General features: G+C 46.5%; 1 protein-coding gene and 1 long non-coding RNA gene across 4 annotated transcripts; both read left to right on the forward strand.

The window, feature by feature from the left end:
* Positions 1-17450: 17450 nt before the first annotated feature.
* Positions 17451-108352, forward strand: LOC144770392 (transmembrane protein 11, mitochondrial-like). 3 transcript variants are annotated; one of them, XM_078654873.1, is made up of 2 exons: positions 17451-17536; positions 106356-108352. In XM_078654873.1, exons 1-2 carry the CDS (start codon positions 17505-17507, stop codon positions 106870-106872), a joined length of 549 nt encoding a protein of 182 aa, XP_078510999.1. In that variant the 5' UTR covers positions 17451-17504; the 3' UTR covers positions 106873-108352. The 3 variants fall into 3 exon arrangements, with proteins under 3 accessions (XP_078510999.1, XP_078511000.1, XP_078511001.1); XM_078654874.1 differs by having other exon boundaries at positions 17452-17530; XM_078654875.1 differs by lacking the exon at positions 17451-17536 and adding an exon at positions 63129-63200.
* Positions 108353-140153: 31801 nt separating this feature from the next.
* Positions 140154-144116, forward strand: LOC144770394 (uncharacterized). Its single transcript, XR_013598881.1, has 2 exons — positions 140154-140512; positions 140940-144116. It is a non-coding gene; the product is annotated as an uncharacterized LOC144770394 (long non-coding RNA).
* Positions 144117-144179: the final 63 nt, after the last annotated feature.

Raw genomic sequence — 144179 nt, forward strand, 5'->3', positions numbered from 1 at the left:
CTAACAGCAATGATTGTGAAGACTCAAGTAAGACCAGCAGAATTTAAAGTGAATGTTAATTGAACACTATTGTGCTATTTCAAGAGCAAAATGAAGGCAAGTCTAATTTATTGTGACCACTAATTGAAGATTAGTAGTATCTTTGTGAACAATATCTGAAGACTAATGGCAATGACTGGCAAGAGTTAAGTAAGACTAGCAGAATTAAAATTGAATGTTAATTGAACACTAGTCGCATTAATTCTGATTAATTTATAGCAATTGTATTCATTTGGTTGCTTGCACAAGGCTTCTTTTAATGATGGCTTTTGGACTAAATTTTATGTGTTACATATCATGGGAGTCAATGATTCTAATACACCTGTTTCAAACTCATTAGTCGTGCATTTAGTATGCATTTTATAATTGTGGTATGTGAGAAGACTGGAGCAAGAGAGCATAGGAAAAGCACAAAGCAAAGGAGCCGACCCAGACAGACACAGGATTGTACCAGGAGACCCCCTCCTCCTGCAAGTAGAGCCAGCTGAATTGTCGAGAACCTAACTGAATTCCCACTTGGTCCATGATGAGGCAGGATCACCACCGTTTATTTTCAGGTTACCCAAAATGAGCAATTGTGTAAAATTCAATTAGTTGTCAGATAAAAAAGAAATTGTTCTAATTCCTCCTGTGTTGATTGTCCACCAGACTCCATTAATGTTAGAACTTATAAAAAACAATTCACTAAACACGTTTGTACAAGGCGTTTATGGCATTGACTAGTACATTTTTTTTTAAAGGAAATGCAGTTGGACACAAAAGTGTGAGATATGACATTTCAATGATATTTGCCTATGGAAGAGCTATTGGCTTTGCCAATGTGTTTTAGCCATGTTGTGCACTAGCTAGTGGTGTGGAGTGTTGCTGTGTAGAATTGCGAAGAGTGGAATAGAGTGTTGTAGAATGGAGTGGCAGATAGTGACCTGTATTGGAGTGACAGAGTGGAGTCGCGTAGAGTGGCGTACAGTGGAGTGGCATAGAGCAGTTACTAATCTGTTGCTGCATAGTGGAAGTCCTTTTGTGAAGGTAGATGGGTCACCTTTCTGTAGCCTATTGCTGTATTTGAGTTTTAAAGTAGTACTAATGGAGTAAAACCTTCAATAAGCCAGTGTCAACAACAATAAAAATGCCTAAATAATAAATGCAAAAATATGTCACAAAATGTGCTGCATTAGTCTACAAAATTTGCCTTTTCGTACCACATGATTTAGTCAACTATACCCCATGATTTGGTCCTCTTCAGCTGCATAATTCCAGTGGCCCCTACATAGATTGACAATTTCTTGAGATAAATGATTCTCAAATATTTACCAGCAGCAGCGAATAAGAAGAAAAACGTTTAGTGGTGAGTAATGTTACTAGGATGTATTGTGAGTGGGCGATGGTATAGTGAGCAAGAAGCACAGTGGCTTTGAGTAGGGTCTGGCAAAACAGAGGGATATTGAGTGGTTTGTTAATGACTGCAGATTAGTGTAAATGTTAGCGAAGCATGTAATGTATGCAAAGGAGCTAGCTCTCTGTGCGGGGAAGATTTACAAGGTATAATGATTGAGAGGCATGTGATGCTGGAGGAATGAGTGCCATGCAGTTTGCATCAGGTTTATGAGATGAAACCATATTACAGGAACATCTCACGTGGAGTCCTAGGCTTCAATTAACACATCAAAGTTTTTTTTAGAGTTACAGTCTTGGATTCATTTTAGCGAACAAATTGTACTAACAAAGTGCACAATTTGTAAAAGCCAAGCCAAGAAACAAATGTGTGTCAAGGTGACATGATGTTTTATAATGGCCTTGCGCAAGTGCTTGGGCTGAGTATGGTTGGCAATATTGGTGCGGCCACAAACTAGTTGGGTTTTCTAGATGAGGAATACAGAATATCTGGGCATGCTTGGTGTAAGGTTGCTGGGGTGGCGTTGGATGATATGCTTCTAGTACTATGGATGAGTATTACTGTAGGGCTATAGTGTAGTGGAGCCAGAGGTTAAACAGTGCAGGTGCAATGGTTTTCTAGGTGACAGTGATAAGGCTGGATGTAAATAAAGGGAACAGTGACCGTGAGATGAACAGTATCCCGGGGTGGGTATTGGCATGGCTGGTACAATGATCTGGCTGAGTGACATGGATTATGAGTGATGAGGAGCAAGAACAACTGGACAGGCTGAGTTTGGGGTGTCACCACTGAATCTCCTGGTGGCATGCAGACTGTATAGGAAGAGTCTAGGTATAACAGGTTTTAAAATGATATTGACCCTTGAGCTGTGCAGGGTGCTGGGGACAAGAGTGCAATTGGTGAGGCTTGGAGCAACTGTTAGGTTGCTCCAAGCCAACTCCTAAAACTGGATGACAAGAAAACACCTCAAATTCAACTCGCTCAAAACGGAATTGCTCTTAATAGCCCCAACAAAGGGACTCCTCGACATCAAAGATTGGATGAAACATCTAACTGCCTTCAATTGCCTTCCACAAGTTATAAATAGAATGAGATCACTGGGAATTGCACTCAACAAGAATCTCAACATGCAAGAGCACATCAGCACAGCCATCAAAGGAGCCAACCTTCAAATTAGCATTCTAAGAAGAATAAAACCTTTCCACCTCTTCGACCTCAAAACAGCTGTACAAGCTCTAGTAATCATCAGGTTAGAATATGGAAGTACTACCTTATTTGGTCTGCCTAGATCCAAACTGGCTTCACTAAATGCGACCCTTAATTCTACTGCAAGACTCATCACTGGATCCCCAAAAAATAACCACATCACTCCCGATCTGAAGACACTACTCTGGCTCGCTTATTATGCAAGGATACAGATAAAAGTTGCTTAATTGACACATAAAGCACTGCACTTTAACACACCGAAGTACATAGCTGACAAACTGGAACTGTCCAGTGGCTGCAGATCCTCTAGGAGTGCCAGTACCTTACTGTTAAATACACAGAAATTTGGGGGGAAATAAAACCTATAACCGAAACTGCTCTGGAATGGCCCCCAGAATCTGTAACTCCCTTTCCCCTGATATCAGACTGAACCCATCAATCACCTCATTCAAAAAAGAAGTTAAACTGTTTCTGATGAACAAATATCTACACTACGCTCTGACTCAGCATATAAAATTTAACTGACAATGTCCCAACCTGGGCTCGCACCTGCCGTTCGTCGGCTGGGTGAATAGCTCATGGAACTCCTCCCGATTTGCAACGGCTATTGACAGCATTTAGTGCTTGGTTGTCATATTGCCTAACCAATTGTAAAGCACTCCAATACCCTATTAGGGTCAAGTCTGCGCTATATAAAACTTTATAAATAAAAAAATTAATTAAAAAATTGGTGCTGGACTGATAATAGGGATGCTGAAGATTTCTGGGTTTTGCAATGCTTGGACATTCTGTGGCTGTGGATGCAGACCTCTCGCAACAAAAAGTTGGGGGTAGTGTGAAGAAGGCTGTGCAAGGACTAACTTTACTGGGAAACTCAAAAAGAACAGAGTAGTTTGCATTCCACTTCTTTAGTACATGGTTTATTCTTCCCCTGAAGACCACTGTGTATTTGTGCTTACTTACCTATTTTTCTTTTTAAATTTTGCATGGTGTATTGTGTTGATATCTCCGGGTAAGAGATATACCAATGTGTTAGTGAGTGTGTATAATAAATATAACTATTTTATAACTACACTGTATTGCTCTTTTTTGTTTAACCTACACTATGTGATTATTTCTGGTAAAACGAGCTGCTTAACACTCCTTCTGGGTTGCTCTCCACAGCTACCACTTAGAGAGCTTTCTATGGTTGTCTAAGACAACTAAAATCACCATAAGGTTTGTGTGGATTAGTGCAAGGTGCTATTTGTAATGCCAGTGCAAGGGAAAACACAGGGGTGCGCTGTGTTCTTGTAAATACGGCACATCCCTGCATTTTTTAAATGGCATGCTGCTGCCTTCATTGTCTTGTCCCATGAAAAACCACACACATCATGAGCCATGGACTGGAACTGGCTTCCTTTCCCGTAAAGTGCATATTCGGCTCTACCCTGAAGTGCTCGGAGGTGCTGTGCTATGAAATGTCAATGAGGCACTTCTATGATGTACCCTTTATGTCCTTCCTATTGCAAACATATGATGTTATGAGCTTGTAAATATATCGGGCCGTGTTACATGAATTGCACATGGGCAGTGTCTCAAAATGCCCTCAAATTCTTTGTTATGAAATACCCACTATGTTCAATGCAACACACTGCTCTCAAGTTCTTTGTAATGAAATACTCATTGCCACAAAAGGCCTAGTAGGTTTTGGGCCTTTAAATACTCACAAGGTCATGTGCTGTGAAATGCACATGAGGTCAAGTGCAGTAAAATACCCACAAAGCCCCACAATGCCTGTGATATCGCGCCATCATGCTATGGGACAACACAAGTGTCAGTGCCTTTGCTATGCAAAGCATGTGGTGTCCCATAGCATGAAGTGCCCACAAGGTCACGTGACCTTGAATGGACCTGAAGTTGCATTTTATGATTTGACCACGAGGTGTCATTAAGTGCGTTTCAAACATTGTACCTCGAAATGTCAGCAAATGACTGTGTCAAAAAGAAGCCCACAAGATCCTTCAGGAGCCCAGGCAGTGTTTAATTAGGAAATACCCAGCAAACTCTGTTGCAGGTGTCATTAAGTGCGTTTCAAACATTGTACCTCGAAATGTCAGCAAATGACTGTGTCAAAAAGAAGCCCACAAGATCCTTCAGGAGCCCAGGCAGTGTTTAATTAGGAAATACCCAGCAAACTCTGTGGCATGCAACACCCAATGTCCTATGTCAGAAAAATGCCCACTCGGTATTTTACAATGAGCTACCATGGGGTCATGTGCCATAAAGTACCCAGGAGAAGCTGTGTTGTGAACTACTCTCAGCTCCTGTGCCATAAGATGCCAAACAGGTTAAATGCCAGGAACGGGAATGCTGTGTCTCTCCTGCCCAAATACTTCCCTGACTGACTACGGCTCTTTAAAGGAAAAGCGGGACAAGGGCAGTCTGGGAAGCCTGTTTGGTGGGAGATAAGAGGGAATGCCATTGGGTGTCAGAGGGGTGCACTCTAAAGAAATCATAGGCCAGGCCCAGTCCTGAATAGACTGCAGCAGGCTCTCCATTCGTCGGTATTGGCACGGAGGCGATGCCGGTGCCAGCTGCTGCCCCCTCACCCTGAAAGGGCCACGAGGGATAGGGCAGTGCGGGGAGGTAAGGAGCATGGGGAAGGCTGGAGTTGTATGGAAGGTGAGGATCCCTAGACGGGTGTGAAAAAGAATATATCAGAGGGCTAGGAGGTAATGACTTGTGCCCAGGGAGTGTGGTGAGAAGGTGCGTACCCATGCTGCTGGGAGGGACAAGAGTAAATCCTGCTAAGGGCATGACCAGTGCAGATTGGAGCTCTTGGCCAAGGTGCCCATCATGGGGAGGAAAGAGAAGGATGAAACTGCAGCCAGAGGCAGAATTCTGTGGTGAGCCCCAGGGAGGGACTGTCCCACAGGGAACACCTTGTAGTGTCCTGAGGGGACAGCGCTGTCCCGTGCCTCGTGCTACAATGACGAAGGTTGAACAAATAATTAAGTTGTGGGATTAAGTTGTAACCAAACATTCTCTATGAGCTAGAAGCCCTTCAGTCACACCAAAAGTAACTCTGCTTCAATCGCCAGCTCCCCGAGGATCTTTTTATATATATGGTTCAGCTCTGTTTGATTCCTCTATCAACATTCCAAACTGCTCTATTCGCATGACAAATGTAATGGTGCCAATTTCTATTTCTTCAATAAAATCAATAGCATTCATTAAGAAATGTCTTCCATCTGTTTCTGTGCATCCAACTCTTTCACCTAACAGCCCAGTGAAAATCTTTGGCAAACACCTGCCCTTCTGATGAAGGCTACATTCAATTAAATCCTTCGTTGGTGATAGCAGCTGGTGGGTTTATGTTTTACTAAAATCTCGATTCATTATTCACCAGCGGTTTCGTCATTAAATTGATAACCCCGAGGTGTAGAAGATGAAAGAATACGTATGAACACCAGCATCCAGTGTAGCAGCCCCAAGTTTTTGTGTATGTAATTATTTTGATGTAGCAAGATTCCTATGTTATTGCAGAGTATCTTGAGTTCACAACGTTAATGTTCCTCCTAAAAGAGCCATAGGCTTGTTAACAGATCGAAAATAATCAGGTGTGGGCTCGAATTTTTTGTTTCCAGAAGAAGGGGGTTTGACACCTTCATCGCTTATGTCGAGATATTAGTTGATTTTTGCACTAATTCCAGTCCATCCCCTCATACATTCACCCAACTACTCGTCCACTTTCTTGCATGTTACCTACCCATCTGTCCGCTAACTCATCCATACTCAGTCATTTAACTGATGAGTACAGTCTCATCCAGCTACCTACTCACCCATCCGTCCAGCCACACTCACTCACTCAAACACTGTCATGAACACGTCAGTCATCCGCCCACTTTTCTGAGTTCTTACTCACCAGCTTTGTCATGCACACATTTATCGGTCCACTCACACCTCCACCTACTTATCATCACACTCTACTTTCCACCTGCCCAATCCTTCATCCCTCGGCGCATCCTTGTCACTTCACCCACTCGCCCTCTGCCCATTCAGCCACCCACTTATTCATCTATCCATTCATCCTTTCCTCTGCAACCCTTTTCTCTGTCCATCCAGTTGTCTTTCCAAGCATTCATATTCCTTGCGTTGTTTCTTCTCTCATCCATTCGTTTACATCCACCCCGCTCATCAGTTACCCATTTACTGAACTACATGTCCACCTCACACATCTAGAAACCGAAATCTTTTCTCCCGAATCTTCAGGTGTGCTGCCTTCCAAACAGGATCTGATGGGGAAGGGGGGGGAGGAGGTCGGGAGCAAGTGACAATAACTGTGCAGACGTGGTCTCTAGAACGCTAGAATGTACCCCATATGTGGGCACTAGAATTGGAAAAGGCTCCGAATTAAATCTTCCTTCACTGGACACAACATGTCGTAAGAGCCTGAAGCGCTTAAGGCAGCACTCAAAATAGGGTCTGTTAAAGTTGTAGCAGTACTCCAGTCAAGGCTCTACAGCTGGGTGCAGAAGTCATGTTTAAATATTTTCAGGTCATCTGATAAGAGGCACACCTCACAAGCTCGAGCCGTCAGAGTTACACGTGTGTCGCGCTAGAGATTATCTTCACGCACTCACAACAATGCTCAGATCTAGTCGGTGCGTGCTTCAGACAGCAGGGATAGCTCTACATACAACACAGGCACATACCGTAAACAGCTGAGCTATCCCTCAAAGTGCACAGATGCACCAGCGTCATAACAACCGCGCATGCAAGTAAAGGTTTATCTCAGTTCCTCAGAAGGAAGGTTCGCTCACAGTGAGCAGATGTAAAACAACTTGCCCATCACCAAGGAAGGTTCCACCATGCTGCCAGCGCGTGGCACCGAGCAGCACGACCGGGCCAGGCCGCCGTAGCGGGTCAGAACTACCGGTTAACTCTGAGAATTCTCAACGGCGGCTCCTGACAACACCAGCAGTCAACCCTTAGCCCAAGCACTAAACGAAACAGGAGCTCCTCCATTCACACCCACAGATCAGCGTCTACACTTACCCGCGGCAGCCATTTCAACAAGCATTTACGATGCAATAGGTCTCGCATTAGGAAAGTTTGAGCTATTGGTATTGTAAATGACACATTTTTTATTTATGTGTTGGTTTAGAAAATAACGAAATTGTTAGCTTTGTCATTTACAATGCCAATAGTTATCACTTTCGCAAATGTGACACCTATAGCATTTGTAATGCAATATGTGTTGTATTTACGTGACTTAGATGTATTGATATTACAAATAACAATGGCGTTTAATTTTTTTAAATAATTAATACTTAAATAAAAGTCATTGTAATTTATAATGGCAACAGCTTAAACTTTTGTAAATAACTTTTGTGAAGATTATGTTCAGTGTATTTTATTGTGACGAAAATACAAGAACAGAAGTGGAATATTAACATCTTTTTGTGACATTTGTAATAAAGGTTGAAACATTGAGAGAACATATTTGAACCAGTTGTTGTTGAATGGTTGCACAAATTGATGCTGTGGTGGCGCTGAGTGATGTTGTGGTGGCGACGAGTGATGCTGTGGCGTTCAGTGATGCTGTGGTAGCGCATAGTGATGTTGTGGTGCCCCTGAGTGATGTTGTGGTGCTCCTGAGTGATGCGATAGATAGATAGAGTGAGGGCGATAGATAGATAGATAGATAGATAGATAGATAGATAGATAGATAGATAGATAGAGTGAGGGCGATAGATAGATAGAGTGAAATGAATTTGTACTTGTAAAGCGCACTGCTGCCCCAGCAACGGGGCGTCCTGGTGCTGTACTCATACCGCTGTGGAACCCTTCCTGGCTTTTTTCTGTGAAATGTCCACTCCTGGGCACCCCCAAGGTGAAGCCAGGCATCCCAGCGCTGTTGGGGCCGTTGTGGAGATTAAGCAAGCTATTGCCCAGAGTTGCAGAGTGGGACCCATGATTAGAATAGGCACCGAGGCGAGAATTATCAGGTCCGGGGAAATTGATCCCAAGACCCGCCGAGGCGGGAATTGAACCCTGGTCCCAGGCCGGACCTCTGCATCAGGGTCTGCCGCTCTAACCATTGAGCCACACTTCTCCACTTGAGGGCGATAGATAGATAGATAGAGTGAGGGCGATAGATAGATAGATAGAGTGAGGGCGATAGATAGATAGAGTGAGGGCGATAGATAGATAGATAGAGTGAGGGCGATAGATAGATAGATAGATAGAGTGAGGGCGATAGATGGATAGAAAGATAGATAGAAAGATAGATAGATAGATAGATAGATAGATAGATAGATAGATAGATAGATAGATAGATAGAGTGAGGGCGATAGATAGAGTGAGGGCGATAGATAGAGTAAGGGCGATAGATAGAGTGAAGGCGATAGACAGATAGAGTGAGGTTGATAGATAGATAGAGTGAGGGCGATAGGTAGATAGATAGATAGATAGATAGATAGATAGATAGATAGAGTGAGGGCGATAGATAGAGTGAGGGCGATAGATAGAGTAAGGGCGATAGATAGAGTGAAGGCGATAGACAGATAGAGTGAGGTTGATAGATAGATAGAGTGAGGGCGATAGGTAGATAGATAGATAGATAGATAGATAGATCGATAGAGTGAGGGCAATAAGTAGAGTGAGGGCGATAGATAGATTGATATAGTGAGGGGCGACATATAGATCAAGTGAGGGCGATAGATAGATAGAGTGAGGGCGATAGATACAGTGAGGGCGATAGATAGATAGATTGATAGAGTGAGGGGCGATAGATAGATAGATAGATAGATAGAGTGAGGGTGATAGATAGATAGAGTGAGGGCGATAGATAGATAGAGTGAGGGAGATAAATAGATAGAGAGATAGATAGATAGATAGATAGATAGATAGATAGATAGATAGATAGATAGATAGATAGATAGATAGATAGATAGAATGTAATTATGTGGCACTGAGTAGTATTTGGAGTGTATGTTGCATTGAGCGCAATGTAATTATGTGGCGTGTAATTATGTGGCACTGAGTGGTATTTGGAGTTTATGTTGCATTGAGTGCAGTGTAATTATGTTGCGTGTATTTATGTGGCACTGAGTGGTATTTGGAGTGTATGTTACGTTGAGCGCAATGTAATTATGTAGCATATAATTATGTGGTGTGTAATTATGTGGCACTGAGTGGTATTGTGTGGAGTGTGTGTTGCATTCAGTAGAATGTAATTATGTGGCATGTAATTATGTGGCACTGAATGGTATTTGGAGTGTATGTTGCATTGAGTGCAGTATAATTATATGGCATGTAATTATGTGGCACTGAGTGGTATTTGGAGTGTATGATGTAAATGTTGTATACTTGTAAAGCGCACAGCTGCCCCAGCAAAGGGGCGTCCCGGCGCTGTATACCGCTGGGGAACCCGTCCTGGCTTTCCCTGTGGGATGGTCCTTACTGGGTATCCCCAAGGTGGAGCCAGGCATCCCCGGCGTTGATGGGGCCGTTGTGGAGATTAGGCAAGCTAATGCCCAGAGTTGCCGAGTGTGATCCCTGGTTAGAGTAGGCACCAAGGTGAGAATTGTCGAGTCTGCTGACCCTGGTCCACGACCCTGCCGCGTCGGGATTTGAACCCTGGTCCCAGGCCAACTTCTGCTCCCGGGTCTGCCGCCTCTAACCAGTGAGCCACACCACACCACCTAACCAGTGAGCCACACCACTCCACTGCATGATGCATTGAGTGCTGTGTAATTATGTGGCGTGTAACTATGTGGCACTGAGTGGTAGTTGGAGTGTATGTTGCATTGAGTAGAATATAATTATGTTGCGAGTAATTATGTGGCATTGAGTGGTATTATGAGGAGTGTATGTTGTATTCAGCAGAGTGTAATTGTGTGGTGTGTAATTATGTGGCACTGAGTGGTATTGTTTGGAGTGTATGTTGCATTGAGTGCAGTGTAATTATGTAGCATATATTTGTGAGGAACTCAGTGGTATTGTGTGGAGTGTGTGGAGTGTGTGTTGCATTGAGTGGAGTGTAATTATGTGGCGTGTAATTATGTGGCACTGAGTGGTATTTGGAGAGTATGTTGCATTGAGTGCAGTGTAATTATGTGGCGTGTAATTATGTGGCACTGAGTGGTATTTGGAGTGTATGTTGCATTGAGTACAGTGTAATTATGTGGCGTGTAATTATGTGGCACTGAGTGGTATTTGGAGTGTATGTTGCGTAGAGTGCAGTGTAAATATGTAGCATATAATTATGTGGCACTGAGTGGTATTTGGAGTGTATGTTGCATTGAGTGCAGTGTAATTATGTTGCGTGTATTTATGTGGCACTGAGTGGTATTTGGAGTGTATGTTGCGCTGAGCGCAATGTAATCATGTAGCATATAATTATGTGGCACTGAGTAGTATTATGAGGATAGATAGATAGATAGATAGATAGATAGATAGATAGATAGAATGTAATTTTGTGGCAATGAGTGGTATTTGGAGTGTATGTTGCATTGAGCGCAGTGTAATTATGTGGCGTGTAATTATGTGGCATTGAGTGGTATTTGGAGTGTATGTTGCATTGAGCGCAGTGTAATTATGTGGTGTGTAATTTTGTGGCACTGAGTGGTATTTGGAGTGTAAGTTGCATTGAGTGCAGTGTATTTATGTGGCGTGTAATTATGTGGCACTGAGTAGTATTATGAGGAGTGTATGTTGTATTCAGTAAAGTGTAATTGTGTGGCGTGTAATTATGTGACACTGAGTGGTATTGTTGGAGTGTATGTTGCATTGTAATCATGTAGCACATAATTATGTGGCACTGAGTGGTATTGTGTGGAGTGTGTGTTGCATTCAGTAGAGTGTAATTATGTGGTGTGTAATTATGTGGCACTGAGTGGTATTTGGAGTGTATGTTGCGTTGAGGGCAGTGTAATTATGTAGCATATAATTATGTGGCATTGAGTGGTATTATGAGGAGTGTATGTTGTATTCAGCAGAGTGTAATTGTGTGGCGTGTAATTATGTGGCACTGAGTGGTATTGTTTGGAGTGTATGTTTCATTGAGTGCAGTGTAATTATGTAGCATATATTTATGTGGCACTCAGTGGTATTGTGTGGAGTGTGTGTTGCATTGAGTGCAGTGTAATTCTGTGGGGTGTAATTATGTGGCACTGAGTGGTATTTGGAGGGTATGTTGTATTGAGTGCAGTGTAATTATGTGGTGTGTATTTATGTGGCACTGAGTGGTATTTGGAGTGTATGTTGCATGGAGGGCAGTGTAATTATGTGGCGTGTAACTATGTGGCACTGAGTGGTATTTGGAGTGTATGTTGCATTGAGTGCAGTGTAATTATGTGGAGTGTAATTATGTGGCACTGAGTGGTATTTGAAGTGAATGTTGCATTGAGTGCAGTGTAATTATGTGGCGTGTAACTATGTGGCACTGAGTGGTATTTGGAGTGTATGTTGCATGGAGTGCAGTGTAATTATGTGGCGTGTAATTATGTGGCACTGAGTGGTATTTGGAGTGTATGTTGCATTGAGCGCAGTGTAATTATGTGGCGTTTAATTATGATGTACTGCGTGGTATTGTGTGGAGTGTATGTTGTATTCAGTAGATTGTAATTGTGTGTGAGGGTGCAGATTGTGTGAGGGTGCAAAGTGTGTGAGGGTGCAGAGTGTGTGAGGGTGCAGTGTGTGAGGGTGCAGAGTGTGTGAGGGTGCAGTGTGTGAGGGTGCAGAGTGTGAGGGTGCAGTGTGTGTGAGGGTGCAGTGTGTGTGAGGGTGCAGAGTGTGTGAGGGTGCAGTGTGTGAGGGTGCAGTGTGTGAGGGCGCAGTGTGTGTGGCCTAAAGTAGTGTGAGGGTGCAGTGTGTGTGGTCTAAAGTAGTGTGAGGGCGCAGTGTGTGCGGCCTAAAGTAGTGTGGGGGCGCAGTGTGTGTGGTCTAAAGTAGTGTGAGGGCGCAGTGTGTGTGTCCTAAAGTAGTGTGAGGGCGCAGTGTGTGTGGACTAAAGTAGTGTGAGGGTGCAGTGTGTGTGGCCTAAAGTAGTGTGTGGGCTCAGTGTGTCTGGCCTAAAGCAGTGTGAGTGCTCAGTGTGTGAGTGCGCAGTGTGTGAGTGCGCGTGGCCTAAAGAAGTGTGAGGGCACAGTGTGTGAGTGAGCAGTGTGTGTGGCCTAAAGTATTGTGAGGGCGCAGTGTGTGTGGCATAAAGTAGTGTGAGGGCGCAGTGTGTGGCCTAAAGTAGTGTGAGTGCGCAGTGTGTGTGGCCTCAAGTAGTGTGAGGGCACAGTGCGTGAGTGCACAGTGTGTGTGGCCTAAAGTAGTGTGAGGGCACAGTGTGTGAGTGCGCAGTGTGTGAGTGCGCAGTGTGTCTAAGTGTCAGTATAATGTACATGGTACTCACGTAAATCACTCCAGTGCCTTCAGATACACAAGTGAGGGCGCAGGACATGGCTGAAAAAGGGGGCTGAGTAAAACAGAGCACGGAAAAGGACGTGGTGGGTTAAAAAAAAACATGGCGGCAAGCAGTTCAGGGGCTAGTGGGTTAACACAACGAATGCATGCCTACGGTAGAGCTGCTGACCCTGGAACTGGGTTCAACTCTCAGCGTTGCCTCGGGCCAAAAGCAGCTGGGGTGTTATCTGTAAACAAAAAGCTCGGGCATTGCGCGGAGGGGAGCGGGGGAGTGGATTCCTTTGAAGCGTAAACCAGCATGAGTGCGGAGAGAGGCTCACAGCCTGACAAATGGTGTGCGATGTGCACACGCCCGCACACATGCACTGTAGGCAATCCGCCTGGAAAAAGCCTTTGGGAGCATTTTTTAAAGGCCCTACTTTATATCTCGCCAGGAATTGCTAACGCAATGGCTTAGGCGAGACCTAAAAATCAGGAGGGATGAAGGAGTGGATTGGTCAGCCTGCCATGAAAGCATGCAAGAAAATGAAAGCGGACTTCTGATTGGGCGCTTTTCAAACAATTACACTTACTTCCCTTCATGATTGGAGGGCGAGCCAGGCCACCTGCATCCTTAACCTGCCACCCTGATACCGCTGATTGGAGGAATTCCTTTTGAATCTAACTCTGTCTGTTCAATGGGTTGACAGAGTGTCCCGGGGCTCTTCGATGCTGGATTTATGTGTGTGTGTGCGGCGTAAGAACAAGTCTGCCACCGGCTACCTACCCGTATATTTATATTGAAACTGACAAAATTAAATTGAGAATCGTAAATAACTAAACGTATTGTGCTCGGTCATATTGCTTGTTTAATTTAAAAGATCACATCACATGACCATACATAAATGTCCAATTGTATTACCCAACTGCCTTGCGCTAGCATACAACTATAATATATAAAATGTGGTTTATTCATAACAACAATGCTAACAAGTGCAAACTCAGTGTGTGTGCCTGGTAGAAGCGTGCACTGACGGCTGTGTGTGTGTGTGCCTGGTGGAAGCGTGCACTGACGGCTAGTGGTGTGTGTGCCTGTTGGAAGCGTGTACTGATGGCTGGTGGTGTGTGTGCCTGGTGGAAGCGTGCACTGATGGCTGGTGGTGTGTGTGCCTGGTGGAAGCGTGCACTGACGGCTGGTGGTTGTGTGCCTGGTGGAAGCGTGCACTGAAGGCTGGTGGTGTGTGTGCCTGGTGGACGCGTGCACTGGCGGCTGTGTGTGTGTGCCTGGTGGAAGCGTGCAGTGACGGCTGGTGGTGTGTGTGACTGGTGGAAGCATGCACTGACGGCTGGTGGTGTGTGTGCCTGGTGGAAGCGTGCACTGAAAAGAACAGTATTGAATACTAAAATTGGCATAAAATAATCTTCGAATGCTATAAAAAGACAGGTTAACCACTAAATGTAGTATTCAACTTCGGTAAGGGGGATCAGACAATAAATCTTATTGGCTGTTTCGTTGAGCCCAGTGTGTCTGCTTTGTTTGCTGTCAGTTGAGCAGTATCTTCAAGCGACATCTTAAATGGGTGCGTGGAGGATGGACGAGACTCTGAAATATGCTTAACAATGTTCCAAAACGCACTCCCCAAATTTGTATGTGTATGCGTTAATAGTTTAGTGCTATGTGTGCATCTGTGCTAAGGCACGGACGTGTGGCGGCTGCTCAATGTTTAGCTGGCGGCGCCGGAATTATGGCACTCGGCTGCCCAGCAAGCTGATCGCACCTGCTGCACGGCCAGGCCGACTGCGCTGCAGGGCAGATTAATACTTCACGATGGATTAAAACCTATGGGTGTAATTCCCGTACTTTCATGGTAGCTGAGACTGCATGAGATCCGATCGGTGGGTGCAACTGAACATAATTGTCGCTCTACTCGCCTCACAAAGTAAGCACGCTATGGCGCAAGTGGGGAGCGGAGGCTGCAGTTTAGATAAACTAGTGGCTACAGGAGTGGCTGGAAATGCCAACGGCGCGCTGCTGACACCATGACCGTCCAAGTTATTTCAGTCGAAACACACGGGTCCCGACCGGTGGATCAGCAGCCTCTGGAGTTATTCCCCAGCAGTACACCAGCCCCTCCTGTGCGGCTGCTGCTGAGTTACACAATTTAATCATGCCCGGGCCAGTGCTTGCTGAGGTGGGAGTTGTTGCATCGAGGTGCGGCCTGCACAATTGACGTTACTCAAGTCCACTCAAAGTAAGTTGTGCCTCAGCGAGGTCATAGCTGCCAAGGTTTGAGATTGCCAAGTGTGACATTTTAATAATTTCAGTTGAATTATGAATGACATTCCAACGAATATGAGTGACACTTTTTTGCAAGCAAAATCAAGCAATGAAGACTAGGAAAACATATAAATATCTGCAATTACACCCATTTAAGAAACAAGTCACTTGAAGAAGATGTAAAAACTGCTGGAAAGCGCCAGAAACTAAAGCATCAAGTGGCCCTTTTAAGCTGATCTTACTGTAACCACAACAAAGACGCAGATCTGCACCACTCATTGACAGTGCGCGCCGCACCACTACATACATACAAAAGGACGTTTCTGTAAATTACAGCAAAGTCAGCTATTGTAATGTTGAAAATAAAATGTAAACGTTTATACAAAAACGCCGTCATGGAGATTAGATGCAGTCAGAGCATGTGCATAATGAGAGGGGTTTGACTCAACTAAAATGTGCTATTGTCACTGCTAAGCAATTTCAAACCAGACCGCCCTCTGCAACGCGACTAACTTTCATAATGTAATGTGAATGCTGAGCCCGCACACTGCCCAGATGAACAGAGGGGCTCCTTCACATATTTGTTTTCAATTATGGGCTGTCACAGAGCAACTACACTGACACACAATGGCAGGCACTGACCAAGTATAGTAATTGGAGCGGCAGCACTGTTGGCGCACTAGCTGCCGCTCCAATTACTTTACTTGGACCACGAACAACTACGGCCCAGCCCGCACCGAGATTCGGATCACGCACTCGATCCGTTTTTCGGCATTACTACCTGTTAAATTACGGGGCTATTTCTCTCCTTATATTCCTCAGATTTGGGCAGGACACGAACGACCCTCGGCTGACCATGGGGCACAGTTAGGTCCCTTATTAATGTATGTGATATGTCTGTTTTGTTGATATGCGTTTATCCCTTGTGTTATTTTATTGATCTGTGTGTTGATCACTTACGTTTTTTTACCTCACGCCACTTGGCTTTTTTACTAAAAGCATGGACTATGGCTCTACCAAGCATGAATCGCTATTCAGATGAACTTAATGAACGCTATTATATGATGGGGCAGAGATCCCCCCCTGTGTTTTTTATTGATATCTGTTTTTCTTTACAGGTACAACGCGACCATTAGGACGTATGTACTAATGCATGCTTTATTCCTGCAGCATTAATTTCATTATTTTCACTTTTTTCCTTAATTATAGCACGGTTTAGGAGTGGTGTACACAGGGCTGGTCCCTGTGTAGCCCTGAGGAAGAGATACGGGTATCTCGAAACATGTTGGCATAAGTGAATAGGCATACCTTACCCATTGACAGTAGGATCCCTAGTTCGCTACCCCACTTTTAATATACCACCCAGGAGCCAGAATAAATTATTTACACCTCACTAGGCAGGTATTTTTAAACCACATTGACACTTACCACTCCCCTTTCACAACACCACATGCACCACACATAGTCCATCACTATAAAGTGCTCCTACGTAGTTCGCAAGTCGCAGCACGCCTCAGCCCGTAGAGGACTGGGATGGCCCCAATGATGAAGCATGTCACCGTGGGGAAACCCTGGTGAGTGAGGGGACTCAAGAAAGAAATATCATTTTTCTTTCTATTGTACATATCACAGTTATTCCTACTCCAACCCCAACGAGCGTTGCGAGTATTAACAACCAGGTTCTTGACTTTTGTTTTACACAATAGCTTTTTGTCTACTGTTAATATTAGGAGGGTGAACCTGGTCCTTCCCTCTAACTCCCTACTTGATATAACAAAAGTAGAGCATACATCATAAAAACAGTATAAACTTCAGTTTACTACAATGACATAACTGCAAACATTGTCTTCAAGCCAGACTGCCTGAGAACGTAGGATACAACTTTATAGCCTATTATTCTGTTAATTTCCACATAATGAAAAATACCAATTACTTCAATGATTGCTCCAATTCTGAGAATATTTACCTTATTTATTTTGCAACAGAGTATATTATCTAACTACTTTGAATTATCCGAGAAGAAAGGTTGACATCTCCAAGAATGGCCGCCTTACTTGTGTTGGCGTAAAGCGCTTCACGGACCTTTAGTCCGTTGTTTATGTTCAATCCTTTGATGGCAATTCGGCGTTTGGCTGATCGTTTCCATGGGGACGCATGGCGTAGCCTGTACGTAGCGAAAGGAAGAGCAGGTCAGAGAGCAGCAAGATGGCGACGCTGGAAGGAGCTGAGAGGTCAGGGTGTGTGTCCCCACAGTTGATTTCTGCTTTTGTTTGATAATGTTATCTAGGACGCTGGCAGTGGCATATATATATATAAATAGGTTAAATCTTTTAACTATTGAAACACTTAATGTTGAATACCTGCGTTCTCACATTAACAAGTTATCGTTGTAAACCTTTATTGTGTGCACGATGGTGTTCTAAAATGATTAATCAAAATCTACTTAGTATAAATGTAATTAATAAAAGTATTAGTGTTGTCTTTGAAGATGTGCTGCTGTTACTTCGCGTTGCCCTTTATGCACTATTTTCTTCCCCATGCGAGGAACGAAACTAACATTGCTTTATGATTTGATATTCTTATTTTGATCAGTGTTTCTGAATCTTTAATTTTCAGTAAACACAGCTTCGTTGTAGCATACAAGGCGAGCAAGCAGCCTGGCGCCAAGAAGTAAAATGGTCCCAGAGTGCTGCCAGATTATTTCCAGTCTGTGCTCGTTGTCTCTTTCAGCTACCAGTGAATCTGTTCTCCCGTTTGTGGGTTGCAGAATGCTGATACTAGGAGTAGGACACTCGCGTTCTTTGGGGACGCCTGTATCCGGAGCGGCGACTCTACGTTTCCCTTTTACTTGTTATATAAATTGCATGTAATCTGTAGTTTATCTCTGTAACGAGTCTTTTAGAAAGTGTGATATTTTGAAGGTGACCGGAGATGTCAACAAACACAGGTTCTCAACCGTAGGCCACCATAAGGCTCAAGGTTAAATGATGCGCCATGGTTGTGTGAACCTTTTTTTTGCCAATTGTGTGTCCTTGACAGTGGTGTGATGATGTAGAGTGTTGTCTGCCCACCTATTCTTCTGACTTTTAGTTATCTGTGTATACGTTTAATAATCCATGCTTGGGAAATACTTGTTTTAGTTGCCTTGTTAATAACGTAACCTGTATTTTATTGCATTGGCGACTTCCTCTCCCTTATTTTCTTCTGGAAGGTATCCTAATCATGTCAAATGAGCTAACTACAGGCAGTCCTGGCTTGTTATGCTTGCAGCACTTCATCTGCTGGGAATTTGGAGCCCATATTTATAACGAATAAGGTAGAGCTACAAATCTGAGAACCTAGAGTTGGCTAAAAGGCCTGGACTGACTGAAGTTTTCTTTGTCATTCACCACTTGACAACGCTCAATCACCCTGAAAGATGGGCAGCATTGGAAGCGGAGTCTTTCAAGTTAGCCTAATATTGGCAGGGTGGCACGACTGAAAGAATAGTCAGTCTTATGCCAGGATAACCCCTAAAAATCCAGTAGGCCTGTGTAAGGGTTATTCACATGACCGATTTGCCATAAGAGTGACAAGATTCAGTAACATGTCAGGCCTGTGACTCAAAGATTAGTAATCCCGGATAGGACTCTACAAAGTCAGACTAGGGTAGAATCAGTCTAAGTCAGCCTTACTTCTGAAAGGGTCATAGAATTTGGACAGTCAGTTACACTGAAGCTCCCTCACACATCTGCACCCACCGCTACTTCTCCATCACATAATGTACACCAAGTATTCATTAATTCTGACGATGGGAGAAGCTGGCAACTAAAATATATATTTTACAAAATATAAGGCTGAGTAGAAACTATATGGGTCTTGGTGCCTTTTTTTCTTGACCGTTGGATCTACTGGCCCTTTACTTACTTTTTAGGTTGAGCCTACAGCGACAGCGCGCATCCGCTGCTCGCTTTGCGAGGCATTCAGTATGGCGTGGAAGCTCCGCCCATCTTCTTCATTGGCTTAGGTCTTAAATGCTGCCTTCCGATTGGTTTTAGGCTGGTTGGTCCCTCCTCATGATGGCCATGTTGACATTTGTATCCTTCCAGAGCTACTATCCCCGATTGGTTTTAGGCTGGTTGGTCCCTCCTCATGATGGCCATGTCGACATTTGTATCCTTCCAGGGCTACTGTCCCCTTTACTTCGAAAACTATTTTCTTCCCGTGCCCCCCTCCCGCAGTCCGTGACTTCTCGACCCCCGTGCCTCCCCCGCACTCCCGTTCGTGCCTTTTCGACCGCCTGCACTCCTGATTCCAATCTAATGTCTCTCAAATAAATGCGAGTCCTATTGTATTGCAAATGCTTGTTTTCTTTTGCCTCGGCTTTCCTGTTCTGAGCACTGTTTCTATAATGGAGGCCATCTGTGTTGACTTTGTTGCCGCCCCCCTCCTGCCATAGATTGTGTTGCTTTTAGTCCCACATCCGTTGTCAGTGTTAACTTTCTTCGTTGTCCGTGTTAACTTTCTTCCTGCCCCCCTCCCATTGTCTGTGTTAACTTTCTTCCTGCCCCCCTCCCATTGTCTGTGTTAACTTTCTTCCTGCCCCCCTCCCATTGTCCGTGTTAACTTTGTTCCCACACCCCTCCTGTTCTCCATATTAAGTCCCGGGCCGTTCGCTTCAATGGGGCTGGCAAATTCCTTAGTCAAAAGAAGGTTGACAGTGGGCTTTTGGGGAGATCCAAACGTACATGCCCTAATATACTGTGAAAAATAGAGTACAGAGTTCCTTAGTGGGTCATGGAACACAAAAGAAGGGGATGTATGATGAAAGGTTGGTCGGAAGTCCTCTGATTGAGGGGAATTCCTCCTTTCGGAACTAGAGCCCTCATACACCCAGCAAGCTAAGTGTCATGCTTCATTATATGGGCGTGCTCCTCGTCTGCGTCGTCTGCGCTGCTGTCGGGATTGCAAGCGGCGCAAATACAGTCGTGCGCCACTAACCTGAGGAAGCTGGCCAGCAGGAACGATGAGATGCACAGTCCCCTCAACTTGTCTAAACACCACACCCAGCGGTGACGGGGGAATCACCGTCTGAGTGAGTATTCGAGGAGCCGGGAGGAATAATGGTGTAGGAGAGCTAGGTTATAGAATGCTGTCGTCGGGGTCTGGGCGATCCGCAAGAACTCGGTGGAGGGACGTACTGCAGTGTGGAGAGACAAACGACAGGTATGAGTACCTTGCCTGTTTATAGTCGCTTCCCTCCCCTGGCCCCAAGTAATGGCACTTACCAGAGATAAAACTCTCTCTCTTTCTAACGAAAAACAATCTGTTCCTCAGTCCGAGATGTCTTGATAGGCAAAGAGAAAGTTCTTTTCACTTCCTCTAATGCCGTCTTTCCCAATACAGCTCTACTACTCGTAAATACAGAAAAGTATGTTTGCTTTGTAGACACTTGTTCTCAATAACTCTTGGGAACAATCATGTTGTCCTGGGGTACCCCAAACAAGGAATCCGAGTAAGAACTCTATCTTACTGCACTCGGGAACTTCTGGAAATTAAATGTTATCAGAACGCGGAATACGCGGGAAGCTTGAAAGAAAAGTAAATACTGGAAAAGAAGAACGATCCCGTTCTTCGTTCAGAGTACTTGCGATTTGTCGGAAGAATTACTTCACTCCTCTGACCACGCAGGCTCTTCTTCGGAGTTGGCTTGAGTCTCTGACCACGCAGGCTCTTCTTCGGTGTCGGCTTGAGTCTCTGACCACGCAGGCTCTTCTTCGGCGTCGGCTGGAGTCTATGACCACGCAGGCTCTTCTTCGGTGATGCTGGGTTTCTTGGGTATGAATCCGGCGGGGAAAACACCATCCGCCCATACCGAAATCACATAACAAATTGTCAAGCGCTGACCAGTTGCAGAGGAGGAGCTATATAGGCTCAGCCTTCTTTCCTGCTCTCCAGAGTCGCTTAGCCTTCTGGGACATGTAGTCCGTTTGGAGTGATCGCGTTATTTTGTCTTTTCTTCTTCTTCTCGCCGTAGCGGCGAGAGCGATCGTGACAGCTACAATACCGGACGGGCACCCATAAAGGGGCTCTTTAGCGGAGATCTTTTGTTCCTTGTCTTATAGGTGTCATGGGTGTAAGGGGCCTCGTATGTGTAGATGTTAAAGTGGAATATGTAGAGTAAAACAGGGGTGGGATTCCTCTAAATAACTTTATTCAGGTAGGACCCTAGCTTGGTTAAAAAGTGTGTCGGAAATGCGCTGTACTCCTAGGTGGTCGATATGTTTCTCGCCTGGTAGTCACGAATGATCTGTGGCGATTCCTCAGGACCATATGTACAAAACTATCTACAACTAATGGTAATGTGTGCAACTACATACCATACAGTGGTTCTACGGGAACTGTACCCGCAGGTTAGAAGCCAACCTCAACTCTGTAAGATCGTGCTTCGTCAGTTGCAGCAGGAAAAAAGACACACGTAATGTTGTGTCTGCTCCAAGAAGAAGCCCAGTGGTTGACCTACCCCGCACCACTGCAACCTGGATATTTTGTACATACGGTCCTGAGGAATCGCCACAGATCATTTGTGACTACCAGGCAAGAAACATGTCGAACCACGCACCTGAAGCACTGTCAGGAATTAGGGAAGAGAAAATACTTATTTTATTGCAGAACCAATAACTATAACCATAGAGTGGGGGGAATCACCTACCAGCTGAAATATATGTAACCGTTACTTAGTTCTATTAGGTAAGGTTCCCCTCTACGTTGTCACAGTCTCCTACTCTTACATCTCCGCTAGAATGGACTACACATCCCCACCCTCCAAAACAATAAATAGAAAAAAATAGTATTTTAAACATACATTAATCTGCTTAGTAACCAGACATATCCTCACAGGCAAATTATTAGTTTTTTTTAAATACATTTATTTAGTTTTTGCCTTACCTCACCATGACAAGACAGAGCAAATGGTAACCATAGATGCAATCTTTTTCCACTAAACTTGCTCCTGTTCCGCACCTTCCCTCAGTTTTACCACTCTTTTTCCTAGCCTCGCTACTGGTAAATGTTTGGGGGGAAATTGAATAATGGGTCACAGTTTACATTTATGCCCGGTGCTTCGTGACAGTTTCAGGAAACACTAATGATATAGGGCTAGGAAAAGGCTATGGAAGCTAAGTTTTGTCTCACCACAACGTGACAACTAGGAGTCCGACCATGGATTGCAGAGAACATTCCAGACATGTGCATCACTTTCAGAGTGTTGAGTGGGTACTTGTGGCTCATCAAAGTAGCAGAAATACAAGTGGTGGTTATAAGAGAGAATCTGTGATTGGGAGTGTCTCTAGTTGTTGTGGCTTGCCCTCATTGCACACCTGGTTCTTCTATTCCTGCATCGTTGTTCTCCACTCCAGCTCGCTATGCAGTTTTCCAAAGTTCTTAGTACTGATTTGGGGCTTACATTGACAGGCTGGATAAAACAATCAGCAGTTCCTCACATCCAAAACATAATTAAAACTGAAATAAAACTCCTACAATTTCATTGTTCATCTAGCTATCCTGGGGAGTAGCCTTCTAGTCTCCAGTGGCTGTCCGCAAATCAACCAGAGACCTGTGATCAGTTCTAACTCAAAATTTAAGACACTCCACACATATTGTCTGCGATATGACACAATTCACCCACAGGCCAGTGCATCATTTTCAGTGGTAGAATAATTTGGCTCTTTTCCACTTTGAGGTCTTAGACACATATGCCAGTCACATCATTACTTTTTTCCATGAATCAGTGCAGCGTAAATACCATTGTTGCTAGTGTAAGTAACTACGACAGTCCTGATCGCCTGTCAAAAACTTTAATTCTGGCATGGAAGGTAGTTTCATTTTTATACACACAAATTCCACCTCACACCCTTCAACCCCCCAAAAAAATCCTGTAATTTCTTCCGTCTTCTCACTCGTAGTGCATAGCTGAACTTTGAGTAATGATCAGCTAGACTAAAAAGAGATCCATGGTAATGCAGATTACAGAGGCGAGTTATCTTCTTAGTTATACATAGATTATATGCGACAGATTGCCATTTCTCTTCATAAACAGGTCTGTAGTTTGGACTCTGACATAGTGTCATTTAGTAGTACCAATAGGCACACGCATCATTTGACATTTGATGTCTTTTTGGACAATACTGCTAAGGGGCAGCTTAGGTAGAGATCTTAGGGCTTTATTTAGAGTGTGGTGGACAGGATACTCTGGTAAAACATTTCAGATGTTCCCAACATCTATATTTCACATGCAATATGCTAGAATGTACTTGCAATATGGTGGATGGAACATCTGCCATGTTTTTGACGGAGTTTCCTGTCTGCCAAATGCTTAATAAGGCCCTTGGTCTTGACGCAGTACATTACCATTCTATTGAGTGGGAAACAGTGTTTGTAGAAACCAGTGTTATTGAAAGTGCAACAATTGTGAAACTATTGAGTTGTGTGTATATATGGTGGCGATAGTCCCTAGGATAACAAAAAGGGATGATGCTTGTGCCTTGTGGACTCCTTCTCAGGAATGTTTAGTGTTTTGGTGGCAAATAACATGCAAATGTAGTGTCATTTAAAGACCAAGATGTAGTCCATGAAGGATTACTGTAATCCTTAATCTGGGTTATTTCCCGCTTGATATAAGCAAGAATAGTTAACATTATCAGTACATCAACATTATCAGTACATCAACATACACAAGCAGTTTTGTTTTGTTGGAGTCATGTACCTGTGCCTTTGTCTCTGCATAGTTCCCTCTCATGTGACATCACTTCTCTGCACGCTTCTGAGAAGCCTGCCTCAAAAGTGTAAACCTCTGAGCTTCCTTGTTTTACCCACTTAGCTCTCACCCAGCTCAAATTTCCACACCTGGCAGATTTTGCTCTGTTAACTTTCATTGCTTGCACGGTCTCCCCTCTTACCTCCATTTTCAATATGAACCTGTTCTATGTCCTCGCTTTCTCCTTCCTCCTCTTCTGCACCGTGCCATTCTCCGCCTTATACATTTCTGTTTTGTGCTTGATCGGGTCCTTGGTGGCTGGTTCCTTCTCTTCCATTGTATTCACTTCGCTGGTCCCCATCTCTCCTTGCCCTCCTCACTACTTTCTACCACCTCAGCTGTGTGATCCTGCTCCTTTTGGCGGTGTGTTGTTCTATCGTAATTGGTCAGTTTTCCTTCATTTTCATCACTGTATTTTCTTGCCTGGAGACCCTTGGCCGCTCTTCGTGTATTGACTGTACGGCAGGGGTGGTTGTTTTTTTTCTTCAAAAGACAGAGTGAAGTGTTGGGTTTATTCAAGGGAGAAAGTCATCCTCTGTTCCTTGGTCACTACTTTGTGCCTGAACTGCCCCGCTCCCACCCAAATTCCAGTCTCATGATGTAAGGTTTCAAAGGTTAGGATTGAGAATGTACATGCATTGTTGGGAAGATGCATGGAGCTGCCACTAATGTTACTGGACCTCTTGGTTCCCTTAAACAATTAAGACCATTCCGTTATCATTCAAAGAATTATGATAGTGGCAAGGTTGTCAGCAACAGATTAAATAGTGGTTTCATACATTTCTGAGAGACTGCAAGTTTAAAAAAAAAAATTTAAATTCTTTATTTGTGAATGCACCTACATAGTATAACACATCTATAAACATCGCAAGTCCAACATTCACGGTTTTCTATTTCCCCCCCAACAGTAGATCATACAGCAGTAATCCCCTTCAATAGGTACAAATCCACGTAACTTCTACACACCTATCCTCAGGAAGGTTGACGGAGAACTCCTATATCCTTACATGTGTCTGAAGAAGAAAACCCCTCCCCTCCGCTCCCCACCCAACCATCCCTCCCCTAACCCCCGGGCTCCTGGGCGCAAAAGAGAGACTGCGAGTTGATTCAAATATGATGGCCAAGAAACCATGTTATGTAACTGATCACCATTTAAAGTCAGAATTTGTATTTAAATGCCATGTTTACAAAATGCATCAAATGCAGAAACCTAATTTTATACCCCAGAATCCTACTTCCATCTCTTCACTGCATTTCTGACCTGATTCTCCTTGACTTCTCTCAACAGGCCAGATCCAAGAAACCCATACCCACCAACTGCCGACCCATCATTCATCAACACTGCAGTGCAAGTTGATTGAAAGTGCAATCTTTGCAGTACTCTTAAGATCACATCAAGGCCAATCATCTACTACATGACCACTAATCAGACTTCTGATCATTGCAGTATGTAGATGACATAATGACCACAGATAAATATGACCACTGTCTACCATCCCACCCCAGTCCACACCCAAGAGTCTTGAACATGATTTACTGATGTCTCTAGCTAGTTGTCTTCCTACCTAACCAACCAACACCAATTTATTCAAATGAGCACCTCCTTATCTCAGAAGATCCCTATAACTTGTGTAGTCCATCAGGATGCTGTCTTGCACCATGTCATCTTAACCTCTTCATGGGAGACCCATGGGATTCTGCTAATTGATTCCAGCCGCACATCTCTGTTGACAGTCTACTCTACTACAAACATAACACCGCCTAAGGCTTACCCAGACCTGAATGTCTGATACCAACCTAAATCTTAGCCAGAGCAAAACAGAATTATTTATGTTCAGATAATACACTGACATCATGCTCTGAGAAACACATTGCCAAGGAAACCTAAATAGCCCAGGAACAACTCTCTAGAAAGTAAAACAGTTTCTTCCAGAGAGTCTTCAGAGCTGCCTTTGAAGCCCTTTTACGCTTGCATCTGGATGGGTGTAATACACTGCTCCATGGCACCCCAGAGTTAAGGGCTTACTACATACTTCAGCATGCTTCTCCAAAGTCCTGAAGAAATAAGACTGCATATCCCTATGCCTCTCCTCTGACAGAACTCCACTGGCTCTCCTTCCTGTGCACATATTTAAAAGCACCTGCATTGTGTACAAAGTCATTGCAACCCTCATCTCTGCCTGTCTGGCTCAGAAGCTCACCCTTTCTGGTCTTTTTTTATTGAAATCTGTGTGCGTCTGGGATCTGAAACAACTTCATGCATCTAATAGGACCACCCACCTTCCTTCAGTTTTGTTTAGAGTTGAAGAGACAATGCTTTAAAGAACACATTATCATTACACAGTAATAGTCCACATCTGCTCTCAGAATCCAGCTACTCTTTTTTTCACTGGTTGACTATGTTCTTGCCTTAAACCCTGTAAAGCACATCACTGTTTTTGTCTAAATTTGCACTACCACATAAATAGGAATATGCCTCCTTATTATGCATGTTTTCACTCGGCATGCAATTACAACGCGGTCATTACAACGACCATGTTGTAACAACGCATAACATTACCATGCAAGTCGTAACAACGACTTGTGGAGGGGGGCGCTGGATGTTGGAATAGCATTATTTACTATTCCAACTCCAGTCTGTGCAACAATAGGGAAGGTTGAGACTTGCGGGGTGATTGATCTTTCAATCAAAGTGGTCTGTTGTATGGCTCCTGGAGGAATTTTACAACTCATCAGATGCTAAGTACAGGCTGGGCAGCTGCTAGAGAGCAAATGCAAATTAGCCTTCAGGAGCTTTAGGTAGAGTCATGGTAACTTTCTAAAAGTTAACTTTCTGTAATATTTTTCTAAAACCTGACTTCAATTGGATTTGAGTTTTACTTGCTGTTAAAAATAGTGGTTTCATTATTTTTCTAGTTGGACCCAAACTAGAGAGATGCATTTTACTTTTTAAACTGCACTCTCTGTGTTTCTGTTGATGACAGCTAGGCCTGCCACAGTGAAAATAGCTTCTGGGCCCATGTCACTGTATGGACTTGGTAACATTAATTTTCTTCATGTGCCACTTTTAAATACAATGCAACCTACCTTGAGGGCTACAGAGTCTACATCGGGGTCACTTATAAATATTTAAAAAGAATGTCTTAGTCAAAAAGCGTTATCTGGACATGTCGCACTGCAGGTTTTACTCTGCAGCAGTCAGGCTACAATCGGCCCAAATCCATATTTTATAGGCCCAATCTGTGGATGGCACAATAGGAACTTCAGTCTATTCATTTAAATTCCAGGCCCTGCATGCATATTCTACACAACATACTAGGGACCTATAGGCAAGACAATTGTGTCAATTAGGAATAAGAACATTTAACCATGTTTAAAAGGGTGGATGCGCGGCTCACAGGCCCTTACTTTTCTGTAGCAGCGTGGAGTGCAAAGAGTTATAAAGCCAGCAAGAATAAGGTCCTGAAAAAAAGATGAATCATCTGGGGTGACTATTCAGAAAAGGCAGGTTTCCTACAGAGCCTATTATGGTAATCTACACTTAGCAAAGGACCTCCCAGAGTTGAAGATCAAAATCTACATTAAAAGCTCACCTGTGCAGCCCATAACAAAATTCCAGTCAGAAAGCATAGATCAGCTTATTAGACTGAAAAAGATAATTACCTGTAGAATATGGTCTACATAATGGGAAAGCTCATGGCCCTGATTGGTTTACCCCCTCTGTTCTAGAAGCACTGCTGCTTATTGATTGCATTATTGACAAGATTATTCTTTGCCATTAGCCAGCACAGTATAGTTACCAACTCCATGCCAGAAGCTAAAATTATCATGATCCGAGACGGGCAACAATGCGATAAAATGTAGCTCTTTCAATGTTATTTCGCTGCTAAACACAGATGCCAAAATATTCACATGGGTTCTGGCAGCTAAACTAGCCCTCTGCTTCTGGGTTTAATCAGACCAGATAAGTGTGGTTTTATATCAGGTTGCAAATGTGGCAACAGCATGTAAATGAACTTCCGCGGTGACAGTTGCACAGCACACTAAAGGATGGCTCCCTCCTCTCATGAGATGTAGAGAAGGTGTTCAATAATGTAAATTGGAAATATCTAGCCTTTGTCTTAAACTGGTTTGGATTTGGCCCCTTATTCTCTTCGTTGGGCTTTGTGGCTACAAGACCCCAATACACGAAAGAAAGTCTGTGACGCAGTTCATGTTAGTAGAGGTACTTGCTTTTCCTGGCTTGCTGACCGACAAATTTGGAGCATTTGCACATCATGGCCTTGAGAAAGGTTTTTAAGCTGCCATATTTGACAAGACGCACACTGATTCGATTAGAGTTCAATATAACAACAATGGACACAGAATGTAAAAAAGATATAGTAACATTTCATCATCATCTAATTAAGGCAAGTCCTGGTACCATCAGGGAAGCACTACAAATAGTCTTCACCGGCAACACTAGTCGTTGGGCAAGGTACATCGTGACAGCCAATAAGACTCTGGGCCTGCCAGCTGATTTTCTAACATGCATTCAATTCAATTGATTCTTTATTTGGTTATTAAAAACACAATAACCATAAAAGTTCAGATAAAATCACAGTTATTAAACATAGCATTAATCCAATGCACCAGAGGTAATTCATCATAATTCAGGATACAATTGATTTCCGCGATTTAAATTTTTTTTTTAAAACGAAAAAATTGATACAACATTTAAAATATTGTCAAGTTTCTGTAAGGCTAAAAAGGCGGGGCGGCAGCGATTTATTTCCATGGTCTTTAGTAAAGGAACAACCCACCTTCGCCTGGGAATTGTTTAAAATTTACAAAAGAAAAGAATATGTATATCTGATTGTTCTGACAAATCATCACAAGGACACTTAATCAAAGTTTTTGACCAATCATTTCTTGCGGGGAAGCTAAGTGACCTGAACAACAGATTAAATCTAAAACGAATTAACAAAAACCTATCGTAGTCACTCATTTGTAATTTAGCATATGGCTGCATTTTTCTGGGAATCACAATTTGCTCATGGGCAACCACCGTAATTTTCATCATTTCTGTGGTGGTTCTGCGCTCATGCAGGTAGGTCATATATATTTCCTTCAAAACCTTCCTGGAAATATTACACAAGGTGGATGGTTCAGCATAATAATTTACCAGGCCCAAATCCGTGAAGAATTTCTTCACGTAACACAGCCATCCAATTTTCCCACTCTTTTCTAGGCCAACCACGTTATTCATGATGGAACGGTTTAACCCGCATTCATCGGTCGTCCAGATTCTATGCCATAGCAGTACCGGGGCTGTTTTTATAATATCTTCTAGATATGGTTCCCCAAGTTCTGCGTGGCAGACATATGTGGAAACACTTTTTGGGACGGCTAAAAGGTATTTCATAAAAAGGTTTTGTACCACCTGCAGTGATTTTACATTTGCATGACCCCACAATCCTGCGCCATATGTCGCAATTGCTACACAAGTAGCTTTATACACTATTAACATTTCCCCAATAGGTTTCCTGCCGATTTTTTTGACTAACATTTTTAATGCCCTTATTGATTTGCAGTACAATAACTTTCTAGTCTTAATCGTGGTGCTCCATAGACCTGTGTGATTGAACAAGACTCCCAGATAAGAAAAAGTTGAAGTAAAATCAACTGGGGAAGAACCAATAAAAAGTACCTTTCTCTTTTTATGTGCACCCACTCCACAGGTCATGGAAAAGGTCTTTGAGCAGTTTATCCTTAAATCCAAACTTGACATAAAATATGCAAAGGAGGTAACTAAGCTTTGCATGGCCCGCGGAGTTCTGGCCATCAGGACTGCGTCATCGCCATAGAGCAATGCTGGGACAGGTCTTTCGCCCACCATCGGCATATCCCTACACTCCCTCAGTAATGTAAACTCCACATCATTTATATAGAGTGTGAAGAGGAAGGGAGCCAAGACGCAGCCTTGTCGTACTCCCCTAGCGATGCCAAAGGATTCTGTACATTCGCCATTTTTTCCATGTCTGACTCTAGCGGATGCACCTAAATAAAGTTCCTGAAGGAAATTAATAATAGATATGTCTACCCCCAATTTTTCCATAACCTGTCAAAGTTTACTATGTTATATTACATATTGTAAATGGCTGATTATCATATTTGTATCAGCCCAAGTTTGAAGCCTATTTAAAATTACCCGCCCAAAACTTTAATGGTGGAATCCAGAAGCGATATTGGGCGATGGCATTGACAGCTAGCTCTATCCCCCTTTTTAAATATGGGAACTATCAGCGATTCACACCAGGAAGATAGGAGGCCATTTCGGAGCGTGGCATTAAAAAGCCGGGTAAGGATCGGGGACCAGAGATCTACATTATTTTTATATAGATCCACCGGAACTCCGTCTGGGCCGGGTGCCTTGCCCCCCAAGCTTGCATTAATGCTAGCATTCACCTCTGCTACAGAGATATCAGGAACCAAATTATTTTTTGTGTGGCCGTGATCTCCAAATATGTTTTCCTGTATTAGGTGACCTTCCTCTTGTCTCTCCGCAGAGTATAGTTCCGAAAAATGCTTCACCCACTCTTTTTCAGTTATGGCTACTTCTATACTAGCTGAAGCGTTATAATTCAAAAAAGGGGCATTAACAGCTGTCCAAAAAGCTGCAGTGTCTCGACTTAACGATGCTTCGCACAAAGTACCCCATTCTTCTTTTTTTTAAATATCTTTTCTCTTTTTTTGGGTCTGCTTATAGGCATTTCTACAGGCCTTAATTAAGACACTGTTTTTAATTGGGGCATTTAAAGCATATTTAAGCCTTCGTACAAGCCGTGTCAAACCAGCTCTTTTGAATCTTTTTAACACATTTTGTTTCCACCCATAATAACTTCTTAATTTGTGATAAAATTAATAGGAAGTTTTCTATAATGCCAGTATCTGGAGTATCAGCATCCGTACAGGTGTAAAACTGGGGCTCAGTACTCCTTACTAATTTTTGAAGACAATCTTCCGGGACAATTTTTGGCCACTTTAAGGAGTAACCATTTTTCCTGGCCATAGAGATGTTATCTACTCGTGTGTTAGGGATGTCCCTACCGCATAGTGCCCTAGGTCTGCCTTGGAGAACTAAACTAAGGGGAAAGTGGTCGCTCAACGAATTTTCGAGGGTATTAAAAACCTGAATCATCCTATCAATGGATAGAACTGTTATGGTTTTATGTTACTCTTTGAGACAAATGTGTAATACTGATGCACAAATGCTAATAAAAAGTTTTAAAAAAAACAAAAAACTGAATCATACCCCCGCGTCTGGCAGTCAAAATAATATAATCAATTGTGGAATTTGCCCCTTTGCCAGTAAAGGTGGTAAGAAATGGCATCTCAGGACTAGCTAGTCTATTTGCAAAGCCCATGTCACACTCGAAGATGTTTTCATTTAAATGATCCCCACACTTGGTGTGCTCAAAATGGCTCAGACTGGTATCTTTATCCAGCATTACACCACAAGATCCTCTCTCCCCTCTTGCACATAAAGAACAATTAAAGTCTCCTGCCCATATATCACAGACATCTCTAGATCTTCCTTTCACCATAGATTTTATATTACCCCCCAAAGACTTAAAAATGTTGTCCATGTCCTCACCCGGGACATTGTTATAAAAATGTACCAAAATCATAAAAAACTTGTTATCAAGAACAATCCTGATAATATGATAATATATACTGTTAAAAACAATTTCTACTTCAGTGCGTGGTAACATATTGGACACATAAGTACATAAACCCCCTTTAGCCCTACCATGGGCAGAGCTAATAGCTGGAGAAAAATATGTTTTAAAACCATTAACGTGATCAGGGGTCGTTGTCCAGGTTTCTTGGAGACAAACAACATCATAATCGTTCACAAGATTTATCGAGTTTTCATTTTCCAGTTTTGACCTTAGACCTGCGATGTTCCAACTCACAAATGACCATGTTTCCTTATTTGTTTGGCTAACCAGCTTCTCCATGTACACTTAGGCTCTAAATTAACCTCTAAGGGTGGGTTTTTATCTGAGGAACTAACATTCAGAACAAGCATTGGCATAGCCAATAGGTCTCGCCTTTGGGACCTTATAAGTATTTAGTAATGCAGCACAATATCCTTGGTGCAACAACATTAACTGTTGCATGGCTAAACACTTATAAGGTCCTAAAGGCGAGACCTATTGGATATGCCAATGCTTGTTGATGCAAGCATTCACAACAAAACTGCTTAAAACTAGGAGAAAACATTTATCCTAAGCGATGCTTTTCTCACAACCATTAGTCAGTCAAACTCACAATAAAATGTGATTTTAGTTAATTTAAAATATATATTCAGATACCCAGGTATGCAACATATTACCCGCTAGGGAAAGGCCATAACTTAGAATCGAAGCTGCACATATGTTCCATGCCCTGTTGTGTTTTTTACGAGTAGTAGTTGAAATAAAGGCATGCACAAGGGCACACAAGGCTAAATCCAGCAATGAGATGAAACCACATCGAACAAGCCTTGCAGTAGCAGAGCCGTTTTCATCTGTGATGCAGTAAGCAGTGTTCTCTCACACTAGTTATTGTGTTGTAAAATGGTAATGACATGGATTTTTGGCGTGTTTCTATGATAATAAATGAGTGAATGTCCTTTTATTAATTGCTTTGCCTTAAGTACCTTGTTTTATTGGGCCCGTTTATTAATAACACTGGCAGCCATAAATATATATATGCTTCCTATTGAAGCAGTAACGCAACACAAGCCGAGCTCAGGAGGCACCATACCCACCGGAGGGCATGGTGTAAGACATGGCCACCCTGCACTCTAACTAGCCCTTAAAACGCGGGCCCTGTAATTAAGCCGACGCGGCCCGAAAGCGCTAATTACGACCTGTTGATGACTGCCGTAAAATGCGGCATCCCCAGACAAAGTCAAGATTGTAGAGCAATGGCACACTTCTAAGACGCACGCCAGCAGTCCACGGCGCCTGCATTCGCAACCAGCAAAGGAACACGCACGGCCTTTAATATGGCTAATAAAAGGCCACCTCGGTGTTAAGGCGAAGAAAGGACAAATGAGCCTGTGACGTGGGCAGTGGCCTCAGAGTGGTAAATAAACGCTTTCACCTGTCCATTACAATGTATGTAAACAATGGATTTTGTGGTGCATAAAAGAATAGTCAAACATTCATGAAATAATGCCTCAAAAATCAGGAATGACACTGTATAAAGCATTAATAAGAACATTACACCGTGTCCCAGAAAATTCGCATCTGTGCTCCGGTCTTTCTGCCTTTGTGTCTCCTGGAGTATAATGGTTTAAACGTGGGTGGTCAGTTTACTTGATGCTGGTGACATAAAAAACAAGCATAAACACTGCCGGAGCCTGGATGTATGTTTGCGGTGTTACTGTGGAGAGGCAGACAGTGGAAGAGGGTGTTGTATAACTCCTATATATCCCTATATCGTGTTAAGTTAGCATAGGTACGTTTGAGATTTAAACGCCATTTTTCCTTTCTTGCAACTTCTGCACACGACCCTCATTTGTTGACTTAGCTTTCAACCTAGTAGTTTGCCGTGGTGAATGTGAGAATAATATGTTATTGCTCTGATATCTGCTTTGTTTAATAAAACATGTCTGCACGGAGAGTGCTGAAGTTTCAGGAGCAACACGATATGGAATTGTTATGAGGTCTGATCTCCACGCCTTCATAGTCATAACACAAGTGCAGCCTTTGCCAACTTGGGCTTGAGGCGGGATTGATATTGCTTTGCACGAGAATTGTTAAGACACTTGATGCGGTGCACATGCAGAGAGAGCTGGTGTATGCTGATGTGATTCCTTCATGCTAGGACACTAAGGTATGGGCCCGCCCTAAAACAACCCAAAGAGACCTTCTTAGATAATAATATAATATATGTGTTAGGGAGGGTGAGATATAAGTGTTGTTAACTCTTATTCATTACAGCATGTTAACATGCTGTCACCATTCGCTTTTTATGTCTTAGTAACTATGCTGATAATTTTGCTACTGATAATAAGTATACTTGTATTATCAAAGATACTGCGCCTGAGAAGACGGCATTAGTAAATAAACATTTCAAATGCACATGTGTCTTCTTTACTCCATGTTCTGGTTTGTAATGATAATATAACGAAAGAGTGTTCATGAGTCCCACGTACCCTGAGGTACTGTAAGTTCATGTTCTGGTTTGTCTAAACATTGGGTGTTTGATATGTCCAATGAGACACTGTAGCTAGCTCGGTAAGGGGTGAGTTGGTTGCTAAGGTAAGTTTTGGGACATCCTAATTTGCCGAGGTTCCACTCCTCTGTGCACAGTTCTGTGTGAGTACAGAAACCCTGCAACATGGCGCCCAACGGTTTCGGTGGTCTTATATCATGACACTCGAGTAGTTTATCGTTCATGCCTTAACCCCTTCACGTCCGTTTCCGGAAAACGGGGTGTCGGTGAAACCTACCTATTTTTTGAAGTAGGTCTTTATTCAAGCTTGATTCTTTCTTAAACGGTTTCTTTGAATTACTACCCAGTTGTGCTACAAAGTATTCTTTGTGTTTTCTTATTTCCAATACTGTAATGGCGGCAGCGGTGGCTATTGCGCAGCATAGTCGCGTAGCGGTACGCAACCATCTTCAGACGTACCAAGTCCCAGTAGATGGGATGGCTGTGATTTTCGTGGTATGTGCAGATCCGGCGTTTCCTTACGAGTTGTTTTACTCTTGGGTTACGTTTCCGGCTGTGGACGCTAATTCTGGTTTGTTCCACTCCTACACCGCCTCGGATGTCCCGGCTGAATATACGCCATACAGGGCATTGGAAATACCTATTGATCATTGGCAGCATCGAGTTTGGTTTGATGGCGCCCTCCCCCACTCTATGTCCCCTGCGAGGTTAGGTCCACTCTCAATTCCAGGTACTAATTGGCCTGCGTTGGGTGGCTTTACCCCGCACCCGAATCACGGGGCTTGCACCCTGGCTGAAATTCGCAGGCTGCATGTAGTTTCCATTTCCGTGATTCGTGCTTTAGTGCAATACATCGGTCGACATCTTCCTGGTGGTCCCCAGGGGGGTGCGGCCGCTCCCATGGAACGAGGCGGTATGCGTCTCAATCCAGTGATGGTAAATTCGGTTTTTGGTGCGCGTCCTGTTGACAACGATGACTTCCCATTCTGGCTAGCAGAGAAGTTTGATCAACTGGAGGCGGTTTTTCCGAATTCTACTCCTGCTGATAAACATAGAATGTTAACGATTACTCTACCGAAGGATATTACTCCTGAACTTGCTGACTGTGACAGCTGGGGAAAAACATTTGCGGCAGTTTATACAAGGTGTTTCGGCACCCCGTCTATGACTGCCCTGCCTGAAATCGTTAGACGTGTTCAGAATGATCACGGTCCAGAGGCAGCGGTTGAATTGGGTATGCGCCTGTGTGGTTCTTTTGAGATTGTAAGTGATCTCATTCTCTCCAATGTTAAAGGAGATGCAGTTAACTTTCAGGTGTCGAATGCTTTGGCTGCTCTGCCCGATGCCGACAAACCCCGCCAGTTAGCAAAGATTGTGGTGGCCGCTTATAAAACAATTGGCCGCACAAGTAGAGGTCTAAAATATTTTCCGGTAAAGGAGAAAAAACAACCACAGGGACAATCTGCAGTGACAGATGCCCAGCCCAAGTCCAAGAAACAAAATTGGCCTAAAAAACAGACGCAGGGGAAGCAGACAACGCAGACTCAGGGTAATTTTCCTGCAATACAAGCTCCTGCGCCACCCGAAAAAGTTTATGATTTGCGCGACCGCGCGATGATTAAATCGCCTGATCGTTTTCAGGGTTCTGATCAACGCTCTCCTCGTTCCTTTCAGGACACATCGGCTCCCAAGACCGGTGGAGGAGGAGGGGGTGGACGTGGACGTGGTGGCCAACAAGGACGTGGTCAGTCCCGCCAGACGGACGGCGCAGTGAAGCAGGAGGATTCTACGCCTAGGCGTCCGCAGTTTGCGAAAAAGAAAGTCGCAGCCTTAACAGCGCATCGATATGCCACAGATAGTGAGAACGCGGCTTCGGAATCTGACGTGGGCTCTGACCTTGCTGGACAGCGCGGCGGAGATAACCATAGTCAGAGAGGCACTGCGTCCACTACTGAGGGTGACAGCGACTGATGTCTACGTTGTGATAGAAACAGCGGATACGAGACTTGCTCCCCCTGAAAGACTATATGAAATTGTCCTGTTAATTGAAGGTGACATACAGCGTACCGTTAAAGGTGTATTTTGGGAGAATCTGTCTTCTACATATGATATTTTACTTTCGGAGGCTGACTGGCCCCCACCTTTTGTGCTCGCGGCGCCGCGAGGGGAGGAGGTAATCCTACCCAGTTTCGCGAACACTGTCTCGAAAGAGCATGCGCAGCATTTTGCAGAAGAGTGGGCTCGGGCTCTCGCGCCGGCTCTGTACCGTAACCAATGTGGTTGGGATAAATTGTCGCCTTGCCACGAAATTCCGTTGCGGTCTCAGCCGCAGCCTCAACCTCAATATCCCATTCGGCGTGAAGCAAAATCTTCCGTCGCGGAAATCCTTGAACAGTTGGAATATCAGGGAGTTATTGAAACGTGTGTGTCACCGATGAATAATCCCCTTTTTACTGTGAATAAACCTGACGGATCATATCGTTTGGTTTTGGATTACCGGCATTTGAACTCGCATTGCCGTAACTGTGCAGTACAGAATACCCACGGCTCTGCCCTAGTGGATAGTCTCGTGCGTAAGCGTTTCAAGACAACGCTTGACATATCCAATGGTTTTTATGCCCACAGATTGGACAGCTTTAGCTCCCAATGGACCAGTTTTACAAGCGCTGGAGTCCAAAAGCAATTCCGGCGTCTTCCAATGGGCTACAAGAATAGTCCTGGTGTATTTACCGCTCGAATTGTCTCTATTCTGGAGGCACTCGACCCTGATGCTTTTTCGTATGTGGATGACATATATCTCACAGACGACGATATTTGGGAGCATCTGTGTCGAGTAAATTCTCTTGTTTGCAACTTCGCAGACATGGGTTACAAATTCAACTTTGCAAAATCGCACATTGCTGAACACACAGTGTTGTTTTTGGGCTATGAGCTCAACAATGAAGGTAGAGGTTTGGCTCCTCACTTCTTGGAGAAGTGCGCACAATTGCGCGCACCAACAACTCTGAAAAAATTACAATCCTTACTGGGCTTTTTGAATTTCGGCAGAACTTACATTCCGGAATATGCCCAGCGTGTCAAGCCTCTGTATGCTTTGATACAACCAACTTTCTCAAAATCATGCTGGCTGCCTGAGCATTCAGCCATTTTGCAATCCTTGCAGGCTGATCTGCTCGCTTCTAAATATTTACTGACTCGTGATAACCACACCAACCTGGTCATTAGAATAATTCCTGGGACGGTGGGTTTCACTTACCTCACTTTTAATGAAGGTGACACAGTACCTATTGCTTACAAGTCACACTTGTACACCTCGGCTGAGATGCGGTTTCCCACCATAGAAAAGGTTTTAACTGCTGTACAGATGGCAATTCTAAAAGAACGTGCTCTGTCACAGGGGAAACGCATGCTAGTGGTAACACCCTGTCCTCATTTAGAGGCAGTCACGAAAGCCAGTGTACCAAATTCAAAAGCTTTGCACCCTCGGTGGATTCAGTGGGCTGCGTCGTTGTCATCCTCGGATGTCATGTTTATTTTTGACGCTTCCTTACGGTCGCAGGAGTACTTGCAGTATGAATTCGTTCATCCTGCTCCTCTGGCGATGCGACCTTTGGAGGACTTCCATTGCATCATTTACACTGATGGGTCGGCGCAGGTTGCGCATGGCTCTAAACATGCCTACGTTTCCGCATGCGCCATTGTGGTCGGTGCTATGTTGAATGATGAGTTCATTTCCAGGGAGGTACACACGTTGCCCCTGGGCGATTGCACCGCACAATTGGCAGAGCTTCGTGCTCTCTTACTTGCTTTGGAGTACGCAGATCCAAGTGTTACTACTCTAATTGTAAGTGATTCTTACTACTGTGTCCAGTCTTACAATGAAAACTTGTTCTTTTGGATTCAAAATGATTTTCATGATTCCAAGGGTAGCACAATAAAACATAAAATGATCTGGGTTCGAGTGGCAGAGCTTAAGGCTATGTTGCCACTCGTTTATGTGATTCATACTCTCGGTCATCAGCGCGTGGGAGTTCACGCTGTTGGCAACTCGCTTGCTGATGAGGCAGCGAAATCAGCAGTATCTACATACTTAGTTGCAGCAGTTACTAGGTCGAAAACCAAGATTGATAGCGACATCTTGGCAGCGATTGCTGCCTCTGAGAAGGGAAGTAAACATCCTTCGGGATTCCCTTCGAAGTATAAATACCACTTAAGTCCCGAAAAGGTTCCTTTTGTGACAATTCCTGATGTTGGGGAACGGCTGATTCCCAACTCTGATCGCAGAACAGACTTGATTACAGCGGCTCATGAAGGTGTGGCGTCTGCGCATGCGGGCGTCTCAGCCACTGTAACGCAACTACAACAACGTTTCTGGTGGCGGGGACTGTACAAACAGACGCGTGATTATGTCCTTCTTTGTGACATATGCCAGCAGATTAAACCTTCAACTGCTACGCGTCCGCCTCAGACTCAGTTGTACATTTCTAATAAACCACTAGGCTGTGTTTATTTAGATCACTGCGGTCCGTTTTCATCTGATACTGCGTATAAATACATCTTAGTAGCAGTTGACTCATGCACACGCTTTGTGTGGTTATGGCCACATCGCAGCGCTGATTCCCGGACTGTCATCAGAGATTTGCGTATCTTTATAGGGATTTTTGCCTGTGGTACCTTCCATTCGGATCAGGGTCCGGCTTTCGCCTCTAAGGCGTATAAGGATGCCATGACTTCGATGGGGGTCCAAGTCAAGTTTTCGTCACCCTACAGACCCGAGGGTAATAGTGTAGTTGAACGAATGAACCGTGATTTAAAGCAATCTTTGACAGCCCGAGTTATAGGCACTGGCAGAAACTGGCTGGCCCACCTCTATGGCGTGCAGCGTGCTCTTAATAATCTCCCTAGAAGGTCTCTGGGTGGGCGGACCCCATACGAAATGCTCTTTGGCATCAAGATGTTCGTCCCTGACCTTGACGGTCTAGACTCGGTGGTTCGCGCCACTTCCTTTGACGCAGATGAACATTGCACTGTTTTACAGAATCTACAAAAGACGAGAGACACTCTTGCAAAGGAACATTTGCCCTCCACATCGGATGATGCGTTGCAGATCCCGGTAGTTGGCTGGCTACCCCAAGTTGGAGAACTGGTTCGAGAGAAGATCGACAACAAGAAAGAGTTTGGTCCCTCCTATCGAGCTCCAGTCCCAGTGCTTGGAGTGAAGGGCACAAGAACAGTCATTCTACCACCACTTCCAGGTCGTAAGGAAAACAGGTTTATTTCTATTGACAATGTCAAGATACACAGAGTGGCCGATTCTTCTTAGCATGACACCGGCTGTTTCCTGTCCTTCCATTGTGAGAAATTCAATTATGCCCACTGCTTCTAATAATGAACCTGAGGTGGCCATCGAATTACCTGCTGTTTCCAGTCCATTATTGAATAATTTACCAGGAACTAACCTTGATGAGACAGACTATACATACCCCACTGATTTGTCCATGCCTGACCTACAAGCTCGTTTAGCCACGGAATCCAGATTTTCATTTGACTCTGCTTCACTTGCCTCGAAAAAACCCTCTAAAATTGCAGTATATGCCAGCCTGTTTAAAAAACATTTTTTGATACCTCCTTGGATATACATTTGGCTGGTCCTTTTTTCAGTTTACCTTTTTATGTCAATTGGTTTTGTGTTTTATTTTTTTCGGATTATGAATGGACACTATGTCGAGGAGAGAACTTGCATTACTCATTTGAATGGAACTTTGGCCCCACTTTCCTCTTCACATTCTACACACAGATTAAAAAGAGACTTGACTTTGGTTAACATCACAGCGTGGCCTGTTCTGGATGGAATCGCGTGGGATGCAGTTCGTTTTCAGATTCATGGTCCAACGGAAGTCGTTAATGTCCCTAATGTACTAAGAGTTAATATGGGGGATGTGGTGAAACAAAACATTCGTTCTGATGATTGGGATGTTAATGCTGTGGAAAGTTTGTTTTCTGATTTGAAATATTATGCTGCTTTTGATGCTGAGGATTTATATTTAGAATCTGCTAATTATGGTGAATTGTTCTGTTACCAACATTATGGCAATCACTTCTTACACAAGACATCTTCCAGAAGGGATGCGGTTAATTTTACTCAGTGGGAACATTGCCCAGCACCAACACAAGGGAGTTCAGAAACGTTTCTTAAAAAGTATACTTATTTCACTGACTTTAATCAGTCCAATCCGGAGTCCTTTTATTTTAAATTTCACAAACAGCCACTGTCCAAGGTTCGACTTACAAATACAAAATTGTTATATTCAAAGGCCTTCCTGGATCAATTAGTTACTGGAGGGTATGAGTTATGGAAGGATACCATAGACCTTAAATCAGTTTGGGGCTCAAAGGCCTGGCAGGTACAAGGCACTGAGGCTTTGCACCGTGCATGTCTCATCCCAAATCATATGTGGTTTTTAAATGAAACCATTTCCCAGACCACGTGCTTTGGATTGGCTACATCTAAAAGGTTAAACACCCCGTCTTTCCCGGAGTTGGAGGAATATGAGAATTGGAGTAATTTTACTAAATTGTCCATTAGAGATGTACAGGCTCTGCTTCTGAATTCCTCCTTTGACATTTCCAGTATGACTCCCAAGGGTTGGCTGCTTTGGCACCGTAGTGCTGATTCTTGCCAAAAAAGATTTTTAAATATAACTGACGGGTTTAAGACTGTTAGATCTGATCCCCGTTTTGATTTGAGTCATGCTGTCACCTCTTACTCTGTTGGCAAGTTGTGTCAAGCTTGGCTGAAACATTCAACTTTACCTGCGGTTAAGTATCACCTTTCCAAACTGAATGCAGACGTGGATTTGAATGATTTCATTAAGGGCCCAGCTAGTGGCAGGTCGAAAAGGTGGTTATATGGTGTTTACAATGAAATTTGGAAACTCTCACAGATTGAGGCTGCTTCACGCCTTAGGGCTATTGATCAGGCAAATCTTGAGAAAGTGCTTGCAGTTGTTGACAATAGCATTAACGTGCTTTCCTCTAGAATTTACACATTAGATAATATTGTGTCGTCTGTTGTTGATATTGTACATGATGAAGTATCTGTATTATACCATGGTCAAAATCAATTACGCTCAATCATGCAGTTTGCATGGACACTTCAGACTCTGAAAATGGGTAAAGTTCCCTGGGGATACATGAACGTTTCTTCTTTATTTGCACCGTTTAATTTGACAAACAAACAACGCTTGCTTTCAATGCGTGATGCTTCCTTTTCTATGCTACATATTGAAAGGTTGGAATCTTTACCTTTTTCTGTGGCAGAATCCACCGCTGCTACGTGGCTTATCCACGGTTTAATAACACTGCCTTTTGCTTTATATAAGTTTTCAAATTGTATGAAATATGTGCCAATAGGTCGTTTTGAACCCTTAGGTAGCGGTTTTCTTCATGAGGTCTGGTCACTCCCATACACATACAGATGTTTCAAGGATGACCAAGAGGTTTATCTAACAGGGGATGAGTGTACTGAGACGCCAGATCATTCTTTAATGTGCAGACACATACAGTTACACGGTTCATGTAACAAGGACCGCCCGAATATGGCTTGCGTTTTACAGGGCACGCCAGTTCCTGCTATCATCCCCACGTTTAAATTGTTAGAGAATGGTAGTTATTTAATGCTCAATAATGAAAACTGTTGTGGTTTAATTAGAGGTATAGCTTTCATAGTAACAGTTAGTGAGCGAGTTATTTGCTGCAGAAATGTTCTTTATCCTCCCACACGTGAACATAGGGAGTCTTCCATTTGGCCACAGATACCGACCTTGGGAGCAGAATTCAGCGGCATGGCTAGAATAAGAGCTCTATTGTCCCAGAAAGAGGTGGCCTTGAGCTCGGCCCGTGAAACTTTCGTGCTTCACATTGCTAACACCCGCACGGAGGTTCAGGCTCTTTTAAACACTGATTTGCCCTTGCATTTCGGAGCCATGGTCCGTTCTATCTTTAACGCATCCTCCACAACGGGCCTAGCACATTTTTTTAAAGTTGTTAGCGGTGGTCTCGTGACTTCCTTTGAGAAGATTTTTGGAGTCATCCCTGCTTTCTTCCATTCTATTTTTTCAACCTTATTTGGAGGGTTCCCGTTTTTGCTTGCTTTAGCGGCTGGCGCTTTGGTGGTTTTCTGCCTTTTTAAATATGGATGCCCTTCCTGTGCAAGTCCACGCACAGCTACTACTGACGCGGTTTCGCAACCGCATGCTTGATTATTATGGCACACTGCCGTTGGCGACTCTAAGCACGGCTTTTGGATTATCTTTTCGGTTCTCCTATTTCACCTGTGTCCAGCCTGTATTTCGCTGCCTGACCTGTGATTTCCTTTGGGCCATTGATTTGTGTCTCTGCGGACCAATATCTGCTGACGTCGATTTTGATCAACTGATGAGTCCTATCATTGCTCACGAGTTGGTTTGTTCTGACGAAGGGATTATGGCCTTGGCGGTGGCACATGGACTAATGGGTCCCTGGGATGTGTTGTCGGCAGCGCAAAGTTTCTTGGAACGAAGTTTTCTTGAAAACCCACCGAGCTGTCCTCTGATGGTTATAGAGGATCCGGTGCTGGAAGATCACGTATGTTCCTTTCATCTTTTAAATTGGATGGCTGAACTGTTTTCGGATGAGGACAGTGACTTCCTCCTGGAGGCTGTTGCAGCTTACTTTTCATATACAGTCTTATCATAGACACTGCCTCATATTGGCATGCTGATTGATAGCATTTCCTTGATTTTATTGACTTTTGGTCAAGACATTTTATTTTTGCTTGCCTATTGGCTTGAGCCACATTATATTTCTGGCTATTTTTTAGCATTAGTTTTTATTATTGAATTTTTTATTCATGCTCGTTTATAAATGGATTCTGCTCTCATGTGATGGCACTTCTGTTATCTTATTTAGTCCGGTCTCGGATCATGGGGGGGTGTTGTATAACTCCTATATATCCCTATATCGTGTTAAGTTAGCATAGGTACGTTTGAGATTTAAACGCCATTTTTCCTTTCTTGCAACTTCTGCACACGACCCTCATTTGTTGACTTAGCTTTCAACCTAGTAGTTTGCCGTGGTGAATGTGAGAATAATATGTTATTGCTCTGATATCTGCTTTGTTTAATAAAACATGTCTGCACGGAGAGTGCTGAAGTTTCAGGAGCAACACGATATGGAATTGTTATGAGGTCTGATCTCCACGCCTTCATAGTCATAACACAAGTGCAGCCTTTGCCAACTTGGGCTTGAGGCGGGATTGATATTGCTTTGCACGAGAATTGTTAAGACACTTGATGCGGTGCACATGCAGAGAGAGCTGGTGTATGCTGATGTGATTCCTTCATGCTAGGACACTAAGGTATGGGCCCGCCCTAAAACAACCCAAAGAGACCTTCTTAGATAATAATATAATATATGTGTTAGGGAGGGTGAGATATAAGTGTTGTTAACTCTTATTCATTACAGCATGTTAACATGCTGTCACCATTCGCTTTTTATGTCTTAGTAACTATGCTGATAATTTTGCTACTGATAATAAGTATACTTGTATTATCAAAGATACTGCGCCTGAGAAGACGGCATTAGTAAATAAACATTTCAAATGCACATGTGTCTTCTTTACTCCATGTTCTGGTTTGTAATGATAATATAACGAAAGAGTGTTCATGAGTCCCACGTACCCTGAGGTACTGTAAGTTCATGTTCTGGTTTGTCTAAACATTGGGTGTTTGATATGTCCAATGAGACACTGTAGCTAGCTCGGTAAGGGGTGAGTTGGTTGCTAAGGTAAGTTTTGGGACATCCTAATTTGCCGAGGTTCCACTCCTCTGTGCACAGTTCTGTGTGAGTACAGAAACCCTGCAACAAGGGGCTTGGTGAAGCAACCCCAGGCTGCACTATGGCTGCAAGGCACAATTCTGTGAATCGGACATACACTGCGTGGATCGTAGCCCAAAATATGGCTGTTAGCCCAACTTGAATTTCCCTTGCACAATTAAGTTAGGAAAAATATTGCTGAATTGTGGGAGATGTAGCCCAATGTATCAACTTTGCTGCAAAATGGGCACAAGGCGCGGAGGGGGGAGGAGAGATGGGGGGTCTTGAGGCCTCAGAGCATGAGTGTGTGGGCTGGGGGAGTGGGAGCACAGGGAGAGGGGAAGAAATATGCTATGGGAGCCTAAGCTTTCCCGTGGTCAGTTGTTTAAAAAGCACAGAAAGCAATGTCTATTATTGCTAGCTGGACAGCAGTTGGCGTGCTGCAGAGCGGTTCTTTCCTGCTGTTACGCGTTTCTGTACTGGCACTGCTCAGCGGCGACAGTGTATTGTTGGAGAAGAATAGAGAGGTGGGGCATGCATGTTTCTGAGGACCAGAGCTGCAGAGGACCGCGTGCTCCGTTGCCCGCAGTTCTGCTGAAGGGTGTTTTCCTGCAGGCTTTCCGCTCCGTCCGACACTTGAATGACGCAGAGACTTTGGAGCGGAATGACGATTAAAGAGCACTATTTTGGGGGATTAAAGCAAAGTGCCGATGAGGTGAGCTGCTACAAATCACATTAGTGGAGCAAGAGCACTTTTCACACAGAGAGTTACAGCCCGGCTGCAATTAGTGGCAGCATGGCCCTACAAAATAAGTTGTTATAATAATAAACAAGGCGTGAGACGGCAGAGTGTGTAAATGGGCTGCCGGCGTTTAGCGATTTTAATTTATAAAAAATTATGTTCATAAAGTGGTTTAGTCTTGGTGCGAGAGCTACTGACTGCTCATTGATTCGTTGGTTCAAAATTCCGAGAGTTGACGTGCATGTCTTGTAGAGGGGGAGGAGGGAGGAGAAATGCTTGAAAAAAAAAATGCGTGCGCCGGGAAAGGAAGGCAGAGAAGGGGAGGGGGGAGGAGAAATGCGAGACGGCGGGCAGGGAAGCGGCGAAAATGACTAATTAGGGGAGGAGAAGCCGCAGAGCGCACGCTGGGCGAAGCCCTTTGATGTGCTCTGCGGCAAATGGAGGGAGGCTGATGCGCGTTCATGTTTGAACACGTGGTTCACATGAACTGCATGAAAACGCCATGAAAACGCCAGCAAAAAGCTGGTGGTTTCATGATGTTTTCGCCGCTTGAATTCTCGCTCCGCTCGATGCGCATGCGCGCATCGATAGGTCGCGAGACCTAAAAACCTGCTCATTTCTCATAATGTCCCCAGAGCCTACCCCATCCTTTACCTTCATCAGATTCACATTCAAATTATCATAAACAGTCTTTGGGACACAAGGTCTCGTGGGTATTACCGGGGAGATAGGAGAAGTGTCTGTAACAAGTCAATCAATGTCCTCCAGTCCCTGCAATGTGTCGTAACGATTTGATTTTGGTATATTGTAAATCGCCCCATTTCTAGCCCTAAAATCCCCTTGGTGCCATGAATTTGATGTAGTCATGTTAGAACGCATTGATGAGTAGAAATTAGTCAAATCCAGACTCTGGAACCCACCATTCATTCTATGCTTATTTCACCCGCAAATATATCTTACAGCACGTCCGTCTCTAAAATTGACTATTATACAGTCCCCAGAAAGGTCTTTTTGCTTATGTCCAACCCAGCCCACTCTGCGAACATGTAAGATTTCTGCTTGTACGTACCCTGGGAGGGGTCTGTTAGTGTTCAGCCAAAACACTACCTTATTCTTAAGTTCTAAATAAGATTCTCCTCTGTAATTTTTCAATTCCGGCACCCCCGTCAACACCACAGTGTACGGTATAGACTGTGGTGGTAAATCAATGCGTGGATATCTAACCTTCTCTGTATCACTGCTGTCATTTCCTTGTTCTTTGTCAGTGATGTTCCTAGTCCGCTCCCCCCTACTATATCCTTTGCAGTCTCCCTATCAGTCACCATTCTTTCAGTATTTTTTGAGGCCTGTGCTCTGTTCTCTAAAGGCAAAGCGCACTGACCAGGGCAATTTTTGCCCTCCGGAGTATTATAGTTGGCTTATGAGATGGCTTAAAAGCGTTGCTGACTGTAGTTAAAGCTACACCAGGACTAGATGTATCCATAGTTTTGGCGTTAGCCTCAAGATGTTTCAGTAGACCCAAATTTGTTAGTGCCGTCTTTTCCAAATTCCCTATCTTATCTGTTAGAACTTTTATTCTTTCCATCAGAGGTAGGATTAAAGACTTCATCAACTGCTCAAGATTAAGTCATAAAACCCACGGGATTTGGGGGTAGTGTTTCTTGGTGAACCTTAGACCTCTCCTCTCTGTGATGTACATCAACAGTAGTTGCCTGAACCTCAGGCTTATCCCCTTTTTGTCCTGGTTCAATGGGTGCCGTTTCCCGATTTATACGGCTATTTTTACCTTTCCCCCTATATTTATTTTTGGGCTGTTCTTTCCTGCTATAAGTTAGTTTACTTTTAGCTTTTTGCCCTCTAGTTCTTAGGGGGGGGCTCTCAGTATTTACCTTACCTATTAGATCAGAATCAGTAATAGATGGTACATCCGATCCCTCCAGATCTACTGAATCATTAATTAAGAGGGGCGGCTCCTCGATTATGTGTGGGGGCTGGATAGTTGGTGTTGAGGAGAGTCTACTGACCGAAGGTTCAAAAGGTGGGTCTTGTTGTGGCGAGATTATACGATTACTCTCTGCCCCTGGAAACTCTGCATATGAATCCATAAGCATAGAATCAAAGGAATTTGCCAATGTTATTGATGTGTTTGCAGGTTGTAAGGATATACACATACCTGGGGGCAGCGAGAGGCGTCTCTGTGTTCTCGATAGCTGTAACGACTACCCCTATAGTCTTCTGTAACATCCTGTCTATCGCAGTCAAGCGAGGAAGGAGGGTAGTAGTGGCTGCTTTCTGTCTAGTACTTAAGCGGGTATGCACAGGAGTATTTTTACACATATTGCAAATGGCGGTTAGAATCACAATATACAGAATTAAGAGTGCTTACTGTTCAATGTCCTTGTTGAAACAATGCACTAATGCTCGACCAAGAGATATGGCCTGGCCAGGCCTCCTGCGGCCACAGACAGCCCGCCCTTTGCCCGGCGGCGCCCGCGTCCCGCGACGCGGAGGGATTGCCGGTGTTTTCTGCGCCAGTGGGCGGGGAAAAAACTCGCACAGGATTCTGGGGGCTGTAGTCCCCCCGCTCAGCGGCCGCGTGATGATCCTGTAAGCGGCAGCAGGGGGGGACCAGCAACAAGAGGAGTCAGCGCACTCGCGGCACGAAGAAGGAGCTGGGCGAGGGAATCGAGTCAGTATGCCTGTCCCAACAAATTTCTTCCGCTCCACCGAGGGAGCGCCGGTGTTTTCAGCGCCTCCGGGCGCGGAAGTGGGCGGGGAAAAAACTCGCACAGGATTCTGGGGGCTGTAGTCCCCCCGCTCAGCGGCCGCGTGATGGTCCTGTAAGCGGCAGTGGGGGGGACCAGCAACCAGAGGAGTCAGCGCACTCGCGGCGCGAAGAAGGAGCTGGGCGAGGGAATCGAGTCAGTATGCCTGTCCCAACAAATGCACTCAATTAACAATGGTCGCTTTAAAAAACCTGCTAAAGAAGCAGGGAAAGATCACATCAAAACAACAGGATCTTGAACGGATCAGATCCATTCGTGGCGCAGAGGGCCTTGTCTACTCACACAAAGCTATCCTATGACAACCATACGTGAAAGCAGGATTGGACAGGCAAACCCTATAGAATGCATTGAGGACCAGGCTCCTAACATTACCAATACAGGATTACAGGGCACTCTGGAAAAATGCACCACCAGGAAGCAGTGGATGTGGCTTGAGCCAATATCTCACAGAATCTGCAGAGCATGTCACCTGCTTCTGTCCAGTCTTGTTAAGCCTGAGGCACCTATATCTAAGAACTATGTTCATCCAGAACAGAGTAAGATCATGCAAGGAGGCTCTAATGTTTATCTACACCACCACAGTGCTGATTAAGCTTGCACGAATTGGGAAGTTCTATGCGGTAGCTGGAAAGACTCTATGCTCAACTTAAGAACAGAAGATAACTGCAAAATAATACACGACCCACATACCAACTGTGGCTGCAGCCTACACTTTTGCACTATCACTCAACTATTATTACAGTATAGTTCGCCCATCTATCACTCTGTATCATGCTTTACCTTTTAGATGCACTCATAAAAATGCACTTATTCATGATGTAAATGTCATCATATTGCACGTCTGCCTTTTAGTCTCGCTCCTTTTTTTATTTATGCTGTATCTCGCCTTCTCTTTCAGATGCTCCTACAATTTTTTAGACTTTTTAACCAACCAAATGCTTTTATCTATGATGTAACATGTATTGTATTTGTAAATGATTTTAGGTAATCCTACTAATCGAATTTGATTAGTAGAGGTATGAGGAAGGGGTGCGCTATTTTGTCCCCATCTTCTCCCTCACATTATAATTCTTCGCATGTAAAATGCCCTGTGATGAGGATATACAGACAATAAATGTATACAAACTCTCAATGTATATAAACAAACCCGGATGGATCCATACCCACACTCACGAAGCACCTACATGATTGTGGTCAGATCTCCGTTATCAAAATCATCTTCAGTAAGTCGCAGGTACTGAATTTATAACACTCACAAGAGAAAATAGACCACCTCACAACACAATGTTCCCTTCACGTGGGTGAAACAACTCGATGAGTACCAGGGGATTAAAATAACCAGATCCTTAAACAACTTAGCAGAGACTAATTATTTCCCTCTCACTAGGGCTATCTGGACGGACCTCCAAACCTGACCCACACAAGGCTTATTGAAGATGGGCAGCATAGCAGCAATAAAAATTACAATCCTGTCTCAAGCTTTTCTTCTTATATAGACCTTTTCTCTCCTGGTGCCTCGCTCTGCGCTCACAAAACTGCAAAGATCTATAAGAGACTTCACATGGGAAGGAAAGAGGCAGTTTAAATCTGCAAAACGGGGAGTCTTGGGGTCCAAACATCTGTAAATACTATAGAGTATCCCAGCTGCAAGGGTGGTGGATGGCTAGCAAGCAGTATGGCTGCACGCTCGTGAGGCTTGTGCCGTCTGAGGCACCTATCCGGAAGATTATCCTCCACCCAGTGCATCCATGCAACTAATAATGTTACAACCCTGACATTATTTATTTATATATTTATATAGCGCACTACTACCCAGGGGCGTCTAGGCGCTTGCAGGTCCACACATAGGCAACAGAGAGCAGTTAGCGAAGTTTTTATGAGAGGTTATAGGGTATACAGCCAGGTTTTAAGTCCCTTCCTGAAGGAGAGTAGATCAGGGGAGGTTTTTTTACTTTATAGGCATCTCATTCCACCATCTGGATGTGATACATATGAAGCTTTTACCGCCCCATCTGAGAAGGCGGAACTTTCGCGAGCTTCAAAGAAGCAGACCGAAGCGTGCGTGCTGGAATATGCCATTGGAACCTATCTGTCAAATATATATGACCAAGGTTATGCAAGGCCTTAAAAGTGATACAGAGTAGAATTTTCCTCCGGATTTTCAAGGTCAACGAAATTGATGAAGAGAGCAGCTTTGTATGATGTAAAAAAAATAAGGTGGTGTCAATGATGACTCCCAGATTTTTTGCCTTGGGGACCATGGAGGATGGAGTTTCCAACTCCAAGGGCCTCCATTCTGAGCACTAAAACCATGTATCTCTGCCGAAGAGAAGAACCTCCGTTTTATTTGATTTCAGCTTGAGACAGTTTTCTGCCATCCAAACTCCTACACTTCTCATGCATTCCTTAAACTTGTGGGCTGTGTCGTGAATTTTACTAGAGATGTATACGATAATCTGGGTATCATCTGCATATGATACCAGGTCGAATCCATGGGCTTTAATCAAGAGTGCCAGTGGTGAAACGTAGATATTAAACAAGGTGGCGCTCAAGGATGAGCCCTGTGGCATCCCACACGGAACCCTGAAACACTGCGATTTAAAGCTTTCTATTTCAACAAACTGTTCTCGATCTGATAAAAAAGAACTGAGTAGTGCAAGGGCTGGACCTACTATCTCAGTCTCTTGAAGCCGCTTCAGAGGGGTGCCATGGTCTACCATATCAAAAGCGGCTGAAAGGTCTAGTAATATCAATGCTGCCGAACCTCCATTGTCAACTGCCTGTCTAATTTCCTCTTTGCCGAAATTAAGGCCAGTTCAGTACTGTGCTCCATTATGAAGCCATATTGGGTGGAATCTAGAACATGATCAATCTCAATAAAGTTTGCTAATTCTTGGTTCATAAGATTTTTGCTGGCAAAGGCAGACGGGAAATGGGGCAGTAATTCCCTGGGTCTGATTTATCCAGGCTGGCCTTTTTTAGCAGAGGTAAAATAGATGTTTTTTCCATCTTTTGACAACCTAGCAGCTGCTAGTATGTGCATGCCGTAGCCTTGCATAGCAGGAGACAGGAAGAGGAGCTGTGGTACCTGTGACACAGAGTAACCTCAAACTACTGTCCTGCTAATCCATTAGCTAGCACTGGAATTTTTGTTTTGGGGTTTTAAGGTGGTGAGTGTCTGGGTTGCTTTGAAGTGAACAGACTACATCATTGTGCCAGGGCTACTATAGTAGAGAGGCCTGTTGCCTGTGTTGTAGGGAGAGCCCCACAGGGCCCTGTATAATATACACACAGGTGCACTTTTGGACGCGGCTGTGGGGCAGAGCAGTGCATTTCCTGGGGTGACGGGGCTGTGGCCCAGCGTGGATTCGAACATCTGTTTACCTAGAATGGAGTGAAATTAGCTTTTACTCCCCTCCCCCCTGCCCCTCTAATTCAGATAAACAGCAGGGGGAAGGCAGGACTATTCTGTGGGGCTTCCGCTCCTCTTCCCTCGCATACCGTCCTGACACAAAGGTGATCTCAGCTCGTCCGGCCTTACTGCATAAGAGCCCTGCAATTTGCTACAAATGAGGAGACTTGTGGTTACAACACCACCACCTCACAGCGAATTTAAGCAGAGCTCTTATTTAATGTGGGACTGGCCTCCTGGGCTGCACTCTGCCTGTTGTAACCATTGTTTTTTACTGTGCGTGCTGGCTCGCTGGTAGCGGTTTGAGGGTACTAGTAACTACCTTATTGGTCAGTCAGTCGACTTTTGGATCTAGTCTTATCTCACTATGCCCCCTTATTATAGGTGGAATTATTATGCCTCTTCGCAGCAGGTAGTCATGGAGTTGTGTCTTGTTGCTGCTCTGCACCTTACCCTCTAGACCTTAGACTCCCTGGCAGTACAGCCTGGGTGCAGAACATGCTCCAGGCGCCCATTCCCTGTCTGAGCGCCGATCCACGGTGCTCAGACAAATCACATCGCTGCAATGCAGTGCTGTGGTTGGCTGGAATAATCGGGAGCCTGGATGCCTTCTGTTCCTGCTTACAGGAGCAGGAGGCAATGGTGGCGGTGGGGGCGAACGGCGAGGTGGCGGGAGGCCGGCCTGAAGGGAAGTGGTTTTTTTTCTTGTTTTTCCCCCCCCATTTACAAGCACCCCCGGTAAATAGCAGCTGCAGCTTCCACTGCTCCCTGGTCGTAAACTTTTGCCTGAAATCCATTATCAGCTCCATTAGCATAGGAAAATCAGATGCCAGCAAAACTACAGTTTGTGCCCCTAAGCGGCACTAGAATGAAAGGAACTGAGACCTGTACTGAAGAGGGACATGATCATGAGACAGAACAGGGAATAGTTTCTAAAAGCTATGCAGGAGAGCCTCGCACTGATAGACGCAACATTTAACACGCTCCATTTTAGAATGGTGTCATCTCAAACAAATTTTGATGAACACAGTGGCATTCCCTGACCAAAATGATTTATCCAGAACAGCTTCACTGCCTTTAACGTCAGCATCCTTTTGCGCTAATGTTTGGGCTTCAACCATGACTAGAAGCTTCAGCCATTTTTAGGTCTTTCCTACGCAGCACACGTGCGCTGCATAGGAGACCGTTAGCTGTCGTGCAGCTCTTTTTCAAAGCACATACTCGTGCTTGTGGCGGCATACAGCTTGCGGGAGTGCGCAGCGGCGCGCCACAAGCATGAGTATGTGCTTTGAAAAAGGGTAGACTGCTCTCCCCAGCGAGCGCGCACCACTCGCGGGTGCACCCCTCCGCCTCTCTCTCCCACTGCAGCCTGCACGCCTTTTTAAAAATCTTTCAGCGCAAGGCACTCGTCTCTCTGAGCTTCTGTTTCAGCCCGCTCACTCACGTCCTCTTTCACTTTCCCTCTCTATTTCTTTCATCTCTGCGTATGTCTTCTTCCTGTCTCTTTCTCTCTGTCTTTCTTCTTATCTGTCGTTCTCACCGCCCCTGTCTCTCTCACTTCCTTTTGTCTGCCTACTTTCCAATCTCTCTTTTTCTTTCTCTCTCTCTCTCTCTAGCTCTCTTTGCTCGCACTTCCTTTTTTGCTCTACTGCAATCAGTCACATCAGGTGCTCCTGGTACTGCTTGGTCACATAGTGGTTTGTAGGTGGCCTCTGTCATTTCTAAAGAATACAGCTTATGGGCTTAGACGCTCCTGTTTTTTTCTCGACTGCTGCTGCAGATGGAAGAGGTCTCTGCTGTGGCCTCGGCGGATGGTGGCGGCTCGCAGATGTGTTTGGTATTATTTTTAGTCAATGTGCTTAAGTGAGAGCCTATTCCAACCCCTTCACCCTTGTGAAGACCACATGCAAATCTATCATAAAATGGTTCCTTAAGGCAAAGCACGGCCTTGAATGTTAATGTAACCATTGTTGTGAGAAATTTAGCAAGTCATGCTACTTCTTCATGCTTCCAATTCTACAAGAAGCAGAGGACGCTGAAGGGAATAGTAGAACAGCGGCTAAGTTCATAACTTCTGGATGAATGGAAATGAGGACCCCCTGTTAGTATCCTTGGCTTGCTTCCATTCTGCAATCCTGACCTTTGCCACTTGTCATTAGTGTCACTGCACCCCAGGTGCTGAGTGGGCACACCCCACTCTCTCATCTGTTCTTTATGCCCATACTGCTAATAAAGAGTAAGCTCATTGCATAAACCCAAAGCTTGCACTTACATATCTCCTCCATCATAAGACAGATGCTTGATTTACTAAAAAGAATCCTATGGGATTCAAAATAATTGTATTTGTACTTGATCTAGTCAATGGAGAATATTTTGAGTTTAGAAACGAATTCGAATATCTTCACATAACTCACTCCATTTACACTCTTATCCAAGTTATTGATATCATCTCATGACCTAGAATCATTTTCTTAACTGAAACTATTCTTCAACCAAAAGGATCTAAGATGCCCATGGAAAGAAAAAAATAGCCTGTTCAAATCATGTAATCAAGATTATTACTCCTATCACCCTATGCCTCCAATGCCCAACACCCAGCCCTAAATGAAAAATACGTCATCCTTCTTGCCCCAGTCCTTATGCCACGAGGCCTCCCTCCCCACTTAGTTGTTTCATTATAGAAAGTAAATAGTAAATTTCAACTCACTGAAGGAGAGCGCATCAGCACAAGAGAGAGTCGTGGTTTGAAAATACAGCTCTGTCTTTTACTGTCAGCATGTCTTGTGCTTACTTCGTAGCCTTGTGGCTGTGCCTTTGATACTGCATGGAAACAAAGGCAACATCTCCCTGTCATTTGCATGGGGCCAGTCTCCCATGCAAAAGAAACAAGCATTGGCATAGCCAATAGGTCTAGTCTTTGGGATCTTTTAAGTATTTAGTTATGCAGCGCAATAGCCTTACTGCAACAACATTAACTGTTGCATGGCTAAACACATATAAGGTCCCAAAGGCGTGACCTATTGGCTATGCCAATGGTTGTTCTGGATGCCACTTAATTGTTTGATTCCATCGAATGAGATTCTATATCAGTACTGGAGCCAATGATTATGCATAGCTTTGTTAACTCCAGCAGCCTTATGTATTCAAGTAATCTGTATACTACATTTCCCAGCAAATACTGAGAAAGGTCAGTTTGTGTTTTAGCCTATCCTGTGCGATGTATCCCATGAAGAGAAAAAGTGGCTTCCTGTTCCACCTCCTTTAAAACAAAATGTATATGCTGTTCCAGGCAGCAAGGTATCCTCTGGCACTCTTAATTACTTCGTTGTTTTGATGTGTAGCAATTCTTGGTTCTAATGCGGGTCTGTTTCTAGTAGTACACTCAATGCACAGGTCAGAATGTTTCTAACGGACCTCTTCCTTTACATCAATTCATGAGCTGTGGGATTGGCCCTGCTGAATTCCTGAGCCAGTCCTATTAATAGCGGGTCTCGCTATTGCGACACTGTCCACTGACCTCCAGGTGGCACCTTCACTGCACTGGCTCTACTCCTGTTTCTGCGCACTCGGTCCTCCAAAACAGTGTGCTCTAATGAACTCTGAGACGCCACATGAGGAACGGAACACATATATTTATGTAGGAATACCAAGGAAAACGCCAGAATCACACCCCAATTGACAGTAACCCTGGAGCAGGGATAGATCTGCTGGCCTGGGGCACGGCTTCTCAATGGGTTCCTTACTAATCAATTTAGGAGCCTGCAAGGGGGCTTGCCCAGGCCTAGCCCAGTAGATCCAAGTGCGTACCAAGCCTCCTATTACAGGCCTCGAAACAAATCTACTCGCCCACTCGATTTTATCAGGTCTAGCTATATTTACAACCTACTCATCTTTTTTAGCCTACTGACAAAGAACAGGTGTTCTGTTCAGTCATAAAGTGAGTGAGCAGTAAAGGTGCCTTTAAATCTTGTGTTTATCTGGTCACACTTGCTCTTTGTTCAGGGACATTACAGCAGGTTCGAGAGTTCAATCCTGAAACTCTGTAGTCCGAGAAGGAAAAGTAATTGTAAACTGACTTCTGACCTCTAAGTGTAAAATGAAAGCTGTAGGGTCTATATTGCTTTTCCTAACATACATTTAAATAATACGTCAGCTGTACAAACATTTCAAAGTATATTTCAGTAGTTGTGAAAGGCCATTTTTTGTATTTCTGTGTGACGAAAAAATATTTTAATAGGATGAAAAACTAATCTGAACACTTTACTTGGTGATGTGCAAATGATGTTTTCTGAAACTCGATTTTCACAGATGTTAATACATTATAATATTTTTTCAGTAAAGCTGGAAGGTAGTTGTAAGGTTTTTGGTCATTTCTTGGAAATCTTCTGTCTGTAAATGACAGTGCGCTACCACACCCTGCTTTAGTAATGTATTTGTTAAAACGGAGTGTTTAAACATGAACTGAGAAGCACCTTTGCTCCAGACTGATGGCAATGCTATTAGTAAACTGAGATGCAAGTCAGGGATTACGTGTACCCTATATGTGGCCTAGATTCGTATTGCACATGGAGCAAATGTTTAGTCTATTTAATCAAACACAAGTTTTTTTTTTACAGCAGTAGGGCTGAACTCGCATAAGAATGATGGAAAAAGGAGACTCTATAAAATAAAATATTTGCCAATGATCACACAATTTGAGACCATTAGAGAACATTACAGTTAGGTGGAGTAGTTTATCAAGAACATTACAGTTAGGTCGAGTAGATTATTCAAGCTACTCGCCCTGCAGGTCTAGTAAACGTTTCATGATTTTTCGAGGCCTGTTTTAGCCCCTGGTTCACTGGTCCTCCAAAACATTAACTCATGCTGCCTAATACATCCCTCCAGGTACCCCATACACGGCCTAAATCTTCACACTCCAGTTGCCTTACACTATCATTTATTTTGTCCTTCTTGACCATTCGAAACATGCAAAGGGGAGACTCCTTGTATGTTGAGGTGGAATTCATTCCATGGAATGACTACCTATCCGAGGCTGTTACTGCTCCATACAGAAATCAGTTATCCAAGCATTAGCACCTCTGGTGAAGATCATCTAACTGGCGCCTAGCCGTACTGAACCCTTCCTATGAATCTTCTTTCTGTAGGACCTCTGAGGCTGTTGCTAACCATTCAAAAAGCAAAATCAAAGCTCCCCAAAAAGTCCATCCTGCTGAGGCCGATTTTGATTGCCTCAAGAAGGCTTTTCTGACCAGAGACTTCCCACTCTTAGAGGCGGAGAACCCAGACAGCTTCCTCATGAGGCCCAACCCCCATTCCCTTAACTATGCCATGGGGAATGACCCCTTCGCTCCTCCATCCAATTTAGATGGCTAATTAGACCTGGCCGGCGCCTGACACACCCAAGCCTCCCTCTGATGGGACCTGAAGAATCCTGCTGCCCCTAGCTTCGACATGCTGGACCCTGAGGATGTGTCATACAAGCCCCCCAGTAGACAAAGTAACCGCCTATGTGGCCTCTCAATAAGGTCTGCAACAGACTGAGGGCAGAATTCCTCCGTTCCTTTCTTTGAAAGGAAGATTTTGCTTGCCTCTGACATCTACACCAAACTCAAAAAGGCAATTGATCGTTCCTGGTGCTCATTCTAGGACAAATTACTCAACATTACAGACCTCCTAACACAAATCCCTGATCTGGCAGAAGAATCCAAACAATCTCAATCCCTTATCTCGCCGATATTCTTTCTGATTCTACGCAGTGTGCCATCCTATTCTTTGGCAACTTCAGTTGTGCGCTTTCCATGTAACTCCACTGGTCCCTTTTAGTAAAATGGATCCCATATTTGGGATTCTGCTTCATTCAAAGCAGGATTAGTAGCTCTGGGAGGGTTCTCTTCAGGGACCCCTTTTAAAGGAATTGGGCAAATAAATGTCGAGATTAATCTTCCGCAAGGCCCAGGTCTTGTTTAAAAAAATTCTTTGCTTCTAAGATTTTCCCTGGGGCTAGTCGGGGAAGAGGGAACTTGTCTGGCCCATCTATACTCCCCAAAGAGAACACCTTTCCAGCCTGGGCCAACAGGGTTCTGGGAGATTGCAGGAAAACAGGCATATCACAAGGCACAGCCACCACAGGTTGTTTTTCTGGTAAGTACATATACTTACCTACCACAAAAGTGGAAGGTTGGGGGGGGCAGATAGGCAGAGTTCTATAACAACTCTTTTTTTCAGCGGAAGCTACCCTCTTTATAGGCCAAGAAGTAGTGGAATTGGAATGCAAGAATAGCGCTACTAGGTCCTCAATTCATCCACAGGTTTGGTCAGTAATCTCAGGTAGTGGAGAAAAAGGACAAGGGTCCCGGTACAATAATAAATATGCGGGAATTTAGAGAATAACTGGTTTTCCACCACTTGAGGATGTCGGGGTTTCACCTCCTCTGAGACATCCTTCGTCTGGCAGACTGGTTAGTTTTCGTGGACTTAAAGGACGCAGACCTTTCAATATGAATTGCCAAACCCGTCGCAGCTTCCTCCAGTTGGTATGGATGGCTACAAATTCACTACCCTTTCGATTCAACCTATTGCATCATCATGGTGTTTCACAACATAGACCGGGTGTTGCAGGGGGTGGCTTACAGGTCGGTAAACACCTTTCTCTCTATTATTTTTGCAGGACACCTCCCCATTTATAGAGGCCAGGTAGGTGAGCACCCCCTTAATAGGAAGCTCCTTAGATATATCGGGCATTCTCATCCCTCAGATCCAAGATATTCAAAATTGTGGGACATAAATACAGCTTTAATTTCTTTTCTTTCTTGACCTGCTAATAGTTTCTATGTAGGAAACAATTAATATGTAAGCTTGGTATGTTGCTCTGTTTAGTCTCCTGTAGATTATATTTTTGTTAAGATATTTACACCAGCAAGGTTTACCTTTTTGGTGTGCAGGAGCACAAAAACCCCAGCTAGAACAATATTTTACCCAGCATTCAAAGATACTTCAATTTTGTTTGTAGTTGAACGCTTGAAAGCTGCCTTTACATCATCATTGGGTTGCCACTGTGCTGAACTTGCCTGCCACTACTGGGAGACATTTGATCTTACCTTCTTCACGGATCCAGCTCCACAAAGGGTGGGTGAGCCGCTGGGAAGTCTTCTTGTGGCACTTTCTGTGGAATCTACACTTTGGTGGAATGACAATCGGGCTTGTGCGAAAGGCAACCTGAGCGCTGGAGCCGTGTGGTTACATTGCAAAGAGAGTCCATGTTTGATGCATTTTCAGCCTGTTCTGGTCTACTAAGGTCAGCAACTCCTGCAACAAAGAGGAGCCTCATAACAGCTGTTAGCCGAAGGCAAGGGCAGTGGGGGTCCTTTTAGAACCAAGAGCGGCAAGCTGTTGATGTAGCCACTTTTACATCTACATTTTGGGCTATATTTTATGCTTTTTTGCTGTTCAAGGGCTCGCGGAGTTCCAGTTGCTTGTGCTGCCCTAGAGGATGGGGAAGGACCCTCTGGTTCCCGCCAACTAGCTCTTCAAAGCGACTCCTGACATCCCGGATGCGCTGCGTTTATCTGTTGCTGGGCCACCGTACATGGGGACGCTAGGTCCCAGATTCATGAATAAAGGTACATTCTTCTTTGAAATGAAATGAAAAAGATGCTTGCTAAAGCGCACTGTGGCCAAGCGGCTTCCTGGCGCTGGGGGGGGAGTCAGATTCTACAGTGCAACCAGGGGGCTAAACTGGGAAGGCCTGGGAAAAAAGAAAAGTTTTTAAGGCTTTACGAAAAGAGGAATAGATGGAAATGGACCGAATGGACAACGGAAGGCTGTTCCAGAACTGGGGGGCCAAAACCGAAAAGCGGGTGCCACCAGTTCGAGATTTGCGGAAACGGGGTACTTGAAGAAGAGATGAGGAACGAAGGGTACGAGTCGGAGTGTAGGGAGTGACTAAAGAAACAATAAAGAGAGGAGCAGAGTGGGTGTAGGCCAGAAAGGCTAAGCAGGCTAGTTTGAAAAAGGAGTGGAAATACACCGGGAGCCAGTGGAGGGACTTGAGGACAGGCGTGATGTGAGAAAATTTGGGGAGATGGAAGATGAGACGGGCTGCTTGATTTTGAATTTCCTGTAGTCATCGTGATTCGAAGGCCGGGATGCCAACATAGAGGCAATTCCCGTAATCAAGACGGGAGGTGATGATAGCCATAATGATTGATTTAAGGGCAGTGGTGGAAAAGAAGCGGGAGATTTTTCGGATGAGACGAAGGGACAAGAAGCAGGATGAAACAACGGAGCTGACTTGGGCGTGCATGGAGAGGTCATTACTAACCTTGATGCCCAAGGTGCGAACAGAGGGAACAGGTGTGGGGGAGGGGCCAAAGGAGGGGGGCCAGTGAGAGGGGGACCAAGGATTGGTGGGACCACCAGTGAGGACAAGCTCCGTCTTGTCCGGATTCAACTTGAGATGATTCATGATCATCCAATCCGAAATGAAAATTAGGGTGGAACTAAGAAAAGAGGGAGAGTCAGGAGTGGACAGGTCAAAGATGAGCTGAAGGTCATCCGCGTAATTGTACACGGAGACCCCCAGCTCCTGAAGAGAAAGAATAAGAGGGTAGATATAAAGATTAAAGAGAAGAGGGGAAAGAGAGGAACCTTGAGGAACTCCACACACGAGAGGGCGGGGAGGAGCGGAGAATCCTGCGAGATGGACTGCCTGGGTTCTGCCCTGGAGGAAGGATGCTATCCAAGAGAGTGCGACACCTCTAATGCCGGCTGCGCTGACACGGTCGAGAAGAATGGCGTGGTCGACCGTGTCGAACGCAGCCGACAGGTCGAGGAGCACCAACGCCTGGGGAAGGCCAAGGTCCGCCTTGCCCTTGAGCTCATCCAGAACGGCGGTGACAACAGTCTCTGTGGAATGGCCAGGGCGGAAACCCGCCTGATGGGAAGCTAAGAGGCAGTGTTCCTCGATGTGGGAGGACAGACAAGAAGTGACATGTCTTTCCAAGATCTTTCCCAGGTAAGGGAGGAGGGAGATGGGCCTAAAATTAGGGGGTGAAGAGGGATCCAAGCCCGGTTTTTTTATGATAGGGAGGACTATGGCAGTTTTAAAGGAGGAAGGGACGGAACCAAGAGCCAGGGAAGAGTTAAGCAAGGTGAGAGGAGGTCCGGGACAGGAGGTGAAGAGAGTTTGAAGAATCTTTGTGTTTGTGGAACTTTATTAGCCAACCCCACCATCTCCACTCTATTAACAGTCAGTTGCTTTGCTTTTCCAGTTCTTTTGGGCTTGGTAACTTAATGCTTTTAGTCTGATTGGAACTAATTGAATCTCCCCAGAAGGTGGCTTGGTACCGTACCGGCAGTCTAGACTACGGGGAATTGTCATTTTAAACCCTAATCCGTTCCTGGAAGTCTTATCACACTGCCTTCACTAATTTTCTTTCTCTCTTGTGAAAAAAAAACATTTTCAGTCTCTTGTATAGGTAGACTGTTTCTCTTCCATTTGAAATGTGTGCATTTTTCCCTGGGGGGTGTCGTGAACTCAGGGAGCTGAGTTGGGTGGGGGAAACAAAGACGCTCAGGTAGCGCTGGTGCCCTGAGCAGGAGGGGAATGTATTCATAGCTGGTGTGATACATGGAGTATTGGGCTTTGACAGGGGTCAGGAGGAGCCACTGGGGAAGGTGTGCAGGTTTTATGACTAGTCTCTTAACTGGTGGAGCTACCCTTAACTTGCACTCTGTTACTGGCTTCAATAAAATAGGCAAACAAAAAGCCAAAGAAAGATCTCCTGTTGTCATGCCTCCACCTAAGAGCATCTCTATAGATAGGATGCTCTGCTCATTGAATGGTGATTGTACCCAATATCTGGGGGATCTCCAAGTTTGGGTGCAGTACTAGCTACATCACACCTGACTTCATTAGATTTCATGCCAATCTAGCAGAGCCCCAATCTAAGTGAATCAGCTACTGATTCTGTGCTTTCTTGTGGTTCTGTTAATAACGGAGCCAATAAATCCTTCGGGAGAGCTAAGGGGAAAAGACCACCTGCTGGACACTCAAGCAAGGTTACTACGTCTAGTACTCATAGTCCCATGCAGCTTGGTAAGGGAGCATCTAGCATACATGCCAAGGATTCCTTGGAGGTTGTTCTGTTGTCCAAACCTGAAAGGGTATAGCAAGTTATTGAGGACTGCATGCACATGGTTAGTGAGCTGCTTCAAGGCAAATTCCACTCCCTTTGAGCTCTGTTGGAAGCTATGGAGAACAAGCTTATTAAGACAGGAACAGGCCCATACTACACCATAAATTAAATCATACAGATTCAAAGAACTACAGGGTCACTCAGGTTGGGACAGTAGAGGAGAGCCCCTCTACTAGTTCCCAAGTTCTCCCTAAAATTACATTGCCACCAAACAAAAGATTTGTACCAGATTCCCAGAAACATGGATGGCCTAGTACAGAGCAGCCATTACCACTTTTAACTGTGCATCTGGGAAAATGACCATGCAACAAGCAATGAAACGATCACAGGGGGTTGTCCCCTATGGGCAATCCTGGTCACTGTGGATCATTGGGAAGTTTAGAGCATCCTAGAGTGAATCTTCCACCTGCATCTTGCCCATATGTTGAGTGCTAACTGAAGTCCTGCAGCTTCGTGAAGGGCAGAGCGAGTAATATGAAGAGTTATTTAACAAAACTTTGGGCTGGCGTGCACACCACAAAGACTTTCCCATGTCCCAGGCTAGCAATATACTATTCATCAGAAGGTAGCCTAGATTGAGCCAGGTAGGGTGGACCCAGGTATTATAATCCGCTTTAGGTTTCCTTCATTGGCCTAAAAAAGTGCTATTTGGATGTGCAAGTAAATACCCACCAACTAGGAGTTCCATTGAGGCGCTGCCATTTTTGGTCATTAGGTCTCGCCTGAGCCAGCGCATGCACTGCTCTGCGAGACATTTAGTAAGTGGACTTTTAAAAGTGCTACCACACACTTTTGCTGGCCTCAAGCTTGCAGTTACGTGCACTTGCGCAGCTGGCTTTCTGTTATGGCTCATTAAGCGTTAGAGCGCGCAAATCACTTTTACTTCCCCCACCCTCCCTCACATCGCACACCACTCACCAGCCTCGATCTAGTATGCGGGTAGGACCGGCATTAGATGGTGAGCCTTCTTCCCCTCGAAGCATCCACTGTCTTCCTTCACCATTTCAAGTTGGCGCTGCCAATAGTGGGGAAACTACGTAGGATATTTCTTGCACGGCGCTATTTAGGGCCGCATGTGCAGTCCGACGTCTGCTGTGACCAGGGGGAGCCCTCACGCTCCCCAGCTGGATAACTTCTGGGAATCCGCTCGGGAACCGCTGGACTTGTTAGAATCATCTGCTCTGCTGGTAAGGAGTCTGGCTGTGTTGTTTTTGAGCTATTTTTTCCCTTATTCACCTCCCAGGAAGACACCCTGGGTTTATCTTTGGTATGAGACGTGTCCACTTTCTACCCGTAAGGCCCCTGGGTTGTTTCAGTACGGTTCGGTTACCAGTCTCTCTTTATATTTAATAACAGGCCGGTACAGCAGCGCCCATCTGGCCCTGCCTGTGATGTCACCTCTTGCCATTTAGGACCGTAAATATTTCTTTTACGTGGGCCCTCATGTTTTTCCATCTTCAGTTGACCCACGGGCAGGCGGGATGCAGCCATTGGCCCACCACATCCAGACACACATTCTGGCCTTACAATTTTTGGAGTAGGAACTCCACAGTCACTCGGGGGCACTAATATCCCAAGGAATTTTCTCTAATCCCTGCCTGGTTTCCATTTCGCCCAGCTCCCCTTCCTCCCCCCTTATTCCTTCACGCTTTGGGACCGGGTGAATCAGGACCCTCTACCCCGTAACTGATATAGTTCTATGTGATGGCTTATTTGAACATTAATGAGTTCCCTCTGTTTATTCCTCAGGGGAATTTCTCTCTCCCCCGCCCTAATTACGGGTATCTTTGATCTGGATTGGGACTTATCGCTCCGGTACCGGGCTGAGACCGTAGGTTCCTTTTTCGGCATACTGTCTTTCATTTGAACTCCTGTCTGACTTCCGTCTTCATCATGTCTCGGTAAGTTTGAGATCGTTAGAGAAAGGGTTCCCGTGCTTCTCCATCTTTTAGCAAGAATACGGACTATTGTGTGAATCAGTGAGTAAAAGATATATTTTTTGTTGTGATATGTTTTTCTTTAAGGGATACCTTTTTAATTCATTTGATTTTCGGATGTTCCTGGACTTTAGACTTGTTTGACTGATTTTATGTAAACTTAGGTATTGTTTTCTGCCTTAATGGTGTTTACTCATTTCACAGTGCATATGTGATGAGTAAGGTTTTTTTCAGGTATCTCATTTTCACTCTCTTTGGTGTCGCATGTAAGTTGTTGCTTCAGACAACTACAGGATATAAGATTTCCCTTCTTTTTATAGTCTCGTTCTATGCACGCCTTCGACTCCTTCTTTTTATAGGCACAATACATCCATGAGCCCACCCCCCTCTATTTTTATATATATTTTTTTCAACAGTGTTGCTCTATTTAGCATATCCTGTTTCTTGCCCTTTTAGCCTGATTATTTGTTTTTTTCATGCTTCCTATGCGCTCCTCCCCCTTTATAGGTTTTGCCTACGCAGGAGGACTTTTAGCCGTCGCTCTGCTCTTTTTTGGAAGCATTTTTGTGCTGGATAACTAAACACTTATAAGGTCCCAAAAGCGAGACCTATTGGCTATGCCCATGCTCGTTTTTATAGGCCACTTGTTACCCAAAACTTCCTTTTTCAACAGCAACTTCAAGGGTCAGGTGCTTTCTCAGCCTTTGCTTGCCCAATGCAAGTGAGTTCTGATGATACCTTCTCAATTCCAACCAACAACTGATATGACACCCTAGCAGATGTAGATTGATTCACCAACCGCAAAGGGCATCCAGGGGACAACAGCACGGGATTGCGACCAGGTAGTGTTTCAAGCAGTCTAGCCAAGGTGCTGTTTAGCCTAGAGACGGCCAAAGTAAAGCAAAGCATTGATGCTAAACAAATACTGTCACCTCAATTACCAGAACTAGTTGGGTCCCACTGCAATGTTCCTGCTACCAAATTCAAGGGAGGGGAAGGCAGGACCATCCACCTGGGAAACATCCCCACAGGTAAGATTCCTGTAAGCAATGTTATGCATGCTGCTTCCACCGCAGGGCCTGACAACCTGTGCACTGGATTAGATGGAGCTGCGTTAGGCCAAATTAGATCAAGCTTTTGTGACACCAACTCAGTATTTTTCAAAATACCAGATTCAGCTGGGTCACCTCGCCTTATTCTTATGTCATCACCAACTAATGAATTGGACAGAACTGTCTGCCAATGGGAATCCCCAAGCCAGGTTAATTTCTTGGAACGTTGCTGGTTTGACTTCCAAACTAGATATCCCAGAATGGTGTGAATTCATAGATCAACATGATTTTTGTGTTTTTCAAGAGACCTTGTCTTTGCAGCCCCTTCATCGTGTAGGTTATGTAGGTTTTCATAAGGCAGCCAAATGCTCTGGATATAGTAGGCCTTCTGGGGGCTAACAATTTGGGTAAAATCCATTATCTTTGGCCTCTGGAGAGCGATCAATGTGGATTCTCCAGATGTTCTGTGTTTTAGTTGACTACTTCTACGGATGTAACGTACTACCTTTATTGTGTGTATTGTAGATCTATGGGGAATAAATTGGAGTCTATTGTTCCGGACCAGCTGAATGGGCATCTTGCTCCACTTCCAGCCAGTGCAAGGAAAAAGGTGGGGGTGATTTTAACTGCCAGTATGATCCTCTGAGCGTGTATAGCCAGGCCCTTATGGCTGGCTAGGACATTATCTGGTCAATACCGGAGCTAGAAATCCCCTCCATCAGGAAATGGTCTCCCAGAGCTATTCAGATCAATGGCCTCACATCAAATCATGGGCTCCACACTTGTAATGGCAGAACAGCCTCTGATAAATTAGGTAATCGCACATTTAGTAGAATAAACCCATACTAGCCTAGTAGATTATATAAGGCTGGATGCTAAATTATGACCATACTTGATCGATATGACAAGTTCTAACCCCGCTCAGATAGTAATCATAATGCCCTGATTCTTTAGATGTGTTTATTTACATGCACTATAATACCCACTATTAGCCCTTCACCAGAAGACTGAGTCTTTAGTAATAGACGCAGGATCAAATTGAGTACTTTAATACACCCTCAGGAGTCAATTGGTGAGAACTATAAATTGGTCGCTGGTGGTATGGTGGGCTTGATACCATTGGTCCCTACTGGGGATGCTCCAGGAACATTGAGGGCAGTATCCGAAGTCCATACTTGGCTGCTTAAAAATCAGAAGAACCATTTTTGGATAGAAACTGGGCGAACAGTGAAGAGGAAGCATCTGCAATCTTGGCTCAGCAAGTCATGCAGAGACGCCATGGTTGAATTGGTCCCTGCATTTAAGGAGAAAGATAGATCTCTGATTCATGTAGCAAGACGATCCTAAAGGGAAGTGTTACTAGTAACCAAAAAATACTGGGAGCGGGGAGTATCGGAGGTCCTCCTAGATGGAGCTAGATTGAACTTGGTGTCCACTGGAAGTAGAGACGGGTTTTGTGCTATAGAAAATTACATTGAAACCAGTGATTGGGTGTCACACTTTGCCAGTCTATATACGGAGGTGGGAGAACAGCAAGGCAGCACATCTAATACGCCAGGCTTGGGGGAATTATAGCAGTGACATAGAAATAAAGGGGAGGAAGGCGTGAGCTGCAGGGCCACCTCTCCAGAGTGCACCACATGCACACTAGACTGATGTTTAGGAAATCGCAGTGCAGGAACTGTGTATGGCAATAGGGGGAATTGTCCCTAACGAGGCCCCTAGGCTAGGTAAGCGCTGCGAGGCCTCCGGGTAGTTATGCGCTATATAAGTGCAATTTTTCATTTCATTTCAGGTAAAATTCCTGAGTGAGATGGGTATTTAGAGCGCCTACTTAGTATTATTTACAGCTATTATCAAAGGGGCACCAATTCAGTCTACGTGGGCAGGAGCTAAAATCATTCCTATTTTTAAAAAGGGCTCTTGTGATTCGCTCACAAATTTGACAATAAGTCTCATAGACAGCATACAAAACCTATTCCTTAAGGTGATCCTGGGCAGACTCCAGGATTGGCTATTCGCAAATGAGATTTTAACACCCCTCCAGGCTTATTTTAGAGATTCGACAAGAACAATTGACCAAGTATTTAGTCTACTGATATTGTATAGGAAGACCGTTACTTTAGGCGGGGTACAACTGTCGTTTTCATTTGTGTTCCCCCTTTGACTTAGAACTAACACATATGCTCTGGTGATTCCTTTCTGAGATGGGGGTGGCAAGCTATCTGCTGGACAGCAGAGTAAAATTGCATCTTAATAACTGTGCAGGTCAGGTGTGGTAGTGCAGGAGAGCTGACTGACCCCATTACCATGACCAGTGGAGTTTGACAGGGTTGCGTACTGGCCCCTATGCTCTCCACTCTTTATATTAATAGTCTTTTTTACATATGTTCGATAACGACGCAACCAGGCTGGCGAGCATGGAATTTCCTGCCCTCATGTTCGCCGATGATACTTTACTTCTTTCCAAATACCCTATGGAATTTCCAAAATCACTAGGGCAATTTGAGTGCTTTTGTAAAATGAGAGGTCTGGAGATAAGCAGAAATAAAACTAAGTATAGGATCCTGAGCCCCAGGCACTCGACTAGGGCCAACCCAACATTAGTAGAGGCCCTGCTAGAACATGTGCATACATTTGTGTACGTGAGTATACCATTGAGCACATGAGTGGCAACCACACATGCATCATAGATTAAAAATGGAACAAATAGTGGGAGCGATTCTTAAGATGTCTCTCAGATCACAGTTTTGTCCCGCTCAAGCCAGCCATACAGATATACAACCACCAGGTCTGGGGGTTAGCCTCTTATGGTGCAGACTGTGGGGACATGTGGGTGTGACTACACTAGCTATGGTGGAAAATCGTTCCATGCGACAACTGGTAGGTCTGCCTGCAAGCACTTCTCTGCTTCCGCTTAGGCCGGATCTCGAGCTAAGAGTATTAGCTAATAGGTTAGGCCTGCGGCCCCTGCTGTCCTGGAGGAGGGTCAGGGGTACCCCGGAGCTCCTCCCTTATCAGCAGGGGTTGGAGGGATCTTCCTGCAGGCTCCAGGAAGATCCTTTGGATTAAGTATATGAAAGCCTCACTAATAGAGATTGGGATACTATGAAATACCCCTGAAGCGGCTGGTGTTTAGTGCAAAGTCTTTCATTAAAACCACCTACTGGCAACAGAGAGACACACTTCTATATACCCAGACGAGTCATGGTGTCTTACTCGCAGTCAGTCAAGGAGTACTTTCTTGATGAGCTAGAGCCCCCATTAGCTAATCGAATTTACCTTCATATTTCGATACAGGACCTTGCCACTCCATTCCTTTACTGCCAATTGAGCCCAACACGAGGGCTGTTGGACGGCAATGCCTGCCCTGTGGCTCTTTCAATGAAACTGTTGAACATGTTACATTCTTTTGCCTGGCTTATACGAGCAATGAGAGGTGCTGTATCATTCCTCTAATTTGGAACCTGGGCACAAGGGAACACCAAAATGCCCTTAGGATATTGAGATATGATACTAGCAAATGTGGGACACCCCCGCGCCGCACGGCCACCAGCTGCTGCGTGTGCCCCCTGCCGCCCTCTGCCTCGCTGCTGCCTCGTTGCCGGCTCCCGCCGCTGCGAGTGGTTTTTCTATTGTTTTGACGGTTATTTGTGCTTGTCTGGGATAAACTTGTTTTTCCCTGCTTTTGCGTTCATTTGTGCCTGTTTTGTACTGCATTGTATTTTCCTCCGTGTTGCCATCCTTCCTTGTTGTCCGCCTACCGCCTACCGCCTACCTCGACGCCCCCCGCCCTCCCTTCCCGCCACCGCCGCTTGGCCCCGCCCCTTTTTGCCTTCTGTAACCCTCCCCGCTCCCGCCTCCCAGCTGCTCCGCCCACCCGCGCACTTGGCCTTAAATGGCGACCGTGCGACGCAGGTGAGTGTGACCCACTTGTGGGACACCCCCGCGCCGCACGGCCACCAGCTGCTGCGTGTGCCCCCTGCCGCCCTCTGCCTCGCTGCTGCCTCGTTGCCGGCTCCCGCCGCTGCGAGTGGTTTTTCTATTGTTTTGACGGTTATTTGTGCTTGTCTGGGATAAACTTGTTTTTCCCTGCTTTTGCGTTCATTTGTGCCTGTTTTGTACTGCATTGTATTTTCCTCCGTGTTGCCATCCTTCCTTGTTGTCCGCCTACCGCCTACCTCGACGCCCCCCGCCCTCCCTTCCCGCCACCGCCGCTTGGCCCCGCCCCTTTTTGCCTTCTGTAACCCTCCCCGCTCCCGCCTCCCAGCTGCTCCGCCCACCCGCGCACTTCGCCTTAAATGGCGACCGTGCGAACGCGCAGCGGTCACGCGCAGCGGGCGCGCCGATTGTGCGCCGAAGGCGCGCCAAAGGTAAGCCCGTCTGCGCCCGTCCGCGACCGGATCGCGACCAGCGCCAGGACCCCTGGCCCCCGAAGACCCCGACCGCGACCGACCCGCCTGACATACTCCGCCGCTACCCTCATCGCACTCAACACCGGCCGACTTCCAGACTGCCACCAGGCCACTCCACGACGTACCCACGGACCTTTCAGCTGCCACGCCTGCAAGTTCACCTGCATCCGGACCTGCCTCGCACCGGCACCCGCCAAGTCAAACACCAGCAGCACCCACCTCAAGTGCATCCTGCTCAACACCCGCTCCGTCCACAGACACGCCATCGAACTCTGGAACCTCCTAGACGCCACTGCCCCTGACGTTGCCTTCCTCACGGAGACCTGGATGAACGCCTCGTCAGCTCCTGACATCGCCATCGCTATCCCAGAGGGCTACAAGATCGTCCGGAGGGACCGAAACGCCAACCAGATGGGAGGAGGCATCGCCATCATCCACAGGAGCACCATCCGTCTCACGACCAGCACCGACAACACTCCGACCAGCGCCGAACACCTGCATTTCCAGATCCACACCAACCCGAACACCACCCTCAGAGGCACCCTGATCTACCGACCCCCTGGACCACGCACGCAATTCAGCGAGGACATCGCCGACTTCGTCAGCCCGCATGCCCTCCCATCCGCCGACTACATCCTCCTGGGAGACCTCAACTTCCATCTGGAGAACAACAACGACCGCAACACCAGCACCCTGCTCGACAACCTCGCCAACCTGGGACTCAAGCAACTGGTGTCCACCCCCACCCACCTCGCCGGACACACACTCGACGCCGTCTTCTCATCCAGCAAAGACGTCACCTTCAGCCACACCACAGAGCTTCAATGGACGGACCACAGCTGCGTCCACTTCACCTTCAAGAGAACAACGACCCACCAACACCAGCAACAGGCCGCCCGCAGAAGCTGGAACAAGATCACGGCAGACCAGCTCGCCACCTCCCTGGGCCAGCACCCTCCTGCCAGCTCAGCGAACCCCAGCCAGGCCGCCGACAACCTCACGAAGTGGATCAGCAACTGCGCGGACGAACTCGCCCCACTGAGGACCCCGCCTAGCAGACCCGGCAGCAAGAAGGCCCCATGGTTCACCGACGAACTCAAGAGCTCCAAGAAGAACTGCCGAGCCCTCGAGAAAGTCTGGAGAAGGGAACCGACACCAGACAACAGGACCTCCTTCAAACTTGCCACCCGGAAACACCACCAGCTGATCCGCGCCGCCAAGAAAACAGCATTCAAGGACCGGTTGGACAACAACGCACACAACTGCAAGGAACTCTTCAACATCGTGAAAGAGCTTTCCAACCCCAGCGCAGGTAACAACGACATCACCCCATCGCAAGACCTCTGCAACTCCCTCGCTTCATACTTCCACAACAAGATCGCGGACATACACAACAGCTTCAACAACCAACCAACGCACACCAGGACCGAACAACCACCCCCCACCACCACCCTCCACGCCTGGACCCCGATCAGCACCGAAGACACCATCCGCACGATGAACTCCATCCACTCCGGATCACCGACCGACCCCTGCCCTCACCACGTCTTCAACAAGGCCGACGCTGTCATCGCACCCCACCTGCGAGACATCATCAACACATCCTTCGACACCACCATCTTCCCGGAGAGCTGGAAACACGCCAAACTCAGCGCTCTACTCAAGAAACCAACAGCGGACCCCACCGACCTCAAGAATTACCGACCCATCTCGCTCCTCCCGTTTCCAGCCAAGGTCATCGAGAAGACCGTCAACAAGCAGATGGCCGCCTTCCTCGAGACGAACGGATCCCTCGACCCCTCACAGTCCGGCTTCCGTGCCAATCACAGCACCGAGACCGCCCTCATCGCCGCCACCGATGACATCCGAGCCCTGATGGACAAGGGAGAAACAGCGGCCCTCATCCTCCTAGACCTCTCCGCGGCTTTCGACACGGTCTGCCACCGCACCCTAGTACAGCGTCTCAACAACGCCGGAATCCAGGGGAAGGCACTGGAATGGATCATCTCCTTCCTCGACGGAAGAACACAGAGAGTCCGCCTACCACCGTACAAGTCAGAGGCCTCCGAAGTCATCTGCGGCGTCCCCCAAGGATCATCTCTGAGCCCCACCCTCTTCAACGTCTACATGAGCCCCCTCGCGGCCATCGTACGCAAACACAACCTCAGCATAATCTCCTACGCCGACGATACCCAGCTGATCCTCTCCCTGACCAACGACCCCGCCGCCGCCAGAGCCAACCTGCACGAAGGGATGAAAGAGGTAGCCGAGTGGATGACGACCAGCCGCCTGAAACTGAACTCGGACAAGACGGAGGTCCTCATCCTGGGCCCCTCGCCCTCCGCCTGGGACAACTCCTGGTGGCCCCCCGCCCTAGGCACCGCACCCAAACCGACAGACCACGCGCGCAACCTGGGCTTCATCCTGGACGCCTCCCTCTCCATGACCAGGCAAGTCAACAACGTCTCCTCGGCGTGCTTCAACATCCTACGCATGCTACGGAAGATCTTCTGGTGGATCCCCACCGAGACCAGGAAGACCGTCACCCAGGCCCTCGTCACCAGCCGACTGGACTACGGCAACGCCCTCTACGCCGGTACCACCGCCAAGCTCCAGAAGAGACTCCAGCGGATCCAGAACGCCTCAGCCAGACTCATCCTCGACATCCCACGAACCAGCCACATCTCCGGACACCTGAGAGACCTTGACTGGCTCCCCGTCAACAAAAGAATCACCTTCCGCCTCCTCACCCACGCACACAAAGCCCTACACGACCAAGGCCCGAGCTACCTCAACAGCCGAGTCAATTTCTACGCTCCCAAACGCCACCTCCGATCAGCCAACCACGCCCTCGCCGCCGTCCCCCGCATCCGAAGAGCGACTACAGGAGGAAGGTCCTTCTCCTACCTGGCCGCCAAGACCTGGAATTCCCTCCCGACCGACCTGCGCCTGACCCAAGACCACCTCTCCTTCAGGAAGAAGCTGAAGACCTGGCTGTTCGAGCAGTAGCGGCACCCCCCCCCCCCCCCCCCCCCCAGCGCCTTGAGACCCTACGGGTAGGTAGCGCGCTTTATAAGTGTCAATGATTGATTGATTGATAGCAAATCATTTGTCTTTTCTCTCTCTTGATATTTACTGGGAGTGTCGAGAGCAAGGCAAAAAGCGTGTATCACCATGAAAACCCAGATAGTTGGGGACCATTAGTTGTGTATTGTAACCAGTGTGAGTTAACAGGATTGGCAATATTTTGCATAATTATCTAGCAATCGTAACCAGAGTGACTATGGCTTTTAAACGTTAGCTAATGCTTAACTACCCATTCATGTATGCTTTTACCTATTTACTGCTTGAAGACTTGTGTAGTGAACTAATGGATGTGCAACATCATGAGACAGCTTAATATGCCTAGCCTGAATGGCAAATAACGTGGCATCGATGTTGGAGTTTATATATTATTTTATGATGTAAATCTCTATTGACTGAAGCCCATTGGGGAATATATTGCATGGAAAGCAATATATGCTGACCATCAGTGTTTTGCTTAATCTGTGCCATCTGTTTTTACTTCTGTTTTATTAGTTTTAAGTGCTTTTTATGGTATTGTGCCGAAGTAAAGATCTGTGAAATGAAAGCTTATGAGTGTATGACTGAAGAGTTCATACTGACGGGAGAAATCCAACTCCTTCTAAATTTGCTCAGGAAACCTTTCAAGGTGGTTTCTTCATGCTGGACTATGCAGGAGACCGTCCTAGACAAAATTAGTTTTGGAGCACAATCAGAAGGGTCACAATGCCGTTTGTGCTTTTCCCTGAGAGCGAGGCTAGAGGACATCCTGAACAAAGCAGATTGGTCCCCCGATTACATAATCAAAAGGTTTTACTTTAAGCCTGTTGTGGATGTAGGGTTTATTAGTGGTAAGTAAGTTTTGAACTTGCATAATCCTTGCCTCTGGTCCAGACATATATTGAAACATATCCTAGCTATCGTAAAGAAAAGTGTATTTTCTTTTTTAAGGACTAGGATTTGAGGATTTTGCCCCTCAAGGATCACTTTGTGTTCCACTTTCCGCCCCCACTGAAATTACAGTTCAGAGGATAGCAAGCATGATGTTCAAGAACAGATGCCCAAAAGTGTTGTACATGTACATTGCAGTAAGTAAACAAACTCTTTACTCATGAGGTTATTAAAAAGTTTGAAGTATTTATTTCAAATCTCATATCGTTACTTTTGGAGGAGATGTTTTACTGTTCATACTGTGGCAGGACTTTTTACCTTTATTGTCCACTTATGACTTTTTACCTTTATTGTCCACTTATTGTCCAGACGTCTGATTAAAAGCGGCATGATACTATTATGGCGTTTGTTGTGTAAAGTATGATGGGAAAATAGCAAGCCCTCGTTTCTCTTCATGGAAGGTATTACACAGGATTGACTAAAACACAAGTTGACTTTTCCCTTTGTTTCTTGATAAATATAGTTTACTGATTACTTGAATATATAAGGTTTCTGGAGTTAAAGAAGAAGGTTGTGCTTAATCCTCGCCTCTGTGTCCCTAATAGAATTGAAATGTTCTCTTAGGATAGCTATACATTTTTTAAAAATTAATTATTCACTATTCTGTGCAGACCGGGCTTGCCCACTGGCTTCGTAGAGTGGATTGAGCCCCTTTACTCCTCCCTAGTGGCTCGGGTACACATCAACATCCTGACATCTTCAGCTGTCACTATATCCCCGGGGACACAACAGTAACAATGTATCTGTAAGACATATATTAGTTATAGATTCCTTACCTTAGAATTACCCCCAGGTGTCAGACTGGATTGAGGGAATTTTTCTTTAGCAATACCCCTATGCGTCGGTAGATGGCGTCGGTCGAGTCCGTGTTGTGATCACTGTGATGACGTTTCGGTGCCTACTTAGACACCTCCCCTGCGTGCTGACATCGGTTCTGACATGACTTTCCATGCCAGAAGCGCAGAGCCATGAAAGACACTGACCACTGGTGTGCCACACAAGGGCCCTAAAAGGGTGTCCCTAACCCTAGAAGTCAGTTCGCAGAGCGGGGAGGATGGGTGGGTCGGAAAGGAATCTATAACTAATAGGTCTCTTACAGGTACACCGTTACTGAACGTAAGTAACTTGTTCATCTGAAATAGACTATTAATTATAGATTCCCCACCTTAGAATAGATACCCCAGCAATACCAACCCCGGAGGAGGGTCTGCGAACCAAGTTCACACCAGAAAGTCCTGGAGGACAGAACAACCAAAATAGCAGTCCCTCTGGACTTGACTGTCCAGGCAGTAATGTTGGGTGAACGTGTGCACAGAAGCCCATGTGGCTGCCTGGCAGATATCAATGAGTGGAACTCCACGCGACAGAGCAGTGGTTGTTGCTGTAGCTCTAGTGGAATAAGTACGCAGCCCCGCTGGAGGTTCCTTTTTAGCCAAAGTGTAACAAATCTTGATACAAAGGACTACCCATCAAGAGATGATACCCTTTTGCACAGCCCAACCTTTTTTGACACCCACATAGCCAACAAAGAGTTGATCGTCCACCCGGAACTCCTTTGTGCGGTCAAGGTAGAAAGACCATGCACAATTTGGGTTCAGACAGTGGAGTCTCTCCTCCTACTTGGAAGGGTGCGAATGCGGGAAAACGTTGGGCAGAGTAATAGTCTGCCTGATGTGTAAGGGAGGGACTACTTTAGGCAAGAACAATGGTCTGGTTCGAAGCACCACCTTGTCCGGATGGACTGAAAGGAAAGGAGGCTTAGAAGAAAGAGCCTGAAGCTCACTATCTCTGCGAGCAGGTGCGATGGCAACAAGAAAGGCAGTCTTCAGAGTGAGAAGCCTGAGAGGACAGTTGTGAAGAGGTTCGAAGGGAGCACACATGAGGTAAGACCAGATTCAAGTCCCACTGTGGCATTATGAAAGGAGATGGAGGAAAGAGATCAATAATGCCCTTAAAGAAACGACTTACAATAGAGTGCTTGAACAAAGAGGGCTGATCTGGCAGCTGAAGAAAAGCAGAAATGGCAGTCAGATGGCTTTTTAGAGTGCCCAGAGCAGAGCCCTGCTGATCCAAAGAAAGAAGGAATAAAAGAACCTCAGAAAAAGGGGCAGAAAGGGGACCCACAGCCTTTGCTGTGCACCATGCCGGAAACGTATTCCATCGACAGGCGTATACCGTCTTAGTGGAGGGACACGTGGATGCCAAGATAACGTTACAGACTTCTGGAGGATGGTCAAAAGCGGTCTACTGTCGCCGCTCAATCTCCACGCAAGGAGGTGGAGGCTGGACAGGTTCGGGTTCGGGTGGGGGTCCGTCCTCTGCTGCTGCTGCGACAGAGGACCCTCCAGAAGGGGAAGTCTGATTGTGGCTCAGTGGCAATGCTCAAGAGCCCGGGCTACCAAACTCTTCGTGCCCAGTCCGGTGCCACAAGAGCTTGAGCTTTGTTGCGCTTGATCTTCATGAGCACTCTGGGCAGAAGTGGTACAGGCAGAAGGGCATACAGGAGGCCACTTCTCCACTCGCGACGAAAAGCATCGCCAAGCGAGTGTCGCCTCGGAAACTCCAAAGCGCAGAACTGCATGACATTGCGCGTTCTCTTAGGTGGCAAACCGATCTCACCAAGGCTCTCCCCTCTGCTGAAAGAGAGCTTGCACCACCTCCGAGTGAAGACTCCATTCGTGATCCACCAGGCACCGGCGGTGGAGTTCATCCGCCATAGTGTTGGAGAACCTGACAGGTGTTGAACCACCAGGGTAATGCCCTGATGTTCCAGCCATGCCCATAGGCGAAGAGCCTCTTGACAAAGGGTCCATGAACTTGTTTGTTGCAGTACCACATGGCGTTGTCCATGAACACCTGCACTGCCTTCCCCTTGAGGGAGGGACGGAATGCCTTCAGTGCCAAGTGAATTGCCTGGAGCTCCAACAGTTTGATATGGAGACCAGACCCTTCCGGAGACCAGACTCTTCTGATCCCCACCTCCCTCAGGTGGCTGTTCCATCCCTGAAGTGACGCATCTGTCACCACCGTGAGGTCTAGTCGGGGAAGGGAGAGGGATCTGCCTCTGACCCAATCCGGGTTCGTTAACCACCACTGCAGTTGCTGTGCAGTCTCCCCTGAGATCTGGACGTAGGCGGAAAGATTCTCCTGATGCTGCAGCCACTGGAACTTCAGGTCCCACTGCAGAGCCTGCATATGCCATCTGGCTTGATCTACTAGCAGGATGTAGGAGGCCATGGGCCCACCAGCCTCAGAGTCCTTGTCACCGATTTCCGGGATAGAGGCTGAAATATCGGTATCATCGCCCGAAAATGCACTGTGTCCAGAACCGCTCCGATGAAAGGGAACGTCTGAGAGGAAGTCGGGTGTGACTTCAGAACATTGATAGTGAACCCCAGCAAATGCAGGAGGTCTGCCGTAGTCTGAAGGTGGGAGACAACTGCCTGGGGCGAGCCCGCCTTCAACAGCCAATCTGCAAGATAGGGGAAGACTGGAACCCCCGATCTGTGCAGATGAGCTGCAACCACCGCCATCACTTTTGTGAACACACGAGGGGCACTAGTAAGGCCGAATAGGAGCATGGTAAACTGAAATGCTCTTTGCCTACGTGAACCGTAGGTAACGTCTGTGGGACGGCATGACAGGAATGTGAAAATAAGCATACTGCATGTCCAACGCTACCATCCAGTTACCAGGGTCGAGGGAAGACAGGACTTGAGGCAAAGTTAGCATTTTGAACTTCTCCTTCCAGAGGAAGCGATTGAGGGCCCTGAGGTATAAGATAGGACGCAGGCCCTTGTCCTTCTTGGGCACCATAAAGTAGTGGGTATAGCAACCACAACCTACTTCTGGCGCAGGTACCCTTTCGATAGCTCCCTTGGCCAAGAGAGCCGAAACTTTCTGGCAGAGAAGCGCCAAATTATCCTCCGACATGCGATCGAGAGACGGTGGCATGGAGGGAGGGTTTGTCTCTAAGGGGAGCGAGTAGCCCCTTCGGACTATCTGCAAAACTCACATGTCTGAAGTGATGGATTGCCAGTGGAGGAGGTGATGGTATATCCTGTCTACCACTGGCCGCTTATGGCTCTGAAAGTTCAAACTAGGAGGGTTTGGAGGCTGCTGCAGAGGGAGAAAAGGGTGGACTGGCCCGCCTGCTGGTTCCCAGACCTGTGTTCCCTGGTCCCACATCCGCGGCCATGCAGAGGCTGGGCAGCTTGCGTGGGCCTGTGGCTGGACTGGGTCGGATGTGGTTGGGTGCCCCTTCCATAGGCACAAAAGGGACGAAAGGTAGACTGGGGGACTGGAGGAGGTAGCGAGGCCCAAAGATCTGGCTGTAGCCCGAGAATCCTTGAAATGCTCAATTGCCTAGTCCGCCTCGTCACCAAAAAGGCGACGGCCATCAATGGGTATGTCCAGCAAAGTTGCCTGGACTTCCCCCGGAAAAACCAGACGTCCTCAGTCAGGCATAGCCTCGAAGGGCTACCAACGTGACAATCGTTCTTCCCAGAGAGTCGGCAGTGTCCATTCCACAGCGAATTGTGGATTTTACTGCATCTCCCATCTGCCACTGCCTGGGAGAGAATGTCCCGGGCCTCCTCTGGCACTGAGGCTGCACCTGCGCAACCGTATCCCAGACTATATGGGTATAGCGGCCCAAGAGGCATGCGGTATTCACGGGCCGCAGCGCCATGTTGGAGGAAGAGTACATACGCTTCCCAAGATGACCCAGCTTCTTGGATTCCTATCCTGGGGTGCAGAAGGGAATGTGCCCTTGGAAGAGGAGGCTCGGACCACCAAGCTCTCGGGGGAAGGGTGTTTGGAGAGGAAAATTGGATCGCCTGAAGCTGAGCCGTGGCGGCGGGCAGTCATCCATTACACAGGCCTTAGAGTGACACAATCCGATTCCCGCGTTGCGACAGTGCTTCTTTGCCTTCTTCTTGTGCTTTTACTTATCCGAGGAGTGCGAAGACTTAGACTAGGTGTGGTGACTCCAAAAGCTTTCAGGACCACTCCCGCAAAGACTTCGTATTCATGGCCTGACAGTCTGAATCTGACTTCGCGTCGTGCTCTGGGCACCAGAGACACACGAGGTGTGGATCCATCACAGACATCAGTTTGTGACCGGAGTCACAAGGCTTGTATCTGGTCCGACGATAGGACATCCCTCCTGCACCAGGAGTCGAAGACTCGATAAAAGATGTCGACAAAAGTTGAAAAGAGTTTAGTAAGACAAAATAAGACTAATGGGCCAGCTCTCTCGGGATCTGCGCTAGGCTGGTGCTGAAAAAGAAAGAACTGACGTCCGCGCGCAGGGGTTGCATCTAAGTAGGCCCACAACATCATCCCAGCGATCACAACGCAGACGCAGCACAGGGGAATTGCGGAAGAAAAATTCTCCGGATCCAGTCTGTCACCTGGGAGTAATTCTAAGGTAAGGAATCTATAACTAATAGCCTCTTTCAGATAAAAGGGTTGGCCACCTTTCCATCTTCCTTCACCCCCAATAAATATAACTCGTGTTCAAGGTATTTCAGTATTCAGAGCATATAGGGAAGCCAGTTGCAAGAGTACAGGAGACCTAGTCAATGAGGCTTGCATTAAGGACTTTGATATCTTTAAAAGGGAATATGGCATCCTGAAAACCAAACGATAGTTAATGGAAACTTAGGCACTGAATGATGCACCCAACATTTAAAAAGGCTGCAACCTGCAATTTGATTGCTTTTGAAAATCTTTATGGAAAATGGGGACAATATCCTTATATCAGAACAATTCAAAATGTTATTAGAGTTCAACAATATTGATAGGTCTTATGGGGAACTATGGTGGGAGAAAGAATTGGAACGGGAAATACCAGATGAATATTGTACTAAAATACACAAAAGGTCACCCAGTTTACATTGCCTATTATTTTACATCCATTAAAGAAATTACTATTTGAATCTCACACCCTCTAAATTGGCTACCTTGGACTCTTAATTGGACCACCATTTTATGGAGGTGTTGTGGCCTTGAGGCACACTACTCCACCTGCTGTGGGCATTCTCAAGAGTTCAGGCATATTGGAAAGCAGTTCTTACCATATGCCACGTAGAGCTCCACAGACTCCCACCATCTATTATGCTAGGCTTGCCAGACAGGCTCAACTTCCCACTATACTCCATAAAAGGTAAACAAATCACCCTAGCGTTTCTGGTGGCCAGGCAGGCACTCCTAGCTAGGTGAAGGGAAAAAGGAGTGAGATACACCTCTTTGCTTGCTTTATAGAAAATAGCAGGTGATGGGGATAGAGGAGACTGCCATTTTGTGACGAAAGACCAAAACAAAATACAGCATCCTCTAGGGAGACCTTTTTGGTTTTCCATGCATGTGAATCAGAGAGCTCTCCTGCCCCAATGTTCTGAGGATATTGAACATAATGCCAAAGCATGTCTTCACATACAACCAAAGACCATATAATGACTTCAGACTGCTGCTTAGATTCATTAGTTGAGACCTTGCAACCTCACACAAATTAACAAATTAATTTGGCATAACACTACATCTCCCAAACACAGACTTTGGGGCGGGGCAGGTAGGGTGGTGGGTGTGATACCAAACCTTTGGGTGTCTGGAGTGGAATTTAGGGTCTAGTTAGGGTCCTTTCTCATTGTTTTTTTTCTGTTACGACATTACACTTCCAAACCAGTCTGAGTTGTGATGTTGGTAGTAACATTTAATAAAAAGATTTAAACTGCAACAAAATATCCTAATAGCTCTATAGTTTATTACTAAATGCTTTCAAACATCTATATCTGGAGACTTCAAGGATACACCTCCAAATATTGGCAGCTAAACCTCTCCTGTTAATGTAGAACTGGTACCTGACTCTACTAATACCTGCACATGTTCCCCTTCAGAACAGCGATGATAATGTATCCAGCAAACTGAACTTACATTGCATTTCTGCAACATATTTTCCACTTAATATGTCTGATTACTTTCTCGGTTGTTAAACCCTCCAGAGTCATTCATGGGTGTCCTCTGTATAGTCTCATAAAATGACCCCCATATGTTTGCATCATGTCAAGGCATATTTTATACTTGACCAAGTGGTCTGTTATTCCATAACAATAACACACTATGGCTTTTGTCCCTCAATTCAGTTCTTCGTTCTTCATTTCTCATTAAATTTTGGTCTTCACCGAACTACTGCATTTTTCTCTTTATACTTTAATTCTTGTACACTTATGCATTTTCCATTTCCCATCCTATAATTCCTTTTTTTAAATGTAATTTTATTTTATGTGTTCGTTATAACAGTAGCACAATAGATAATCTTACAGGAGTTATCTTCTATGACAGTTAGTTCTAGTACATTGAATACAACTAAAAACATGGGTCGCACATGAACACGGTAAGCACAATCAGGTAGGCTATATCTTGCATAGTCAACCTGACCCATCATGTATAGAGGTATCTTGCATACTTAGATTATTAATTACAATGCACTTGGCCCAAAAAATGAGACGCAACCTTAAGTGTAGACAATCAGTCCGGCACCTTTTAACCCTCCTGTTCCCCTGTTTCCTTACCCACTAGTTAATGCTGGTATTGTCCCCAGAAACCTTTCGGAAGACTATGAGGGGGTAAGAGCTCAATAAAGAAGTCTGATTGTGTGTTGCAGTATAGCATATCGGTGTCCCATTCATTTATTGTTGGTACTGGTCCTTTCGCCCATCTTTTTAGCCTATAGCAGCCCAATCGCTACCAATTTCCTGATACTTTTATCCACCACTGTATCTAACCATAGCAGGGCCAGTAAAGGGTTGGGCTTAGGGCTATGACCAGTAATCTCACTCAGTTTTTGAAAGATTCCCTCCCAATATCTCAGGATTCTCTGGCAGTACCGTGCAGCGTGTGCAAATCCAGCTGTCTATTTTGAGCAGCGGAGTCCTGCAGGCCATATTTGCAAAGCTTTTCTGGCATGTAATACACTCTATTTATATATTTAAAGTGAATCAGTCTGTGTCTGCTATTTAGAGATATACGTTTGTTGACTGTTCAACAGTATTGCCAGCTCTTGTCATTAATCATTAAGTCTTATTGCCAGTCCTGTCGTGTTTTTATTAATTGCATTTTTTTAATGTCCTGAGCTAAACTGTACATTCTAGTTATTATCTTTTGGGGGAGGGAGGGGTACTTGCTTGTATAATGCCAGTGAGTATCTATATCTCTATCTCTGCAGGCTCCTGCAACTCTTCGCCCATTAGTTCATGCCACACATGTCTAGTCCTGAGGTATTGAAATTGGTCTGTCGGCGATGTAACTATCCCCTCTTTTGGTATATCTTCCCATTTGCGAATCACTCCATTGCAAAAAATATATATATATATATATATATCCTAGCTTCAATATGCCCATTTTCTCAGTGCACTAGCTACTTCTTTTGCCTTACCCGTTGGGAACCACGTACACCACTCCAGTGGGATAGTTGATGAATATAGCAGCGCATGAGCCTGCTTTTCTATGCATGGGTTGTGGCATTTAAGGAGTCTAAAATTCCAAGCCGCCGTTTGGGAGAGATAAAAAGCACTTATGGGAGGATGTTGGGGTCAGCCGCCTCTTCCTATATGCCTGTGTGGTACTTCCTGTGGTCCGTGCACCCAGATCTATACAAGTGAGGCTTCTGCTACCCTATAGTATAGTTCTAAGTCTGGTGCGTTTTGGCCCCACATTGAGTAAGGTAAGGGGTCCCTTCGTACTTGCTGACACTGCTGGGAGCTGAGTTTGCCTACCTGTCTGCCGACCTTCTCGCCACATCACGCCTCGCGGCCCCCGCTTCGCGGGAGCCGCTCGTAGGCGCTGGACTTTGGTGGAGTTTTGCAGTCCGAGTGCAGGCAACGCCCAAAGGAGTACAAACGCGGTCTGACCACCCGCTGAATCACCGTTCCAGGCAAGAGGCGGGACTGCGAGGACCAGCCTGCTGAGCGGCGCTCATCGGCCGCAGCTGGTCCTCTTCCCGCCCCCCTTCACTGGATAAAAGCAGAGTGGAGCATTATTTCCCTGGGTCCCTTCGTACTTGCTGACACTGCTGGGAGCTGAGTTTCCCTACCTGTCTGCCGACCTTCTCGCCACATCACGCCTCGCGGCCCCCGCTTCGCGGGTGCCGCTCGTAGGCGCTGGACTTTGGTGGAGTTTTGCAGTCCGAGTGCAGGCAACGCCCAAAGGAGTACAAACGCGGTCTGACCACCCGCTGAATCACCGTTCCAGGCAAGAGGCGGGACTGCGAGGACCAGCCTGCTGAGCGGCGCTCATCGGCCGCAGCTGGTCCTCTTCCCGCCCCCTTTAACAGCCTTCCCTTGATAAACAGAGGCAGTAACGCGCACGCGGGACGCGCGCGGGGCTAAGGCCGGGGCGAAGACCGGGCAAAGAGCGGGCCGTTTAAGGCCGTTCAAGGACGGCAGAGAACGGCCCTGGCCCTGAACCCCTGCCTTTTTGCCCTTAATCCTATAACTGCCTAAAGTAGGCGGAACTGAGTCCTGTATTTGTTTACTGTAATACCAGTGGCCGCCTCCCAGCTATATTTTCATTGTCCCTGTGCTACAGATGTCGGCCATGCGTAACAGAACTAGAAGTTGTACCAAAAAAGCTACGGTGGTAGCTCAGGTGACTGGGCCCATAGATCTTTTTATTTCACGGGTGAATGAGACTATTGACCAAAGCATTGTATTATTGGAAAAAAGAGTCTCCATGGATCTTGCGAATGCTAAGCGCTCATCCCTGGGTTCTCTTGCAAATGCTAAGTCACCCGCTTTGCAGTTATCGAATAATTGTTCTTTACCTTTATCTATGCCTACTATTAGTGCTACGACTGTACCGAATGCTGTTGATTTATCGGTTGCCCTATCGGACTCAGACCCGTCTTTTGTCGATCTGGAGGTCACACCAGATCTAGAAGCCTGCCAGTCACCTGGCAAAGCGGCGCTGAGTCCGAGCGGGCTTAATGATGTGGTAATAGCTCCTGCACCTATAGATTCTGGGGGAAGGGTTATTAACCCCCCAAAAGTCACTTCCAAGAGTAAACATAAATCAAAAGTTGGTGTTAGGAACCATTATCTGATTTCACCTACCCCGCAACTGGCATCAGGTATTCCTTGCTGGGTGCAAAACATGGTAACAGATTTAAAATTGGACCTTGAAGCCACAATAGCAGCACAAATCAAGCCATTAATTTCCAAACTTGATAGGCTTACGTCTCTAATTCATTCGAAATGGCCACATAAAACGAATGGGCAAGGGCCTGATCAGCCACAAGGGATCACAAAAGCAGTCCCTAAATGCTCATCCTGTGTCCAGCCCCCTAAAGAGGTATCGAATAATGTTCAAGTAACTATAGCCCCCGGAAATCCTGTTTTAACTCATTTGCCGCAAACCGGGAATAATTCTGTCCAATCTACAGCTTTACCCACTCCAAAGGTGGGGGGCCCTATTCTGACCCACCAACATTCTGATGTTTGTAATAAAACCACTACTCCTCAAGTAATAGACGTTGTAGGAAAATCGAATACCCCTTCAGCATGTCTTCCCACAAATAAGACTGATGGCCCCAAGTTAAAGCAGGCACGTTTTAAGTCTATTAATCTGCCACCCGAAGTTTCCCCTTTTGTGGTCGTGTTGACAGCAGTTACCCCGCTGAAGGAGGGAGCAAAAGAAACTTTCGTTGAGCTAAGAAATAAATGTGCTCAATGGCTCCACCTACATAAACCTCTACCTAGCAATATGAACGGGGAAATTCTTACTGTGCGTAGAGGGGATTGGGTGGGCAGAAGCAAGAAAACAATAGTAGGGGATGTAATCACAGTTAACTTTAGGGATATAGGGGCAGCTAGTTATATATGTAATGCACCTACTAGTGGTCCTGCGACTCAAATTAATCCACTCCCTTTGTCTTATTTCTTTCCGATGTCAACAAGACCGAATCCTCCTTGTCCCATTTTTCAAAGCAATGGAGGATCTGTGTATCCCCCGCAACATGCTCCTAAACCCTGGCAGCAGCCATTACAGCCCTCTTCTTTTTTCCCACATCATGCTAATTTTCAGCAGCAGCCATCGCATGTTTTATCTTTTCCCCCGCACCATGTTAATTCTCAATGGCAACAACCTCCTCATTTTTTACCATCTTTATTTCAGCCTGCCCATCAGTGGCAGCAACCTTTCCAGCCCTTACAACCAGTTAAACCTCAGCGGCAACAAATTTGGCAGGACCCGCCCCTTTCCCAAGAGCCCCTGTACTCACATTTTGCCCATCCTAATAGATATGCTGCGTTAGACGCGGTAGATTGACTCAGTTTTACTGATGTTTTGGACTTAAACATCTCTACGCCCAATTTAGATATGGAGAGTGTTCCTCCAGTTACCCCTTCACCTGCGCCTTTTGAAGTGCCAATGGTGTCATCGCTAATACCCCTCTCGTATATAGGAAACAGGGACAGCCTGGAGGCATGCACTCCTACTGTTACTCCTAGATTAAGCCTGGATAACAACCTCCGGGAAGGTGGTCCTACCCCATTACGTGTAATCCAGCCAGAGTCGACTATTGTTGGCGATTCTGGTAAACCAGTAGGACTTTCCCTTGTCTCCTGGAACATTGCTGGCCTTGCCAGCAAATTAGGTACACCCTTCTGGACTAGATTTATGGGGGAGGGACTGGACCTGATCCTGTTGCAGGAAACATGGTGTCCGGACCCCATTTATATCGAAGGGTACGCATCTTACTGCCTTAAAGCTACCAAATCTAGCTCGGGCAGGGCTAAGGGGGGCCTCTTGATGCTTTTATCCACCAAGCTGTGTGATTGTACGGTCAAAAGCAGCACGGCAGTTGGGACCCATAGTCAAGTTTTAAGGGTGGAGTGCAGGAAAAGCATTGATTTAGTTGTAGTAAATTTCTACAACAATATTTTTGACGCTACCAGAGGAGATATTTTACCACCCCTGGAAAGGGAAATTGTCAAGGCCTTGGGTAAATCCAAAAGAAAGGCCGAGGTTGTCTGGGCAGGGGATTTTAACCTGCAGCCTTGCCATTTGTCTAATGGGAACATTTGCGGCTTTGGAGCAGCTATGAGTAGCCAATGGGGGGGTTTGGGAGTGAGGGAGGATTCTCCTCATTTCCAACATTGCAGTTATGGTTCTATACTAAATAACATGCTAGCTACACTAGATATGACCCTGTTAAACTGTAACATAAACAACCAGGCAATAACATGCCCTACATTTACAGGCAGAGATGCAGGTTCATTTATAGATCATATTCTTTTGTCTAGCAGTGGAGACTTTACTGATCTGTATATAAATGAAGAAAGTCTCAGTGACCATAACAGCATTCGTGTTACCCTCTTAGGGCATGGTACTTCGACAGTCTCAGGTGAAAAATGTACAACTGACCTAGTACCTATAAGACCGAAGGGTCTAAGGATTAAATGGACTGGATTTAATTCTAAGGTTAAACAGAAGGAGGTTCTGACTAGTTGCAAGTATCAAGTTGGTTTTTGTCTAGATAATGACTGTGACCCAGGCCGTTTATTAGCTCACTTTATTTCCATGAACAGTATTATTGATGGCATTTTTACAAAGGCCCCGTCATCCAATAGTGGTCCGAAGCAGGGGTGGTTTGATAAGACCTGTGTAGTCGCCCTCCGAGAACTGAAAAAAGCTTTAGGTACCAAACCACGTGATAAGATGGATGTACAATATTTTAGGGCTAGATATAAAATTGCAATTAACAATAGGAAAAAGGTATTACAGACTGAGGCGTGGGATAAGTTGAAGGAAGCTGCCGAGACCAAAAACTGCAAACTTTATTGGGAAACAATTAACAGCCCTTTTCTCAATAAAGAAGATGCTCCAGAACTCACATCTCATGTGGCGTGCAGTGATTGGGTTAGTCACTTTTCAAAAAATTTTAATCCGGAAGGGTTACCCCTTGAGTCATTGTCACCCGAGTCCACCCCTTGGCTTCCCCTCCCGCTGGGAATCACATTAGAAGAAAGCCATGAAGCAATTTCTATTAGCAAAGGAGGCAAGGCCCCTGGCCCTGACGGGGTCCCGCTGGATTTATATAAAGACGAACCAGCTTTGTGGGCTCCCATCCTGGCAAGGATTTTTAATTGTGCGGCCGAAACCAATTTCCCGCCTACTTGGGGTCAATCGGTTATTATCCCTTTACATAAGAAAGGTAATAAATCAGAGGCTTCTAATTATCGGCCAATTTCATTATTAGATTCATCTGTAAAGGTAATGAGTAGGATCTTGCTCAAGAGGCTGGAAGACTGGGCAACTGATTTTAATATTTTAACTAGAGTCCAGTATGGCTTTCGGAAAGGCATGGGCACATTGGATCAATGTGTCAATCTGGATCTTTTAATTAACAAATTTACTGTGGCTAAAAATGGCAACCTCTTTTTATGTTTTGCAGATTTGAGCAGCGCTTTTGATTTGGTTAACCACGCTATTCTCTGGGAGGTTCTGCTCGATGCTGGGGCTCCGAGGGAAATTGTTTATTTCTTAGCTAGACTTTATGAAAAACTCTCCTGTAAAGTCCGCTATGGCACCCTTGGCGAATGCACCCCGTTTTTCAAAGTATCCCGGGGCATACGCCAGGGATGTGTTCTGGCCCCGCTTTTATTTTCCCTTTTTATTAATGATGTCGACCGTTCCTTGGTTGACATCCCAGCAGACGCCCCCCAGATTGGTGGTAAACCAGTTCCGCTGTTACTTTATGCGGATGACGCTGTTCTTTTATCCCGAACACAGATTGGCCTTCAGTGCCTAATCGATAATTTTATTCAAGTTAGGCGGCTCCGCGTGAATAAAACCAAGACATATGTTATGTCATGCGGACGGGCAGCTAAGCAGTCCAAACATACTTTCTTCCTGGATAAGGAGAAGTTGACTCATGTTAAGTCCTTTTGTTATCTAGGAATTACATACAACAATAGTGGGTCTTGGACCTCGGAATTTGATTCTATTAGATTAAAAATGCTGCGGTCTACTAGCAGTATTTTTCGCTTTGCCTCCAAACTTGGCTCACGAAGCATTTTAGATATGATGAACATATACAATGTTTGTTGTGTCTCTTCTGCATTGTATGGGGCAGGTGTATGGGGCCACAGTGAGGGTATTTCCCTGCAGAAGGAGCAAAATAAGTTTTTAGGTCGAGCTGACGTTAGCATTCATGCGAAGCATGAATGCTGTCAGCTCGACAACTAATGTGATCCGTTTTTAGGAGAGTGGACACCAAAGTGTTACGAGCGTTTTCAGTGCCGGATTTCACCTCGGGAGCGCGCAGCATTGTCTGCAGTGGCAGTGTCAGTTTCGCTTTTTTATTACTTTCGTTTTTCCCGAGGCTGGCTGAGGCTGGCTTGGAATGAACAGGCTTGCCCCCGCGCATGCGCAGAGTAACTCACAGCCCTTGTTTATATTTGTTTTAGTTCCGTGATGCTCCGATCTTTGCCCCTTCCGAGTGGAGCTTCCGAGTGGAGCTTCCGAGTGGAGCTTCCGAGTGGAGCTTCAGAGTGGAGCTTCAGAGTGGAGCTTCAGAGTGCAGAGTGGAGCTTCAGAGTGGAGCTTCAGAGTGCAGAGTGGAGCTTCAGAGTGGAGCTTCAGAGTGGAGCTTCAGAGTGGAGCTTCAGAGTGGAGCTTCAGAGTGGAGCTTCAGAGTGGAGCTTCAGAGTGGAGCTTCAGAGTGGAGCTTCAGAGTGGAGCTTCAGAGTGGAGCTTCAGAGTGGAGCTTCAGAGTGGAGCTTCAGAGTGGAGCTTCAGAGTGGAGCTTCAGAGTGGAGCTTCAGAGTGGAGCTTCAGAGTGGAGCTTCAGAGTGGAGCTTCAGAGTGGAGCTTCAGAGTGGAGCTTCAGAGTGGAGCTTCAGAGTGCAGAGTGGAGCTTCAGAGTGGAGCTTCAGAGTGCAGAGTGGAGCTTCAGAGTGGAGCTTCAGAGTGGAGCTTCAGAGTGGAGCTTCAGAGTGGAGCTTCAGAGTGGAGCTTCAGAGTGGAGCTTCAGAGTGGAGCTTCAGAGTGGAGCTTCAGAGTGGAGCTTCAGAGTGGAGCTTCAGAGTGGAGCTTCAGAGTGGAGCTTCAGAGTGCAGCTTCAGAGTGGAGCTTCAGAGTGGAGCTTCAGAGTGGAGCTTCAGAGTGGAGCTTCAGAGTGGAGCTTCAGAGTGGAGCTTCAGAGTGGAGCTTCAGAGTGGAGCTTCAGAGTGGAGCTTCAGAGTGGAGCTTCAGAGTGGAGCTTCAGAGTGGAGCTTCAGAGTGGAGCTTCAGAGTGGAGCTTCAGAGTGGAGCTTCAGAGTGGAGCTTCAGAGTGGAGCTTCAGAGTGGAGCTTCAGAGTGCAGAGTGGAGCTTCAGAGTGCAGAGTGGAGCTTCAGAGTGGAGCTTCAGAGTGCAGAGTGGAGCTTCAGAGTGGAGCTTCAGAGTGGAGCTTCAGAGTGCAGAGTGGAGCTTCAGAGTGGAGCTTCAGAGTGGAGCTTCAGAGTGCAGAGTGGAGCTTCAGAGTGGAGCTTCAGAGTGCAGAGTGGAGCTTCAGAGTGGAGCTTCAGAGTGCAGAGTGGAGCTTCAGAGTGGAGCTTCAGAGTGGAGCTTCAGAGTGGAGCTTCAGAGTGGAGCTTCAGAGTGGAGCTTCAGAGTGGAGCTTCAGAGTGGAGCTTCAGAGTGGAGCTTCAGAGTGGAGCTTCAGAGTGGAGCTTCAGAGTGGAGCTTCAGAGTGGAGCTTCAGAGTGGAGCTTCAGAGTGGAGCTTCAGAGTGGAGCTTCAGAGTGCAGAGTGGAGCTTCAGAGTGGAGCTTCAGAGTGGAGCTTCAGAGTGGAGCTTCAGAGTGGAGCTTCAGAGTGGAGCTTCAGAGTGGAGCTTCAGAGTGGAGCTTCAGAGTGGAGCTTCAGAGTGGAGCTTCAGAGTGGAGCTTCAGAGTGGAGCTTCAGAGTGCAGAGTGGAGCTTCAGAGTGCAGAGTGGAGCTTCAGAGTGGAGCTTCAGAGTGCAGAGTGGAGCTTCAGAGTGGAGCTTCAGAGTGCAGAGTGGAGCTTCAGAGTGGAGCTTCAGAGTGGAGCTTCAGAGTGCAGAGTGGAGCTTCAGAGTGGAGCTTCAGAGTGCAGAGTGGAGCTTCAGAGTGGAGCTTCAGAGTGCAGAGTGGAGCTTCAGAGTGGAGCTTCAGAGTGGAGCTTCAGAGTGGAGCTTCAGAGTGGAGCTTCAGAGTGGAGCTTCAGAGTGGAGCTTCAGAGTGGAGCTTCAGAGTGGAGCTTCAGAGTGGAGCTTCAGAGTGCAGAGTGGAGCTTCAGAGTGGAGCTTCAGAGTGGAGCTTCAGAGTGCAGAGTGGAGCTTCAGAGTGGAGCTTCAGAGTGCAGAGTGGAGCTTCAGAGTGGAGCTTCAGAGTGCAGAGTGGAGCTTCAGAGTGGAGCTTCAGAGTGGAGCTTCAGAGTGGAGCTTCAGAGTGGAGCTTCAGAGTGCAGAGTGGAGCTTCAGAGTGGAGCTTCAGAGTGGAGCTTCAGAGTGGAGCTTCAGAGTGGAGCTTCAGAGTGGAGCTTCAGAGTGGAGCTTCAGAGTGGAGCTTCAGAGTGGAGCTTCAGAGTGCAGAGTGGAGCTTCAGAGTGGAGTGGAGCTTTAGAGTGGAGCTTCAGAGTGCAGAGTGGAGCTTTAGAGTGGAGCTTCAGAGTGCAGAGTGGAGCTTTAGAGTGGAGCTTCAGAGTGCAGAGTGGAGCTTTAGAGTGGAGCTTCAGAGTGCAGAGTGGAGCTTTAGAGTGGAGCTTCAGAGTGCAGAGTGGAGCTTTAGAGTGGAGCTTCAGAGTGCAGAGTGGAGCTTTAGAGTGGAGCTTCAGAGTGCAGAGTGGAGCTTTAGAGTGGAGCTTCAGAGTGCAGAGTGGAGCTTTAGAGTGGAGCTTCAGAGTGCAGAGTGGAGCTTTAGAGTGGAGCTTCAGAGTGCAGAGTGGAGCTTTAGAGTGGAGCTTCAGAGTGCAGAGTGGAGCTTTAGAGTGGAGCTTCAGAGTGCAGAGTGGAGCTTCAGAGTGGAGCTTCAGAGTGGAGCTTCAGAGTGCAGAGTGGAGCTTCAGAGTGGAGCTTCAGAGTGGAGCTTCAGAGTGGAGCTTCAGAGTGGAGCTTCAGAGTGCAGCTTCAGAGTGGAGCTTCAGAGTGGAGCTTCAGAGTGGAGCTTCAGAGTGGAGCTTCAGAGTGCAGAGTGGAGCTTCAGAGTGGAGCTTCAGAGTGCAGAGTGGAGCTTCAGAGTGGAGCTTCAGAGTGCAGAGTGGAGCTTCAGAGTGGAGCTTCAGAGTGGAGAGTGGAGATTCAGAGTGGAGCTTCAGAGTGGAGCTTCAGAGTGGAGCTTCAGAGTGGAGCTTCAGAGTGGAGCTTCAGAGTGGAGCTTCAGAGTGGAGCTTCAGAGTGGAGATTCAGAGTGGAGATTCAGAGTGGAGATTCAGAGTGGAGCTTCAGAGTGGAGCTTCAGAGTGGAGCTTCAGAGTGCAGAGTGGAGCACTCTACAGCACCCCGCACTCTACAGCGCCCCGCGCTCTACAGCGCCCCACGCACTACAGCGCCCCGCAGCGCCCTGCACTCTACAGCGCCCCGGGCTCGACAGCGCCCCGCGCTCTACAACGCCCCGTGCTCTACAGCGCCCCACACTCTACAGCGCCCCGCACTCTACAGCGCCCCGCACTCTACAGCGCCCCGCACTCTACAGCGCCCCGCATTCTACAGCGCCCCGCATTCTACAGCGCCCCGCACTCGACAGCGCTCTACAGCGCCCCGCACTCTACAGCGCCCCGCACTCTACAGCGCCCCGCACTCTACAGCGCCCCGCACTCTACAGCGCGCTCTACAGCGCACTGCACTCTACAGCGCCCGCACCGCAGCCTACAGCGCACCACAGCGCCCCATACTCTACAGCGCCCCGCACTCTACAGGGCAACGCGCTCTACAGCGCAACACACTCTACAGCGCAACGCACTCTACAGCGCCCCGCACTCTACATCGCCCTGCACTCTACAGCGCCCCGCAGCGCCCCGCATTCTACAGCGCCCCGCACTCTACAGCGCCCCGCACTCTACAGCGCCCCGCACTCTACAGCGCCCCGCACTCTACAGCGCCCCGCACTCTACAGCGCACCGCACTCTACAGCGCCCCGCACTCTACAGCGCCCCGCAGCGCCCTGCGCTCTACAGCGCCCCGGGCTCGACAGCGCCCCGCACTCTACAGCGCCCCGCAGCGCCCCGCAGCGCCCCGCACTCTACAGCGCCCCGCACTCTACAGCGCCCCGCACTCTACAGCGCCCCGCACTCTACAGCGCCTCGCACTCGACAGCGCCCCGCATTCTACAGCGCCCCGCACTCGACAGCGCTCTACAGCGCCCCGCACTCTACAGCGCCCCGCACTCTACAGCGCCCCGCACTCTACAGCACCCCGCACTCTACAGCGCTCCACACTCTACAGCGCTCCGCACTCTACACCGTGCTCTATAGCGCACTGCACTCTACAGCGCCCGCAGCGCACCGCAGCGCACTCTACAGCGCACCGCAGCGCCCCATACTCTACAGCGCCCCGCACTCTACAGCGCAACGCGCTCTACAGCGCAACGCGCTCTACAGCGCAATGCACTCTACAGCACTCTACAGCGCCCCGCACTCTACAGCGCCCCACGCTCTGCAGCGCCCTGCACTCTACAGCGCCCCACAGCGCCCGCACTCTACAGCGCCCCGCACTCTACAGCGCACCGCACTCTACAGCGCACTCTACAGCGCACCGCACTCTACAGCGCACTCTACAGCGCCCCGCACTCTACAGCGCCCCGCACTCTACAGCGCCCCACACTCTACAGCGCCCCACACTCTACAGCGCCCCACACTCTACAGCGCCCCACACTCTACAGCGCCCCACACTCTACAGCGCCCCGCACTCTACAGCGCCCCGCACTCTACAGCGCCCCGCACTCTACAGCGCCACGCACTCTACAGCGCCCCGCACTCTACAGCGCCCCGCACTCTACAGCGCCCCGCACTCTACAGCGCCACGCACTCCACAGCGCCACGCACTGCGCCCCGCACTCTACAGCGCCCCGCACTCTACAGCGCCCGCACTCTACAGCGCCCCGCATTCTACAGCGCCCTGCACTCCACAGCGCCACGCAGCGCCCTGCACTCTACAGCGCCCCGCAGCGCCCTGCACTCTACAGCGCCCCGCAGCGCCCTGCACTCTACAGCGCCCCGCACTCTACAGCGCCCCGCACTCTACAGCGCCCCGCAGCTCACCGCACTCTACAGCGCACCGCAGCGCCCCATACTCTACAGCGCCCCGCACTCTACAGCGCCCTGCGCTCTACAGCGCACGCACTCTACAGCGCACCACGCTCTCAGCGCCCCGCAGCGCCATGCACTCTACAGCGCCCCGCGCTCTACAGCGCCCCGCAGCGCCCCGCACTCTACAGCGCCACGCACTCTACAGCGCCACGCACTCTACAGCGCCCCGCACTCTACAGCGCCCCGCACTCTACAGCGCCCCGCACTCTACAGCGCACTCTACAGCGCCCTGCACTCTACAGCGCCCCGCACTCTACAGCGCCCCGCAGTGCCCCGCACTCTACAGCGCCCCGCACTCTACAGCGCACCGCAGCGTCCCGCACTCTACTGTGCAACGCAGCGCCCCGCACTCTACAGCGCCCCGCACTCTACAGCGCCCCGCGCGCAGAAACTTTTACAAATAATAGAAATCCCACCATCGACAGTAGTCAATTTATCCACGAAAGTATTGACAAGGGATGAGGAATCTGTCCTCAATCTAGGTTTAAAATGTGTTCCCAGTCAGCAAACATACAAGGCAGCTCCAATAATATCCTATTGGCGAGCTAGTCCTGACAATAGTGAAGAACGAAATTAGCAGTATTTCACTATCATGACATGTAATACATACCTACACATGTCCCACCTTTAACATACACTGCACCCTGCCCCTGGGAGTGTCTTGGGCCTACCTTAGGGGTGTCCAACATGTAGTAAAAGGGAGGCTTAGGGCCTGGCAAGAGACTGCACTTGCCAGGTCGACTTGGCAGTTTAAAACTGTACTCAAAGGCACTGCAATGGTAGGCTGGAGACACGTTTACAGGGGTGCTTATATGGTTGGCACAATCACTGCTGCAGGCGCACTAGATGCATTTGATTTACAGGCCTTGGGCACACACAGTGCACTTTACTAGGGACTTACCAGTAAATCAAATATGCAAATTATGGAGAACCCAGCAGAATTAAAAATGACAGAGGTAGCATTTGCACTTGAGCACTGATTAGCAGTGGTAAAGTGTACGGAGTACATAAAACAGCAAAAAAGAAGTCCAGCATAACATCAAAAATACAGGTGGTAGAGCAAAAAGACAGAGGAAAACACGTCAAGGATGCCAGGTCTTGCAACTGCTTAGAGATCTTTGAGTGATGACAGGTCACATTGCCTCTCTCTCATCGTCTCATGACCCCAAAAGACAGAGGTCAGTCGCAGGTGTCTAGGGATAATTGGTGCACCTGAGCCCACTACAAGAGAGCGCTTCGATCCACGAGAATCCACTGCAATAATCAATCTAAATTACACCGCGCTGTGTTTGTTTACACTTCCTCTCTCGGGTGGGTTCTTTTCAGATGTGATCCCATTTGTAGCTCAGCAGACAGCAGCTTACCCTGACAGAGCAAGAGAAGGATGATCCGCACTCTGCTGCTTTTGGTCCAGCTCTCTCATTTATGTGTATTTTGTTGCCTGCGAGTGTTGTTTTTGTTATCACAGGAGAGGGGCTTGGCCTGATTCTACTCCCCACTACGAGCAAGGAGCCACGTGAATATCACCTGTGTATGTCCATTACGAAGTGATGCTAGAACACGTTTTATTTTAAAAATGGATTAGGCCCCAGAAGGTGTTCAAACAATTTCGAGGCATGGTTCTCATCTTCTCAGCAGGAGAAGGATGAAATGCTGAGCCGAACTTGCTTTGATTCCAAACTAGTGGCCATTAGGTTGCAGTTGCATCATTGTAACAGGTGCATCAACCAACTGAGCTAGCTTGAAAAATTCCGGAGTGCAAACATACTAGATTAATAATGTAAGGTTCCTTTTGTAACACCTGCTTAGGACAGCTGCTAATCACCAAACATCTGATGCAGAGACACGCATTTTTTCCTTGACTGAAGCAACTATAACGATGATGCATATGTCATAAGTACATAGAAAGCTCACGAAAGTAAGCATGTGATGCTGAACATTTAAAAACATGATGGAATAACAATCTAGTATTTTAGCTATTCATCTTAACAAGACCAATGCATTGAACACCGTTACGTTGGCTGATAAAAGCGCATTTTATTTACAGTAGTCTAAAAGAGCAAAACTGCAGGAAAATGACCACTATACAAAATAAAAATAGCACTACTCTGCGCGCCGCCACTCCCGTGCACCATTTTAATTATGAAGACCCGGCCCGGCTCCAGTGCGTACCACTACCAACTATTTAATTAATTTTAAAAAGGCTCAGGCCAGGCCGGTAGGGCGTGCGCACCACGGCACCATAATTAATGTTTATAGGCCGGGGCCCGTTACCATCCGTCCCTGGCGTGCGTTGCGCACTGTAACTATTATAATATAGGCTTGCCTGCTTGCTTGCTTCAGCAGCAGCCGAGGGCAAATGGAGCAGGCGAGGAAGCAACAGGGGTTGGGGGGCTGGTTGAGTGCAAGGGCGAACCCAATATGGAGGGAAGCGGCACACAGGCAAGAACAGAGAGCAACACTGAGTGCGGCCCCGGGAGCAAAGAAGTACAGAAGCGAGAAAGCATGTTCTATAGGAGGGACAAACACGAGTGACAAGTTGGGACATAAATAAGAAGCAGGCAAATGCGCGACAGGAAAGCAACTAATTAGTGCACGCAGCAGGCCTGGAGGCAGGCAGCCAGCAGCAGCCCTGCCCCGCCGGTCGGTGACGGAGACGGAGTGACAGACTCTGAGTGACTTACTTTGGTCTTCGGACTCGGATTCGGAAATCGGACAGGGCAGCTCAGCGTGGGCGGGCCTGGCCGCCTGGCTGCTTTGTCTTGGACTTGGAAGGCAGTTAAGTTCGTAGTTTTCGTTGTTCTTCTCTTGTCTTCTTCTTTGGCTATGCGCGCCGCCTGCCGCGCCCCATATGCCACGCACAGGGGCTTACTGCTTATTGGCCCGCATGATGTTGTGCGTGCCCTGGGGCTGCCTGGCATTGCTCACCACCACTCAGCAGCAGCCAGCCCTGCTGCCCACGCCCCCCACGCACGCGGCACGCGCATACGCGGCGGCGGAAGTGCGGAACGGAAAGTGAAAGAAAAGGATAAAGGCCTGTCCCGCGTCCCGCCGCCATTTCATAGAATCAGGCGGGCTTAGACTAAGATAACAAAAAGTGCCTTACACACTGTGTAAGGCACGGTTTGTTATCATTGTCACTTTTGCCTCATGTAATGTAACGTTTGCCTTTGTATTTTGTTCACTAGTAATGTTCTCATGTATCAGTTCTGTTTCTATTGTGAATTCGCTCTGACACCTTCGGGTGAAGTCCGCACATCCCTTCTTACTCGGCTTGCTTAGCTGGCAGAATGGTGTTGCAGCGTTGGCTAGGAGTTTATTATAGTTGAGCTTTTTTCTTTCAGTCAAACAATAAAGTAACATTCATACAACCTAAATTCAGGATGCTGCCTCCCTGCCAATGTTTTAGTCATCTCTCTTTTTAAAGTCGGGAACATTCTGTTAAAACAGCTGTTTAGGATGTAAGGTATTACTTCTCACGAAACAGACTGATTTTTGATAATGTCCTGAATGCAGCAAGGACCGTCTGAATCAATGTAAAGAATTGCAGTGTTCCTAATGTTCTATATGCGATTTGCCTTCAACTAGTAATTACCATTGGATCATTGTGTGCTGTCTCACTCTTAATGCCTGTTTAAAAAGAGTGCTCTATATGCTGGACCCAAGTATGTTGCTATTTAAACAACACCAGCGATCAATGCACGCTTCCACCACACGCACACAGAACCAGACGTCGGTGCACGCTTTCACCAGGCGCACACACACACCACCAACCGTCAGTGCACACTTTCACCAGGCACACCCCATCAGCCGTCAATGCACGCTTTCACCGGGCACACACGCCACTAGCTGGCAGTGCACACTTCCACCAGGCACACACACCATTAGCCATCAGTGCACATTTTCTACAAGCACACACACACCACCAGCCATCAGTGCACGCATCAATGGTTAGCACATCCACAATTAACTATTGTAGCAATCGCAGTATGGCGCACTTTACTTCTAAACATGTCAGTGCACGCTTTTCCACCATGCACACACACCATCAGCCATCAGTGCACACTTTCAACAGGCACACACACACCACTAGCCATCAGTACATGGTTTCATCAGGCATACCCACCACCGGCCGTCAGTACACACTTTCAACAGGCACAGACACCATAAGTCATCAGTGCACGCTTTCACCAGGCACAAACACCACCAGCCGTCAGTGCACGCTTTCACCGGGCACAAACACCAACAGCCGCCAGTGCACCCTTTCACCAGGCACAAACACCAACAGCCGTCAGTGCACGCTTTCACCGGGCACAAACACCACCAGCCACCAGTGCACCCTTTCACCAGGCACAAACACCACCAGCCGTCAGTGCACACTTTCACCAGGCACAGACGCCATAAGTTGTTCGTGCACGCTTTCACCGGGCACAAACACCACCATCCGTCAGTGCACGCTTTCACCGGGCACAAACACCACCAGCCAATACAGAGTTTGGAAAAGAATTCATGCAACACATTGTCATATACAATGCCAATAACTCAAACTTGAATGCTGCGAGACCTATTGCATTGCAAATGCTTGTTAAGGAGGTTGTTGTGTGTTCCCCCTTCTGCCTCCATACAACTGATCCATGAAGAGGTTGGGGTCGAGTTTATATCTGACTTAGCAGCAGTCCGGCCACTCTTATTGTGGCGTTCTATTTGGGCTGAGCCAGAGACTCGATTTACTCAGGATATTATTCTTGATTGTATAGGCTTGGACCACTCTTTACGCATTCAGTGGTTGAGATACATCCACTATTGGTATCTCCTCCTTTTTAATATCGATGTGTTCCGAGAGCCTGAAGGAGTTGTCTCTATCTCAAAAAAGGAAATTAAGACAACGTTTCTAAACTTCCGAAAGGCAGAGCGAGATAAAGTTTCTAGCAATCTAATTACCGTGAAACTTTATAAAAATCTGAACTTAACTTCGGGGTTCCAACGCTATCTTATGTATGTGACCCGTCCCTCTCATCAGTATGTCTTAACGCGTGTCAGACTGGGTATTGTTCACCATCTGGTTGCATTCCCAAATATAAGAACCAGTTCAGAGATACCCTGCCCGTGTGACAGTATTTCCCGCCAGAGTAGTTGCCACTTTTTACTTTTTTGCAAATTCTTTCATTTCTTCAGATTAAAATACCTTAAACCGATTTTTATTAAATATAATATTCGTACTACAGAAACTGCACTGACACTTTTATCTTCATTAGAGAATGAGGAAATTTGTTTTTTTCTGGCTACTTTTATTCTGAAGTGTACAGCTGCCAGGAAAAGTATTGTACTATAACATTTTTTATATACTTACCTGTCTGTACCTATGTTATACAGCTGCCAGGAATTGTATTATGCTGCTATTATTTTTTTCATTCCTGTCTGTATATATATATGTATTCAAGTTTTTATCAATTTTTGTAATTAAGGTATTATTTTATTGGTTGATATCCACAGTATATTATGATTATTTAAATTGTTATGTACAGTTGCCAGGAAAGGCCTATTGAGTAAACCTTACTGTTTTCCTGTCTGTTCATTTATGAATGCCTTGTATTTCTGTAATAGTATGTTGCTTTAAATTGGCAAGAGTATTTTTAATTGTTGCATCCCAGCCTCTGCACATCTCCCTACTCCCTTTTCTTATAAATGTTAGTATGATAAATTTAAATATTTTAAACCATGTATCTTTCTGCTTGTATGATTTGATGTACAAATCGAATAAAGCTTTTGAAATTGAAATTGAGTAAGGTGAAATGAAAGAATGAAATGAAATGAAATTTATACCGCGCAACTAAGCCCGTAGGCATCAAGGCGCCTAACAAAATAAGATCAAAAAAGGCAGAAACCAAGCTAAGGATATGCACTGGCAAAAAGCCATGTCTTGAGTGCCTTTCTGAAGGCCTGCTTTGAAGGAAGGGTTTTAATGTCAGAAGGCAGAGAGTTCCACAGCCTTGGGGCCAGGGTTGAAAAGGCTCTGCCACCCCACCTAGCCCTACGGACACGGGGGACAGATAGCAGGGCTTTATTGGCCGAGCGCAGGGATCTGGAGGGGGTATACATTTTTAGCAGATCCCTTATGCCTCCTGACCTATTTGAGGCCAGGGCCCCATAGATCAAGCAGAGGGACTTGAACGAAATCCTGGCTTCTATTGGGAGCCAATGCAGTGCTTTTCTAGCAGCCGTAGCAGAGGCCCGCCTGGGCAGATCTAATACAAACTTCGCGGCCGCATTCTGCACCATTTGAAGTCGCGTGATGTGACTTTTGTTAATGCCAAGATATAGGGCATTGCAGTAATCCAGCCTTGAGCCTATCAGTGCAAGTACTATTTGCTTTCTTGCTGGGGGGGACAGATAATGTTTTATTTTCCTCAAGATGTTTATTATGCCCCAGCAAGTAGAGATGGTCCTGCTTACTTGCTGTCCCAGCCCTAGATGAGGGTCAATCATAACTCCTAGGTTCTTAGCCAGGACGGTGGGTATAGGGCACACTCCGAGAGATGAAGGCCACCATTCCGCTGACCAAAAGTCCTCCTTGCCTCCGAACACCAGAATTTCGGTCTTCTCGCCATTAAGCTTCAATGAATTGCAGATCATCCATTGAGCCACTGCCTCCATACAGTGTCTAAAATTGGAGGCAGCCGAGATGACCGGATGGGCGAGAGACATCATTATCTGTGTGTCGTCGGCATAGGAGACTACCTCCATCCCAAAAGATCTAATAAGCCTGGCGAGTGGGGTCACATAGATGTTAAAGAGGGTCGGACTTAATGCCGACCCCTGAGGGACCCCACAACGCACAGGGAGGGATGGAGATAGAAACTCCCCCAGCTTAATTCTCTGTTCCCTCTGGCCAAGAAAGGAGGAAAGCAGACTAAGTGCCGGCCCCTCAACCCCTATCTCCCTCAGCCGTGATGTTAACACTGAGGGAGACAGGGTATCAAGGGTAACCTCAACGTCTCCCACTTAACCCTCGGCTGGTTGCCAGCCCATGCTAGCCTAATCATTAGCGGTCCCAGTGTGGTTAATATGTGACCTGGGAGTGTCATGGGTATATTTAGGAATGGAAAAGGGAATTTAGGAAGAACAACAATTTTCATTATGGAGATGCGCCGCAATAGCGAGAGAGGCAGTTTGACCATCGATCTATGTCGTCCTCGAATTTAGAGAGTGCCTTCCCAAAATTCTCCGTAAGCACTATGCCACGGTCTGTGTGAATTTTAACTCCCAAATAGCGTATTGAGTATGTGGACCATTGCTTGGGAAAGTCAAGCTGTATCTGGGTAGTGCAAGGAGTTACAGGGAAAATGATGGATTTCGATCAATTAATTTGGAGTCCAACACCTGCCCAAATTATGTAACTTCTGAAAGAACAGGACTGTTTTTCTCTCAAGCATTTAGCAAGGTGTTGTCAGCATATGGCAACACTGTTAATCGGATATCGCACTGCCCTGGGCCCATGGTAGTCCCACAATGCACTCAGGAGTGGTTCTGCTACTAGTGCGTATAGCAATGGGGATAGTGGAAACCCCTGGTGGGTTCCTCGTGAAATAACTGTGGGGCTATTGACGGCGCTGCCCACCCGCACTCTTGCCCACGGTGCAGTGTGAAGCACTGTGACCAGTCAAAGGAACACATCCCCCACTGTATTCTGTACTCACTTCATGAATGCCCACTCCACTGAATCAAATGCCTTTTCGGCATCAAGGAACACTGCAGCGGTTTTGACTGCTGTGTCGATCCTTTAAATGGTTCCAAATGTAGTGTGAAGCTTATAAGTAATGTTTCGTCCAGGGACAAAGCCAGCCTGTTCGGGTTTTACTACAGTGGGAATTAGAGGGGACAGGCAGTTCGCCAGAATTTTGGCAAAAATCTAAGTGTCTACTTTTAAAAGTGACAAAGGTCTACATGAAGAGCAGGCATCTGGGGGCTTACCAGGCTTTAAGATTGTAATGATCAGTGCCTCCCTCATGGTGGGAGGCATCTCCCCTTTCTGATCCATCTCCTCATACGGGGTCATTAAGTGAGGGATGAGTAATTCCTGAAAGGCTTTATAGAACGTGACTTTGAGGCTGTCTGTTCCTGGGGCGCTACCTGTACGCATCATTTTAAGATTTCACTAGGATGAAGAGGTGCCATAAGATGTTCCCTATGTGCATTGGTGAGCCATGTCATTTGTGTGTGCTCTAAATAATGTCAGATTGCCTCATTGTCAGCAGTAGTTTTACTGGAATATAATTTGGAATGGAACCTGTTGGCAACCGCATTGGGGGTGGTAAGTTTGTCTCTGGCCTAGTCAGTTACTTCTAAAATCGTTGCTGCCTCTCTTTTAGGTTGTATAAGTCTTGCTAGCATAGTCCCTGGGTGTTCTCCCTCCTTGTAGACTCTGGCTGAAGCGTACTTACCCAGGTGTTTCACCTCTCCATCCGCGGTATCATGGTATTCCTCTAGAACCTTTTTAATGTCTTCTAGGAGTTTTGTATCCCCCGTTCGATGATGGGCTTGTTCTAGGCATGCTATCTCTTGCTCAATGCTTGATAACCTGTCTCTTAATGCCCGGAGCACCCCCGCGTGTTTGGATATTGTCATGCCCCTGACATAGACCTTAAATGTCTCCCACCCGGGGCAAAGCTGTCTTCTGAACCTATATTTGTTTCGATAAACGCTTCTATCAAATGTATAATTTCTGACTTAAAAACCGGGTCCATCAGGGAATATGGGGGGAATCTCCAGAGGAAGGCCTTCCCCGCACAAAAGTCTGTTTAACATAACCGGCGAGTGATCGGTATATGTTCTAAGCAGTGGGTCGCAGGCAGCAATCAGTGGGTACAGGCTCCTGGAGATCAACCAATAATCTATTTGAGTATTTGTATCGTAACTTTCTGAGTAATGAGTGAATCCTGCAATATCTGGGGAACGATAACTCCTGACGTCAATGAGGCCTAATTGGTCCGCTATCTCCTGCCGCAGCTGGGTGGCGAGGAGGACCTTTTGAGCCATCTTTTTCTGGGTTTAGTATGCAATTAAAACCTCCCCCCTACCTATGTTGCTATTGGGGAAAAGGTGAGTCTCTTGAAGCAGTGCTAGATCGACCGTATGCCGTGTTAAGTATGCTATAACTTTCCGTTTTTCCTATGCTCATTTAATCCTCTACATTCCAGGTCAGGACCTGTACACCATTACACGTCTTCTGTTTTGGCCATCCCTCAAGTATCTCTTGCTATGTGGCCATGTGCTCTTCAGGATGTGCAGCCAAGTAACTGGCTACTGTGCCAAAACATAAACCACTTTTGTCACCATCACCCACAATCCCCCCTCCCACGCTATGCAGCCCCAAACTTTGCATAATCGGCTATTTTACCCTGCTTCAGCAAACCTTCAATTAAAACATTCAACGACGAGATCATTACTGACCCAATCTGGATCACACTCCAGGGCGGATGTTGCAGGCGTCGGAAAACTCTGCAACCCGGCCTTACCTTTTAGTGTATACAAGAAAATGCTTCCTGCATTACTTTAGGATGACAGCATTCCACCCGTAGTCTATTTAGTGTCATACTATTTCTGAACTCCTGCTAAATATACGACTTAATAACAAAAAAGTGAAATAGTTGGAGTATCAGCGGAGGGGTGGCATATGGTGGACCTCCCCCACTTCTTACTGGTGCTGGACCCTATCTTAGGGTCTCGCACCAGTAAGATAGGGTCCAGCACCAGTAGGAAGTGGGGGAGGTCCACCCTAGGCCACCCCTCTGCTGATACTCCCACTATTTCACTTTTTTGTTCTAAAGTCACATATTTACCAGGAGTTCAGTTCTACTTTCCCATATGGTTGCCCTATTCTGAGCTAATGATAACCATGTCCTTTCTCAAGAGCTCGCTGTGGCACTTTCATCTCACCAACTATGCATGCCATATGTAATTTGATTTCTGCCACCTAGTACTTATTTAGTTCTGTTTCTTTCTGTACCCTTTAATAGTGCCAGCTGCTGTACTAATCTTCATGCTTTGACACATGCCCAGTTGTGGGTTAGGGGAGCCTTTCTTATGTGATACGCCATCAAGCTTTTTTATGAAGTGCAGTACCTGCTTAGGATCTGAAAAGATGTGCGCTGTCCCCTCTGCCATCACACTGAGCTTTGCAGGGTACAACATATTATAGTCTAAGCGCAACTCATGCAACTTCCTCTTCACTGGAGCAAATAAACATCGGGCTTCCTGCACTTGCTGTGGGTAGATGGTGATATTCGTGCCACAGTTCCTGTGATTCTCTGGCTCTACGGAGGGTAATATCCCGGTCCCTGTAATTAAGGAGCTTTGCAATGATGGGACGCGGTGGTGTGCCCCGGGCTGGTCTCTGTGCCAATGACTATGTACGCGCGTCACCACAAACATGTTTGAAAAATTCTCCCAGCCTAATAGCGTGGCCAAAAATTGTTCCACATATTGCTCCATGTTTGTAATATTTGTGGATTCTGATATCCCAACTATGCAAATATTATTGCACCGTGAGCGCACCTCCAAGTCCTCCGGCTTGGCTTTGACACTCTGCAGAAGCTTCTCAGTTTTGATTTGTGCTTGTGAGCCTACTCTTAGAGCATCCTCCGCATCAGACACCCTTTGCTCGACTGCGTCCAGGTGCTCCATATGCTTGTCAAGCCATTCAGACATTCTATCCATACGGTTTGAAAGTATGTTGATTTTCCTGTCTTTTTTGTTCAGGCTGTGTTGCATGGCAGCCAGAATTTGCTTCAGATCTGTGTCCCCTGGTGAGTCTCCAGCCTCCGATCAAGATTCTGCCATGGTTTTCTTTCAGCATCTTGGTGTCTGGGTGTTTTTTTCTGTTCAAATTGCAGTTTAGAATGTGATTTTTCAATTCTGTCCATTGTCAATACTTTGTGCTGCTGGCTGCTTTCAATGATAAGTCGGGCAGAAAGGTTGGGCGTGAGGCAGATCGCTCAAATTCGATTGTACTCACTAGACTGCAATGATTTGCAGTTCTGATGCATACAGACTGACACCCTACAGCATGTTGCTGGCTGCTTTCAGTATGGTGGCGTTGAGTGACAAGGTTGCATGTGAGGTGATACGTTCAGATGCAACTATTCCCCTATGGTAGCAGGGACTGTGCAGTCCAGATGTATACAGAGCGAAGGCTGCTCTCAGTAAGGGGCAGTTGGGCCGCCAGGTTGATCGTGAGAAGTCACAGCCAAGATGCGACCGTTCCATCCGGATTGCATTGATCTTCCGGCTCCCCAGTGCACTTCAGTGGCAGCTGTTATTGATATTCAGTTAAAGGGGACCAATCTCAGCAGGGGAGGGGGGGCACTAGCGGGGCAGCCCACAGTCTGGCTGACTATCCTTGAAGGGTCCCGCTGTGACCATTCACCCACTGCCTGAGTGGTATGACGTTTTTACTAAGCTGCTAAATGCAGGCAGGAAACTCAAAGGCCCACCATGTTCCGAGGCCCACCACGGCACCTCCGTGCGGTTCAGTCACCACTTCAGCACCCCCTCCAATCGGATCAGGCTGCAGTCCGGGCTCTCCCTCGCACAATATATTAAATGCCTGGGAAGGCATGAGGCAGATTCTATTATCCTCCCTGTGTTTGCTTGCCCTACGAGGCCCGGAGTTATAATCCTTGTTGCTTTAATTAATGCTATGCAGCTCTTTACATGTCTTCGGGGCCTGAATGTGCCACACTTGAGGACCCGGTAGCGCGTAAATGAAGCATAGTAGGCCACACAGCACCCCAGGCCCCGGCGGCTCTTCTCTCACCTCACCGCTCTCATCGGTTATCTGGTCCCTGGCCGCGGCAGCCGCCCCGGCCCCTCCCCACTGCTCTTAAGCCACTCACTGCCGCAAGGCCCAGTTGTGCCAGTCTTTGAGTGGGCGTGGGAGAGGCCCCAGAGCCCCCTGGTGGGCTGCAGCGCACAGAAGGCTGTGCCTCTTCCGGGATGCGCGGTCCTCCCTCTGCTGTCGGGGATAAGAGGACTTCGGTGTCTGCTCCGTAGAGGGGGGAGCCAGCCTCTCCTGATGCTGTTGAGGGACTGTACAAGAAGCGCCCAGGCTAGGCTGCGCAGGCACCCACCAGGCAGCCACTCCGCGAATTGTGCTCTCCGCGCAGGGTTCCCTGTCTGTCCCGACGCTGCCTCGGATATTGGCCACTGATGAGCAAACTGAACAAAAAACACCTCGCCAGGTTCTGCAGGCACGTTGGGAGAGCCTGCTAAGTGACCATAGGGTGAGGTATCCCCTATTGGGAAGCAGGATTCTGCAGGATTGTTGCTGGGCTTGTGGAGCTCTGCTACCTTGTGGCCATCTTGGAGCCAGGCAAACTCTGCCCCCTCCCTCCAATCCTATAATTCCTAATGTGTCTTTCTGCTAATCGACTCGGTCTATTGTCTTTTCTAAAACTAGGCCCCAGGTCAACAGCAACTTCTCTTGTGCTTTTTTAATGTTCGTTATTTGGTCTACAGTTTTATCGTGAAACTTACAGCCAATTCCCTCATTGCTGCAACATAACTATCCACTGAGTAACCAGCATGCTGCATGTGTCTAAAACGTGTGCTTTTCTGCTATCCCATTCCTCTTCTTATAGTTGATGTCTACCTTCCTTACAGCTATCTCATATGCACTTAATTCTTTATTTTCTCCCAGAGAAAAAAGTTGTGCTTTTAACTTTGCCAACTTCTTCTATACATGATAATGTCGCCACCCATAGTGTCTGAATAAGCACTAAACCCCTGTTTTCACACTTCCCTCAACAAATCCGTACTCATGGGTTCTGCTAAGCTTCTGGAGTCCTTATATCCTCCCTCAGTCAGGCAGACTAAGCGTACATTCCCTGTAGACCTGTTGTTTCTTGCTTCAGTGTGTTTTCTCCAACACAGTCCAGAATAAAAAGAAAACTTTTCTTTTTGAAATGTTAAATATTTTCTTGTCTTTGCTTCTATTTAAGCATTAAAATATTTACCCCAAATCCCACATCATATGGAAAATCCGGATGTGTTTACTGATGTCACCACACACAATTCACGCCATTGAACAGTGTGTCAGCCCCATCTCCACAATATCATTAGCGTTTGAAAACACTTCAATCAACAGTTCTGCAGCAGTTCCTCTCCCTTGCGAATACAGTTTCCAGTGTACCAACCCCGACTTCACACCAGTGTCCCATCATGCACGCACACATAGAGCATATGTGCAGCAAAGGGTCCCTTTATACAAGGACATGTTTGGTACAGTGAGGTTGTCAGAAGTAGCTAGTTTATCACCAGACAGGTTCACTATACTGTGCATATGCCGAAGCGAACATACTCTTGCATGCAGTGTAGAATCACTCTCGCTCTAGACAAACTAGCATACCACAGCATAGACCCCACCCCATAGAACACTGCATAACACAATCTCCCTTGGGAAAGCGGCCAGTAGCACACCACAGCTTCTCAGCTGTTTTTTATAGCATTACCCGCAGTCCACTACATACACTGTTTACATGAGGCTGCATATTAGGAGTAGAGAATGCTGCATAGAATTACAGATGTGCACAATGAAAACCAGACCTCTCTAGTCCCTACTTAACTAAAGATCTGTGTAAGAAGGCCTGTGTTAAGTAATGTAAAGATCCAACTATGGCGTTGACAATGTAAAACCTCCTCCTATAGCATGTGTCGGAGATTACAATTTAAAAGTCTAACCTACTGTACTTGTCAGATTCACATTGTTAAAATCCGTTTGTTATATTTGCCAAGGAGTTACGGTTGGCAAAGCCCTTTCCTACTTTATTTGACACAGGATGTGTGTTAACGTGTCTGCTATGAGCAATGATGTTACTTTATAGTCCGTCTAATACAACTGCTAAATCAAATGTTTGTGACATGATGATCAACGTGGGTGTGGAGCCAACTTCTTAACCACTTCCCTCACCCCCGTCACCACTGCCCAAACGACTTTTTAAATCTATTTTTTCATTACATAGGCTAAGGCAGGCACCTAGGCAGTATCGAGCCAGATCTAAATAATGTCCTAAAATCATAATATGCATATGTTTATGAAAAATGCATGACCTGTATCTGTTCTCTTTCCTCTGGCTGCTTTTTCCTTTCGGCTGTTTTGCTCCCAAGTCATTTATTGTGCTGTCCAATTGATTTGACCGTTTTTGTAATCTTTCCCCAGTGGGTATGCTTAATTGACTCGCACTCTCTGACGTAAGGACAGATGCACCCTAAACACGGACTCTTTGGGATAAGGTACATGTGCTGATAACATCTCTTTCCTCTTTGCTTATAGGGCTCAAGTGCCACCCATGGATTTTTTTGTGATCCATGAAATATATGATGGGGACTTCACGCAAGCAGAGTTTGAGGCACAACTGGAAGCGGCATTGGAGCAGCAGTATCGCTACATTGTGATTGAGCCAGCCCGTTTAGGCGATGAAACTGCTCGATGGATTGCTGTGGGGAACTGCTTGCACCGTACCTCCATGCTGACTGGTGCCATCTGTCTCCTCTCTCCATTGGGCCTGCCAGCTGACGTCTCTCACTACCTGGGTCTGCCTGCTGGGGCAGTTAGTGTGGCATGTGCTGCTCTATATGGGGTCTCATGGCAGTTTGATCCATGCTGCAAGTACCAGGTAGACCGAAGTGGACGGCAACTAGCCCGCATTCCCCCAGGAGCCCTGAGGACTACTTCACCAGTAATTCTGGTGCGTAGAGATGACACACAGCGTAAGCGATTGCACAATGTCATTGCTATGACAGCCCTTGTGTACTGTGCCCAGAAGCTGTTTGAACTTTGCACAGACTGAGGTTCACAGACAGAACTGATATTGCACCTTTAAATAGATTAACTATGCCAAAGGAGATGACCAGTGCCAGAGAGATCTGAAAGTGACAAAGCCGAAGTCCTTTTAGAAGCTCAAGTTGTATAGACATCTTAAATGACAAACTAGCACATAGTTTGTTCTTGCAAATTGAACTTGCCCTCTTTAAAAGAAGGATGTACAAAAAAGATGAGAAATCAACAGTATTATTGAGAAACTGATTTAGAGGTCTTTTCTACATTCCATCAAGGTCAATGCTGCAGTCTCCCTGTGCATAGAACACAATCTATAAAATGCATTAGAATGATAAGTCTTTGAAGTGACAGTCATCTGATACTTATCTCAAATTCAGTGTTTTTGAATTACAGATTGCCCATTCAGTTTAGAACATCTTCTTGGATGCCATCCTATTTGCTTCCTGTGGAAGTAAAACAAAGTCACAGCAGAAGAAAAGATGTTTCTCTAAAATAATTATTCCAAACTGTCACCTGGCCCTTCCCGTGAAATACATTTCTGTCACAATACCACTCTGCTCAAATATTTTAATACTTGGGCACCTATTGTAAATGGAATGAATTGGAGGATAGTACTTAGCAGATTTAAGGGAGGAGGTATTCTTTGTTACTCAGGATCAAGCACAACCCTAGCAAAAGCATCTTGCCACACTGCCCCATCCTATGCGACCATATTGTACTGTTGAATGGTGTCCATATTCCAGATTAAGGACACCTAAAGATCTCTATTTCATTTTTGTCAGCCCATCAGTTAAGTAAGTGGAACATCTCCTGAAGAGAAGATTGTGTAGTGCACCTTTCATTTTTTTAGACCTTGAATTAACGTAAAATATGCCTTTGACTTGGGGGTTAGACAGTATTATAGAAGGGATGGAGTATCTGCAGTTTCGTACTTAATTAAAAAATATTTGCTGCACTTACGATCTCAATGTCCCCTAATCTTTGGGAACACTGGCTAGTGAGAATTTTCTCATAAATTAAGACTTGAAATTGAAACATTATTCTGTGAAAAAGTGACATAATTCTCAACTCCAGGTGGTTGTGTCAAGGTGTTTTGTATCCTGACCCTGATCACCCACAATTTCTGTTAATTTGCTTTCAGTTAATCTCTGGCAAAACACATCTTGCTGAAACATGTACAATCTTTTTCCCTTGGTTGTATGTAAGGGGTTTGCTGTATGACTATAACAATACTGTTCACTTCTCTGATCCGAGACAACGTGCTGCTTCCCCACATTCTCCCGTAGCTTGTTGACCAAACCAATACTTATTGTGATAATATGAAGTGGCCATATATATTTTTGAAGGTTTTTCTGGCAAGATATTGAAGTCGCCCCTTTTTTGGAACCATCTCTACATCTTAGCTGGTATTTCATTATAGAAATTGTTGAATTTTTCCTTTGCAAACCTTCAGTTATACTATTCTTCATAAAGAAAGACATCGATAAATACACACTTTTTACATTCTTTTTTAACTTTACTTTTGTGAGAACCTTACTGATTTCTGAGTTTCTAGATTGCTGTTTATGGAAGAGGTTCATGCAACACATTTGAAGGCTCTTTACACTTGTGGTCAAAATATTTTTGAACAATTATGAGAATGCAAATTTTCTTTTTTCTTCTTTAGTGATTTTAGGGAGAAAGAGCCTACTGCACCAAATTAAAAAGTACCTAGACGTACATCACCATAAAAACTCTGGGGCAGATTTACAAGCCCCTTGCTACAACTTTACACCGCCGCTGTGTTACATCTATGACGCAGCGGTGTCATAAGCAATGTGCCACGATGCAACATATTTACAACGTGACGCATCTAGGGAGATGCCTCACGTTTTAAAGCCTTGCGCTACATTAGACCTGCGTCGGGTATAATGTATGCATGGTGGGTGTACCATAGAAAGGAAGCCTTGTAAAAGTGAGTCTGTGAAATCTACCAGATTTCACGGAGTCACTTTTACCACGCCACTGTGTCAAAACCTTGCGCCTGCTGGAAGCAGGCGTAAGGAGTGAAGCAGCATGATGGGAATAGGCATTCGTGACCATTGTGGGGGTTGCGTCGTGCTTATGACACAACTCCAGCAATGCGCTGCCTTTCCGCCAAAAGATGCATCACACATCTGTCTATCCTTGCGCCACGGTGCGCTGCATTGTAAATGCAACGCATCCATGGTGGTGCAAGGCATTTTTCCGTCACGCAATTTAGCTGACGCATCTCTGCTAATATGCAGAGATGCGCCAGTTCTTGTAAATTGGCCCCACTGTTTCTGGGTGCGATGTCTCCAGGCTTGGAATTATCGGGTCTGGTTTGAGGACCTTGTAATCCTCCACCTTTGAGACATTGGAAAACTTAGCTGCTGACGTGGTCTTCCCTGGGAAGGGGGATGGGGAATATACTCTTGGTAACTTGTAGTGAGGGCCTTTGTAGTGATACAGGAACAAACCTAAAAGGAGAACAACCTGGCTATTATTTTTACAAGTCAGCATCCCCTGCCCCCTCACTAACTATATATTAGCTTCAGGCCTTGACTGATCCTTGGCGCACAAACTCTTTGTAGTTTTCTCTGTATTTCATTCCCAAGCTTACCCAGGAAGGTTCTAGCACCTTCCCTCCTTGGTGAATCTATCTTTCTGTGGCCACCATAAGCACCTCCATAATTCTCAATTCTATGGCAGCGCCCAAACATTAGCAACGATTTCTGCAGTTGTTTCATATCCGAACCTTTTCCAGGTTTCTGCACTGGATTCCTTCACAGTATTTCACTTTGCGGCCTTGTCATGACCCATAAATTGCTGGAAATTTAAAGGCTGAAGCCCTCAAAAAAAGCTGCAGGAAAAAGCTGCCATTTTAGGGTTTGCGCAACTCCCTGCTCAGATTAGTGCTTTTTTAAGCAATGTTTCAGACTTGAAGTGGGTGTAGAAGGATAAATGCAAGAAATAATCCTATTCAGTTCATTTTTTTTCTGTAACATTATTGCAAGCTATCAATATCACTTCCAGTATCCTCAAGCTTGTTTTGCCATCAATGCGTTCATTTTAAACGATGACCACTGCATGCAAGATCCCTCGGGTGCATCATCTATTTATTTAGTCGGGTAACATTTTGAAAGAGGATTCCACTCCTGGATAGTTTGTGTTCCCCGGTGTATGATAGTCTGCCACAATGCAGTACAATTTAAACAGACCACATACTGAGCAGTAGTTTCGTTTGCTATATTAAGTGTTATTTTTCCTGTTTCCTTGGTTCATATTCCAACTGATATGGGACTGCTAGTGGCCCTTCTTTTTAGAATGCTGTTAAACTGTGAAGTACCAGGATGATGATGTCCAAACCTTGTCTGTGGAATATCAGTTAGCTCTCAAAGTAACATCCAGTTTGCACACTGTCCCACGATCTAGTGTTGAATTTCAATATTAACTATTGTATAATCCAACATATGTTTCAGTTTCGATGACAACTACTAATTACATACCTGGAAATCACAGTGCATCTGTATCTATATTTGTGGGGTGGGGTGAGGTCTACTAAGATTTCACCTCATGTTAAAGAACTGATACTGGTAGGGTCCTTAAAATCGGGGGAGGTTTGGCCTCCAATATACTACTCTAAACAAAACCAAATATATACATATACCTAGTTTTAGCAACGTATATTCATCAAGACAGTTAATTTCATGATCTGTAAGAAAAACTATTTTCTTCCACGACTGGATGGTCTTAGCTATTGTCACAGCCCAACGTCTGTGTAAAAAAACAGCTATAAGAGATTCTCCAGTTAGAACAGGAAATCAAAGACAACAAAGCTTTTACTGAAGGCAAAATATTATGAGAAAAATAATCAGTGACTTCAAAGATTTTACAAAAAATTCAGTCAAGTGGAAAAAGATAAAAACGTCAACACTGAAACAGTTATCGCTACTTAAAGAGTATTTATATTCAAGGTCTGAAGCACAACATGCACTACCTGATTACCAAGCTAGATCAAAGCACACGTGTATTACCTTTTCAGATGACCCCTCTTCTGATTCCTCTGGTAAACAAGGCCTGGAGAAAGGATCTCCAACCAGGCTTTTCCTCTGCAACAACAACAACCTTTTTAGGAAGAGGCAGAGAAAGATACAAACAGACTGACCACCCTTTGGAGATGTGCATCTGACAACAGACTTACAAGAACTAGTGAAAACTTGGGGCGTGGCTGCGCCGCTGAAGCAAGAAGACATAAGGCACATTGTCTCTGGCTGATGATCGACTCTGGCATTTCCCTGCAACCCTCCAAGTCACGGCGAACACTAACCATCAGCAAAAGGTGTCTGGAACCGCAGCGCCCTGCTGCATGCCCCTCGGGGGAGGACAGTGCTCTGGTAGCAGACAAATGGCCCAAGACTACTACCAAGATGGGGGCCGATTCCCAGTGAGTGCGCCCACAGTGAAAAGAACGACCAAGTGAGGGGAGGGGCGTTCACTGCCACCTGTGGGTCCCCGGTCCTGGCAGCCACACCCAAATACTACCCATGTCTGGAAGCCAATCCCCATCCACTGGAGAGCTGCGATCCAGAAGAGGGGAAAACTCTGAAGGCGAGGAGAGTTGCTGACCTTTACAGTGAAGGTAAATAACCTAACCCCAATTTTTGAAACAGAAGGGCGCAAAGTCTACCAGGCAACCAGGAATGCAACCTTGCCCCATCATCGACTGCCTCCTGAATTTCAAAGACTCCATCCTAAGGTCAGCTTGTCTGCATAGCCCCCCTTCAATTAGAAGATCACACCCTCATGATCTTCCCAGACTATACCCAGGAAGTGCTAGCCAGGCATAGATCCTTCAACAAGGTAAAACAGGAACTCTGTAAACTTAACTTGTAATATGTTATTTCCATCCAAGCTCAAGGTCCTGGCTGACGGTAAATCCTGGTTCTTCCCAACACCAGATGAGGCAGTGGAGTGGTGGAAGGGTTGTAGGTTGGGTGGGGAGGAGCCTCGAGGACACTGCCAAGAGGTCAGCATCGTGAGGAGACACCTATGACTGAAGTGCAGCATAGGAAATGGGCACAGGATCTCACACTCCATGAGGCCTACCATGGGCCCCACGGGGACATTCAGTCTGATGAAACACTGATGAAGGCCATCGGGAGCAGTTCACGCAGAGCGATCTGAGACCGGAGTCACTCTTAAGTGGCGTATCAGTGTAGAATTCCTGTTAGTAGAGCATAAGTTGTTAAGGAGCTGAAGTAGGAATACAACCAGGTTTAATATTACAAAGGGATGGGCACCATGTATCCCGGGCATTGGGTTGGCCGATAGTTTCAAACTCCCAGTCCAGGTATGGAGGAGTTATTTGGAGGAGGGGGAGTTGCCTGACTTAGCAGCCAGCAAGCAGAGGGCACGAGGGGGAGTGGGGTCCTGCACCATACTACAACCCAGCACTTATAGTATGCAGGATAGACCAGGACTGTAGAGAACAAGTCTCTTTAGTTCTTTTGTAAAATGTGAACGAGCTGGACAAAAAGTTGAACAGGTTATACCGCCAAAACCAAGACCATATTCTGGTACAAGAGATACAGCTGTTTGGGAAACTGCTGTAGATTCCTTGTTCAGTTCCTGCCCGTCTCTTGGTGCACTCTAGTTTTACCACTGACTACTGGGGTGGAAGGAGGGGGTATGCATCCTCACATGCAAATCACTCCTCCTAATGGTCACAGACACATAGACCCGGGTAGCTGTTTCGCAGCACTGACTGCTGAATGGAATGCAGAGACTCCGTGTCCTCCTAATACTTGTCCCCAAGACTGCAAACCAAGGCGTTGGAACAACTGGGAGACGGGTTAACTACTTCAAAACTCCAGTCTCGTGGACCTATGAAGGGCTGAGCATCTAGGGGTCTTGCAATACTTTTAGATGTCAGGAAACTCCAGTTCGCTGTCCAGGTTGGACTGTTTCCTAATACCGGATGCACAGATTCTGAGACACCAGGTACTTGGCCAGGAAGATATCGAATCACAGCACTGTCTGCACAAGCATAGTCTCTCCAAAGTCCCAACAGCATTTTAAGTGGAGACAAGACCCATGGGAGCTTACTGACTGAAATACCAAGGAGTTCATCTCCTCTGTGACACAGCAATATTTTAAAGAAACGCCTTGTCAGTCTCTTCCAAAATAGTGGTTTGTGAAGCATACAAAAGTGGTATGGAGAAGGACGTTGATCGTAAACACCACAGGGATAAAGAGGGACAGGATCCGAGAGGTGGAGGCTCTTGAGGGCAGACTGAACGCACAGGAAACACAAGGTGCAGAGACTCCCACCCTATCACTCGTGCGCCAGGTACGTCAAGCCAAGAATATTTTTCAAGTGAGTGAGGATGTAACACATGCACAATACAGATCACACCAATACAGGCTGTGCAAAGTCAGAAACCAGGCTGGGAGACTGCTGACATGGTGATCAAAATGCGAAGAGAGAAAAATGTGGGTCCGAAAGTTATGTTTAAGTTGTTTTATTGTGCTGCTGTCAAAGTACAAAATAATCATTACAGAGCTGAGGTGGCCTCCACATTTGGCCTACTCAGTGCATGTGTAGCTTTTAACGTAAACCATACACCTTATACACCACCCCCTCCCTTATCCTTCCCCCTCATAGGTGCCAGCTGTATCCAAAGTATATCCTATAGAATGCCTCAGGGCCACATGGTCCGGGAGGAGCTAGGAGGCAGGAGATTCCGTCCAACGCAGTAGCCTGAGGTGTCTAGGGCATGTCAGCTCGATGAATTCCTGTGAGACAAGTGCTATGAATGGGCGCCTTGTCTCTCTAAAGAAGTCTCCCCCAGGATCAAGTGCCGTTGCGTGGTCTAAGACCCAGTACCTAATCTGTGTGTAATTAAATCGCACTTCGGAAAGTGCCAGGTCTACCTTCTGTGTATCAAATGGTATGGGCCCTTCCGTGTCAAAAAGATGTCCCACGGATCTACACCATGGATCTACCAGGCCTCAAACCTTACGAATTATCCCTGGTGTGAAGTCTGGGTTCTCTACTATTGGGGTTAGCGATGAAGGGAATAAAGTAAGGCTGTTTTTCTTCACCACTGCATCCCATACCCTGAGCAGTGGTGTTGTGATTGCTGAGATGTACAGGCTAGGGGGGCGATCCACCTTCCTCAAGAAGGGAATCTTCCACAGGGAGGTCCCGCTAGTGCCCTGTCCGTAAACAGCCATGTTTTTTTGGATTCCGCTCGGGGCAACTACACCATGTATCTAAGCTGGGCCGCCTGAAAGTAACACCATAGTGATGGAATACCCAGACCCCCTTCCCCCAGGCTACGCCAACTCAAGTTTTGCTTCATCTGGACCTTGGTTCAGCCAGACAAAGGTCTGGAACTCCTTCTGCATAGTTTGGATTGCCCCAGGAGGAGGCCAGAGAGGCAAAGTCAAGAACATGTATAATATTCTAGGGTAAGCTGTCATTTTTAAAGCTGCTACCCGCCCCGACCAAACTAATGAGTACGGTTGCCAACGGAGTAGGTCTGATTTCACTCTGTCCACCAATTCTCTGTTGTTAAGTGCCACGGTCTCTTGGATTGTTGGAGAGAGCTGAATGCCCAGATAGCGGATACTTGGCCTCCAGCTGATTGAGAACGTCTGCGAGAGGTAAAACTCAGTGCTTGTGATTTAGAGATATTAATTTGGAGGCCTGACACTGTACCAAAACTCTCGACCTATTGTAGGAAGCTTCCAGGGAGACTGTGATGCCGTCCGTGTAAAGAGTGATCAAATGTTCTTCACCTCCAAAATGCACCCCCTTCACCTCTGGTGAGTCCTGCACTCTCTGTGCAAAAGGCTCCATGTAGAGCGCAAACAGGAGAGGGGAAAGAGGGTAGCCCTGCCGAGTAGCGTGGCGGATTGTAGAACTATCATAATTACTGCCGTTAACCCTTACCGATGCTCCTGGTCTCTCGTATCAACTAAGGATTCAAGATCAAAATCTCTCTCCCTTCCCGAAGCAGTGTAAGACTCTCTTTAGGTAGGGCCAATGCACTCTGTCGAATGCTTTTTCAGCATCTATTGACAAAAAACATTATCTCCCACTGTGACCGTGACGCATTATCTATGAGGTGGAGTAACCGCTTGGTGTTGTCAGGGCACTGTCTATTGGATATGAAACCAGACTAGTGCGGGCTCGCGCAGCCATGCTGCTAGTATCCCTGTAAACAACTTCGCATCAACATTTAAGAGGGAGATTGATATACAGACCCCGCACACTTTCTTCTCTTTGTCCAGTTTCGCAATTATCGTAATTGAGGGCTCCAGCATTGACGGGGGAGCTTTGACAAGTCTGTGATTGCGTTAAACACCTTAGTGAGGAGCTGTAAAAAATGAGAGGATAGTAGTGTTCCCGAGGGAAATGTCCGCACTATTCTATAGACCACAGATATGTATCTTGAAATGGTACACGAAAAGTTTAAGAGAAAGCAATAGAAGCAGTAATAGTATCTTGGGTGCTAAAGAAAATCTATGCACCTACTATCCAAAGGTGCTGAAGGCAAACACCGAAATGTAAGCCCGAGTCAGTATATATCACCACTCTTGGACACATTAGGATCTACACTGTTCCATACACTTCGGTGTTCTATCCTTGGATTTTAGCAGTGCACCCCGCAACGTCCATCCCTGACATCACGAGTTTCACACATGATCTATGCCTTGATAAAGTCTCAGCAAGAGACAAAACACGTGTTGGCGAACAATATGCTGGAATAATCTTTATGAAATTTTGAATAAAGAAAACTTGAAGAGTACAGACTTGGATCTCAAATTATATTGGCGTGACAACTGTTGATCCCGTACTATATATAAAGAAACTGTTCTTTTGAATTGCATCTGTGTGTGCTTGTTTGAACACTCCTGTGTATAAAAGCTTGAGTGCTGAGGGCTATATACTAGAGCTCGTTGTTGATTTTTACTAATTTGGAGTGCTGTAATTAGAATTTCCCCACATATACCTTAGTGAGGAGCCACAATACATTTTTATAAAAGATGGCCGAGAAGCCGTCCAGACCTGGGAACTTATTAGATTGTAACCTGGCTATTCCAGATATGATGTCTTTGATTCTGATGGGTGCATCTAGTTCAGTCACCAGGTTTGCCTTGAGCTTAGAAACATTAGCTCCCTCTGGGTACTCCATAATCGGCCCAGGGGGGAGATCCTGTGCCGTATAAAGGGCCATATCGAATGTGCCGAAGCGTGCTGCCGCTGCCTTATCCCTAACTATCTCCTCACCTGTTTCCGAGATCAGAGCCTCTACTGTGTTAAACTGGCGTTGCCCCTTCAATTTACTTGCTGGCATCCTCCCGCACTTGTTTCCCCCTGTGTCGAATGCGTGTTTGAGGTGTGGGATCAAATATTCTGCTTGAACATGGTCCAGGGCAGCCAGCTGTTTTCAGGCTACCTCTAGTTGCCTCCATACCCTGGGAGCCCGGGTACAGTGGTGGATGCACTCCAGCTCTTCTTCCTGGAGTTTTGCCTGCTGGTGTGCCTTGCCCTATTGCCTGCTGCTGATATTGCTGTCAATACGCCTCTGATGACCGCCTTCAAGGCGTCCCATATCATCGCGGGGGAGGACTCGGGGGTGTTCTTTATTGTTAGGTAGTCCCTTATAGCCTTCCCCACCTGCTTGGCTGTTTCTGGGCGGCGCAACATAGTCTTCCTCAGACTCCAAGTTCTGGGTGTTTGGCTCTGGGGCGGAAGCGTGAGGTCTAGCCCGACAGCAGAATGATCAGAGAGGGTCCAGGGATCAATCTCCACCGATATTAATGCCTCCTGCACCTCCCCAGAACCCAGAAAGTAGTCTAATCTTGCATAGGTTCAGTGGGCATGGGAGTAGAACGTGTAATCTATCGAGGCTCGGGGAAAGTCTCGCCACAAGTCCCTCAGCCCCAGATCTTGCACCCAAATGAAGCCACCAGCGCTAAGACCCCCGCTGTCGCCTGACGGTGGGTAGAGCGGTCTAAGGCATTATGAAAGACCAGTTTTAAGTCGCCTCCCAGAATCACCCACCTATCTTGTGTCACCATCAGGTTCCCAATAGCTTTGTCTATAAACTGCTCTTGTTTCTCCTTTGGGGCATATATAGAACCCAAAATTATGGATTGTGAACCTGTGTGTATTCAATACCCCAAGAGACGTCCCTTAATCTCTGCTACCTTCATCCCCACCTTCCCCTGAAAGGTACGTGAAAACAGGATGGCTACGCCCGCTGCCTTATGTGTCATGGAGGAGAAAAATTGTTGTGGGAAGGTTTGAGACTTAGGCCTGTTGCAGTGTCTGCGTAGGATGTGTGTTTCTTGTAAGAAACATGTGTCTGCCATGTGTGTTCAATATAGGACAATATCGCTTTCCCCTTTACTGGGTTATTTTGACCCTTAACGTTGAGGTTCAACATCCTCAGGCTTCCAGGCCCGCAGTCCTATTCAGGACCTGTAGGACTCCTAGGTACACCAGTCAGACTCCCACCCTCAAGCCCCCGTGTATCGCTGCTCTATCTAAGGATGCTGGAAGAGAACAAGAGGACAGAAGGCACCCATGAACAATCCCCTGAACAATAAAAAAAAAAACCAGAGTCCCTGGTGTGGAGAGCGATGTCCGTCATCTCATCTCCCATGGAAAAGTTCCTTTGTGGGATCTGTGCTGCTTCCTGGTTAGGTTGTGCCATCTCGTGGTCGCTTAATCTCCCTGCACCTGGCTCTTCTATCTTCAACTGTGACCTCAGGCTGATTCGCCTGTTGTGTTGCCTTCAGTTAACCTGTCCAGTACTGCTTTCCGCTCAACTGCCATGGCCTCCCGATCTGGGCCGAGCCCTTGCGCACCTTGGGGATTTTCCACCATTTTCCCCTCCCCCTCTTGTTTTTCTGGTGGTTTGTATGTGAAATCATGGTTCTTCTGGTTGTTCTAGTTGTAGTAGTTCACATGCTTCAGAGAGAGAGCGTAACTGTCTGAATTATCCCTGCCACCGACACCATGCAGAAGGGATGGCCCCATGAGAGGGGCACCTTCTTATCCTGCAGGAATGTAGTGACTTGCTGGAGTTCTCGCCGTTTTTGAAGTGTGGAGGCAGCGAGGTCTTGAAACAGATATGCCGTCTGGCCTTGGAATTCTTCTCGCACCCTTTTGAGAATCTGTTCCTTTAGGGTGAAGCTATGAATGCACGGTAAGATGTCTAGTGGACAATGCCTTCCCAGGCGCTCTATGGGTCCTGTCCAAGCGGATCTCTTCTAGTGACACGTCGCCCAGGATATGTTTGAACATACCTATTGCATATGCTTTGATGTTCCCTCCCTCTGCGTCTCGTGCCACTTCACATATTCAGATTGTCGCTGGGATTCCGTTCTCCTACAGAACTGTTCAAAAAGACTTGGAACCTCAGTGAGTTAGGGTGTGCCAAAACTCACCTTAGTACCCAAAATCCCCAACCAGACTAGCTACAGTGTCCCATTGGTCATTACAAACTCCCAATGCTTAGACAAACCAGAACATGGACTTAGAATACCTCAGGTAACGTGGAACACATGAACACTCTTTCGTTATACAATCAGTTCAATCCAGAACAAGGATTAAAATAGGACACGTGCACATTTGAAATGTTTATTTACTAATGCAGTGTTCTCAAATGCAGTATCTTAGCTAATACAAGCAAACATATTATAAGAACAAAGTAATCAGCAGAGTTACTAGTCCATAGAAAACAAAAGGTGAAAGCATATTAAAATGCTAAAATGAATAGGTTTAAACAACACCTAATTCTCACCCTCCCTAGCTAGCATATTATATTATATCTAAGAAGGTCTCTTTGGGTTTTAACAGGGCGGGCCCATACCTCAGATCTTAGTGGTAAGGGATCACATCATCTTCCACCAGCTCTCTGCATGCGAAGCACCATCAAGTGTGTGTGTATGCTCTGTGCAAAACAATATAAAACGTGCCTAGCGCCTGAATTTGGCCGCAGCTGCATGTATGTTATGTCTAGGAAGGTGCGAAGATCAGACCTCACAACAACTGTGTCGAGATATCCTTGAAGGCTTCAGCACTCACTGTACAGACACGGTTCACTAAGCAAAGCTGATATCAGAGTAATAACATATTATTTGTGTGTGAATCAAAACACTCTACTAGGCTCAAAGCTACAATAACAGTTATGTGTCGTGTGCAGAAGCAGCAGAAAGGAAAAATGGACGTTTAAACTCTTAATAAGCTCATGCTAACTTAACACAGCATATAGGCAAAGCATAACTCTATGACAAGCTGTTGTTCCTCCTGGAACGATTCTCCAGATCTTCTGCATGGGCCTGCATGTTCAGTTGCTGCTCTGAAAGACGGATGATCTCCTGCTGCATTTGTTCTATTTTTTCATCTCAAGACGGGTCCCTTTCTTCTAGAGTGTCTACCCTGTCTCTGATGACTGTAACTTCCTTTCAGATGGCCTGCAGTTCTCCTGTGAGATCTTTCTTGACAGCGAGGAGGTCTTCCCTTAGCCCTGAAAACAAGGATTCTAGATAGGGATGTGTGACCGGTGCCTCTGCGTCTTCTATATTTGGGGAGGTTACTCTGCTAAATCCGCTCTTGTTCTCCCCCTACTGCGGGCCCCCGCTTTCAGGAGCATATCTTTAATAGAGGCCCCTTTTTTTGACTCGTGGACGCCATTCGCTCTGGCCGTTGCACTGATTTAGATGCGGTGCACCTTCACTTCTGATCTGACTCTCCGGGGAGAATCTCCCGTCTGATCCGACCTTGTGTCCTGGTTGAGCTCCTGCTATTTTAGTGTGCGTGTGACCTTATGCAGCAGGGTGTTGTAGTTCAAGGGCCTACATTCCTTCATGCTATCTTCAGCTTGCCTGGCCAAGTGCCCTCTTGTCTAGGGCCGACTATGTGCTCCCCTTCTCTGGATTCTCTTAAGTAGGCCTCTCTGGTCCGGGCAGCTCTTCTGATGTATCTGCTGTTCCTCTAACCAGGACTGCACTAGGGCTTCCTCTCTGCAGGCTCAGTGGTATCTAGTATGTCTGGTCATCTTGGAGTATGTGCCGGGATGATGAAAATGTAGCCTCCGCAAAGAACTCTCCCTCCAACTCCGCTCTCTCCCAAAAGCTCTTCCTGCAACTGTGTCTGGCACTGGGACCCGTTGTCTCTATGCAGAGTTTTAAGTCTGCGGGCGTTGTGAGGCCCGTGTGATCACCCCAGACCGCCTGACTCTCTTTGGGGCCTGCTCAGACTGCGGCCCTGTCAGTTGTCTGTCACTTCATGCAACAGGCGCACACTGCTTCTATCTGCGCCTCAGCTACTGCCTTGCTCAACTGGACCCATGCGTAGCTATCTTAGGCGGGGGCCTGCTACATTGGCGTTTAGCTGGCTCTACATCTCCGGGCTGCCTGTTCTCTTCACCCGCCGCCGCAAGGGGCATGGATGCACTCCTATCGGCGCTCGTCCCCGGCAGGATCCTGCGGCCTCCCCTTGTCGCCGGATCTGCCCCCAGCCACAGCAATCTCTTGCCCCTCTGCCCTGGCCAGCCGTCTCCAGCTGCTTCACCCTCATGGCCGGCTGCCACCTAGACCTCACCAGCAGCTTCCGGATTCAGAGTTCGGACACCAGCCACAGTTTCTCCGGTACTGGCAGACGCGCCTGCTTCATTGGTCACCTCAGGGCCCTGCTTTTACAGCCTGGACCAGTGTTACCCCAGCAAATTTAGAGGTCTGTCACTGCTTCTAGTTATCTTTAGGCTAACAGCGAGCAGGAGAGACGGTGAGAAGCGTCTTACCCCGCCACCATCTTGGCCATGCCCCCTGGTCAGAAAGTTAGAAACAATGGAAAGATGTGGGCAGGGGAAAGCCAGAGATAGCCCACTTATTTGTGATATATCTTGACACTTTGTATTCATTCTGGAGCTGGGAGGCTCCAGAGGAGTTAGAGAGATTCATTGCAGATATTCCCACACCTCTGCAAGAGGATGATCGAGCGATTCTTGACCGAGAACTCGAGGAGTAAGAGCTAGGAGAAGCAGCTTGACAGTTTATGAGGGGTAAGACCCCAGGCCCAAACAAGTCCCCCCACAGTATTTTAAAAGTGTAGTGGGAGTCTCGTTGGCGCACTCCAAGATGGATATATATATATATATATATATATATATATATATATATATATTTTAAGCCAAAGACAGGGGTTCTTCATCGGAACCTACAATCTGTGACACTGGTCCTTATACACAAACCGGGCAAGTCAGCACAGCAGTGCTCCTCATACAGGCTAATCATGCTGCTCAACCCAGAGGTTAAGATTTTCGTAAAGGTCCTAGTGAACTTGTACAAGTTATTGATAAATTACGAGCCATTGTCCAATCCGGCTTTATGCCCCTACGATCGACAAGCCACGACCTTCAATGACTATTTGGTTGCCTCACGAGGTGCCACTTAATAAACAAACTGGTGATCATCCTGCCCCTAGATGCTGAAAAGGCTTTTGACTCCATGAAGGTGTTGCTCGCCCTGGCGTAGGAGCTATTGACATGCCGGGGGAGGACCAACGCTCAGATTAGAGGCCTCTGGTGGGACCCCGACTGGGAAGATGTGATCTTCCTATACACAGATGATATGCTGCTCTACCTGACCGACCCACAACAATCATTACAGCAGGTTTTAGGAATAATAGAGATCTTCGGGGTATACTCCAAGCTCTTGGTCAACTGGCATCATTTTGTGGTGGTTTTGATCACCCACTGGATGCAGCTGACTGACTGGGAGGTTCCCTTGATATGGGCACAGATGGGGTTTAGGTATTTGAGGGTCCATCTAACACTCAACCTGGCCGAGTCCTATAAGCAAAACCAGGGGCGGATCCTAGAAGAATACATGAGAGACATGGAACATTGGTGAGGCCTCCCATTTTTGCTACCAGGTAGGGCCGCCTTGTACAAAGTGGTGACGCTGCCCAAGTCCTCTATGGTCTGCAAAAAACGCTGTTTTGCATTACGTTGACCCGGTGACCTGCACCCTGCTCTCTGCTCTGCAATTGCAGAGGAACCCTGAATAGCTTAGTAGACCCTAGCGAGGGATCGATACAAGGGGGAATCATACTCCCAGACCTGCGGCTCGTTTACTGGTTGTCCCAATTACAGGTGGTTAATGAATGTATGTTGACTGCCCCCCAGGACTTAATAATTGCTACATCAAAAACAGCAACACACTGCTTAGGAGGGGAAGAAAGGAGAAACCCTTTTTGTGGTGTTGTAACCCCACTTTTTGCATGGTATTTGATAGGATTTTGGCTGGAATGTACTGGGTTCCTGCTAACTAGATCACCAGTGCCAGATCTCTTTCTCAAAACTGGGCAATTGTTTTCCCCAATTGTCGATACTTGTATTTGTATTTCTATTTGTAAAGCGTGACATTCATCCAGAAGGATATCACGGCGATGTGCTAAGACTCTTGGCGTGGGACTTGGCGGTTAATGAGTTTGGCCAGTATTATTTCCTAGACAACAGGTGAGTCTTCAGTTTTTTCCTACAGATAAGATAGTCCTCCGTAAGGCGGAGTTCTTGTGGTGATCATTCCAATGTTTTGCTGCCAAGTATGAAAAGCTGCGACCCCTGCCATTACTTTCTTAATGCTTTTTGTTCCAGCTTGAGCTAAAGATTGTGATCTTAAGCACCTGGTAGGTACGTAAAATTCAACTTTATGCTGTAGGATAAGAGACCTTGTGTGTGTAACAGAGCAGCTTGAAGTTAGCTCTTTGGCGCATTGGCAGTCAATGAAGTCGTTACAGACACTCAGACGCTGAGCTGAGTTGGTCTTTGTTACATACCAGTTTGGTGGCGGCATTTTACACCACTTGTAGTCTTGTAAAAAGGTAGTCTGCCATGCCCACAAACAATGCATTACCGTAATCCAATCCTCGGGTAAATAATGCCTGCGTGACAGTTCTACAATATTGCGGGATCCAATGAAATTACCTTTTTAAAAGCTTCAGCGTCACAAATCTTCTTCAGACATAGAACCCGCACATGGTCCTGCATGGATAGGGTATTATCCAAAAGGACCCCCAGATTTTTTGCGCATTGTTTTGGGGCTGGGGCACCCCCAGTGTATGGGGCCACCAAGTAATATTCCAGACAAGGTTAGCTCCTCCAAAAAGTAACATTTCAGATTTCCCCGCATTTAATTTAAGATGGTGTTGCCTGATACTGATTTAGTACCCTCTGCAAGTCTGTAGTAAATGGTACCTCTGGTACCTAGGGCCTGAGGTACTAAGGCGGGCCCCCAAGAGTTGCACCTCGAATTTGGCCTCCCTAAGGGACACCTCAACAAGCTCATGCCAACTGCCACTTCAGGCTGCATGTCTTGATGCAGACAAAGGTGTAAACATCACATGGCACGCAGCCTGTGTGCCTTGCCTGCTGACACTTCATGCAGTGCAAGTAAGTCACCCCTGCAGCAGGCCTTACTACCCTAAGGCAGGGTGCAAAATACTGCATGAGCAGATATGCCCCCATACTGCTCAGTTCATTTACTGCCAGTACAAGTGATCATTGAAGCCAATTTAAAAGCATGTGCTGGACACTGGTGAAAATGAGTGCCCCAGATACATTGTGGCTTCACTGAAAATAGGGATGTTTGGTATCAAACATCTCGTATTAATAAATCCACACTGATGCCTGTGTCAGATTAGTAATACATGCACCCAGAAGGCACCTTACAGGTGCCCCCTAAAAAACCTACCAGTTACTGGTGTCCTGACTGACTGGTTTTCACCAGCCTGCCAGTAGAGTACGGTTTCTCACCCCCCAGGGTGAGGACCTTTGCTCTTGGGGGCCATAAACCAAGCCTGCTTGGGTAGAGGGTGCTTTGAACCTGACCCGCAAACCCCCAGCCCCGCGCCTGCAGCATGACCGGCGGATTAGCATCAGAGGGCTGGGGAGCTGCAAAAAGGCCCACTGCTTTTGGTCCCTTCTCTCTTCTCTCTCTCTCCCCCTTTGTCCAGAGCCTTTGGCACTTGGACAGGTGGGAAAACTAGCTAAGCAAGACAGGCATCCCCACCCTCAGGTGAGTACCACCATCCCTGAACTGGGCTGCCTGAAGTGGATGCAACTTTTCAGAAGTGACCATCTTTGGTGATGGCAAATTTAGGATCTCTGGGACAGGGTTTGGATAACTTCCCCCAGGAAGTGGTCATATAGGGGTGCACTGACCCAAAGGGTAAGTAACCCATTGGCTTCTACCCTATACACCCTTAAAGTCAGTATTTAAGGGAGCCCCAACTTCAGGGAATCAGACCCTGCTTGCCAAAAGAAGGATCGAAGAGCTGCGAATGCAAGATCTGCAGCAGAAGCAACTGACTTGGCAGCAACCCTGCCGGCCTGTTGGTCTATTCTTGACAATTGCGCCACAGTCATCTCACCCTCCATGCTGCTGATCCGCCAAAGCCTGGGAGGACTATCATCGTTTCTCCAAAGACTCAGAAACTCCAGTGGAACAGCAGAGCTTTTCCTCTGCATCTTGCAGGTACCATAGACTGAGCTGTGAGGTACAAAGACAGCGAAAACCTTACACCGGAAAGCACCACTGCACCTAAGCCGCCTAGCCCAAGCTGAAGTGGGCCAACAGGGTCCCCAGATCTGGATGACCTACGAAGTACACTGAAGAGCTGCGAAAGCAGAAGACTGAAGAGCACATGACTTTGTACCAGTCCTGCCAGCCTGTTTGCTGTTCCCCATCGAAACTGTGCCAGAGACGAATTGCCCTGCAGCTATTGTGCCTCCAAAGCCTGGGAGGACTGTCTGCCTTCAGTAAAGACTTAAGACCTCCTGTGGAGCTGCTTCCCTGCATCTTGCAGGCACCCCAAAGAAGACTGTGAGTGATCAAGATCATAAAAACCTGATGCTGCAACACACCACTTTACCCGTGCTTCCTAGACCTTGCTGAAGTGGGCCAACCGTGGTGTCCCGGCCCTACAGAATTAAAGCCCACCTTGGACTTCCTAATCTTTCCTGTAGCCTCTGTTTGCAGGCCCTCTCTACCGCAAGTGCTCGTGGTGATGAAAACCGGACGCCTAAAGACACCTCTCCACCCGTCGCCCATGGCCTGTGGAGAAAAGGACCAAAGGTGTCCCCACTTCTCTGAGCATTGAGAGACCTTAGTTGGTTCAGCCCGACTGGCCTCTCAGTCAAAATCTGGAGCCTCTTTTCACAAAGACTGATTCCCCCATTGACTTATATTTGGCATTTAACTCTGTTTTACACGCCTGCACTTCACCGCCCTAGTGCTGCTAACGGTGTCTTGCTGCTTAGAACCTTGCCCTACATTCACCTTCAGTCCAGGAGATTACGCTTATAAGTCACTCTACTGTACCTGAATGCTGTATTTGTTTTTTCCTCCCATAGGATAACATTGCAGCTTCTGAAAAATGCGCCAAGTGTCGACCTTTTAAATGCAAAACTATTTCTCTTCAAAAAAGTACTTACCTGATCTAAATATATAGAGATGTGTCTTCTTTTGAGGTCGAGCCTAGCGCAGCGCGCATAAGCTGCACCTCACCGCGCCTGCACCTCACCGCCCTAGTGCTGCTAACGGTGTCTTGTTGCTTAGAACCTTGCCCTACATTCACCTTAAGTCCAGGAGATTACGCGTATAAGTCACTCTACTGTACCTGAATGCTGTATTTGCTTTTTCCTCCCATAGGATAACATTGCAGCTTCTGAAAAATGCCCCAAGTGTCGACCTTTTAAATGCAAAACTATTTCTCTTAAAAAAAAGTACTTACCTGATCTAAATATATAGAGATGTGTCTTCTTAGGAGGTCGAGCCTAGCGCAGCGCGCATACGCTGCTCTAGGAGAAAGCCTCTTGGTTCGATTTTCCACACATGCAATTGGCCTTTGCGTGTGGCTTTCAAAAATTAAAGCAAACGATTAGCCAAAGGCGGGTGCATGTCCCACCTTTTCTGAAAATATTAACTCTCACTGCGTTTAGCTGTTTGGAGCGAGCAGCAGCGCGCAGTTTGCCATCTGTTGTGGATCATGTTTAATTTCAAGACGTTGCAGCTTTCCTTACAAGGTGCGTCCCCTCCCTTCCATCCCAGCCAAGGGACAGACCTCACCGCCACGAGAGTGCGCGCTTCTTTTCCAGCACTAGCATTCATGACAATCAGATACTAACAAGGCGTGTCCCCTCCACCCCAACCAAGGGACAGACCCCACCACCACAAGAGTGCACGCTTCTTTTTCCAGCACTCGGATTTCATCTGGGTCAGCACTCTCTTCCTGCATCGTTATCTTTGTATTATGATGATATTGTCAAGACGATTGTGGAGAAGCGTGGCTCAGTGGGTAGAGGCGGCAGACCCGGAAGCTGAGATCAGCCGTGGACCAGGGTTCGATTCCCCGCCTCGGCGGGTCTCGGGCTCAAAAATTCCACGGACTCGACAATTATCGCTCCGGTGCCTACTCGACTCACGGGGTCACACTCTGCGACTCTGGGCAATAGCTTGCTTAATCTCCACTACGGCCCCTCGCGGCGGGATGCCTGGCTTTCACCTTGTGAATACCCTGCCGGGGTATCTCACAGGGGAATACCAGGACGGGTTCCCTAAGCAAGCGCCTTGAGACCCCTGGGTGATTAGTGCGCTATATAAATCGAAATACATTTACATTTACATTTACATTTGCTGTACTCTGTAGTTGGCCTCTATAGTCGCCTCTTTTTCGGTACCATCTTAAAAATTGACTGCACCTTTTAACATTAGCGTTTTTTCATCACTGTGGTGCGCGCTGCCTTTCACACCTCTGTGCAGCTGTGGTGTGTGCTACCTTTGACATCTCTGCATAGTGCACAGCTGTTGTGCGTGTTTCCTTTCCCCACATTGCTTTTTGTGTTCGTTCGATCCAGGGGCGTAACGCAGGCCCTTGCTGGGAGCTTAATTTGTGCCCATGTGCACATGGGCACTTAATTAGTAGCACTTGCTTTTTGTGTGTGCTTGCTGGCACCGGCTGCTAAATAATGCCTCTGCTTAGCTGTGGTGTGTGCTACCCTTCACATCTCTGTTCAGCTGTGGTGCGAGCTTGGTCGTGGGCTACCGTAGCTCCAGGGAGCTGACCAGATCCGACATACTCAACGATGTCCAGAGGACCCCCAATAGCCGCCACAAGTCACCGGAGAGTCCAGCCGTGCTGTGGGAAGGGGTGAACACCGGAAAAGCGAGGTGAAAAGCGTCGTAAACGGACAAAGAAACACAGCCCTCCAGAGCGACGCAGAAGCTCCAAGATGGCGGCGCCCTCGTGGGCGAACGTCCGAGCCTGAGGCATGAGCACTGTGCACTGCAGATCGGCGGAGGGAGCGAGAGGTCCGCCGCATCTAGATCACCTATCGCCGGCTGGGGCAGACCAGAGCGACTCCGGGACACAGGCGGCGGAAACTAGCACGGCCGCACCACGACCGGGGCTGCAGCGGGAACGGAGGTCTGAAGCGGTGAGCCCTTCGGGGGGAGCGGTGAACGCCGGGCACTGTGTGGAGCTATCAGGCGGCCTTCCAGGGCGTGAGGCGCCAGACGCGCGGAGCGTGAGGAGTGCAGCCGACTGCCATCCGCGTCACCCGGGAGGAGCCGGAGCCAAGACTCTACATGAGGAGAGGCCTCCGAGCGGGCTGAGCGCGGCGAGACGCGGGAAGCAGCACTGAGGACTGGGGGACGGGCCATGCATTAAGAAGTCAGGAGGCTACTGCATGGGGGGCATTTATCGCCATCAGGAGGGGAGTAGCATGCATTAGCGTGCAGTAGCGTGCATTGGGGAGCTTGAGACACTTTAACTGGTGCCTTGGTCAGCCCTCTCACCCCCCCTCCCCCCCAGCCTAGGGATCGACAAAGTTGGGGACCGAACTGTTCATAGGATTATGGGGCGATACCAGAACTATGGGGGTAAATTGACGCTCCCGGCAAACAGTGTGGCAGATCAGACAGTGCATTGGACAGTGCGCTTGCCGGACGCGGCCTCCCCCTACGTCCCAGACGGAACCAGAACCCTCGGGAGCCGGCCCAACGGAACAGGGGCCCCAACGTTGGCGGAACGAGGAATCAGGGGGATGCAGGGGCCACCTAAAGCTACAGCCACTAGTAAGTGAGATCAGGCGGGAAGACGCTGGGGGGCGAGCAGCGCACTCTGAGACAGAGACTCCAACCATCCTTCCCTGGTGGTGCTGCCAGCTGGCCCGCCCCCGCCTGGACACTTGGCTGGCTGGCATGCCGGACGGTCATCACCATCGGCCTTGAGGGGGAAACATACGAGGCTCCGCTGCGTCTGGAGCGGGGCACGCCTGGATTACTGGAGTACTGCTGGCTCGACAGAGCATAGGGGACCCTGGGTCAAACAGCGACGGTGACAGAGACTTGGCTTGGCCCCCACTGCCCATACGCCCCCCCCCCCCTCACACCGCCAAGATGGGCAAGAAGGAAGCGGCCCCTAAGGTCCCTCGCCAGGGCACACTGGATCGATACGCTTCGGCCCCTCCCACGGCACTGCCAGGCACGGAGGCCGTGGGTCCCCGGTCGGACACGTCGCTTCTGATGGGAGCCATTCAGGCGTCCAGAGAAGACATAGAGGCATCCAGGGCGGCATTGGAGGTCAAGATCGGGGAAGTGGTCTCCGAGGTGACGCTCTTGCGACAAGACTTTCGCAATCTTGCGGAGAGGGTGACCACGGCCAAAACCCGATTGGGGGAAGCGGAAGACACTATCCGCTCGTTGCAGAAAGACATGAAGGAGCTCATGGCCTCACAAAAACAATTACAGTGGAAGGTGGACGATGCGGAAAATAGGGCCCGGCGCAACAACCTCCGCTTTGTGGGCTTTAGGGAAGGAATTGAAGGGTCCAACATGGTGGAATTCCTCCGCAAATGGCTGATACAGACTTTACCTAAGGCGACCTCCTCTAACTGTTTCATAATTGAGGGCCCACTGGGTGCTCCTGCGAAGCCATTGGTGGGCGAGAGACCGCGCCCGATTATCGCTAGATTTCTGAACTTTGCAGATCGAGATGAAATCCTCCGTGAAGCACGGAAGCTGGGTGAAATACGGATGGAGAATGCACAGATAATGATTTTCCCCGACTACAGTCAAGAAGTTCAGAGACAGAGATGCTCCTTTGATGCAGTAAAAGCCAAGCTAAGAGACCTTCAGATCCGCTATATGCTATTCTTCCCAGGCAAACTCAAAGTCCTCTTCAAGGAAAAGACATATTTTTTCACCCACCCAGAGGATGCGTGGCAATGGCTGGAGGAGCGCCCACTGCTCCGGAGACGAGAGGGAGAGGTGGGGGGGGGGGGGGCGACGGAGAAGAGGATTGCGCCCAGGTCCCAGTGGGAGGCACCGAAGACACGGAGGCAGCGGAGAACGCAAGGCTCCAAACGGGTGAAGCCGACGCCATGCCCTAAGTGGAATCCGACGACCACACGTAAACGCGGAGACACGAACTTCACCATCGGAGATCAGGCGGGGTCTAGGTTTCGCTGCCTGGAAAGCAATGTCAGATCCGAAGAAGGAGAGGACGTCGAGGGTGCCACCTCGGGAGGGGAAGACGTGGAGGACCAGTCGATACATCCCCTGGCGGAGGCTATTAATGAACTAGAGCAGGATGCGGCCAAAGAGGTCCAGTCCTCACAAGGGGACGTCCTAGACTCTAACGCATGAACTATGGGGGACCGAAGATGGACGAATTACTGGCTCAGCACGGAAGCACGCAAGTTGTTTCACACACTATATATTCATTGTGTCTATAGTTTGTAACTATGATGTTTATGACAGTGGGTTCTGTGGGAAACGCCACTGTTTTTTTAACTTGTCGGGTACATTTGTTTGAAGTGAGTTTGTAGGGGGTGAATTTGGGGAGGGCGACAGACCTTCTCCGCCTGTGTGTCCTATCCCATCCCTTATGAGGAGGAGGGGGCCGCGGGGGGAGGGAGGTAGGGTGAGGGGGATGGAAGGGAGTTACAGGGGTTCTTTCGTTGAGTTTGGTTGGAGATGGGAAGGAGATGGGAGGGGGAGACGGGGAGGGGTAGGGAGTTGGGGTCAGGGATTGGGAGAGGGACATGTCCGAAAGGTCAGGCACGCCAGTACCCGTGACACTCCATTCACACCGAGAATATGCACCACATGCCAGGACACCCGACGAGATGCCAGATAACCATATAGAGTCACAGCAGGAGCTAGAGGGGCTTAGGATCTTAACGTGGAACGTAAATGCGCTAGGAAGTAAGATCAAGCGTGGCCTAGTGAATGCATATCTGAAAAGGGTGGGCCCGGACATAATCCTATTACATGAAACACACCTCCAGGGCACTAAATGCGGCTTCCTAGCCAGAGGGCAGTACAAAGTTCTCGCACATGCGGGATTTACTACAGGCTCAAGGGGAGTGGCCATACTGATTAAGAAGACGCCACCGTTCCGGGTTACACAGGTATGGTCTGACCCTCGGGGGACGTTTGTGGGAGTAAGGGGTACTTGGGGACGGCAGGAATACACAATCGTCTCGGCATATGCCCCTCCTAAACTGCAGGCAGCTACACTGAAAGGGATAACTGATATCCTCCTTGACTTCTCGGATACACTGCAAGTGCTGGGGGGGGGGACTTCAATGATGTGCTGGTCCCGACGTACGACAGATCGGGAGACAGGACCAGAGACCAGACCCCGACTTTATTATCCAGGATGGTTACTACCCTAGGACTGACAGATGTCTGGAGATGGCTCCACCCGGACGTAAGAGCCTACTCGTTTTTATCGGGCGCTCATAAGGTCTACTCGAGGCTAGACTATATTTTTCTTGCCCGGCATCTCCTGACAAGAGACGACCTAGCTGAGTATAGAGCCAGAGGGATTTCGGATCACTCCCTGCTTCTGGTGACATTAGGAAAGAAGGATAGAGTCCTGGAGACTGACAGCCTGGGACCTGCAAAACCAGGCCATCTTGAAGGGCCTCGGGCCGATATCAAAGTTTATCTAGCCGAAAATGAGGGGTCAGTATCCTCTAAAGTGGTCTTATGGGAGGCATGTAACGCGGTCCTGAGGGATAGGGCGCAAAATAGACTGGCTGAGGAGACTCGGAGGGTTCAGAGAGACACTGAGGCGTTAGAGACCCAGATCTTGGCCCTGTAGAAAGAACATCAACTTGTTGGTACCCCGAAATCCCTCCGAAGACTGCTAGACGTCCAAGGTCAATATAGGGACACGTTAACGGGAGAGGCCAAGACGCAAGCGCTGGCGACACTTCATCGTTTATATGATGTCGGAGAAAAGTCTGGAAAATTGCTGGCTTGGCTCAGCAGAAAGGAAAGAGATGCCAGGTGGGTAGAGCGGGTCCGGGACTCCCAGGGGAACCTGACTGAGTCAGATGCGCAGATAGCGGAGGCTTTTGCTAGGCATTATAAGTACTTCTATGAAGCGAGAGCCCTGGGGACACGAGAGGAGGCCTTACAATACATGTCTCACCTGGATCTCCCAGTGCTGGCAGCCGAGGACCTTGATGGTCTGGAGGCCGTAATCACACTTGAGGAAGTCGAGACCGCCCTAACAAAATTGCGGGCAGGAAAGTCACCTGGCCCGAACGGGTTCCCGGCAGAGTTTTTTAAGCGGACAGCAGACCTGTTGGCCCGCCATCTACTAGGGCTTTTTGAAGATGTTGCTCAAGAGGGGGAACTACCTCTGGATCTTCGCATGGCGACGATCATACCGATCTATAAGGAAGGTAAACCACCAGATGACTGCTCATCGTACCGCCCTATCTCCCTCCTGAATATAGAGGTGAAGCTCCTGGCGACCATCTTGGCCCTTAGATTGAGGAAAGTGATCCCAGAACTGGTGCACTTGGACCAAACCGGGTTTCTGCCGGGACAGGCCACGAGATTTAACCTCAGGCGGACCCATAACTGGCTTCAGGAGGTGGGTAGTAGACAGGACCCTCACTGGTTCCTCTCCCTGGACGCCAAGAAGGCATTTGATGCTGTCCATTGGCCTTTTTTGGAGGGAGTCCTGGAGCGGCTTGGTTTTGGTCCCAACTTTCGAAAATGGGTTCAATTATTGTATACAGACCCTAGAGCAAAGGTCAAAGTAGATGGGATTTTATCATGGGACTTCCCAGTGAGACGAGGGACTAGGCAGGGATGCCCCCTGTTCTTTTTAACCTAACAATTGAGGTACTCGCAAGTGCAATTCAGCAAAACCCAGGCATTCGAGGCTTCCATCTGGAGGGAATGGATACTGCAGAGGAAAAAATATCCCTCTATGCAGACGATGTCCTTTTATATATCACACACCCTGAATCCACCATACCGGCCCTATTCTCAGAGCTAGAAAGGTACAGGGCTCAGGCAGGATACAGGATAAACTGGCATAAGTCCATTCTCTATGACTCATGGGGAGGTGAGCTCTGGACGAGCCTTCCTAAGCGGTTGCAGACGACGAAAGAGGGATTTACTTACCTTTGGGTATTTGACGCACGATAGATGCTGCTCATATGACAACAACATAAGGAGGATAGTAAAAAAATTTATAGATGATGCGAATAGATGGCGTCTGCTCCCCCTTACGATCCTGGGTCGTGCGGCCATGTTTAAAATGATGACCCTGCCCAAACTTCTCTATGCCTTCCAGAATGAATACTACCCCCTCCCCCGTAAGGTGTTCACGGAAATTAATGCGGAATTACGAACCTTTTTGTGGTTGAGTAAACACCCACGTGTGGCCCTGACGACTGCAACGACACCAGTACAGTGGAGGGATCTTACTCCCTAGTGTTGAGGCTTACTACTGGGCGGAACACTTGGCGCCCATAAATGATTGGCTCCACGTCCCGGCTGTACACACCACCTACGCACTAGAGAGGCACACAATGGCTAATCGACCATATAACTACTATCTCTATGGGGGCAGGGGGAGAGGGAGACTCCTATCAGCTACCAAGCTTACCCTGACGGTTTGGAGTCGGGTAACAAAGACCATAGGCTGGGACAAGAAACCCACTAGACAGACGCCGCTATGGCACTGTGCTTGGCTGCAAGAATTGAATAAATTGAAGGGGTTCAAAAGGTGGGATGACAGGGATCTCGACGCTGGCCGATGTGACGGCTAAAGGGGAACTGAAATCCTTCCCGGCATTAAGGGCGGAATTTGGCCTGCATCGTTCCCAATACTTTAAGTATGCACAATTGCGACATGCCTGGCGGGCAGAAGAAATCCCATTGGACACACTCCCTGAATACGCGCCATTAGAGGGACGCCTCCTACAGGAGCATATCCAGGAAAGGGCGGTATCACTCACATATAGGACACTCATGAATAACATGCCGGAGGACTTAGGCACACTTCGAAATAAGTGGGAGAGGGATGTAGGAGAAATGGATACGGTGGATTGGGATACAGTGTTAATGCATCCCAGAGAAGTAGCTATTAAATCCCGGCTGCGTCTTATCCAATTTAACATCCTACATAGGACCTATTTTGATAGGGTACGCTTATATAAGATGGGGAGAGCTGGCGATCAGACTTGCATGAGGTGTGGCCGGGCGGAGGGGAATTGATACCATATAATCTGGTCATGCCCGATAATCCAAGCCTACTGGACAGAGGTACTGAGTGAACTGTGGGAGGTGCTGGAAACTCCCTTGCCACTAGACCCTAAACTGGTCCTGCTAGGTATGACCAACGACGTGGCTCTCGCACGCCCGCTCCTGATCTTCCTGGTCCTGGCGTTGGTAGTGGCCAAGAGGGATGTGGTGAGGAAGTGGGGGGTAGCCTCACCACCGCAGCTGGAGGAATGGCGGAGGGGTCTAGATCTATACATGGCAGCTGAAAGGGTTACGTTTAAAGCTAGGGGGTGCCCTAAGAAATTTGGCAGAGTCTGGAATAAATGGCGGAAATATCATGGACTGGACGGGGGACTAAAAAGGGGATGTGAAAATGGGCGTAGGCACTCTGGCAGGTGCCATGCTATGGCAATACGGACTTGAGTCCGACACTGTTCAGGCAAAGATAATTGCTTTGAATGACAATATACTGCTCCTAATGGTGATGATCGGTGGGAGGGGTGCGATGACCAATGTTGACATGATTGTATTGTTGTTACCTAATAAAATGCAAATAAAAATGTTTACAAAAAAAAATTGACCGCACCGTTTAACATTCATGTTTTTTCAGCATCGTGATGCTTGGTTCCTTTCACACCTATGCGCAGCTGTGGTGCGTGCTACCTTTGACGTCCCTGCACAGTGCATAGCTGTGGTGCCTGCTTCCTTTCCCCCATTGCACAGTACACAGCTTACAAATGGACAGCACCTTTTAACATTCGAGTTTTTTCATCACCGTGGTGCGTGCTTCCTTTCACATCTCTGCGCAGCTGTGGTGCGTGCTACCTTCTACAACACCCATTAAAAACGTTAACAAAGCCAAGAGCTCTGTCTAAACACTTATAACACCCCAAAGGCGAGACCTATTGGCTATGCCAATGCTTGTTTAAAAATTGGTGTGGCTCTCCTCATTGAGTCGTGCGCATCATTTATTGACTATTGTGACTATCTTACACTCCTGTCTGATAAGCCAAAGGCTTCTTGACTACACTAACCACTAGAAGAGCACCTTGAGATTGCTAGATCATGCCCCTATTAACTGTTAGGGAAACCCCTGGACTCTTTGCACGATATATCAAAGTTTAATATATAAAGAGCTGGCTTCCTACACTGCGCATCTCGAGGGTGGGGTGTGTGTTGGGTCCTAAGGAATACTGTCATTCTGGAAACTCCAGGGACAATAGGAACTCTCGGACAATCAAACTGTGCAACATACAATTGTGCCACAAACTCACAAGATAAAGAGTTAAATTGCAGGACATAGCGGAGAAAACCGTTATACAAGAAACTCATTGCACACACTAAAGCATTGATGGTAGAACTGAAGGAGAGGTGGGAAAATGATCTATGGACCATTGAGTGGCGCTGTGATTAGCCATGCTGAATCCCCAGTGAAGTGGTCATTAGAGCTGGGTTCCGCCCGGTCCAGTTTAAGGTTCATCACAGGGCCTATTGTACTAGAACTAGACTGCTGCATGTAGGAAACATAGACAATGGCAGGTGTCTGAGAGGCTGTGTTCGTTGTGCTCCACATAATATGGGATTGTCCAAAAATGAGATTATTCTGGGTGCAAGTTGGGGAACTGTTCAAACGTGTTGCAGAGAAAAATGTTACCGTGACCCCAGTTACTGTGGGGTGAGCAGACTTTGTAAAGATTCACATTGTTATTCTGCAACGTGGCCCTGATCGTGGCCAAAAGGGACATAACCAGGCTGTGGGGCAGCCCAGAGATGCTGAATTGAGAGGATTTGTTACAGAACATGGACTGGTGCATGAGGACAGACTAAAATGTCTACGCTGCTTGCAGATTCCCACACAAGCTTGAGAATGTCCGGGGTCCCAGGAGGGCATTTCACAATATGGATTGAGGCCATATTGTGAAACCAGGACAGGGCTTGGAAAGACCCACACATGGAAAATTATATATGGGCTGATGGACCCACAGGAGTGAGGAGGGATACCTTTTCTAAAGGTGCATCAGACAGCCAGCAAGGATGCCCTGAAACCGCCTTTAGTGTATTTGTTTTTAAAACAAATTTTATTTGCCACGGTTCACATAATCTGCATAGCTCCGCAACCCAGAGACTGCTGCACACATCAATTATACAACAAGTATGACGTTGACTTTTATAACGTAACAAACCCCTCCTCCCACCCCCCGATTGCATTCATGCCACAAAGAAAAACGATTACATCTCTGGAACAGTACACTGAGCCCATCAGGCACCCTGCAGAGCCCAACCTCCACACAACCATCAGTCTGGCAAGCGAGTGTCCCTCTCTGGCGGCGGATCCAGGTCCAACCCCCGGTAGTCTGCCTATCTTTTCCATATCTTAAAATGTTTACGGGGGCACCCCCTGGCAATAAAGACCGGCAGTTCAAGCCCCATGCAAAAGTCCATCCCATTCCGCCAAGCAGCCAACAGCGGAGCCCGGGGCGCCTTCAAAGCCCTGGCAATGTCCCTCTTCGCCAGTGTGAGACCTAACAAGAGGTGCCGCTTGTATCTATTGCCCCCAACTCCCTCCATTACATGCAACAGGGCCAAGTGCGGTGTGTTTGGAAGCTCCCATCCCAGCACCTCCGAGAGGCAGGAGAAACCCCTCCTCCAAAATCGATGTAACGCAAGGCAACCCCAGACTGTGTGCAGAAAAGTGCCCTCCTCTGTCCTACAGCGGAGACACTCAGGGGAACCATTCATTTCTGCCCTCCACAAGCGCACTCTGGTGAAATACACTCGATGCAAGTATTTCAATTGTACCAGTCGCAGGCGCCTAGCTATCGCCGCCCCCTGCTGGCTTGCCAGTGCCACCGCCCAGTCCTCTTCCTCCAGTTCGCCCACATCCCCTTCCCATCCCGTCTTAACCCTCTGCAATCCGTGGAACAGTGAATGACCAGCGTCTGGTAAATGCGAGAGATCATACGGTCAGGTAGTTTCCCCATAAAGACCTTCGCTTCGATTGGGCTGAAGTCGGGGAGGGACTCCAGGCCCTCCAGGCTAGGCGCCAGCGCATGTCGAAACTGCAAATATCTGAAAAACTGGGATTGTGGCGTCTCGAAGATCTTGGAAGGATTTAAGTGTCAGGTCTGTCATCACGTCTCCTAGGGCCGAGATTCCTATAGAGTCCCAACCCTGAAAGCCCTGCAAAGCTGCCAGTTGGGGCAAACACCCGTTCCCCCAGAGGGTAGTCTCCCGGGTCAGGACATTCCACCACCCCATCCTGCTCTGAGCCCGCCTCCAGACATGAAACACCACCTGCGTGACCGAGGGAAGAAGCTTTCGAAGCGGTGCGGAATACAGCAATGTGTGTAAACATTTGTTACCCATTAGCTGCTGTTCAACCGCATAGGCCGGGTCCCCCCTATCCCCCTACCACCATTCGTTGAGGACTAGCAAGTGTGCCGCCTGGTAATAGGAGAGGACATCCGAAGTAGCAAGTCCACAGGTATACGTGGATAAAAAACAAGTGCGTAGGGCCACTCTGACCGCACCCCCCTCCCACAGGAACCCTCCCAACGCCGAGTTTACCTGCAGGAACCAGCGGGGCGAAATCTGGTAGGGGTGATTTTGCAATTGAGATATAGTGTATCATTTTATCCCAGACTAGCTTACCCGTCGCGCGTTGCTGCGATCTCAGAAGAAAGGAAATTTAAGGAAACTTGTTATGATAACATTCAATTTACATTGTGTCATTTTTATTGAAACTTATTCATTTTAATATGGAAAACATTTCAAAGTGTTGTTTTAATTCTGTTTTTTTATTCGAGTGCTTATGGATACACAATATTTTTTGTTTTTCTGTCTGGTGCGTAGACGAATAAATCAGAAGGTTTTCCGACGCGTGAGCTGGCCACATACAGTTGTCCATGTGATAAGCACGGATTCTCCAAATCTAGTCCACACACTTGCAGCGATTGTCCTTGTGCTTTGTTGATGGTCATTGCAAAAGCGAGCCGCACCGGAAAGTCTAAACGTTCAGTATTGGAAAGATTATGAGGGCCCTGGGTGGCCGGGGGGCCGGGGGCCGATATTTAACAAATTTTTCTTTTTTTTGTGCCAGAAACCTTCGCGGGAGTGTACTCAACAAATTTTAACACTTTGTTAAAAAAAAAATTTAGCCAGAAACCTTCGCGGGAGTGTACTCAACAACTTCCCAAAGTTTCATGCCGATCGGATGAATGGTGTAGTAATGCATACAGGGCAAACGGACATACTTTGGTTTTTATATATATAGATTATGGGATAAGGTTGCAGGAACTATGTCCGACCAATCTTTTTTGATTTCTCCTCCATCTTTATTGTTATGCAACGTCTGCATTATCGATTAAATTAAAAAAAGTTTAAAACAAGGAAAACTACCATCGTGAACCTTTGTACAATCTCTAAGCCGTGACCAACTATTGCTCCTCGACAAAGGCGCATCATTTGTCCCATTTACTCAGATTACATCAGACTCAATAGTGATGCTTTTTTCTGAAAAATTTGCCTAAATGTTTTTTTTTCTGCCTGCAAAGATGTTGCTACCATTACTAAATCCTTCGGGTTATGAATCAAATCTACAATTTGTACAGTGACCAATGTGATCCAAAGAGAAGTCTTACTGTTTGAACAAATGGTTCTGTCTGCCATTAGCCAACTTGAAACTGAATGGGAAATTTGCACAAATATCTTTTCCAAACAGTAGAGAACAATTACTGAACCGAAGAATGACAAGCCCACAGACAAAGGCAGAGCTATTGCCATCTGAAAAGAAAAATATATAACAGAATGTTAACAGTGAGTCTTTGACCAAGAATTCTGTCGGAAGATTCCATAAGACCCTACCAGTAATATTCAAAAAACCTCTTCTAAGAATCCTTCAGGCTGCATTGACTAAGGACCTCATTGGCCCTAAAGAATTTATGAATAAGGACCCGTCCATCCCCATTCTTTATCTGCTATCGAAAATTCATAAGGATTCAGAATTCCCACCTGGTTGACACATAGTTTTCTGATGCAATTCCTTGCTTGAGCCAATCTCAAAATATGTTGATACTTTCTTACGCTCATTTGTTCATGAGATCCCTTCATATATCTTTCCATAATAAAAATAGAACATTTGATCCTGAAACAAAATGGTCACAATAGATGTGATTTCACTTTAATATACCAGAAGGGGATGGTTTTGACACAAGAGAGACTTACTTGGAACAAAGGGACAGAACCCACCGGGGTTTCTTTAAGTTCAATAGCGACTTAAAATCAAGGGGACTGCAATGGGGTTTTCATTTGCAACAGATATGGTCATCCTCTTTATGGAGCAATTTGAGGAGAAATTCATATATGACAATAACTCCATCAGTGCACATGCACACATAACCTTGTGTGTCAGATAAATCGCTATATTGTGCATATGGGCACAAAAAAAACTTGACTTATACCTTCTTTCTTTCAATGGCTGAATGATCACACACAAGATACTAAGTTCAACATGAATTCACTACATCAATCACATTTATTAATGTTAAAGTCAGAGCGCTATAAAAAACACAGTGCACATCACTATTTAGAAAGCAAAGACAGGAATAGTGCCCTGTATTATCAAAGCTATGATCCAGGAGTTTACACAGTAATCTTACCTAAGGGCAATTTTTACATAGAAGGTGCAAGTGTTCTAACAAAGAAGATCACTTCTACCACGCTTAACTCTTGAAAATTGAAGGATCAGGACACCCTATCATCCTGATGAAAAATTCCCGCAAAGGGACTTGGTTTATCCAAGGAGAAGTTTAAATCAAGTCAAAATCTTTTATTGCTAAGAAATACATTCTTATCAAAATATTACATATACATCATTCCACATAAACAATTACAAGCATCATAAAATCCATTCAATTCCAATTAACGAACCAACTATTATCATCATCCTGAAATAAAAACAAACAGTATAAAATGTAGGATTTCAATCAACGGTCACAACATTGTCATATACCTAATAAGAACATTTGAGATATCAGTAATTAACCAAGGCATCCAGATCATTTAGGCAGGTAAAATATTATAAAGTGAAATGTACAGGCCCATGCTTTCTCAATTTCCAAGGTCTCCATCCTCCTAGTTCCTTACCTGTTCCCACATGAGAAGTTGTTTTTAGCAAAGAGGGAAAAAATGTCCCAGAAAATACATGTTTGTGTGTCTACATATTGTGTAAGCACCAACCGGTTTAAGAAACTTTTTCTTAACCTTTTTTCTTTAAACTTTTAAACTGCCATATTTAATCCAATTTTTACTGTGAGCCGGAAAGAACTTAATTTACCTTGAGAACTGGAGTATAGGTAAACAACTAGTATGGGCTGTTGAAAAGACCTTGAGAAAGACTGGAACCTCACTCTGTTGCAAGGCCACCACAAATGTGGAATGTGTTTGGTTTGTGAACAAGCAATGGAGGGTACCCAAATCCTCTCGGAATTCAATAAAATGGGTTCACACACAGTTCTCAAACTGCAAGACAAGAGATGTGGTTTATGGCATTACTTGTCCTTGCAAGAAAGTGTACATTGGGAAAACTAACTAGGAAGTGTGCCATCATATAATTCAGCACAAATCTCATATCAGCTTCGTTAGTTAATCACTTTTTTTTCCAGATCGTCCTACTGAGAATGATCTAAAATGGACAGTGCTGGCCCTAATGAATCCTGATCCAAGAAGAGGCTGTCTAGAACACCTACTAGCTAAACCGAAGCATCTTTAATTTACTCTTCCATACTGCGATCACTGGTTTAAAGGAATTATCAGAACTTCACAATTTATAATTCATTACAATGTTGATGAACAAGACGCCGTGCCCCATGGAAAAACTGTGGCCCATGACTGAGACGTTGCGTGCATTACAGCATCACTGAGATGTCCCGATTACAGCGCTGTAGAACCCGCCTTGCCCTGTGCAGACGAGCGACGCTACCGCACACTTGAACAGAAGTCATACATTAGCAGAAATGTTTACAGAGGTAAGGCTCCAACTGGGAATCCTTTAATGAGAATTATATGTGAGCGGTGCACACCAGAGTTAACATGATTTTGAACGAGTGATTGGAGAGTTTGACAGGTAATCTGATATATACATGAATTTATGTGTGCTGCACAGTGTTTGTGGGCTACCAGTCCCACGTGTAAATGTATCAAGAGAACACTCACTTGAATAACTGCATGCACTACCAATAAAGTTTGAAAAATTTGAACTGACTGTTCTGGATAAATGATAAGAATCAACGTTGTAGATGATTAACAAAATAATACTTCAAAAACTAAGTTGTTATCATACAACGGTTGTTTGTTATTGAAGAAATCAACATATGAATTAAAACAACCCTAATACTGGTACATCAATGGTTTGTATGACGTGTCTAACAGAAAATTATTTCATTCTATTACAAGGTAACATCCTGGCATTCCAGTCTTTTTTACATCAAAGAAATTTCAAGGTAACCCGATGCATTTCGGGACCCATAGTCCCTTCCTCCAGGGCCAGTGCAAAAAAAGAAATAAATGCATGTTTATGTGTTTGTAGGATACAAACAATTGCACATTGAAAAAAGTTTTTTTAAAGGCTACCAAAATAAGGGCCAACACACATTGTAAGCAACCATATGACCACAAATTCAAGGAGAAAGAAGGGTAAGAAACCGTTACCACAACATGAGTAAATGCATGTGTGTACTCAAAAGATTAAGAAAACTGGAGTGACTCTGAACATCCCAACAGCTGTAAATGCTGAGATGCATATATGTGCACAACGGTTCAAGGAGCTGGAAAAACTGAAAACACCCCAAAAGCTGCAAATGCTGAAAGACTGATTACCTGAAAAGCAGGGACTGAAAAAGTCAGAAACTAAACAAATCTGCTGGTACAAAAGGACACGAACGCTGTAAAACAAGTGAATGAGGAGTGAACATAAACGGACTGGCCAATGGGTGAAATAAGAAGTGAAAAGTGCAACAATAAAAGTACCTGGTCCTGCTGAGTGCAACAACACTTAAAAAATAAACAGAACAACACTACTGAGTACACAAACCCAAAATAAAACATCTAGAGGCGGAAACACCGCAGAGAAGAGCCGCGTTTACCTCGGAATGCTAGAAAAGGTATGAGAATGGAAACGAAGGTTGCACGGGGATCTGCAAGTAAACACAAGGCAAGAAACAAAAAGAACCCCGTTAGAACACCTGAAGGCATGTTTAAATGGTCCACTAAAGCTGGTATGTGGGCCGCTTACCAGGAGCCGTAGAGGTCATCACCTGATTCGGAAGTCGTTTGCAAACGTGCGAGGCCGGGGTCCCTCTCAATGTGATACGCCGCAGGAGTGCAGGAACTTCCGGGCGACACTGGCAGATGCTGCCGTCAAAGACGGTGGCCATATTGGAAAGTGCAAGCGTTCGTAGCTATAGATAGCGAATGCTAGGGAATGCTGAAATAAAAATAAAAAAGGGAATCCGCCAGGTGTAACCAATGACATGCGGAAATCATAAAATAAATTGTGACCTTTCTTCCAAGCACCAAAAAGAAAAAAGACATGACTAATTTGGTAAGGAGAGTTGTCCCCAACAGGCTCTTTGATTAGATCATGTGGTCTCTGGCACAGACTTCCTACTCCAATACTTACCAATGAAGTAACAGCAACACCTACCCATATCAACTTGATTTTGTCTTTTCAGATGTCTTGCATCCATATAGGAATTTTAAAATTAGGTATTTTAAACCCTGCTGGGATTTTTAGCCTAAGGTATTAAGTAATCCATCACTCGGTAATTACTTGAGTGGGATCACTCATTATAGGTTTCCAACATATCCCTTTTTTATTTTATCATTTTTGCTTACCAGATCTCCAGTTCCCTGTCTTGAGGAGACTCGAGAAACACTGGGGTTAAAACATGTCAACACCAGGGTACTAGGCTGGAAAGACTTCTCAGGGATTCTATTTACGCAATGAGACATCCAACAATGAATAGGTTTCCCAAAGGGCTATGCAATTGCATTTCTAAATTACAGATAAAGTACGGTTTAACACAGGCCCCCTTCTATCGACCTTGCCAGCACTGGGGTTTGAACAATTTCGACTAGAATTACATAATTCCACAGATTTCTTCTTTTTTAGTTTTATCAATAAGTTTGTGTTAAGAAAATTGTGGTGACCGCTGACTACATATCGTTCACGGGCATTAAAGTTGCTAATGCCCACATCCATTGTTGAGTGGGAAATTAGTGTTAATATATACACTGTGTATTATTTTAATGACAGATTGTTTTACTTCTTTTAAAATTGTCACGAAGAAAATTGTTTTTCTTGCTGATCATGCAATTTATTGTCTTGGTCAATATAAGTTGCTAAAAAAAATCACATGAGATATTTGTATATATTTGGTTTTGTTTTCGCTGCTGAAGGGCACTGGAAACATGAGTCTCAAACAAAACGGAGTGAGTAAATTTGCTCCAAATCCCCTGATGATATCTGAAAGCTTAGTAAGATTCATGAGTAAGTTCAGAGCTTAAAAATTCTTTGGTACAGAAGGAAGATTGGCCTCGATAATCGTGATCAGATACATTCCTCATTAGGTGCTGTTTAGGCCCCCTCCCTGAAAATAATCCACCACACCCAAAAGAGTCCCAAGGCCAGAATGGAGGATGGATCCACATTCACACAAGGTTACGTGTGATAGTCAAGATTTACGAAAAAATATATTGACTCTAAAATAACGCATTAGAGCAGAACCTCCAAAGGATTTGTTTAAGCCCATAAAAACAGCCAAATTAAACAGTCCCTCATCACAAAGTTTATCCCATTCAGGCAAGACTAGTATTAAATGTAAAACTGCATTTCAGCATATTTACTCATCCACCACATTCCTAAGTGTACTGAGGCTACTGAACCATACATAGTTCATTAAATGTCATAGTACACAATCCATGTATGACACCACCTCAGCCTTTAGCATGGCGGCCTGAGATTCGTCCTGTGCGGCTTAGCGTGAAACCGCACATAGACCGACATATCCTTACGTGTCTTCGCGCTCTTAAAACCCAGATACATATACAGACTAAATTGCTGTTCCCAGTCGTTCTCCACTCCATCAAACGCCTAACTGAAAAGACGTTCAGAGTTCCGTACAATCAATATTGAGCTATTGGAAATATGAATATTTATCAATAGTTCACACCCATGTTCGTATCCCCACATCAGTTGCGGGAACCTATACAGAACCGATACTGAGAACCACATTCGACACTGGGATTTATTCTATACAGATACAGAACCCGAAGTTTTGCACTTTTAAACCTTGCAACAACCTCACGACCAGAATCAGTTGCTTCTCATATACATAAGACAAAGTGTGGCACTCCTGATGAAGGCGCTTTTAGCGCCAAAATGCATGTTAAGAAGACCTACCTCATAGCCACCTTTTCAATATGTATGAATTAATGTTGCATCTTATTCCATTCATATTATTTTTGTCCCTTGTGATTTTTGTTACATTGAAATCATATTGTATTGTATTTGTGAATTGTTTCATACTCTTTTAAAAAATAAGCCAAATAAAATTTAGATATGTTTTAATATAGCTATACTGTATTCGCACTGAGTTCCTAATACAATGATGATGTTGGTATGATGAGTTGTTT

This window comes from Lissotriton helveticus, chromosome 7, assembly GCF_964261635.1.
Source record: "Lissotriton helveticus chromosome 7, aLisHel1.1, whole genome shotgun sequence".
NCBI classification, from domain to species: Eukaryota; Metazoa; Chordata; class Amphibia; order Caudata; family Salamandridae; genus Lissotriton; species Lissotriton helveticus.

Coding starts and splice junctions, on each gene's coding strand:
- LOC144770392 (XM_078654873.1), top strand. CDS start 17,505: ATGGCGACGCTGGAAGGAGCTGAGAGGTCAGG. Junction 17,537..106,355: donor GAAGGAGCTGAGAGGTCAGG/GTGTGTGTCCCC, acceptor CTTTGCTTATAG/GGCTCAAGTGCCACCCATGG.